This window comes from Lampetra fluviatilis, chromosome 1, assembly GCF_964198595.1.
Source record: "Lampetra fluviatilis chromosome 1, kcLamFluv1.1, whole genome shotgun sequence".
Taxonomy (NCBI): Eukaryota; Metazoa; Chordata; class Hyperoartia; order Petromyzontiformes; family Petromyzontidae; genus Lampetra; species Lampetra fluviatilis.
This window is the reverse complement of record NC_136275.1, coordinates 18632435-18776613: the sequence shown is the minus strand read 5'-3', so window position 1 is coordinate 18776613 and position 144179 is coordinate 18632435. Positions and strand designations below refer to the sequence as shown.

At 48.3% G+C, this 144179-nt stretch overlaps 3 protein-coding genes across 4 annotated transcripts; 2 read left to right on the top strand and 1 right to left on the bottom strand.

Annotated features, from left to right (window-relative positions):
- The first annotated feature begins 6437 nt into the window (after window positions 1-6437).
- Window positions 6438-14478, top strand: LOC144936553 (protein FAM237A-like). The gene is made up of 2 exons (XM_078863793.1): window positions 6438-6909; window positions 14295-14478. Exons 1-2 carry the CDS (start codon window positions 6438-6440, stop codon window positions 14369-14371), a joined length of 549 nt encoding a protein of 182 aa, XP_078719919.1. The 3' UTR covers window positions 14372-14478.
- Window positions 14479-36484: 22006 nt separating this feature from the next.
- LOC144933523 (anaphase-promoting complex subunit 15-like) lies at window positions 36485-46321 on the top strand. 2 transcript variants are annotated; one of them, XR_013637063.1, is made up of 5 exons: window positions 36485-36737; window positions 39190-39249; window positions 39715-39849; window positions 40738-40850; window positions 46233-46321. XR_013637063.1 is itself a non-coding variant. In XM_078858373.1 (4 exons), the coding sequence occupies exons 1-4, from the start codon at window positions 36618-36620 to the stop codon at window positions 40780-40782; spliced, it is 360 nt and encodes a 119-aa protein (XP_078714499.1). In that variant the 5' UTR covers window positions 36485-36617; the 3' UTR covers window positions 40783-41369. The 2 variants fall into 2 exon arrangements, 1 of the variants encoding a protein (XP_078714499.1); XM_078858373.1 differs by lacking the exon at window positions 46233-46321 and having other exon boundaries at window positions 40738-41369.
- On the bottom strand, window positions 41360-143722 carry DNHD1 (dynein heavy chain domain 1). The gene is made up of 45 exons (XM_078858394.1): window positions 143525-143722; window positions 142718-142803; window positions 139913-139998; window positions 132581-132833; window positions 131807-131965; window positions 130972-131175; window positions 130520-130630; window positions 129793-129949; window positions 129139-129390; window positions 127527-127670; window positions 126646-126751; window positions 125163-125329; window positions 123905-124139; window positions 116751-116908; window positions 115923-116048; window positions 115320-115596; window positions 114869-114996; window positions 114084-114282; window positions 113402-113493; window positions 112489-112681; window positions 111369-111494; window positions 101732-101829; window positions 98441-101497; window positions 97820-98090; window positions 96364-96469; window positions 95139-95328; window positions 93681-94026; window positions 91511-93224; window positions 90797-91011; window positions 86156-86354; window positions 85400-85502; window positions 83404-83553; window positions 82747-82938; window positions 79352-80315; window positions 78599-78703; window positions 77729-77929; window positions 76503-76684; window positions 75029-76066; window positions 55564-55744; window positions 54462-54557; window positions 53576-53846; window positions 52441-52532; window positions 47665-47817; window positions 46183-46877; window positions 41360-44489 (listed from the first exon to the last, which is right to left on the bottom strand). Exons 1-45 carry the CDS (start codon window positions 143717-143719, stop codon window positions 43815-43817), a joined length of 14748 nt encoding a protein of 4915 aa, XP_078714520.1. The 5' UTR covers window positions 143720-143722; the 3' UTR covers window positions 41360-43814.
- Window positions 143723-144179: the final 457 nt, after the last annotated feature.

Here is a 144179-nt window from a genome sequence, read left to right as displayed (position 1 = left end):
TTGAAGAGCGACGTTTGTCCATTCACGAGCACACTCGTTCTGAATGTGCTAATGTGGTCTGGTTTGTATGTTCCATCGAGACAAACGTCACCTACGATGACCCATCCTAGGTCGAGTCTCTGGGCGTAGGGAGCGTCGTGAGGTCCGTTGCGTTGGTCGCGAACCTTGTGGACTCTCAGCATGTCCCTGCCGAGCAGAAGTAAAATCTGTGCCGCGTGATCCAATGGCGGGATGAACTCTGCTATGGGTTTCAGGTGTGGGTGGTGACGTGCAACTTCGGGCGTGGGAATCTCACTCCTGTCGTCCAGTATCTCGTTGCATTCTGTCACCGTAGGAAGGGCTAGCTTCATGTTGCTATCTATGGCTTCCACCATGAGGCCGCTCGCCCTTCTTCCCGCGGTCTCCATCAGTCCTGAGCATCTTCTGAGCGTGTATGGAAATGAATTCCCACCTACACTTAGCTGATCAAAGAACTCTGACCTTGCCAAAGACCTGTTGCTCTGGTCGTCCATTATGGCGTACATCCTTACTGCCCTTTCAGGATGTCCTTTGGGATAGACTCGGACGAGGCATATCTTTGAGCAAGATCTTCCTTTGAAGCCTTCTCCACAGACTTCTGTGCATTTGGTTGTGATTGACGAAGTGAGTGCGGCGGTATCGCCTTGCTCCCCGCCGTGCTCTGCTTCGGGATCGGAAGCCTTAGTGCCACTGGGTTTCGAGTAAAATGTGTGCAAAGCAGTTGCGTGCTTGTCGCTGCCACATTCCTCACACTTGATATCTGCCTTGCAATTCCTTGCAAGGTGGTTTGTAGAAGCACAGCATTTGAAGCACACTCCAAATTCTTTCAGCATGTTCTTCCGCTCTTCCAATGGCTTCTTCCTGAACTCACGGCATTTCTGGAGGGAGTGAGGTTTATCATGCAATGGGCATTGCTTCTCTGGATCCTCTATCTTTTTCTTTGTGGTGGTTGCCTGGACGGAGTTTGCGAATGTCGCAGGAGAGACCTCAGTCTTGTGTACGGAAATTGGCACTCTCGCTGTTCCTCGTTTCGCGGTTGTCCTTTCCATTTTTGGGAGATCTGGACTGGAAATCCCCGTGGTGCCAAACATGAAACTCGGGTCATTTATAGTCGTAGCCAGGTTGCGGATAAACATTGAGAAAAAAGAGAATGGGGGGAATGCAACCTGATGGGGTTCACGCCATGGTAGGTATTCAAGAAAATGAGACCTGGTAAGTAGGGGTCAGCCTGGGCTGATTCAAGCTCCATCAAAAGATATCCAAGCTCTCGTAATCTTTTATTGTCCCTACCAGAGATTTTTGGAAAGTTCTGCAACTTCTTGAAGAGAGCCTTCTCAATGGTTTCTGGACTACCATAGCACTCCTCGAGCCTCTCCCACACCGCATGCAGGCTTCAGGTGGGGTCGTCAATGTTTGCTGACCGGATCCTCTTTGCGTACTCTGCAGATTCATTTCCTAACCATTTCACCAACAGGTCGAGTTCTTCACTTGCAGAGATGTCTGCATTTCGGATTGCATTCCTGAAGGTAGATCTCCAGGCTCGATAGTTCTCAGAGTGGTCATCAAACTTAACGAGTCCTGTGTTGATTAGTTCGCGGTGAGCCAGGTACCTAGCAAAGTCCCCTAGTCCTGCTTATCCAGGGTGTGTCCATACTGGCGCTTGTGAGGTGGCATTATTGTCTGTATTGCCTTGCATGCCGTCATTTGCGATGGCGTTGGACTGTGGGCCCAAAGGGTTTCGATAACGTTGGCTGGATCCCCTTATGTGACTGTCTGGAATGTGGGTCTGACTTGGTGCATCCACGTCTGACCCCACGTGTGCGACGCTGAGTCGGCGACTAACTGCCAGGGCAGGATATACATTTCCACCATTCCCGTAGACAGCATTCATGTTCATTCGGTGTGGAGATGGCGATGCCTGAACGTCCACCCGTTGTTCAGTATCGTTTGGTGGAGGAGCATTGATGCATTGTTCAGACCAGTCCAAAATATTTTTTCTGGTGAGTTGATCACGATCCTTAACAGGTATCTGAGTGCAAAACTCACTCCAATTCTCTTCCTTATCCAGGTTGGCTGCTGCCTCGAGCACCTCTGCCTGGGCCCTTGCAGCAGCTGCTTCCTTTTTGAGTTGTAGGGTGCTTAACTTAGCATCCAGCTCAATTTTCTTCCGTGTGGCGGTAGCCACTAATATACTCTCTTGCTCTTCAAGCTCTGCTTTCCTCCGTGCGGCAGTAGCCGCTAACGTACTCTCTTGCTCTTCAAGCTCTGCTTTCTTCCGTGCAGCAGCAATTGTTATGCTTGTTTCTTCCTGCTCTGCTTTCCTCCGTACGGCAGCAGTTGCTATGCTTGCTTCTTCTTGTATGTAGGCCTTTTCAATTAGCATAGCTTCCTCTTCAGCCATGTAGGCAATACGGGCGTTTGCTGCTTCTGCTGCGGCGCGTGCCTCAGCTGCTGCCATACTAGTAGATGATGTCTTTGAGTGTGCTGAGGCTTTAGATCTTGTGGTGGACCTGGATGAGACAGAGTGCTGACATCGTGTCTCTCTTAAGCCCTCCACACGGTCCATTGCATCTTGTATCACTGCCTGCACATTATCATCGAGCAGTTCGAGGAAGTGCTCTTGTCTGCGCACTCCCTCAATGCCCTCATCTGTTTTCACCTTCATCAGGAGGGAGATGTATCTATTTGCCAGGAGCTTGTAGCTTGAGCTGCTCACATTCACTCGCTGGATGGCCCGCTGAATTGAGGCCACTGTGTCTGAGGCATTTGAAGCTTCAGATAAATCTGCTTCAACCCGGTCCCATGCTCGTTGTATCCTGGCATCAAGGTCCTGTTTCTCAGCATCATAGCTTTCCAAGGCCCGTTGTGTCAACCTGACCTCTCTTTGGGGCCTTGAACTCCCTTGGTCCTCTTGAGGCAGGATGGGAGGTCCTGGATTGCTTAAATCATCTTCTTCAGCATCTCTCCCTGCTGAACTGTGGCTGTCCATGCTGCGATGCTTGCAACACGATTTTAATGTAGACTCTTGCCGAGCTGGTTGCTTGCTGCAGGCTGACTGCTTGAGAGCGCCTCTGCTTGCTGCAGGCTGACTGCTTGAGAGCGCCTCTGCTTGCTGCAGGCTGACTGCTTGAGAGCGCCTCTGCTTGCTGCAGGCTGACTGCTTGAGAGCGCCTCTGCTTGCTGCAGGCTGACTGCTTGAGAGCGCCTTTGCTTGCTGCAGGCTGACTGCTTGAGAGCGCCTTTGCTTGCTGCAGGCTGACTGCTTGAGAGCTCCTTGAATGCTGCAGGTTGGGAGCTTTAAGATGAGTATCTTTTTACTGCTGCAGGGCTGGCTGCAGCACTTCTTGGGAGCTTTAAGAAGACTATCTTTTTACTGGCTGCAGGGCTGGCTGCAGCACCGGTTGGGAGCTTCAAGAAGACTATCTTTTTACTATCTCGGCCTCGCTGTGCGCTGCGTTGCACCGCTAGTCGAGTAGATAACCTTGCGCACAATAAACCCTCAGAGCCAGGATGAACGTCCAACTCCAATCGTCATTTATTGATTGTAACAAGGTTAAACTGGTGAGAAAACACAGATACAGCATTTGTTGTAATCCGGAAACACCCACACAATGAACACCACAGCATCAGAACATTGTCTTAGATAACAATAGATCCTGTAAGGACCAGGCCCCCCCATTACCCCTGAACAACTAGACAAAGGCACAAGCTGGTGCGTTGCATACAGGCACATCGTGTATTCATCCCACTGCACCCCAATGTACAGCATTACACTTAACACTAAACTGTGGATGAGATACTTCGTCATCTTTACTCTCAGGATCGCAACATAGGCACAAGTCTGACTCGACCTACTAAATCACAAGTAACATCCACAATAAGGAAAGTCGCAGGCTTCGTTACTAACTAGGCCTCGTATTTACTACAACAACTTAACGGCACCATAAAGGCATTTACATCACTATAACGGTCATTCCAACATTACAACAGCATTTCCAATATTATAGGAATATAAACAACTTACAGATAATGCTTCTTAAGCTCCCACAATGGACAAGTGCGGCTGTGGTCTCACTGAGATGCGATGCGTGCCGCCATCTTGACTTATCTGTGTAATGGCCGACGCCCACGTGGTACAGTGGAAATCTAACATCGTCACTTCCTGGTCACGTGACCAACATTAGCATAAAAAAACAGGAACTTCCTGTGACCGTACGCTCCATATCTGCTGTGAGGCAAGACAACACATCATATTTACCCGATATAACCCAAAAACCCTATATTATAGATAATATTGGTCGCAAAAGCCTCCTTCTCCGTTTTAAACTTGCATGAAGTTGTTTTGAAGGAAACAGCTACTTTCATTCCGCTTCAATCCATTGCTAAACAAAGCCGTCCCACGAGACACGACCCCTGCCCAACTAAACCTGCCATGCCACTCCTCTTAACTCACGTGATTTGCTTTCTAGTTTGGGCGTTCATGGCACTCAATATCTGCAGCTCGAAACTTCACATCCGCACCTCCTCTGAAGAAAAAGCCATTCCATTTATACACCATCACCTGCGCCACGCTGAGTACACACTCAGAGGCCATGTGGGGAGGTAGTTGTGTTATCGTCAGTTTATTTAGCTAAACTTTGCACCCATGGAGTGTATCTCATTCCTCAGTTATTTTGTTTGTTTGTTAGGGCAACCATCTGATCTACGACCAACCCCACTCGTGTCTCATGCCCTGCCATTCATCATCACCACCACCACCCACCCACCACGGTGCACGCCCAGAACCCACGTCGTTCTGGAAGGTATCTGTCGTTTGTCCAGGGTATGATCGATTCATTATACACAGTGACAGAAGCCAAACCTATGTTCCAGATTCTTTCATATCTCGCGTGTAATGGATGGATTTGACACATTGTTCAGCGACACACACCGAGAGAGATTTTTATACAAACAAGTCTCTTATTTATAGATATGTAATGCGAACAAGGAATGAGGGGGCAGAGTCTGGGTCACGTGAGGAGAAGGAGGAGTCAGGGTCACGTGAGAGAGAGGATTTAGGGGGAGAACCGGAAGGGATCTGGGAGTTGAGAAGGAGTGGAAACAGGAGGAGGCCACGCTGGGCAGTGGCGAGAGGGTGGCGCGATTGCCACGTGGTGGAAGGCCACGGCACCGTCGGCCAGCGGTGTACGTGGGGCACAGCAGAGCTAGTGGAGTGTGGGAAGCCAGCCGGACGTGAAGAGCTGGCAGAGTGTGCGGGGCACACAGAGCAGCAGTGTGGCTGCAGAGCGGAGCAGCGGTGTGGCTGCAGACGGAGCAGCGGTGTAGCTGCGGAGCGGAGCAGCAGTGTGGCAGCAGGGTGTACGGTGGAGGAGGTGCGGGTCTGAGCGAGGACGCCGTAGGGGCGTGAGAGAGACAAGAACCCGAATAAAGGACAACGGAGATCTACACTGTTGAAGAGTCCTTCATTACAGATATAAAAAAAAATCAGTACCAGCTTTTGAGATGTGAAGCACGGTTAATATTGGGTACATTCATTATATTCAGAATACAATTGGCAGTACAGACTCTAAGACCTTATGTTATGGTATCAGTATAATGCGTGATGATGATATTATCCTCATGAGATGGTTAGGAATGTCAAGGAGTGATAATTATGAGCTCGTATTGATTTCCGGCACAATCTGTAGCAGACGGTCTCTCACGTTCGCGTTTAGGTGACACGGTGGACGCGTCGGAATCTTCTGAGTCACAGTGTGTGTGCGACGAATGTGAAGTCGTCGCTCGCACACCGTGTCTCGAACAGTGCAGATGGTACGAGAGTCAGATTGTTGATGCAGCTGCTGGTGACTTTTCAAGTGTGGTTGGTTCTTAATGATATTGTCCTTCTTTCTTCAACGTCCGATGTTACAGACATGTGCCTTCACCGTGAACATTATTCACGGACGTGTTGTTTTACACTTGTCTTTAGCTCGTGTCATCCACGGCACGTGACCTTGTAGCTCAGTTGGGTGCAATGTTAACGTCTCTCCCTCTGTTTTCTCTCCCCTCCAATATTTCTTCTGCAGTACTCACTTTGAACCTCTTTAATCTCACTTGCCGTATGTATCAACTCTATAATATTCAACAACTGCATATCTTAAATTTAGCTTCTCCACCGTTTTACCACGATACCTTCTCCACTCAACCCGATACCCACTTAGCCACCCTCTCAGCCACTCACCTACCCAACCATCCACTCACACACCCACCAACTCACTCACCAATGTAACAACCCACTCACCTAACTACCCGCTCACCTACCGAACCAACACACCCCCACCCACGCATCCGAACTCCACCACACAAACACCCCGGGCAAGGTTGACCTTAGGTCCGCTCGCCGTCCCTGCCATCCGAGCCGGCAGGTGTATCGCAAGAAGATGCCCGTGACGGTTCCCCACTGCCCGCGGCTGCTGCTGCTCTTGCCGCCGCTGCTGCTGCTGCTCTTGGCGCTCGTCACGCTGCCGTGCGGCGCCAGAGTCCGGCCCGGCGTGGGGGCCGGGGATGCGAGCGGCGCGCGCGCGGAGCCGTTCGGCTCGGATCTGCTGTCGCAGCTCGGCAAGTTGGACCCCCGCTGCTGGGAGCTGTCGTCGCTGGCCATGCGCGAGCTGGGGGGTGCTCGGGTGGCTGCGCTGCGCCCGGCGCCCGGGGGCGGGGGCCTGTGGGATGCCATGGTGCGCCTGCGTCTGTCCGGCGACCCACAGCAGGCCAGCATGTTCTGGGAGCTGGCGCAGCTGTTCTGGGACGTGTATGTGGACTGCGTGCTGTCGCAGTCGCACGGCCTCGGCAGGCGCCGGAGGATCAGCGACGATTTCACCACTAAGCAGCCTGCCGTGCCCGGGGCCATCACGGGTGAGAGTCTGATGTTGATGATTATTATGATGACCGTAATGATCGTAATGATGCCTTTTGTTTAAAGGGTAAGGATTTGCATTTATTCCATCGTCGTGGTCTATACTTCAATATCCACCGTCACGTACAGTGCACTTTCCCTCATCTCCGCACCTGCGATTTTCATCCTCGCAGTGGCATTTGGCTACCTATCGAACAAAGATGCTCACTGGATCGCGCGCTTTCAGATGCGCTTCTGCAGCTCTCTGGAACGCTCTGCCGATATTAGGAAGCCACTGCAGCTATGCACTTTTAAATCTGGATTGAAAACTAATTTCTTTAGAACTGCTTTTTGTGTTTAGTTTGTTGTCCTCGCACCTCCGATTAGCGCGGTTGGCTCCATACGGTACGAAATAAGTTCAACATACATTAAATACATACGAGTGTTCAACATACATACACGGGGTGGGGAGATGACTACATGTAAATGTCAGGTGCTGCGAGGTGGCCAGGTGAAGGTGGGTAGTAGAGCCATTTATTCTTGAATCCGTCTGTGCAGAGTTTTGAAAGAAGTTCAACATACATACATCTCATGACCTACCATCACCTATACCGCAGCAGTCAACATCCACTACCCACTTAAAGCTCAACGGTTACCATCGCTGACATCCACTATGATGCTCTATAACCAAGGATGATGTTTAGCCGGGTTTGTCCAGATCTGGCTGCCAGACAATATATTTGTAACTGGCACACCACAAAAATTAATATTCTTTGGGTCTTTCGGTAAAGCCACGTAGATAGAAAAAATAATAAAAATAATAACAATATCATGAAGTTTCGATTGCAACACAAGCAATCGTCATCAGGTGAAAAATAGGGGGAAAGCTGCTGAGGCAGGGTGTTTATAAAGGTTTAGAGATGGGCGGGGCAGCTAATGTTAATGTAGGAGAGGTCTCCGTACCCGGCAGTAGGTCTACACCAATCAAAGAGCTGTTTACAAATGTTTCTAGATGCTTGTAAATCTAAGCTCGGAGAGAGATAGGAAAGAGCCATCACCACATGGAGGTGGAAAAGGATGGCAATCCGCCATTTACTAACACAGCTAACGGTGACTCAGAAATGAAGCTGTGGGGGTGGCCATTGTATTGTGAGAGATTAGCATGTCAATGTAAGAAATTTGCTTGTAAATGTAAGCTCGGAGAGTGCTCGGAAAGAGCTATCGCCACATGGAGGTGGAAATTCAACCACATCAATTCCATACACCCAGCCATCAAATTCACCATGGAGGTGGAAAAGGATGGCAAGTTACCATTCTTGGATGTTTTAATCGAAAAGAGACCTGATGGCTCAATGGGACACTCTATCTACAGGAAAGCCACCCATACAGATGCCTACCTAAAACCTGACTCCCACCACCATCCATCCCAGAAGAATTCCCTCATCAAAATTCTACACCATAGAGCTCGTTGTATTTCCGACCATCACCACCTAGCCAGTGAACTGGAGCACGTACACCAAGCCCTCAAGAAGAATGGATATTCAGACTACACAATCCGTAAAGCTATCACCCCAACCGTTGGGAAATAACCATCTGAGGACCCAATCAAAACCATCACCTTGACATACATAGCAGGGGTCACCAAAAATATTTCCAAAATCATGAACAAACACAAGATCCAGATACGATTCAACACGGTATGTAAATTTCGTGATTTGATCCCATCTGTGAAGGATGTGATGCCTGACATGCAATACCCCGGTGTCTACAGACTAAGTTGTGTCTGTGGCAGCAGTTACACTGGGGAAACTAAGTGACATGTCTCGGACCGCGTTCGTGAACATAAGGCAGATCTGAAACACGGTAGGACCAATACCTCAGCCATGGCTGAACATTATTTTAACGCGGTGGGCACACACGAAATTGATTTTTCCAAGACGAAAGGTACTCTGCAAACCCACTGGCTATCAGCAAAGATTCGTTCATGAAGCCATCCAGAAAAATAAACAGACACAATTTCAACCGAGAAGATGGGTACAAACTGAGAAATCATTGGAAGGACGTTATTACCCAGTTTAGGTCATAACTGGCTGTGATGTTCCCTTCCTACCTACCAATATGAGCAGTTATTTTCGACTCTCTGAGTTACATTCACTAACACAGCCACCGTTAGCTGTGTTAGTAAATGGAGGCTTGCCATCCTTTTCCACCTCCATGTGGCGATGGCTCTTTCCTATCTCTCTCCGAGCTTACATTTACACGCATCTATAAACCTTTGTAAACAGCTCTTTGATTGGTGTAGACCTACTGCCGGGTACGGAGACCTCTCCTACATTAACATTAGCTGCTCCGCCCATCTCTAAACCTTTATAAACAGCCTGCCTCAGCAGATTTCCCCCTCTTTTTTCACCTGATGACGATTGCTTGTGTTGCGATCGAAACGTCGTGACATTATTTTTTTTTCTATCTACGTGGCTTTACCGAAAGACCCCAAGAATATGGTACACCACATCCATCATACCTCTACCTATGGCAGTGGCTAATTAGTCACGTGCCACGTACCTTTAAAGTATTTAGCGAGAACTTATTTCAATCGTTGGAATTCCGCGGCATCTCAAAGGAACTTTCAAATTGCACGGAAAATACAAAACACATGGGGGGGAGGGGGGGGATAGAGGAAGAGAGGGAGGGTAAAGAAAAAGGAAATACAAATAAACGAAAGATCAACGGCAGAGGGACCCTACTGACTGCCCACACAGCAGGGCTAATGGCAACTTAGAATCCGAGGGAACTTCGGAAAAATTACACAACGGGAACGATGATCAATGAGCAACACCTCCCATTAGCACGGTTGGCTACATACGGTTCGAAATAAGTTAAACATACAGTACACACACGGAGCAAACGCAAACTGGAGAATTCAGATAACCCACACAGGCACACCAGAGGGTAACACTTAAACACACAGTGGATTCGTGAATCCAGCAACACCACACATCCAGTATGCCTCTCGCTCTTGCCGTAGCTCCTAGTCACGTGCCACCTCCCAGAATTTTAGTGACGGGGAAAATAATTGTGCAATCAGTGAGAAATTAAGCCTTGGTCACACGGACTTCCGCTGTAGAAAATATCTCAAACTCGAGGTTTGTACTTCTTGCCTCTGCTATCCCATCAACCACCAGTCAATCTCTGTCAAGCAACTGGCAAATTTACGAGTGAATGGATGAGGAATGAGACTATGGACCACATATTTTCCCCCAGGTGAACGTAGTATCGCAGTCCATGGGAAAGAGAAAAGAAAGCGGGTGTGAGTGGATGTTGACTGTGAACGCAAACACGGACCAAACAACAGCACCGATTCCTTAGTCACTCTCACAGTGTCGTAGTGTGTGTTTGTGCATTTGTTTCAAAGGCCCTTAAAATAATCCAGTCTGACACGCTGATGTTTGTATGACGGCAATAATAATAATGTTAGGTCCCGGCAAACCCACGGCCCATCTCTCCAATGACAGTGAGTGCAGTCGATGTTCCCTTGTGTCCGACCAAAGCTGGCTCTAAGCATCGATCGGTTTCCCTCTCCACTGAGAGGGACGCAGCCCAGCGCTCCACCGAGGTTACATTTGGGTTCTGAAGTTCAGAGTTGCCCAACCGATGATCCCTGACCGAAGTCGTACGCATCTCAAATCAACGACATAATATACTCTATATATCTTCAATCGGATAAGAGGCTAATGTGCTTGTCTGATACAATGGTAAGCTCAGCCTTATTTCGCACAAGGACTCATATCTTCACATTTATTAAACTTGTTATTTTACCAGGTAAGGGCCCACTGAGCGATAGAGCTCTTTTTCATAAGCGATCTGGCCACAAATGATATCTCAACGAAGTGGCTTATCACGTGAAATGTATAGCAGCCATACACTCTAAACGCGTGATTCTACATGTGGAGGGAAAACCAGAGGACCCGGAGAAAAATCCATGCGACCACGGGGAGAACATGCAAACTCCAAATATACAGCAGGTGACAGAGTTTAAGGAGACAGTGATGTCTGCTCCATACTTTGATGAATGGGTTGGAAAGGGTGTGTGATGAATGAGATGCATTGGCACTGGTGATTGTGATGCTTCAAGTTGTGTGGGTGGAAGCAATGAGAAAGAATATCCTCCCCATGGCAAATGTTCTGGAACGGACGGCTGTACCCTCAACAACTGTTGCTGCAATATTAGGCAGGTAATAGAGTGGATTTGGTGCTATGGATCTTGCGGATTGAGAGCCAACGGGTCAGACTGCCACTTGCCTATTGAACAAGAGGTAATCACAACGACACACGCGATTAGATCGGCACGTATGCAGGAGCAATTGGCACAGACGTCTATACATTTATATATATTTTTAAAAACATGATATGGCTCCATTTACGTGTGTGCCCGAACCGGTCTGGATGTCCCACAGGCTGCACCAGCCTGTGGGACATGACCCTTGCTGGTGACGAGACTCTCGGCCATCTGACAACCTGGGTCTCCATATTGAGCTCGAATCACTGCAGTGATGCGAGTAGATCCAGGGCTCGGGCGAGAGTACGACAAAGTGTCATGCACGGTCAAGCCAATACAGCGTGAAAAAGGACTTTTATGATGGCTCCCATGTCGATTTAGCCCCCATTGTGAATTCATGTCACAGTGGATTCCCAAATCTACTTTGAATGGGGCTACTTGCAGCACACCCGATGGTGGTGGCTTTGTCTCATGTGAAAAACGTAATATTTGTATTTTTTGTGGTAGATTTTGTTGAGCTCCGTGAACCCAGGAGGCGGTCGTACAGAAAACAATGCAGTACTCAAAACTGCAATCGGGCGTTTGCCCTTGGGAGTTAACAGCGACTCTTGACAGTGTCGCATTTTGTGGACCTGTATTAATCCACTGCTGGATGAGGGCCTTCCCCACACCACGTGGGTCATGGGGGTTATTAGACCATACTTCACCGCGCTGCTTAGTGCAGAACGATGAAGGCGAGGAGCATAGTTCCAGAGGTGAAATTTCCTGCGCTGCTGTCTGCTCGAGGCGTTAATCTACAACCACAAATTTTCCCAATTTCTCACTGGACATTTTCTGCGTGGCTGGAGTAGGTAGCACGTGCATCGTAGCCACAGCCATAGCAAGAGAGGTAATCTGGATGCAGTTAGTTCCTCTGCAAGGTGGACTGTGAGCAACAGGCATGCCTGTGGGGTTTTGTGGGCTGCTGATTCAGTGATGTAGCTCTCTGGGTGTGTGTAGGCGGTGCAACTGCACCAAGGCTTCTGGGCAGGGGGGGTCCAGGTGCCGGGCTACAGGGGGCACCAATGTCCTTACTTGTCCCAGGGCCCACGCCATACACACCACGCCACTGTGCCGATTGGTAACCGTAAGCGTGATGCAATAGCGTGGTGTTGGAGCCGTGAGATCTGGAGGTGGCCCACGGCTGACACTGCTGTTACGAGCAAGTGTGTGGAGTAACGGACAATGCTCGTCAACATCAATTAACACAGTTAACAAGAAATGAACAGATTCGTCAATAACACTGGCCCTCAAAAGGAAAGCGATGTAACAGGTGACGTTTTTCCGCAACAGCCCTTTTTATAGCACGTAAACCAATTAACATAGTGTTGTCTGTATTTTAAAAGCATTACTTAGTCTGAAGAGGTGCAGTGTTGAGTGTACTATGCTCGGACCCGGCGACCTGAGTTTAATTCTCGGCGTGGCTAACATGAGCTCAAGGAAGCTCAAGTTCAGCTTAAAGTTTAAAGAGGCCAGTGTGTAGTCTGATTTGCAAGGGTGTCAAGGGTCACCAAAATAACAAAAACAAAGATGAGAGTGCAGCAAGACTGATATCTGAATCAATCCTGGTACTCTCCTTTCACGAATCTACACCCACCAATGTAGTGAATGATGGTCAAACAACCGCCCATGATTGACCTGGCATGGGGAGGCCTTTGACAAAATATTGCATGTTATTTATATATATTAAAAATGTTTATTCGGCTGATTGGTGTTGTGCTAAAAGCCCTGCGCTCACAATGGGAAAAGTTGCGAGTTAAAACTTTGCATGAGGGTCAATGAGATCCTCTACTTACGAACGAGTTAGGTTCCAGATGTCTGTTCGTAAGTCGATTTGTTCGTGAGTCCAACTTTACTCCTGTCCATTACAAACATGTTGAACGACATGTACACTAAACACGGGGAATGGTTTTAAAAGTTGTATAATCTCATGTAGATGTAGATGCCACTGGTTCTTCATATTATGCAGATGTAGATGCCGCCACCACCATCTATTGCACGGCAGTTGAACTGGACAGGTTTGTTCGTATCTCTGAAAGTTCGTAAGTCGAGTGTTCGTAAGTCATTGACTCAATGTACTACTTTGTTGTAAATAAACCGTGGCTGTCCTTGGGAAAGAAGGTGATAAACATGGAGAAACATGAGATGCTGGGAGGCATGGTTTTTCAGAACGGCTATTTTGTCAACAAAATTGGGATCTTTTTTGTTACACGCTGAACAGTGGAATGAATATTTTATTTGTTTGATTTTTTTTGGCAGGCACAAGTGGGTTAATTTGGCCTGATCGGACGCAACTTAGCCCTTGCCAGATGTTCGGCACGTTGTTAAAAGATGTGGCGGCACCATGTGCCTCTGGGAAGATGCAAGGACTGGAGAATGAGTAAGGGTCCTAAAAACAGCTTGACTGGCATGGGCCCTGGTGCACAGAATGAAATGGGGCCACCTCCTGTCCAATCGTCCCTGCCTCTTCATAGCTCGATGATCAGGGCCACGTGGCCCACTGAGGGCCCTGGTGTAATTGCACCACCTGCACACTCTGTAGCTAGGCTACTTTCCTTCCTTCTCCCTCGCCTCGCCCCTCCACTCCGTCCCGTCCCTCCTTATAGACCTTTCGCATACCTGTCAACCCATATGGTTTACCCGTATTCTTGCACAGGGAAATTGCGTTTTCAGGTCCATATGGCGTACAGCCATTTCAATACGTGCAACATTTGTTTTGTCTTATTTGTTTGTGTGTCTGCCTTATGATGGGACTTTCTTGGATGAACGTTAAGATTTATAACGGCACGGGGGGACCAATAAAGTCTGAATTGGTCTGTAATAAGGTTAGCACTGAGAAGGGGTTGACAAGTATGCTTTCGTGATCCCCACGTGCCCCTCTGCTACGGTCACTTTCGTTCCCTCCGCTACCTTGCATGCCCTTTGTCATCTAAACCACTCGAATTTTGCGATCGCTTCTAACCTATGTAAAGCGACGTGAGCTTCGGCGCTCTGTAAACACTGTAAGATTTGACACCTTTACTCTGTCGATTTTGAAACCGTCGTGGTGATTGCATTGAGTTAACCAGCGCCGATGTTCTCGCCACGCAGGTGCGTTGACCAGCAAGTGGCGGCAGCTCTCGAAGCCCAGCAGACTCCAGCGACATCAGCGCACCAACGCATTCTAACAACCCATCACCTTTGTCGGCGCAACCAACGCGTCATTAACGTCCTATATAATATAGGCTTCATAAATATAATTACAATTTTTATTTTATTATTATAATTCAATCGACGTCCGTCCGTAGGCAGTAGACGCCGCTTTAACATGCGCCTGCGTTTTTAGTACATAGCGGATCCCTCCGGAGCAGAGGAGAGAGATAAATTTGAAACGAACGTGACCCCTTAGAGGCACGGGGTGGCCAAACTTCCTGACCCCACGAGCTACACGGCCCAGAGCCACGGGACACGCGGCCCCATTCACTCGCATTGGGCTGTGCTGTGGAATCGCGCCTTTGGAATCGTACGGGGAGCGCTCCAGGAGCACTCCACTCGTGTCTCTGGCACGGCCGCCGGGGCCCCGACTAAACCGTGCCGCTCCCCCCGCTTGTCTTTCAACTGAAGTTTATATCTAAAAATTCAACACGAGCTGCGTGTGTCCCAACTCGCCGCCACCCCTTCCCCCACCGTGGCCGGATGTAGCTTGCGAGCCACGGTTTGGCCACCCTTTGTCTTAATCTCATGGTAGCCTTTCAACCCTCCACCTTAGCCAAACACCACCCACCCACTCACACCACACTACATATTGCAATGCAGTGTATTGTAATGTACACCTGACCCTAGCTCTGCACGGGGGATGTGTTCTGGGAAATGGCCATGCTGTGTGAACCCAGTTTTACAGAGTGCAAGGGTGGCTATGTTCACTGGCGGAGCCAGTGGGGGGTGGGGTGGCACGTGCCCCCCCCCCCCCAATGATCCGATCAAAATCCCTAATTTCGATCGGATCATTGGGGTTTATTAGTAATAAATCGGCATTTTGAGACCCCACTGCCACTGTGCAGCATATTATTACCTTCCAAGGACTCTATGAGATGATAGGACAATATTCTGAGTCCATAATTGGCAATAAGTAACGGCAAAGCAGTTATAAGTGATTCACAGAATTGTGCGCAGTTGTGTATACAGGACACGACTTCGCTGAAGGCATTCACCTTCAGCGAGCGCGATGCCGATCACACAACGTGGTTCGAATTCGACCCTCGATCGATGGCTGTGCCATCGCCGCACACGCGTCAAATAGAAAAGCAAGGGACAAGTCCTTTTCTAGATTTGAAGCTTTCGTGACTGCAAGGATTCATATTCTTAGGTTTTTTCGGTAAAGTCACGTAGGTAAAAAATTAAAATTAATAAAAGTAAAATAAAATAAAAATAAAAATCACGACGTTTCGATTGCAACACAAGCAATCATCATCAGGTATAAATGAAATAGCAACAAAAAATTCTAACCAGAAAAACTATAGACAGACATATAAGCAGACAGATATCACCAAGATACATAGAGAGAGAGTAACACAGGTACAGAGAGGGAGATCTTCTCTGTTGAGTGGCCTTAAATAGGCAGAGGGGGCGGGGGCAGAGAGATGGAGGGGGTTAGATAAAAAATTAACATCTAAATGAGTGCGGAAAACGCGTAAAAAATTAACATGTCAATGAGTGCGGAAAACGCGTAGTAAAGTAAGCAAGATTGAACATTAGGAGAGAGGGAGAAAGAACACACTAAATTACATAACCTAGCAAAATATCGAAATGTTATGTAATACAACACAGAGAGTCGGTCAAAAATTCCAAAGAAAGACAAAACATAAAACAAAAGGAACGGAGACACACAGACAGAACAGAACATAAGAACGACAAAAAACGAGTGTAGACAGAAAAAAGTACACTAAATACACACTTACTAACAACTCCTCTATCATTTTTCATTGCTGGAGGAGTTGCCCCCCCTACCTGAAAATCCTGGCTCCGCCGTTGGCTATGGGGCCGTCCATAAATGACGTCACGCACCTGGGGGGGGGTCAGACATTTGTGACAAAGTGTGACGAAGGGGGGGGGGGTGAGAAATGTGATGTCACATCAAAATGCGCAATTTTAAATAAATGTAGACAACACGTTCTACTTAATTAAATATACTTTTTAATAAATATTTTCTCCTACAACATCAGAGTGCACCGCCACATTAAATGCGCACTACAATGACAATAGTTTAACGCGATTTGAAGCATGATATATTTGGGGGGGGGGGGGCAGAGCTTTGTGACGTCATATTTGAAGGGGGGTCTGATTTTTTGTGACGCCGTGTGACGAAGGGGGGGGGGGTCAAAAATCGTCCAAAATCGCGCGACGTCATTTATGGACGGTCCCTATGTTCTAGACCCTCTCCCTCGACCCAGTATTTTCAACCCCCGCTCTCACTAATGCACGTACAAAACTCAAACAAGGACATTAATTACTGTAAAGTTATGCATCGTAAAACTATACACGAGCATTGTACTCACCAATATGGCCTGCTAGTTAGGAACAATACGACGTAGGTGTAGGCTGAGCGTGGGAAACAATGCCACGTGCTCCCCGCCTTCATCTCGAAAACGTTTTGGTTTCGATGTATCTTACGCGTGCGTTCATTTCACTTTCATGTGGCCAAGACGCGACCAAGCATTTCTCCCAGTGGCTCGAGCAGACTGTGCGCTGCAAATCTTGTTTCAGGCAGAATGTTGCGTAAACCGAAACGTTTCCGAGACAAAGGGAAGGAAGGTTCGAGAAGCGAGGCGGTCGTCCGCGCTCCCCATTGTTGAGTACGAGAGCACGTGGCATTGCTTCCCACGCGTCGACGACTCCGCGTCCACAGCCAATCAGCGCGAGGCACGTTCCGCGCAGAGGCCACGTGGAGCTTGTGGCGCGGCGTACGGAGTGCGGGACAACCCAGGTGCCCGGACCGTGACCACGCCGCCACTGCCTTACCCGAAACCCTCGCTCCTCAAGCCAGTGCGCGGCTGCGACCCACACCTGCGGCGCTTTCCCCCCCCAAAAAATATGATCGTAAAATAAATGTCGGGCAGCTGCGAATCCGTGCAGAGCGAGGGTCACTTGGGTGCATATCGGGGGTACATCGTAATGTCAGGACGTGTTGAATCGTGAAGAGTCTGTAACGGGCGCATGCACTCATCCGCGCGATTAGAAACTCTGCCATTCATTTGACTGACCACCAACGCCTATGAACATATCATCTGGAATGCGACAAATCGCAGATCTCGAAAGTTAAGCAGGTTGAGCCTGGATAGCGCTTGGTTGAGCGACTGCCAATGTTCAGCAGGCGTTACAGGCAATGGCTGCAGAGACACGTGGTTGATAGCAAAGGGCATTGCAGCAGAATATACGTTACTGTACTTCTATGCTTCCATGTATTCAGCAACCGACACTGACCAACATGGTGGTAGAATAACCAATGACTGGAACCAGCTGACATAACTCGCCTTGCTCATACACAATAGGCTGCGCAGGTTTTAATAGCAAACAGCAAAATTACTACATAGGCTTTCGCGACCAATACCATCCATAATAAAGTTTTTGGGTTAGATCGCGTAAATATATAAATGTGGAAGCGATTAATCAAATAATACATTGTTTAAATGCATGTCTATGAAGGGCACCATACTTCAACAGGGATTACCGTTGGTACGGCTATTTTAATACACACAATGGACAGGAAGGACAACATAAAATGGCTTGCACAATGCGCATGCATAACGTACGTTGACTCATTAATCTCCCCCCACCCCCCCGAAACGTGGTGCAAGAGCGCAGAAGCGTGGTTACCACATCTACGCCTCTATATAAGGAACGAAACAGGTGGACATCTCCACAAATCTGTCTGTCGCCTGATGAAGCTAGTTGTAATTACTGGCGAAACGTCGTACTAAGTTTGTAAATGTTGTGGCTTGGCTCTCCAACACACCGGTGTGCTATACTAGTGACAAATTGGCATGTTCTGTTTACGTGACAACCCTTACTAGTTGGCTGTGTCGGGTGGTGGCGGGTTTTAACGACACATTTATATATTTACGCGATCTAACCCAAAAAACATATATTATGGAGCAAGATTACCATTCAAACTCCTGAGTTCAAAAGCGCGATGGATCACGAGGTGATGAGGCATGGCAACTACATTTGGGAAGCCTTCATCCAGAAGTGGATACATCATGGCTGATGATAACGATAGTCTTAAATCACTTTCCCTTAACATTTTTCTTTCATCAAAGTTGCGTGGATTTATTTATTTATTAACAACATTGCTTACATTTACTTACTGACCAACTCTTCCTCTGACCTTACCGAGGTGTATGCCCAGTGGCAACGCATCCTTTTCGGTCAACAGACAGATGGGGGAGGGGTGGGATGGAGTAGGAAGGGATGAGGTTACAAACTTTGCATTGCACGCTGGGTGTGTGCATATTAGATCGATGTATGGGGCGCAACTGGTGGTTTCCCCCGGGTCAACACAGGAAGGGTCAGGGCACTTTTAAACAGCTCTTGAATGTTTTGATTTAAAGCTTTCGTGACTACAAGGATTCATATTCTTGGTTCTTTCGGTAAAGTCACGTAGAAGGGAAACAATTAAAAAAAAAAATTTCTCACGACGTTTCGATTGCAACACAAGGAATCATCATCAGGTGTGAAACCCACAGCAAGAAAATTTAAAATAAAATAAAAAATATTGCTGTGGTTTTCACACCTGATGATGATTGCTTGTGACTTTACCGAAAGAACCAAGAATATGAAGCTCTTGAATGCTTAGCAGAAATCACAGTTGTCGCAACCAAACACTCCCAGATTTCTCCCAGTCACAATATGCGGGACAGTGGTTTATTACCATTTGGTTCATTCAGTACAGAATTTGGATGAGACATATCCGATAACTGCACACGTGTAAGTGGTAATCTGTGGGACAAATTCGCATCTCCGTGTTTTCAGTTTTTAACAGCATTCGTGGAAATTTCGACAGTTTTTACGTGATAACGTAACTCTAATCTAAACGTATGTTCGCCAAAATCCCGCAGTGCTCTTATCGTTGTGTTTTACTCTGGAACAATAAAGCACGTGGGCTCTAAATATAGGCGGCTGTTATCTCTGAGTCGGGATTGCAACGTGGCTCAAGAAGCGTGCTTCAATTCTGGGCGTGAGGGGTGAGGCTCAAAAGACAAAAAACTCCATCACATTTGCGACTGCACGCAACAATTTTTTGTTAAAGTATTGTCTGAGTTTTATGCATTTCTATGAGAGATTGTTCTTGAAATATCGTGAGATTTCCCTCCTTTTTTGTCCAGTGTCAATACGTTTTTTGTTGTATTTGTAATTTCACTTGGTTTAAAATAAATAGAGATGCATTGCGTGTACTTGTAATTATTATTTTTTGCTTCATCAAAAAAACTGACAATGCAGGTTTCGTGGTTTCCGTGCGCACCTGCTGCGACTGTGGCAGTACCGCACATATCCTAGAGTCCCCTCTGCTGCGGCGAAAGGCTATAATGATGAAGTCAGATTCAAAATCAATATTAATTGAAACTGGAGGAATCCGATGAGCTATGAAGCTCTTTTTCACAGATGTCCAGCCGAGGCGGGGAAGAACGTTACAACAACAAACAGTACAAACACGTGATAAGAGTGCACAAACGCTGACCGTAACCCAGGTGTTACACTTGTCGTAACACAGCTCAGCGTTCTTGACCGAGTTCAGTTGTCTCAAAGCATTGCCCGCCCAACTGGACCGCGATTGTTCAAATCATTCACTCCAAAGTCACACGAAAATAAAGGTTATTTAGTGTATAACGGGAGACAAACAATTATCAAGTAATACCGTGGAATTATGCTCCCCCCCCCTTAACCGTAGAGTTGTCTCGAATACAACATGTTATCTAATCCGTGTACTATTCACAACGAGAATGCAACGCTTAATTCCTGGTTCACCGCTGCCCCCGGCGAGAAGTTACCTGCCGTGTTGTCGCGATCAGGTGCACTGCTGACTGTGTGGGGGCCCTGGCCACCCGCGAATACACTGGGATTTTACTCGCATCTCTGTGAACGTGTTCCAATGCCCTTGTTGGTGATCCGCGTGTGTCATGAGAAAATACATTCACTGTTACTGCAATTTTTGTATTCACCAGGTAAGGCTCGCTGAGCTATATATAGGAGCTCGACTGGCCATCACAAACTATAGCTCAACGAAGTGGCTTTATCAAACACGTGAAAATTCATAACAACCAAATATTCTAAACGCATGTTGATCCCAACAGTTGGGGAGAAAACCCCGAGGACACGTAGAAAACATCCACACGGCGTACGGGGCTGCAGCCGATCTCTGATTAGATTGATGAAGCAGGTTTTTATTGTAAAATACGAGTCGACGACTCTCACTTCTTTGCAGTCAAACTATCCGTGTCTCGATTGACCTTCCCTGCCCCTGTTACCAGGTGGCCAAGCCACTCGAAGACCCAGTGAGAAGCGATTATATTTGTTAATGAGTGGATGAGCCCGCATAGTTAGAGAGCAATTGAGGGAGATGTGGCCACGGCTTTGTCGACATTGCATGTTCTGCTGTAGTATTACGCCACCGATTTGGCACGGTTGGCTACGTACATACGACCGTGTGACTTCAACAATCCAAGGGAGCCAATGCGTTAAAGGATCAACCTTTTTTTAAATGTGGAAAATCTTGGAGTTGGCATTGATCCTGAGCTCTCGTGCTCTTTCCACATCTCAATTCTGCAAGACCTCAACCTTCCATCTGCACAACATTTGCATCCATGCCGTAATCGCATTGCAACTCCCTCCTCTAGCTCTTCCGAAAAATCCTCATCTCTAAAAAATCCTCATCTCTGAAATGCAGGTGATCAAAAATGCCGTTGCCATATCCATTACCCGCACACAGAAATTAGACCTCAACACTGCAATATTCCCTCCACTGACTGCCAATTTAATCTCAGATCAATGCCACGATTGTCCTCATGAACTCGCCCCTGCTTACCTCTCCCCTCTCATCTCACTCTACTCCCCTCCACATACTCTGAACTCCAGCAACCAAGAATTTCTGTCGAAGCCCCCAGTCAACCTTCGCTCAGTGGGAGGTCGCTCAATTCTCCTCTGGAACTCCTGTTCCCCCAGCCATCGGTGCTGTCCACTTCCTGTCCTTCTTTCATCAGAATATTTATTCTGGAGGAATCCGATGAGCTATAAAGCTATTTTTCACCAACAAACAATACAAAAACGCGATAGGGGTGCAAAGTACTGTCTAGGAAAGGTATACAAATCACCTTCCTTTAAGCCTCTGTCTATAAATTAAACATGCCCACTGTTTATGTACACCGTCTTCAGACGCGGTCGTATTTAGATACTTTATGATTCCAAATTGTATTGTATTAATTCTAGATTTGAAGCTTTTGTGACTGCAAGGATTCATATTCTTAGGTTTTTTCGGTAAAGTCACGTAGGTAAAAAACATTAAAAAGTAAAATAAAATGAAATAAAAATCACGACGTTTCGAAGGCAACACAAGCTTCCGTCTTCAGGTGGTACCGTCACAGCCACGAAAGCTGTATCAAGTATATTGATGTATTTTTGCGGTGGGCAATCTGATGTTTAATAAACTCTTGTGTTTGAAATAAAACCCCGAAACAGCTTGTTTTCGTGCCGCACGCCAAGTCGACATGACCCTTGCACTGCATAGACATGAAGCTTTCCGGGGTAAAACAATATATTTGTTTACCAAAATATTATATCGTTGAGTGTCATTCCTCATTTTTAAGTATGTTAATGTTTGCATTTTTATCCAATTCCTTTTTTGTGGGTAACGTTGTGCGTGGAAGGACCCCCCCCCCCCCCTACGGGTGCAGCAGTTCGAGCTCAAAAACATAATTGGCTGTTTACACCATTGGAACCTCATTTGTCAGTAGCAAAATTGATAATTGTTTTTTTTACCCTTTTATCTGGCAACAAAACTGACACCTTTCTTTACAAGGAGTCATGTTTGCATTGACCACAATACCTGCAGTCGAAATGCAAACAAAAAACATAACTGATAATATATGCACTGTCCTTGAAATTGATTGGTCCACACCCGAGACAGCTTTCCTTAGAGCCTAGTCTCACATGGTGTTGGACCAGATGACTAGGCTCTAAGAAAAGCTGTCTCGGGTGTGGACCAATCAACTTCAAGGACAGTGCATATCATTATCATCATCATAGTTGTTTCTTTTTGTTTGCATTTTGACTGCTTGTGTTGTGGTTATTACAAACATGATGCCTTGTATAAAAGTGTCAGTTTTTGTACCAGTTGCAAGGGTAAAAATCAATTACTATATTTTTCCACTGGTAAAGGAGGTCTCATAGTGTGGCTGTGTTCTCTCTCACACGAACAACACGTAGCCCGGCAAATGTGCATCTCATACACGGCCAATCTCTGCGTGATCCATAAACCCTGCATTCAAAGTCGCCGCATTATGGACCGACGTCACGAGAATTGCAAACGCTCAAAAGGGGCAGCACTGTGTCTCCTAAATGGGCTCAGCGGCCAACAATTTTGCTTTCTCCGACTACTGGCGTGAGCCGCAGACGTCCTGGCTATTGGCTTCGGCAGAGGTTCAACAAAGGTCACTACAGGAGCTCCTAAAACGCCTTGTTATTCTGGACAACAACAAGGCATGAGTTTCATTATAGAAGCGAAATGTTAGCCAAAACACTACAGTCACCACACTAAGCGCCTGTCTGGGAAAAAAAATGGCCAGCCAAACACATGTTATTAATTGAAACGTCCATTAATAATGCTTTCATCATGTTCATTGCCCGCTGCATGTTTGGGATCGTTATTGTTGTAACCATGTAAACCCGCATTGCCTTCCTAGGCAACTGTGAACGTAAACTGTAATGTTGACATTGCATCGTACGATTTCGATTGACATGCACGCGAAGACAGGGGGATTCAACATAAAACTATAAACAAACTAAACTTTTTTTATTTTATCAGGTAAGGCCCACTGAGCTATATAGCTCTTTTTCAGAAGCGACCTGGCCACAAATGATAGCCCAACGAAATGGATTATCATGTGAAAGTGTATAGCGGCCAAATACTCTAAACGCATGATTCTAAATGTGGAGGGAAAAACCAGATGACCCGGAGGAAAATCCACGCGACCACGGGGAGAACATGCAAACTCCAAATATACTCCACGAACTCCTGCATCTCGCCACCTTGGCGTCAAATAAAAATCCGCACACCCCAGATGGCATAGGCCCCGTGCTCACAACATGTCATAAAACAAGCTCGTAACCATTGGGGCAATGTCTCCTTTTATTGTCCAGTTGGGGGATCCTTTAGCGCTCATTATCTGTTTCGCTTTGGAAACTTATTGTAAAATGTACTCTGCACGTGCCAATAAATATAGCTTCACGAATTCAGTTGTGGCTATTTTAAGCCACCGATTGCCATACACTTCTAAGAAATCCTTAAGATGCAGTAACCCGAACAGCATTGGAGCACAACCGTACGTGGGTTGCTTTGACTGCAAAGTGACTTCCATAAAAGGAAACATGGGCCACTTGAATGGGTTGTATTGGAGGAAATGAAGATGAAGTGAGAGAAGCGTGTATGGTTTCTGCAGATGTTCTCCTAACAGCGCCAATGTTTGTATCAATTCGTTTAAAAACAACAACAGCAACACATTCCCGTCATCCATTCCTGTTCCACGGCTTCACAAAAATAATAGTAAAGGGTGCTTCACAATTGTTTTAACACTTAAATGGAAAAAGAATGGATAATACACTCTAACATGATAACAAATGTGATGTTAACAGCTTCAAAAGGTCAAAGAGTCTCCACTTGTTCGCCATCATTGTCAACACGTGCCTGGAATCTTCTCCAGGTGGTCTCCAGAGCCCGGAGGCACATTTCTTGTGGTTTTGTTGCAAATTCTCAGAAATGTTCACATTTTTTGAAGCACCCTGTATTTAAAAAATATTATTGTATTAAATTTCGATTTAAAGCTTTCGTGACTGCAGGGATTCATCTTCTTGGTTCTTTCGGTAAAGTCACGTAGAAGGGAAATAGTAAAATAATAAAAATAAAACATAATAAAATACAATTCTCACGACGTTTCGGCCACAACGTAAGCATCCGTCCTCAGGTGAAGAACAGGTCTGTCGGAAAGACAGCGTCTGAATGAACACCACCAAGCTTGGCAGCGTAACCCAGCTTAAATATACGCTATTGTATTGTTATACAGGGGTGTCATTCATGTTCATTGCTTCTTACATTTGCTGAGGAACTACAGACACGATGAAAGGCAGCAGCTAGGCAGTGAGCCGGCGCCAACAATTACCCAAACTTTGCTGTCCTTTAGATAATATTAAGATGTTTTTAGCCAATTAATGAGTGTTCATAAACGTGGGAGGAAACCTGAGCAGCTGGAGAAAACCCCACGCGTTCGAGGGGGCAGCACTTGTCCTGCACAGAAGGGACTTAAGATATGAGCCCGCACTTTGCTGTATCGCCTGTGTCTCCTTTCGACCCCATGGAATGGCACCTCTTGGACGACCCACGCTGGGGGCGGTGGGGGGAGGTAGTTTCGCAACCTTTGTGCAATCCAACAACTATCGCTCGGTGACGCGGACGGATGACGCTCGGCAAGCCGCGGGTGTGACGCGCGCTGGAGGTGGTGGACGAGGCGGTCGAGGTGACCGTGAGAGACTGAGGTCTACGTAGATCTATCCGCTGTTGTTGTTGTTGTTGAGGTGGAAGTGGTGGTGATTATTGAGGTGTAGACGGGGGGCGCTGTAGCCACGCACAGCCATAGCGAAAGGTATACTGGATGTTCATATTCTCAGGTTTTTTCGGTAAAGTCACGTAGGTAAAAACATTAAAATTAATGAAAGTAAAATAAAACAAAACAAAAATAAAATTCACGACGTTTCGGAGGCAACACAAGTCTCCGTCATCAGGTGGGACCGTCACAGTGTTGAGCACTGCGTGCAGTCTTTGATCACCGCTCCTCCTCCCTCCCGATACGTTTCCATTCATTGGCTACCACAGCCTGATAAGCTCTCCCCCCCCCCTCTCCACCTCCCTTCAACTTGCTTATAAGGGATTACATCTTGAATCATTGCTTCACTTGATGCAGCTAATTCGGCTGTGACGGTCCCACCTGATGACGGAGACTTGTGTTGCCTCCGAAACGTCGTGAATTTTATTTTTGTTTTGTTTTATTTTACTTTCATTAATTTTAATGTTTTTACCTACGTGACTTTACCGAAAAAACCTGAGAATATGAATCATTGCAGTCACGAAAGCTTCAAATCTAGAATATACTGGATGTGGTGTGTGGAAATATCTTCTTGGGTCACCGACCGGATAGTGAGATGTAGGTGATGGTGGGCAACTAGGTGTATGTAATGGTTGATATCTGTGAAAAAGAGCTTCATAGCTCATCGGATTCCTCCAGCATAAATATTCTGATTTTGATGTGTAGGAAAATATAAATGGGTGGCTATTCCATCGCTGAGCAGTGGCGTTTCTGGTAAGCCTCGTATGGCGGAGTATGCATGGGCAGTGGTTGCTGTCATGTGATTCCTGTACTTCTATACTCTTTGGTTCTTTCGGTAAAGTCACGTAGGTATAAAATAAAATAAATTAAATCACGACGTTTTGGGCGCAACACAAGCGTCCGTCATCAGGTGGGACAACCACAGCAAGAAACAATTGCTGAAGTGGGCAAAAGGGCTGCTGTAACAAGAGGCTATATAGGTAAGAGAGGGGGGAGGAGCCAGGGAGGAGAGATAGAGAGGGGGGGGGGGGACTTCTCTCCATGATTCGCAACCACCCCCGGGTTTAATTCCTGGTCACTGGCAACTGACGTGCGACCGTGGAAGAGATGGAAGAGACCTCTACCAAGATCGCCCCAGACAAAGATGAGTACCCGACAAGACAGCGTGTCCAACGTTGGTAGTGTGGAGACAAGGGCAGCAGGAATTGGTCCTGTCTTTCCAATCTACTTGTCTAGCTTAAAAAAAAACCTCAAGGGCCACTCACTACAACTCGCCCCACATGCGTACATGTACGTATTTATATCTATCAAATATACAATTTGAAAGCCATCTGCTTATACGTGTACATTATAGGCGAAATTTCGGGAAATGGTCCTTCTTCACAGCACACAGGCCAGAGAGGTAGTAGAGTCACATTTCCGTCTCTGGCCTCTCTCTCTCTCGACTTTGACTTTTAAACAACTTTTATTGCCGCCAGCAGCAACATCACTGGAGGTGATTTCGATATGAAATACACAAAGTCACCAGCAAACAAATGAAAATAAACGCTACAAATCCATGCGCTGTGGCGCTAAAAGCACCGCGCACAACACGAAAGAAAAGCCACGTGGTGGTGGTGGTCATCGCGCACGCCACGGTGACGAGCGAGCGCTTCAGAAGGTGAACACGAGGGTGCCGTCCACGCTGGTACAGAGGGCTTTTCCGGCTCCCCAGCGTTTGAAGAAGACGTGCACATCACCGACATGTGTGTGGTACGCGTGCTCCAGCCAGAGCCGCGCCTTAAGCAGGCCTCTTGAACACTGGAAGCACAGAACAGCCGTCAGTGTCACCTTCCAGCATCTTTTTTCTCATTCTGTACATCGCCATTTTCGCCTGAGCACAGGCGAAGTTGGCGAGGTCATGGCGCTTGTTAGCCAGGTAAGGCATCACCCCATATACGAAGCTGCTGTTGTAGAAGGTTTCCTGAAGATGTCCCCCAAAAGGCGGAACATTGGTTTGAGCCGCTGGCAGTGTAAGTACTGGTGGGGCAGATCCTCGCGAGAGAGAGACAGACTCTCTGTACCTCTGGCTTCTCGATGTGATATAAAGAAGGGGCATTTCCCGAAACGCCGCCTATCATATACATTCTTATTTTCATTTTAAGGTCGCGGTGTTACCGACGCATGCGTTGAGTTGTCTGTTTTTGTTTCTTTTGTTATTTGTGCTCGTGGACCAACTACCAACGCAGCAGCATCACCCAGTAAATAATTTGCTTGTACACATGGGTGTGGGTGGATGGGAGCGATCGGCAATCGGCGAGAGGCGGCACGTGGTTTGGGAGGGTGGGGGGTGGGTGGAGCGCTCTCCTCGTGGGTTATGACCGTCGTTAATTAACTGTTTTCAAATTAATTATCGTTAGAATGAAGCACTCAATGTTTTTGTTGTTCCCGACTCGCTCGCCAGGGCATTCACTCGCGGCTCCTTTTCAGTTAACAACGAAACATAGAACAACATTTAAATCCCACACATGGGATGGGGGGGGGGGCATGATGACGACTGCAGCTTGGATGATTATCCCGGCCACTAAAACCCGGGATCGCCGTGTAAAGTGCGCGCGTGACACTTGAGCGAGCGGATGGGCCATAATTAAGGATCGAGTCTGGATTATAGCGGTTTTGTTTAATAAGTGCTGTTCTCTTGCAACCGGGAATGTATCTCGAAATGATCCATTAAGTAAAGCGATGCAATCACCCAATGAGTGGTAACAACGCGTTCTCTCCTGACATTGGGGTCGCGCTGCAAAGTGCCTGCTCTGCCCACCGTTTCCTCCCGACAATCCGCACGCAGCGCACACTGAGATGCGATATGCCTACGTACGTTGAACTTCTTTCACACCGCACGTAGATAACCGTGCTAATCGGAGGTGCGGGAGGTAAGGACAACAGACATGCTCAGAGGGATGACGGCAGCCGAAGGCCGGTGTCCTTTGTCATCACAAAACCACCCCACGCGTATCCGATGGCACGGTTTCTCAGAATATGACGCGGGGGAGCGAGAGATGGACAGGGAGGGAGGGCAGGAGTGCTGGCCGCCTGCAGAGATCGTCTGCGAGTGGCTACAGATGCCAATCCCCAAGTTCGGCGATGAGATTTGCAATTAGTTTAGTTTACAGTCCTTTGTCAATCTATTGCCGGAGGAAGGCCATTGGGGCGGTTTGCCGTGGCTGAGGTATAGAGAATTGTGCTAAACACTCCGCAACCGTTCGCCCGTGCGTATGTCAAAATAATGTTAAAAACAACAAAGGGAATCAGAGTGCAAGGTCTAAGTGTGAAAGTGCACCCGGAGTGTAGTGAATGAACATAATTCAAAGGGGCTGCAGGCATTACGTGCAAGTGCGGCAAAAATAATTTGACACGTTTACTCAGAGAAAACGTGTTTTTTATGCGACACTCCGAACCTCCGACGGCGTAGCTATCGAGTGTGCAGGCGGTGCAACTGCACCAAGCGCCACGCTTTGAAGAGAGCGCAAATTGGACGGGGGGCCCCACTAAAGTCCTTAGGCCAGGACTCATGCCAACCAAACTGCTTCACTGCTAAACTCACACCGCCCTTCGGGACTAGAAGTTGGCGGCAGTGATGCCCTTACCGATAGCGTAAGAGACATCGCCGTCATAATTCATAATCACACCAAGAGCTATGGACTACTGTTTTTGTTGTCCTTCTCCCGCACCTTCGGTTAGCATGATTTGATACGTACGGTGCGAAAGAAGTTCAACATACACACATTACATACAAGTATTTTGCTGTCTTTTCCTGGATTTTCTGTTTGCACATAGCCACATAGTCACTTTAAGATGTTCTTGGTTCTTTCGGTAAAGTCACGTAGAAGGGAAGTAATAAAATAATAAAAATAAAACATAATAAAATAATTCTCACGACGTTTCGGCCACAACGCAAGCAGCCGTCCTCAGGTGAAACCAGGTCTGTCGAGGCGACAGCGTCTGAAAAGCTTTAAATCGAAATTCACTTTAAGATGTTTTCTTGTTCTTGTTTTTGTTTCTTGCGGTTGCACCCGATTCAAGAGCCGAATGGCTCACAGGGCTATACCAAATAAATGAAACTGAAAAACTGAAAAAACAAACTGTTCAGCTCTGGTGTTAAGTCTCTTGTGCCTTCCAGTGATAGGACCACCCCACTGCAGTAAGTTGAGCGCATTCCATCTTGGCCATGCCACAGTCGCTTCCCGCACTTGTTCCATGAATGCACGATACCGCCAGTAATTTACAATAGACCCTGATGGGTGCAGAGATATGCATTCTAATGGAAAGCTGTTTAAGCTGTTTTGTGGGTTTTTCCCCCAAACGGTAGATTATATTCGCAAAGACAGTGTCAATTTGTATCCCAATTGTCAGAAATTAATGACTGATGAATTTAAAAAAAGTTACATTTCATATGAGCAGCATCGTTCATGAAAATTGCATTTCACAAATCGCTGAAAACTCACAGACAAGCTGAAAGGTAGCAGCTACAAGGTGAGCCGGTGTCAACATTAGTCTAAGCTCTGGAGTCTCCTATATATTAAATGCAATCTATCAGGGAGAACGCACATACACACCTTGAGATCGTCCCTGTTCCATCTCCAAACAAATGCATCAGCAGGCTCAGTGACCACATGCACATTACATCTTAACTACAAATAACCTATTGCCTTTCTCTGGATAGTGGGTGTGGATTTGCTATTCAGAGATAACTGAGACACGCCTGACGGTTATATTTGACCAATTCTAAAAGTAGCGATCTATAAAACTTAATATAGTACGAGCAGCATCAACATCATCAGCAGCAACACACACTCCACTGTTCAATGCAGGCCTCCTCATGAAATCGCCGTCTCTGACGGTCCTGCAATGCACCACAGGAGCAGAAGTTTCCCCCAAATATAATTGCTGAGGGTACAGTGGGTGTTGGTGGGCATGATTTTCCATATCCGCAAATGTAGCTTATATTGTGCATACACATTGAACAACACAGATGTGCTTGTATATTGAACTTATTTCGCACCGTACCGCGCTAATCGGGAGGTTCAGGGGAAGAACAACAATTTAAACACAAAAAGCAGTTCGAAAGAAATGAATTTTCAATCTCGATTTCAAAGTAAATAGCTCCAGTGGCTTCCTAATATCAAAAGGAAGAGCGTTCCAGACGGCCGCAGAAGTGCATCTGAAAGCGCGCGATGCAGTGACCGTCTTTGTTCGATGGTCAGCGAAAAGTCACTGTGAGTATGAAAATCCGCTGCATCTCACAGAGACTCTTCCATTGGTCCGTGCCACGTAACTAAGAACGATACCAACCACTAGAATCACAGAGTCTCATGGCACACTATAAGCAGTTCTCCAATATACCATTAATGAGTGATTGTCATGTGGGAGTGATTGAGTTGTAGGCAACCATGGAGATCTCTTTGGTGTTTTCATAACAAGTTACGTAGCCACATCACTGGGGAAACACGTGTATCAGATATGTATGAAGCTAAATCCACTGTTTATCATTCTGCTCTCTCGCTGAAAATGACCCTTTTCCCACCAAACTCTTCTCTCCCATTTCCTGACTCCAGCGTTTCCCCGATCCTTCTTGCTCATTTTACGTCTCTCTCTCCCTTCCACTCACTCACTCACTCAGAATCACCGCAAAGCTGACAATATCCTCATCTGTTTGTTCCAGCGCGAATCCAATTGCGGGAAAACACACGCACTCAAGTGAACGGTTATTACACCGGCAAATGCGTCCGATGCACCGAATAAACGGATCAATAATAGCCAATGCCCTGTGTGCCCATGCGTGCAACGTGTAAATGACATTGCAGGTTTCCCAGGCAACCTCGGAATTGCTACTGGAGGTGTAGGCCCAAGATTTTACAGATTATCTTTCAGCGCTTACGCGTACGGTCTTATGGTGAACAAGTGTCTCCTGTACTCATTCTCCGGAAACATCTCTGAAATCACTCCGCACATCTCCTGAAACACTTAACCGGGTACGGAAATTCAACGTCATACCGAAACAATATTGCTATTCCTCCATTCGGGGTCATCACTTACGCTCTCTCTCTGTCTGTGATAATGTGCTGCAAGCCAGGTGCATTATCCATAAGTGTGCTTTCCTCGTGGACAATAAAGATTGCATTTTCCTGCCTCCCCACGGCAGCGTTAATCGGAGCGATAATAACTCGTTTTTCATCGTCAAGCAATTCGAGTCCAACTGAGTGCACCGGCGTGGGCCTGATGTCTCCCACAACTTTGAGTTGCTAGTGATTGCACGAGTTACTCTAGAATTGAATTTGTGCGAGTTTAAAATTAAACCTGTCTGCAACCTACAACATTTTAGATCGACAAGTTTGGTGATGCGTTTCCCGTCAGCCCAAATTCAATTCCGACATCGGATTCAAACCAACCCGAGATGATATTTTTTGGGCTGCTGCCAACTCGAGTTGTCTAAACAAATATAGAAATGTGGTGAGTGGAGGTTAGGTGGATGGAGGGGGGGCATTGTGTAAGCGATGTTTAACGTGTGAATTTGAGTTAATATTTGTAATGGTTCATTTCACTGGGTTGCGAGTCTGCATGTTGAATTTTGATTGGCCTTCGTTTTGCTGTTCATTGTTTGACACGGGTTTTCCTTTCATCTGTGTGCATATAAAGCATCTATTTTTCAGATTAATGAATGCAAACAATTGCCCGACACGATTATTGAATTCATTTCGTTGAAGGCGCGTTCAACAAACGGCGATACATATTTCATACAACGCAATGTCTGAAATGCACAACAGAAGTACAATTACATACTGTACAGCGAAACGATAAAGGGCTGGGACAAAGAGTATCAATTCATGGATTCGGACTCCTTTAAAAATTGTGGCTGTCCCTATAAGCCAGCGAGATTCGGATGATTATGCCGGTGAGAACATCGTCAAGTCCTCACGACCAACATCACACGTGGGAATAAAGGTGAGACTTTGAAAACAAAGATTTTCGTGTTATCCGATTAGTCGAGTAGCCGTACCAATAATCGGTAGCGTTATCAATTTTATAAATGATTCTGATAGGTCATTTCTACAGCAACTTAAAACAAACAAATCTAGATTGAAAACGTATTTTTTTAGAACTACTGTGCGAAAGAAGTTCAACATACATACATAAAACTTCTATGCACATGGCCTGGCCTGCTACTTCGTGACCTGACCCAAAAGCAAATATGAATCACCTGTGCACATATTGGGCTTAATAATTATTTTGTATTATTCAGGGATGCAACTGCCATTGAGGTACATCGTGGTCCCTCGATCCTATCCCTGCCAATATGTGATCCATGGTGAACTCACTGACCCCCTCCTGATGTTACAGAACAAAAAACAAGAAGTGATATCTTGAAGTCACGACCCAAAGAGAGGCATTAAAAATGAACTGCTTATGCATCTAACATCGCTGACACACGACACCGTATTACGTTTCACCCGTACGTATTTCGTGATGCAAAGTATACCCATTTTATTTTTTCACTGGAGGCTACATGATATCCCTAACAAAGAACTGTCCTCAGTTTGACCTATTAGGAGGGGACAACACACTGTCATGTTTACTTCGTGCTCATAAACTTGTCGTTGACTAGCGGGATGTTGAAATGTGCCTGTTGGACAAAATGGGCAAAGCAGGCGAGCAGAGGTCAAGTGGGAAATTTGCATGATCAAACAGACGCTATTGGGGTGAAATCGGAGCCACGCTGTAATCGAGGTGTTAAAGTCCAGCTGATAGGTTGTGAGCATCAATTAGGGCCATATGACCTCACATTGTGGGTGGAATTCTCTAAAAAAAATACTCCCGCACACATTAGATCTAGTGCCCATGATCATGGTGTTAGTTGTGGCCTGCAATCATCGCACTCAGGTCGGCTGGGCTCTTAGCGCCGTGGGCTATCCACCGCGCCTCCTCTCCATCCCCCGAGTACAATAGTAATGTCATTTATTTGCTCACGAAAGCCTGACCCGAGTGTCCGAAATTATTTTTTCAAGAGGATCATGGTTCGGAAGTTTGACTGATTCCTCATTGGATGATTTGTATCTGGAGTGAAATCAGAGTATCCGCAGAATGGCAACTCGTGTGAGGGATTAACTTTAAAATATATTGAAGAGACGGATCAACAACCTAACTTGTTGTTCACAGGCCACCACATCCGTGCCTCCAAAGCACATGAGTACAGGTGTGTGTGGGACTACACGTGCAATCGAATTGGTAGTCACTTCGTCACTCATAATTAAAAGTAGAGGCACACAATACATTCTTTGGTGAGCAACGTTCCACGATTAAAGGTAAATGCAGTGTTTCTTGCATCTGATCATGTACGTGACTGCAATTTCTCAGTGCGCACGCAGAATGGGCCTGAGTACAAGCACGCATTACACAGAGTACAACTCCTCTAACCGCAATGACGTGCACATAATAGGGACCTTCTCTCTATATCGTCTAATACAGAGGTCGGCAACCTGTATCTCAGGAGCCGCATGCGGCTCTTTAAGGACTGGAGTGCGGCTCTTGATATTCGAAAGAAAATGCTCTCCTTGTTATTTTGGTTGCCGAACCCTGGCCGTCATACCTGTCAACCCATACGATTTACCCGTATTCTCGTACAGGGAAATTGAGTAAAACACTTGTTTTGTGTGTTTCTCCCTTGTGATGCGACTTTTTAGGATGAACGTTGAGATGTATAAGGGCACGGGGTGATCACTACGGTCTGAATTTGTAATATGGTAGGAACTGCTAAGAGGTTGACAGGTATGGAGCATGGAAGTCCAGTTTTACCATAGACAGAGGTCGGCAACCTGCAGCTCCGAAGCCGCATGTGGCTTGTATTCACATGCATTGTGGCTCTTGAAATATTTGTTTTACTGAATTCGAAAAAAAAAATCTCTTCTTGTTGTTTTGGTTGCTGACCCATGGTCTAACACGTACACGAGCAGCCCCTTCTGCAATCCACTCCTGGATGATGGCCTCGTCACTCCGTGGTGGTTATTTTTTTTTACCATATTTCACCACACTGGTTGGTGAAGGTAGGGAGGAAAGAAGTACAGCAAAATGAATGGACTTTGATGCACTGCCCTCTGCTACCCACCACGCAGCATATATCTACGACAACAGCAATAACCACTGCTAATCTCAGGTGTTACATAAACTGTTGCTGTGCTCACGCCTCTGTGTGCCAAAGTGTGAATTGACAAGATTTCGCCTGGGCGCCAGTGTGTTTGTGCACTTAGGTCAACACGCACACACAATGACAGCTAGCCTGTCTCAATCAATGAACCTTACTTAGAATAGAACCAAGTTGACGGATGGATCAACAGAAGAAAAAGTATATTGCAAGCGCCTCCTTCACCAGCCCCCAATGACAAGCCAGACTAGTAAGGCATGGTCAATGCTCACTCCCGGTGTCGTGTGAAGATGCATTAATCCAGCAGTGTGTTGACAAATGGTCTTTAAATTATATTTATTCAGTACTTTATTTTGCAAGGGAGAATACAGAGTAAATTTGTTTGAATTTTTTTTCCGTACAAAATTCGGTGCAGATAGTCAGAGCCGGGTTCGTAGCGCGGCGTAGCGCTAACCGCTGTGCCACCGCTCCCCCCCCCCCCCCCCGACTTACACACAAACACGTGTATACCAACACACACTCAACTCTCGTGTAGATTATTATTCAAAAGCCACGAACACTTCCTGAAGAGCTGCACTGTGATCGTCTTGTCACTATCAATTAAATCTGATCGACTTGAGACCGGTTTGGTTATTATTAGGACTAATCGGTGTTGTGTTTTTTGTTGGTTTTCAAACACAGAACTCGATGGAAAGAGATGACATTTGTATAACTCGATCTTGCGAATCTGTTGCCAAGCGGCATACAAAAGTGCCTTTAAGCTGACCCTGCCTATACTGGGACATCTGTGATACAAAAAGAGCTTCATGGTTGTTCGGATTCCTCCTGGAGTCGAAATCAAGATTCCGCCTCCTGGGAGGGTGTAACATCTCACCGCCATCGATTAAAATACACAAGAACAACTGTGGGCTGGTTTCCAACTTCAGTGTCTCATCAGCAGAGTGAGGCTAACTTGAATCAATGCCGGTGAACTGTCAGATGTAATAAGGACATATTTCTTAGAGCGCTATATTTGTTCCTGCCTCAGCAGTCCGCCTGCTGTATTTTTTCACCTGAAGACCATTGCTTGTGTTGCGATCGAAACGTCGTGATTTTATTTTCTTTTATTATTTTTCTTCTATCTGCGTGACTTTATCGAAAGACCCAAAGAGTATGAATTCCTGCAGTCACGAAAACTTTAACCCGCCACCACCCGACAGAGTCAATTCATATTCTTGGTTCTTTCGGTAAAGTCATGTAGAAGGGAAATGAATATATTTTATATTTGTATTACTTTATTATTTCCCTTCTACGTGACTTTACCGAAAGAACCAAGAATATGAATCCCTGCGGTCACGAAAGCTTTTAAATCAAGAGTCAATTTAGTTATTGTTTTGTCAAGTAAACAGAACGTGCCAATTCGTTACTAGTACAGCACACCAGAGGTCGCAACCGGGTACCCAATACCCGTACCCTACCCGATACCCGTTTGCAACCCTGGTGCGGCCGGGTACGGGTAGGCCGTGAGTCACTGGTGAGTAACCGTTTGTCACTCATTTCCCAACGTCTTGTCTCTTCTCACAATTCAAGTTCCTAGAATCAACCCATCCGTACCTGCAACATGGCTTCATCCCAGAGGTCGCAATCAGGTACCCGATACCGGGTACGGGTAGGGTACGGCCGGGTACGGGTACCCGTTTGCGACCCTGGTGCGGCCGGGTACGGGTAAGGAATCAAAACCCGTTTGCGACCTCTGCAGCACACCGGTGCGTTCGAGAATAAATCCACAACATTGTGAAATCTAAGCACGACGTTTCGCCAGTAAACACAACAACCAGCATCATCAGGCGAGAGCCAGATGTCGATGGAGGGGTGTAGATGTGATGACGTCACTTGTGAGCCCATTGGCCGTGGCACCTGAAGGGGTCTCACAAGTGACGAAATCTTGTTGATTTATATTAACGCGATCTAACCCCAACAAAACAAACAAAGCTCTATTGAGGATAATAATGGATCGCGAAAGCCCGAACGACTTACGCGTTAAAGTGAACGTTGTTTGACAGCCTAAGCCGCTTGCCTATTTACAAATCGCGTTTTATCATTTCGGGGGGAGGGGGGCGGGGTTATTTGTTTTAAACCGACGATTTTTGCGCAATCGGCTTTCCGTACGAGAGAAACGTTGTGGATTCGTCGAGACGCCCTGGGGGCAAACTTCCCCGTTGCGGCGATCCGAGTCGACCGTCGTAGCCGCCCCCGAGGCGCATTGCGTGGCCAAAAGTTCGCTCATCGACGTCCGGCGCTGTTTGAATTTCGCGTTGAGCGGCGCGCGTTGTGGGGCCGACGGGCTGGGGTTGGTTTTTATTGTTTGACTTGGGGTAGGCGAATCATTGTTATTTATCGGTTATAGGTCGGGCAATGTCCACCCTGTTCCCGTCGCTGGAGCCGCGCCTGGTGGAGGCGCTGGGATTCTCCACGGACGCGCTCTGCGAGGACGAGAGCGACCTCCTCAAGCGAGAGGCGCAGCACCACGCATGGGTACCCGGGGCGGGGTGGGGGGGCACGGGGCATTCATGGGGCATGGGCAGATAAATCGTGGGGCATTGGTCCCGGGGCCATGGGCAAGACATTCAGGAGGCATTTACAGGGCATTCAGGAGGCATGGGTACCGGGGGTATACGCAGGGCATTCAGGAGGCATGGATACCGGGGGTATAGGCAGGGCATTCAGGAGGCATGGATACCGGGGGTATAGGCAGAGCATTCAGGAGGCATGGGTACCGGGGGTATAGGCAGGGCATTCAGGAGGCATGGATACCGGGGGTATAGGCAGGGCATTCAGGAGGCATGGGTACCGGGGGTATAGGCAGGGCATTCAGGAGGCATGGGTACCGGGGGTATAGGCAGGGCATTCAGGAGGCATGGATACCGGGGGTATAGGCAGGGCATTCAGGAGGCATGGGTACCGGGGGTATAGGCAGGGCATTCAGGAGGCATGGATACCGGGGGTATAGGCAGGGCATTCAGGAGGCATGGGTACCGGGGGTATAGGCAGGGCATTCAGGAGGCATGGATACCGGGGGTATAGGCAGGGCATTCAGGAGGCATGGGTACCGGGGGTATAGGCAGGGCATTCAGGAGGCATGGGTACCGGGGGTATAGGCAGGGCATTCAGGAGGCATGGATACCGGGGGTATAGGCAGAGCATTCAGGAGGCATGGGTACCGGGGGTATAGGCAGGGCATTCAGGAGGCATGGATACCGGGGGTATAGGCAGGGCATTCAGGAGGCATGGGTACCGGGGGTATAGGCAGGGCATTCAGGAGGCATGGGTACCGGGGGTATAGGCAGGTCATTCAGGAGGCATGGGTACCGGGGGTATAGGCAGGGCATTCAGGAGGCATGGGTACCGGGGGTATAGGCAGGGCATTCAGGAGGCATGGATACTGGGGGTATAGGCAGGGCATTCAGGAGGCATGGGTACCGGGGGTATAGGCAGGGCATTCAGGAGGCATGGGTACCGGGGGTATAGGCAGGGCATTCAGGAGGCATGGGTACCGGGGGTATAGGCAGGGCATTCAGGAGGCATGGGTACCGGGGGTATAGGCAGGGCATTCAGGAGGCATGGGTACCGGGGGTATAGGCAGGGCATTCAGGAGGCATGGGTACCGGGGGTATAGGCAGGGCATTCAGGAGGCATGGATACCGGGGGTATAGGCAGGGCATTCAGGAGGCATGGGTACTGGGGGTATAGGCAGTAAAATCAGGGGGCATGGACAGGGCATTCATGAGGCATGGATACCGGGGGCATAGGCGGATAAATCAGGGGGCATTGTTCCCGGGGCCATGGGCAAGACATTTAGGAGGCATGGATACCAGGAGCATGGGTAGGGAAATCAGGGGCCACGAGCACCAGGAGCATGGGCAGAGGGCAATGGGTGACTGGGGCATGGCATTCAGGGGACATGGGTAACTGGAGGGGGAATCGGTGAGTGGGGCAATCAGTGGCATTGGGTGTCTGGGGTGGTTTACTCAGAAAAATCATGGGAGATAGGGTATCTAGAGGGCATGGGTACACGGGGTTAGGCATAGAGATAACCAGCAGGGGGGGGCATGGCCCTGTGTAGCAAGGAGTAGGTCCGGGTACCCCAGGACATGTCTCTAGTCATAGTCGTACAGACAGACAACCGTTTTGTCAAACACTGGATGATGACCTCTCCACGACGTGCCATTCTCGCGGGTTGATTTGGCCACATTTCATCACGCTGGTCCGTGCAGGTTGGTAAAGGCGGAGAGCATACATGTATGAAAAAATAATAGGTTTTACCCTTTATGCCAATAAAACAGGTGTTAAGATATTGAAACACCAAATATAAACCTTTTGCAAGGAATTAAGTCTGCATTAATCACACGTACTTGTGGTGAACATGCAAACAAACATGATCTGATATAATATGCATTGTTTTTTAAACTGATTGGCCTACACCAGAGTCTTCTCTAGGGCCTAGTCTCACCAGTTTCAGACCAGAGAACGCCAAAAGGCGAACAGTACAAAGACAATGTCACTGCCAGAGCATTTATAGCTTGGGGTGAGCAGCTACGAAATGGGACCCTTTTGCCTGTATCAAAGTATGAAAAAATAAGAATAGGTTTGACCATTTATGGAAATAAAACAGGTTTTCTATTCGGTGTTTGAACATCTTAATACCTGTTTATTGCCAGAAAGGGTAAAACCTATTCTTATTTTTTCATACTTTGATACTGGCAAAAAGGTCCCATTTTGTCGCCTACATGTACTTTACAACAATAAATTTCACTTGCTGCCATCTGATGCCCACAGCATATGCATATGCAGACCTGGACAGTGGATACCATAAATGAAGAATGGAAGGTTACTTTGAGTGTTAGTGTCAACATTTATATCTCTCAATCTCCTATTTATTACAGAATTTTTCCACAATATTCTGAAAGGCTGGTTTTTGTGTTCGCAGCTCCGTGGCATCGCGGAATGTAACAGCAATTTGGTGCCGATTGGTAAAACAGCCTCGGAGGTACTCTAGACTGCATGTTTGCACACATCATACTGAATTGTGTTCAAGATTTGATCAAACAAAAACATTTATATAAGTGTCCCATGTATGGGTAGTTTTATGTTTGACCAATTTCATGAATGAGTTTTTGGCTTCTGGGAAGAAACAGGGGTAATGTAAATAAAAATCCCATGCATGTGAGGGGGTAACATGCAAATCTTCACACAAATAGTTTCAATAATCTTATCACTTTACATTTATTGTCCAACTCACACTCTAACACTTTATATTCCCATGCAGCCTCCTCTCTTAATAACCAGGCTTAACTCTGCTTAGTTCCCGGGATCTGATGAGATCGGATGCATTCAAGGTGATTTGGCCATAAGTAGTAACGCCGAGGTGGATTTTCCCCTCTCGTTATACTACAGACAGCACGGGGATGGGTTTAATCTGAACTACTTTGATACCTGGCCATGTGTGCAAAAGCATTACGAGGAAGAGGAAGAAGAGGAGGAGGAGGATGAAGACAGTGAGGAAGACTCTGACGAGGAGGCGGAGATAGACGACATGGACGAAGTCAACGGCTACACAGACTCTCCAGATGATGCAGAGATCAACGAGGTGTGGAGAATGGCATGTGTTTTTGAATGTTGGATTTTCTTCATCATCACAGCATAAATATAAACAAAACCTGGCTGCACAAAGTTAATTCATTTACTGTTGCACATCAATTCAGTGTTAATTATTTGCAAGGGAAATGTAGTTTGTCTTCTTGGTTCTTTCGGTAAAGTCACGTAGAAGGGAAATAATAAAATAATAAAAATAAAACATAATAAAATAATTCTCACGACGTTTCGGCCACAACGCAAGCAGCCATCCTCAGGTGAAGAACAGGTCTGTCGGAAAGATAGCGTCTGAATGGGCACCACTATGCTTGGCAGCGTATATTTAAGCTGGGTTGGAGGGGGGAAGGGGTGCCTTGACAAAGGAATTTGCATATCAAGAGGAATTTATCATATTTATGGGAAATGCAGATATGGGATTAGTCACTACTTGTGGAATGCGTAGGAGGTGGGGGGGGGGGTTTCAAAGTCATATTATACCCGTGCATTACGCAGTATGCAGGATTAGCAGCATCAAAGGGAGGGAGTAGGGTTAGCAGTAATAGAGGGAAGGAATTTTAATAGTAAGGAGCTGCAGCAGCTAAACCACCATGTAAAAAACTAAAATATAAACTACATCAGTATCATCAATATACTAAATATACTCTCCAATAAGCTGAGCTACTAACAGTAAGTCATACATTACAATTCTATGTCGCAAAAAATATAATATGCCTCCAGCTAAACTTTTTTCTCTTACATCACACGGGTCTACCCCGTACTATATACTGCCATAGATAAACCCAACATTTAATTATATACTGCATTACTATACACCAATGTTATGCATTACTATACACCAAAGTTATGTCACATGGCCTTTAACGTAATATTTTGTTGTCCAAAGGTCGACATGGAAGGGAATGAAGACCAGGATCAGTGGATGATATGAAAGCATCCTCCCACATATGGAGTCAGTGCCGGGTCCTCTGGGTCAAATTGATAGTTTCTCAATCTCTGGTAACCTCTTACGCCACATGTCCACTTCCTAATACTACTGGCCAAGCCGTTACCTGGGGAGTAGATGTAACTTATGGGTTAGCGTGGTGATGTAAGCCTGTATGTGTTTTTTTCCAGTGGCTTGCCATGCAACAGTGCGTGATGAGTGAAGCTCTTTATCATGTGTCGATTACTGCTACGTCTCCATGAAATTTTATCTTTGTGCAATGAGTGGACTGTGACAAGAGTAAAAGAGGTCAAGAGCTTTTTTGTTATCTCTGGAAAAAATGTCACCCTTCAGAACTGTGCAATTCACAATAGAAAAAATATGAACAAGTGTGTGAATCAGCCAAGTATTGTCCCAAAAATGTTTCTTTGCAAAAGTGAATATATTGCCCAGAGGGATTACAAGTTTTAATGACGCTGATAACAGTTCATATATTTATTTGTATTTTGTATTACAGTATGTTACACACATACGTGGCATTTTGTTGAGCCCGTTTGATATGTAAACTATGAATAAATGTTATTTTATTGCAATGTAAGAGTTTACACATTTTCCTGTGCATATTACAAACACTATACCACTCGAGTGGAGACGAATTTCTCTCCAAACTGTTTACAGCACAATTATAGTAGACATTGACCAACACTGCGAGCACTGGGAAAATGGATCATCAAACACATTTGATTTTCTAAATAAAGACCATTCAGTGGCAACAATGGCACAAATTGCCTCAATGCCAAAGTGCTGGTACATGCTTTGTGCGTTACCAACAATGAACTGTTAATATCTAAGTACATTAATACTGAGTGTCAGTCGTAGATTTGTATGAAGCAATGAAAAAAAGTGGTCATGAAATAATTAATTTATGAGCACACAAAAGACAACGCCAAATGGAGAGCGGTAGTGTGGATGAATTCACACACAACGTGATTTATTTGTGTTGGTGTTCTTTTTGATTGGCCCTGATAATAACAATGAGCATTCTAAACTCCACATTCAAATGTTCCCACTACATGGCACATTGGAAAACAGCCACATGAGCAATTCAAAATGGCTGTCTAATTAATTGGTGCACACATCAAATTAACTGATTATTATACGTTTTAATTGGTCTGCATTGATGTAATTGAATCATTGTAGTCTATTAGTACGATAATACATTACATTTTGTTTACCGCTGCTGTTGATTTACAGGCTATTGAATGAGAGAAAAGCAATGCATTTTGGCTGAGAACAGCCCTAGAGCTGTGATTCTCTAAGTGTGATCCCTGAACCACCAGTGAGTCGTCTCCGATGGCTTCCATGTGGCCCACAGGCTGTTGCAAATGCAGGCTGGTCTAAGAATTGATGACAATATTTTACTTATATTCTCTGGGTCTTTTGGTAAAGCCACGTAGATAGAAAAAATGATCTAAATAATAATACCACGAAGTTTCGATCGCAACACAAACAATCGTCTTCAGGTGAAAAAAGAAGGGAAAATCTGCCGAGGCAGGCTGTTTATAGAGGTTTAGAGATGGACGGGGCAGCTAATGCCAATGTGGGAGAGGTCTCCGTAACCTGCAGGAGGTCTACACCAATCAAAGAGCTGTTTACACATGGTTTAGAGATGGACGGGGAAGCTAATGCCAATGTGGGAGAGGTACTTAAACGGAGCTGTGGGGGGTGGCCATTGTATTGAGAGATTAGCATGTCAACATAAGTAATTTGAAGCTCGGCGAGAGCTCGGACAGCGCAGTGGCCACATGGAGGTGGAAAAGAATGGCAAGCCGCCATTTACTAACGCAGCTATCGGTGGCTGTGTTACATTGACATGCTAATCTCTCACAATACAATGGCCACCCCCCACAGCTCCGTTCAAGTACCTCTCCCACATTGGCATTAGCTGCCCCGCCCATCTCTAAACCATTTATAAACAGCTCTTTGATTGGTGTAGACCTCCTGCAGGTTACGGAGACCTCTCCTACATTAGCAGCTGCCCTGCCCATCTCTAAAACTCTATAAACAGCCTGCCTCGGCAGATTTCCCCCTCTTTTTTCACCTGGAGACGATTGCTTGTGTTGCGATCGAAACGTCGTGATATTATTTTGATAATTTTTTTTCTATCTACGGGGCTTTACCGAAAGACCCAGGGAATATGAATTCCTGCAGTCACGAAAGCTTTAAGTAAAAATTTTACTTATACTTAATAAAAAAATTAAGTTAGGTAAGCTACCATGATTAAACTACTCTAAGGTTTAAATGCCCCCCCCCCCCCTAAAAAACCTGTATAACTGTTAAACATATTTTTTTTATGTTCCGGTGATATGAATAATTTTGTATTACTGGTATTTTAAGACAGAAGTGATTGCGTTTTGTCACCAGGGGTGAGGGGGGCTGGGTGGTCCACAGAAATGTTTGCATTGGCTGAGTGATCCGCGGGCCAAAAACGTTTGAGAAACACAGCCTTACAGGGATAAAATAAGTCCATTTGTTCTCAGGCAATTATAGGTTGTTGACTGCTCATAGTTGATCTTCCTTCAGAGCAACACAACAATACTAATATGAAACATTCTGAAAACTATAGGAGCTGGTTATTGAAAATATATTTTTATATTGGAAGTTTTTTAAATCCATCTTTGGCTTCCCAAGACATTAATCCCCAAGGCTTGCCTGACATGTAAGAATGAAAACCACCTGTTACTTTTAAATTACAGACAGCACTTAGGGGTAAAGATTACACTAATTACTCGTATTACAGCTCTCGCAATACTAGCTGGTGGGCTCTTTTCAAACGCACACCTTCGTCACTCTTTTAAACAGGTTTAAATATAAATTCTGATGGCCTTGGTTTGGCTCTTAAGTCAACCTCTTCAAATAGTATTAGCCAGCCAGCCTGAGGCAGATTGACAAGTGGTACAGCACCTGCTCTGATGGCTGCAATTTGCTGCATTAAAGCTGTAAATGCATGCAGCGCTGCACGTTCACCAAGCGCGGGTTCACTCAAGGGAGCAGGTAAGATGAACCCTCCTCTGGGTGCACACTGCGGGATCGACCATCGACGGCAGCTCAACATAGGCGACGACGTGAGACCCCGCAGGGCTGCCTCGGCACGGCGAGAGCACGTGCAGAGGGCAGCCGTAGACCGGGAAGAGACGAGCCGTGGCCGTTTCCCCGCTGCAAGCAGTTCCCTTCCTCCCGAGTGAACCTGCGCTTCTGGAGGTCGTCCTTTCCATCGGCCGTTGGTTATTCTGGAACCTGCCTTCCATCCTTTGCCTGTGGCATTTGGTTGACTGTGCGCGCCTTCCCTCCGGCAGTTCGCTGCTCGTGTTGGAGGCTGTGGCCGTCGTCGCGTGCAGTGTACCCGCCCAGGGGTCTTGATGGTGGCGCGATTCTCGGGTCCCATCCGACCAGACCTTAACGATCAGTGCGTCTACCTCCGCCCTTGTTTTCCACGCTGCCCCTACTGTCCAGCTGCCACCACTGCTGTTGCTTTTCGCTTGTGTGAGCGTGGCGCAGCGTAGCCATACAAGGGGCATGGCACAGGGTTGTGCGGAAACGGTCTCTTGAAGCGCACCAAATCGTGTATCCCACAGAGCGTTGTGCAGGTGCAGCCCCGTCAGGTAAACTCCTTCTGCAGGGGCAGCGTCTGGTGCAACAAACCCACTCAGAACCTGTACCCAACAGGAAAAACAAATCTCATCAATTATCAACAAAGGGACTACATCAAGTGGTGCACAAATGAAAGAAAACAAAGCGATTATTCATTATCGCTGCCTTATAACTAAAGTAATGGCAAATGACCCTCCTGCAGAGCACAAGGGAAGGACCACATCCAGTGTTGGCCTCACAGGTAAAAGACTTAATGATAAATGTGTTGAGGTCTTTAAATTGATTATCAGGCCTATGCATTCAAGAAACATTTGTTAGAATGTAAGTGCAGTATCTAAATAATCGTAATTTATGAAAAGTACTGGCATATTGCATTGTGACCTTGGTAGACACTTCATTATTGGCCCACAGGCCTGGCTTCTGTTCAGGAGATAAAATAAAGCAATGCTGTGGTCCATTTGTGTATAGATTGTTAACAATTGGGTTAACCACCTGTTTTGATGCACTGTGATGCAAAAGTATAGGGAATGTCTCAAAAAGCAGATACGGTTTAATGGGCAACACTGGGGCAGCGTAACACTCCAGTGATGCACACATCCCATAGTACAAATAATTAGTTCAAATTTTTGTACATATTAAGGATAATGCATTAAGTCAGCTGAGGTACACCACTGAGAACTTGGGTGTTTTTTTTATCCCAAAAGATTGTATCCTCACATGAACGAAAATACAGGTACAACTGCATAGCACTTACCAGTAAATTGAATTAAAATAAACTTCAACAATAAACGTCAATAACACATCAGAGAAAGGGGAGACAGAGCTATTTTTGTTATTTGCGTTTGTGCACGACCAACAATACAGCATCACCAAAAAAAATAGTACATTATAATTCATTTGGCAAAAAACAAGTTCACTGTTTCGAATCAACGTACAAATAACCGCGGTCATGTCAAAGCTTTTAGCGTGACATCATACGCGTGCAATTTACAATGAATGATTTCTTAGTTGACCACTTTTATTTCAAAGACGCACGTCACGGTAAATCACAAGCCAACGCACAATCACCAAGATCCACTCTGCAACCGCTATGAACGAGTTCTCCAAGACATCTCGGTCTTTTTAAAAAAATAACTAAGTGAGCTTATGTGAAACCGGTCAAAGCGCTGCTTTGTTGTGTTTAGTTTGTTGTCCTTCCCCTGCACCTCATATGAGCACGGTTGATTACATATGGTGCGAAAGAAATTCTACATACAATAAAAATTGAAGATACCTTTTTTGGATGTGGTATGGAAACGGGTCCACTTTCCGAAACATAGCTTTCAGTTTATGAGCAGATTTCATCAGTGACAACCACATTTCATCGCTGTTTGTCTAATATTTTCAGCTAAGTTAAATAAAAGAATGACGAGATCATTTGCACGCATGTCTGAAGTGACTGAACAAATCAATCAAAATCGTCAGATTTTGGAACTTCCACAGGGTTGAGCCTGGACGGTGCGAGGATAGGGGAGCCTCATGCACAGCAGGTGTTACACAATGTAGGGCTAAATTGTGGACAGCAGAGTGACTGCAGCACAATCCATTATTATATTCAACTTTTATGCTCCCATATCTATGCTCCTCGGCTTCAACAACCCACACTGACCAGCGTGGTAAAGTATGGTCAAAACAACCTCGATAACCTGCTCCATGTTGGGAGGTCCTCATTTAGTAGTGGACTACAACTATTACTACTACTGTATTTAGTCTCACCTGTGCATGAAGCACGCATCGATGCGGAAGTGTTTTCTCCTTGTACGCAGCAATTCTCATCAAGGAGATCAGGAACGTCTCCGGTCTGGAGAGCGCGGCGAGGTTGTACGAGACCACGTGGTCCGTGGCTGCGTACGCGCTCAGCAATTCCGACTGCCGGCTGAGCAGCCGCACCACAGGCTCTGTTTCCAGCTCGCGACAGCCGCCCAGGGCCCAGGATGGAGCCGCCTCATCCTCCTCATCGTCTTCTTCCACAAGCGGACACACTGACCGTTTCCATCCATCTTCTGACCGCAGTGACCACGCTCCTTCGAACGGCGCCATCGCGTGCAAACGAAAATCTTCGAGCTCCGATCGGAAGAATGACTTCAACGAAGGCCGAGTTCCCTCCACAGAGGATGCAAGGCCTGTGTGCGTTTCGTCCTCGGTTTGCCCAGGTTCTTCGGCCATGCACGCGTAGCCTCCTAAATACTCTGAGTGGCTGTCAACGGCCAGTCTCGGTAGCCACCGACGTTTCGGCCCCGGGTGGGAGGCTGGCATGGGCCAGTTGTCAGAAGTGCACATGCGGAGTTGTTCCGTTGCTTGGTGGCTGCGGTGCCTGGCATCCTTCTCTTTTGCGCCGTCACACAGTCCGAAATTGGACGGCTCTGGCTCAGTAAAGAAGCCCAGCTCAGAGGGAGAGAACGACGATGATCCTGGGAGTGATGGAGAAAGAAAAATAACAACAATTGTTAACTGTAGTACACCATAAGATCAATGCCTGTCCACTGACTTGATCCACGCTGTCACTTAAGACAAATTTAAGCCAATTCAGTGTAATTTTTTTTATCTGGAACAAGTTAATATATTTGATATCACCAACACAATAAATGTTTAGCTTTATGTCTGGTAGTTAACGTTAATTTTATTATTGTACATTGATCAGGATTGTTCACCAGATGAGGGCATTGTGTGTTTTGCTGTGCTTCAATTAGCAAATTGGTCCTTCATCTAAACACAAAAATTCTCCATAATAGAGGTTTTTGGGTTAGATCGCGTAAATATATGTGTCGTTTAAACCCACCACCACCTGACACAGCCAAGAAAATGCCAATTCGTCACTAGTACAGCACACCGGTGTGTTGGAGAGCCAAGCCACATCATTTACAAACTAAGTACGACGTTTCGCCAGTAATTACAATTAGCTTCAGAAAAAAATCCTATAGTAAATGGAGGGTGTTCTCTGGGCAAAAAACTAATAAAAGAAAACATTTTATCTGGATGATGATGATAATGGTGAAGACTGATGAAAACAATAATAATAATGACATCCATTGACTGATGCCCTCTCGCCAGGTGAGGGCTTGATATTCATTATCCTTATGTGCAGACCTAGGATCCTATAATTAGACATTGTCTTGTAATCTCGTTGTGGAATATATTCCAATTTGGAAAACGTGACATATATACGAGTTTGACATGGGTGTCTCTGTCAAGAGCTACCTGCTGCGGCCGTGAGTGCACGGACGAACGCGTACACCCCACCGGCATGCAAGGCACCGCCCGGTCTGTGGCTTGGCAGGCAGTGCTTTACGATGCTCTCAACCACCTCCAAGTCCTGCCGGCGTGTGATGTACCCTCCATACACGACCGAGCCTGGGCACAGCAAGATATGAATGAACAGACAACAAAGATCTCCCGTATAGATTTAACAGGATTTTTGGGCAACTACTGTAAGTGAGCACCAATTATAATCAAAATCTTTATGAAGGCCGACACGGTAGAAGGAGTGGTGCGGTGACCACGTTTGTCTCCCCAGTGCTTATGTTTATACACTGCACCAGGTACCAATTTGAGGATCGGGGGAGGTCCAGGCCTGGTTCAGATATTCGCCACTGATGATGGCCAAATTCATAGCACAGTGAGTCAACTACTACACTGCCACTCCCTACACAGACACAGTAACCAATCACCATCCTGTGCCACTGAACTCTCTTTCAAGATCTCCCCTCATACCTCTCCACCATATTTACTCTACTCACGACAACAAACCGCCGCGTTCTACGGGGAACATCATAGCCAATTATGATTTAAACTGGTTGATAACATCCTTCCAATGATTGCTCAGTTTGTACCCATCTTTTTGGTTGATATTGTGTCTGTGTGTATATGTAGTATCTTCAATAATGGCGGGAGACGAGTTGACGGGGCAGCACTCTTTATTCACAACGGTTGCACACGTAACAGTCCCAACCGAGATAACACCTATGTCAGACGTGCCTGACTCGGCCACGTACTCCGTCTTCCCCGTGGGGTACGCACACCTATCTCTGCCTCGACTCAGGCTCTCCGGCTACGCTCTCCCCACGGGGAGCTATCAGACCCCTCTTGTCAGACTACGGGTCTCGACCACTGGGCTACACAGCCCGAGCCCTTACAAGGGCGTCGGACCGTGAATCCCAAGGCCTCGCCTCTGAGCCTCTCAGAACCCCGGCCCTTACAAGGGCAGCGGGGCTAGGGGTCCCAGGGCCTATCTCTTCCTCCGTCTTCTGTCTTCACCGGTTACCAACTCCCCGAGTGCCCGCGCGCATCGCCCTACATAGCCCTCCGCTCCCGAGAGGGCGGAGCCTATGCGGACCGCGATGTGAGCACCCACTCGATGTAACCAATCACCACGCGCTGCCTCACGATCCCTCCTGCCAGCGCGTATCACCACTACATATATATATGGATGGCTTCATGAACGAAACTTTGTTGATAGCCAGTGGGCTTGCAAAGTACCTTCGTCTTAGAGAAATCAATTTCGTGTGAGCCCACCACATTAAAACAATGTTCCCATCCTACCACCTTCCGATGTTTCACACCAACACAGCCACTTCCGATGTTTCACACCAACACAGCCACTTTGCGCGCCGACTACCCCTCGGTTGCGGCTCTGCGATGTTCTGTTAACATGCTAATCTCTCATTAACATGCAAATTTTCACCTGGCAGCCCTTTGATTGGTGGAAAACCAACCACTGTCAGGGTGGCTGCCCATCACTTGCATTAACATTGGCTACTGACATTTGGGCTACGCCCATTTCAAACCCTTATAAACAGTTTGCCTTTTGAAGCTAACCCCCCTTTTCCTGAAGTCGACCGCTTGTATTGTGATCGAAACGTCGTAGTTTCATGTTATTTTCTTTGAACCTATCTACGTGACTTTACCGAAAGACCCAAAGAATATGAATTCCTGCAGTCACGAAAGCTTTAAGTCAATATTTATTCTCATGTTTATTTTTCTTTCATTTCTGTTTATGTAGGTTTCGCACGCATTTGTGTTATATAGTTACTGTAGTTATTTACATGTCCGTTTTTATATTTACTGTAGTTATTTGCATGTACTTTATTCGCCGGCCAAAATAAATATGCAGGCTAAATAAAGGCTCTGCTTTGTCATTCGTCCATTTTTGACTTTCGTCCATGCTCTGGTTCCTAACCAGACGAAAGTGCAAGGTATTCCTGTACTGTTATAGCTGAGCATCGTTTCTACGTGGCCGAACCAATCATTTTGAACTCTCTCCCACTGCACAAGTGCAGCATTCAATCACCATCCACTTTCAAACAGCAACTCACGGCTCTCACCTGTTCAGCCTGCCACCTGTTCAGGCCATCACCTGTTCAGGCAGTTTCCAGGCTACCGAATGATGGACTTTTGAGCCATGGCGCCGTACCTCTGAGTTCTTAAATGAACATTCCGTACGATTCCAGAAAAATGTGCGAGTTATGAATCGCGTTTATTATTATTATTTCACCGGTTTGTGTATATTTTGTCACATTGGGGCAAATATTAAGAGAGAACACCTATTTAGGCCATCACAGTACACATCAATTCCATACACCCATCCATCAAATTCACCATGGAAGTAGAAAATGATGGCAAGCTACCATTCCTGGATGTTTTAATTGAAAAGTGACCTGATGGCTCGTTGGGACATTCTGTCTACAGGAAATCCACCCACACGGATTCCTATTTAAAGCCGATTCCCACTACCATCCAGCCCAGAAGAACTCCCTCATTAAAACACTACACCATAGGGCACGTTGCATCTCCGACCAGCAACACCTAGCCAGTGAGCTGGAGCACGTACACCAAGCCCTCAAGATGAATGGATATTCAAACCGCACAATACGCAAAGCTGTCTCCCCAACCATGGGGAGAGAACCATCTGAAGACCCAATCAAAACCATCACCTTGCCATACATAGCAGGTGTTACCAAAAAGATTTCCAAAATCTTGAACAAACACAAGATTCAGGTTCGATTCAACACAGTACACAAAATCCGTGATTTGATCCCATCTGTGAAGGATGTGATTCCTGACATGCAATACCCTGGTCTCTACAGACTAAGATGTGTCTGCGGTAGCAGTTACATTGGGGAAACCAAACGACATGTCTCGAACCGTGTTCGCGAACACAAGGCAGACTTGAAACACGGCAGAACCAATACCTCTGCCGTGGCTGATCACTGTTTTAACGCGGTGGGTTCACACGATATTGCTTTTTTCCGAGACCAAGCTACTCTGCAAACCTTCGAGCAACCATCAAAGATTTGTCCATCAAGCCATCCAGATATATAAACACAGACACAATTTCAACCGAGAAGATGGGTACAAACTGAGCAATCATTGGAAGGATGTTATTAACCAGGTAAAGTCATAACTTGCTGTGATGTTTCCATCCTTCCTGCCGTTGTTTAGCAGTTATTTCCGACTCTCTGAATTACATCACCTTATTAAATGTCTTTACAATAACAGACTAAGGTCTCACTAACATAGCCACCGCTGCTCCCTTTTGCCTCGATATAACGGTAGCTCTCGCTGTATAATAGGCTGTATTTCTCACTGGCATGGCCACCGTTACGGTGGTTCTCTTGCGTTGATACGCTGGCCTCTCACTGTGCAGCAGCCAACGCCGCAGCTTGTGTTGCCCACGAGGTGGCGCTATGCCCGGTCCTCTGACACAAACACGCTATCTTCCCATTAAACTTGTCTACATTGACATGCCAATCTCTCCCTTTGACGCAGCTGTTGTGCATGCGTGCGGCGACGGGACTCCTTTCCATCTCTGACCCCGCCTACTTACCCTTGGGTGACACCCACCTCAAACCTAAATATCACCTCTTGTTGCAGCAGTCCTTTCCTGTTCAGCAGTTCTACTGCACTATCTTTCCACCTGATGACGATTGCTTGTGTTGCGATCGAAACGTCGTGATAGTTATTATTTTTATTATTATTTTTATATCTACGTGGCTTTACCGAAAGACCCAAAGAATATGAATTCCTGCAGTCACGAAAGCTTTAAGTCAGGATATTTATTGTCATGTATTGTGGCTTTAATGCGCGTGGTGGAGGCGGGGGGGGGGCTGTGTACACGGGAGTGGGGTTGGGGGGGGGTTGTGAGTCGCGTGTCGTGTTGTGTGTTCATTGTTGCGTTCTGCTGCCCCGCATTATAATGCCGATCTCTCGAGGGCCCTTCGGGAGCTCCCTCGAGTACCTTCTGCCAGCTGTGGCGTGAGCGAGACATTGCGGAGCCTGCATTAATTATCTTTAACAACGCAATTGTTTATTTAACGTTTTGGGGGTAAATGTTATTTCATGCCACAATCCGGCTCAAACATGTTAGTGTGCTGTTAAGCATTTGGAATGTCTGTGCTTTGTTTCATGTGTGTTGGTTTTTGTCTTTTTTTGTATAATTTTGCTCTCTTCTGTCCTTCCCCCAACACCTCCGATTAGCACGGTTGGCTACATATGGTGCGAAAGAAGTTCAACATACATACATACATGCATTGTTTGCTTTTATTTTAACGTTTCACGAACTAAATTTACGAACCATTCGTGTATTGGTCTAAATTATTTATTTTTATACCTTACGTGACTTTACCGAAAGAACCAAAGAGTATGGTACACAAAGGGTTGAAGTGTCCAGCACCACACCCAGCAGTCTTTTTTTTCCTCTCCATTGCATACGCTGTTGACCACACCGCACAATATACTCATATTGGTTTGAATCGACCGAGGTTAATAGGAAGGTGGGCCGAGATAGTAATGGTCATTGAGGGTTTTCTTTAAAAGCCTGGATATTTGAAAATGGTTTTAAAGAGCATAGAACACATTTGCGAGCATGCAAGTACACATATTCAAACGCCCTTCAATAGTGAAAGAGAAACTCGGTTGAATAAAGTCAGATTTCTCCAGCTGAGGCTCACGTATATTTCGGCAACGATGACCACTTACCCAAGAGATACTCCAGTGCTGCAGAAAAATCCTGACACGTTTCGTTAAGGTGAGTGAATAGATTCAGCGCCATGATCAGATCTGACCGTGACCTTAGTTGGGGACAAAATACAAGTTATTAACAAATTAACAAATAGTATTACTAGAAAAGGAGAATTGTTATGTGCATTAGGTGCCAATACATTTGAAACCTTATTAGTGAAATGTGGAAGAGAAGGCCTAATATATCGTTCCATAAGAGCCCTTTGTAAATACACTGTTTGGATGAAAGTCTCCTAATGCCGTGTTGGTCATGGTGATGGTTTGACCATACGTGTTGGTCAGTGTGCGTTGTTTAAGGGGGAGGCCCAGACCCAGTTCAGATATCACTCGCCACTGATGTTAGCCATGATCCTGAATCAATGGGTTATTAGCGCAGTGCAATAACCACTGCGCCACCACTCACCCCACCCACAATAAATACACACAACAGTACGCAGAATTGCACATTATTACAAACATGCATAACAATTTAAAACATATAAAATCATACCTACATCTAAAATACACAGGTATATGAAATCCCAATGCAAATATAATGCATATTAAGAGAGCAGGTATAGATAAATGTAGCTTTACAAGATTTCCCAAGGTTCTATCAGATGACATTTAAAAACAATTTAACACATAGGCTTTCGCGACCAATATCACCCATAATAGAGGTTTATGTGTCGTTAAAAACCACCACCACCCGACACAGCCAACTAAAATTATACAATTTCACCACTCCAACATTCAACACCCTTATCCCTGGGATTTGGTGAAAGATTCAGAAGATCTGGTTGAAAAAATGTCATATGTTCCATAGAGTTTGGTGTTTTAAAACTAAAAAATACTGATCTCAGTGAGCATCAGCAACTATACTATACTCATGAGTCCTAATAAGGACAAAACTAGTCTGCAGTTCTCTCTCTCTGTCACTGCTGTCTGTCAATGAGTCAGATTTAGCCAAATGTATTTTATGGTGACCTCAGACAAGAGAACCACAGTGCAATGCTTCAGGAACGATGTTAATGGTTTTTGCATAATGCAAGAGGCTGAGCTTATTGTACACGGGTTTGTGCGTTACTTGATACGCATGGTGTGAGAGACGCACCACGAATACGGGCGCACGCCCGCCGGGCGTCCGTAGCCTCGCCTGTGCAGTAGCACGGCGTGCAGGCGGGCCAGTGCCGTTGACCAGTCACGAGGGTGCAGAGCATGCCCGGTCCCCCCTGTCACCCTCCGTCCCTCCCAGCTGACCGCACTCGAGACGCCTATGTTGCTCGGCTCGCTGGTCTCGACGCAAAAAAGGCAGCTTGCCAGCTTGCTCACGAAACGTGGCTGCGCACGGCACACGAACCTCAGCGCTCGCTCCAACACGATGCCTGTGGTGGTGAAATATGTTCCAAGGAAAAGCAAAGCAATGTTCCAGGCAAATATGCAACATTTTCCAAAGGTGTCAAAAATATGGCATGTCAACCACTACCAGTGTGAGGGGTGACTTTTGGTCCGCGCCTCCGATGAGCACGGTTGACTACGTACGGTGTGAAAGACGTTCAACATACATACAGCAAGCCAGTATGTTGCTAACATTCCATTGATTAATAAGTCGTTTGAAGTGGCCAAGTGGTTAAGAGGTCAGAGTGCTAAGCCAGCACTGCTGAGATCCTGGATCTGATTTCAGTTACCCATAGTTAAAACTGGTTCTAAAGCATAGCAAGTTTATGGGCTCAGACCAATCACCAATTAATTCAATAAAATAAACCTTTGATAGAGAAGACGTTTTATTTCTAAGCCTATGTGTGTCCCCCACCAATCACAATTCACTTGTTAAATCTTTGAACATACTCTATGCTGTAAAATATGGAGCTGTCACTTTCACAGTATTCAATGTCCTATTGAGACTAAAAAGAGCCATTATAAATTAATGGGGTATCTATACATGAATCAAACTGTAATATTCCAGGGCTGTCAAGGATGTGCGCAGAGATACCAAGCACCTGGCAGACGTGCGGCGCTGTCAGTTGTGGCAATGAACCACAGCCTGAAATCAGGGTGGACACGAGCATCTTCCTGTCCCAGCACAGTCTCGTCTTCTGCCAACATAAACACACGGCTCACGCATCAGCTACCCCTAAGACATCGCAAATACCTAGGTGACAGTCAAACAGTGTAATTTCACTCACAATCTCCACCAGTAGCGTCACAACTAATGGCAACATCGTGACCGCTGCTGTGAACTGCCAGCTCACAGTTTCACCCCTTGCCACGTGGATTTGATGAATCGTCATAAATTCACCAACATGATTTGTTTCAAGAATCAATTGTTTTCGTTTGCCTCATTTTAACCAGTCACCTGTATTGTTTATAGCAGTTTCTGGCTCATTACTACAGCTTTGTATCACCCCCCATTCGCCTAAATGTAATATTAGAATATCATTCTGACATCATTTGCATAAATGATGCATTCTTATACATGCAATTCTATGCGTGCACCTTGGGTGTAAATATTTGTTTTAATTTATGAATCGCTTCATCCTTTCACGCCAGCTATTCACAGTTGTGAGCCACCTGCAGGTTAAACAATTATCACGAGCTCCGATCTATCTACTCCATCGCTGGATGAAGGTCTCCCCAAGTCGTTTCGTGATACAACAAAATCTGTCTAGCTCCTGCATATCAGCTGATCCTCTTCTCCATCTCCTTGGTGGTCGTCCTCTCCGGCGTGTTCCTTTCTTTGGCTACTACTCGACATTAGCCTTGAGCGCTGGCCATCATCCCTTCTAGCGACGTGTCCTGCCCAAGCCCACTTCATTTTCTTCACAGTCAATACGTCTCTCAAATGTGTTTGCGCGCCAATCCATGCGCTTCTCTCCCCGTCTCTAATGCAACTCGACACAAGCATACCTCTCCAAGCTTCTTTGAGCACGTTTCACATTGTTCCATTTACTTTGTTGGCGACCACGTTTCCAACCTGTACGTCGTGGCGACTAACGTGCACCGATGTGATCACTCTCACATCGCTAATCGTACCGCTCAGCGCTGGCTGTGAATATCGCGGCCGTAACTGCACGTTACCGCTGGCATCGCCGTGCACCGCACCTCCATGGGTGAGCACTCGCTGCAGCAGCGACGCGGCGCGCGGCGGCCAGTCCCGCGGTGCGTGGCACAGGCCGTGCAGAACGAGCCACAGGCCCCGCTCGGCGCAGAGGTTCACCTCCTCTGCCAGCCGCTCAGCGAGCCGCTCACCTCTCCACCCCAGCGACAGCATCCTCACCGTGCCCTGCGCACCATTCAAAAGCAGCGTTTGCTTTCCTCCCTGCTACTTAGTTGTAGCCCTGGGGTTAGGGTGAGGAGTTAGGGTTCGGTTAAGGGGGTGCGGTTCATGGTTATGCACAAGGGTTTAAGGTAAGTGGGTAGCGGTTAGGGGCATGGGATATTACATTGGTGAGGACAGTTATAGGACCTAAGAGATCCTATGAAAACCTAATACTATACTCTCCCAGGCATCTGCTGTGGCTCCAACAATGGTATTATGTATTTTTACCACTGCCTTTGTATGACGCTGTTAGATGTCTAAGTCATATCAATACATTTTGACACTATATAGATTTTTTTTGCCAATTAGTATTTAGATTTTTTTCATCACGTGGGAAAAAGCCGGAATGGCTCTGAGAATTCCGCCACATATAATGTAACGAGAGCAAATTTGTTGTTTGTACTCGGGTCATTATGCACTTTGTTAAGAGACATTCGGGATTTGGCTTCAATTGAGATTTTTAAGTCTCAACTTAAAACATTCCTATTTCAGAAAACTTGCACCTAATTTTATCTTCAGGCTCTTTCCCTCCTTTTTACTATTACCATTTGTAAATGTAATTGATATATTTTTATGCTTACTGTTTGTTTTATGCATATTGTGTACATGGCTCTGCGTTCCATGGATGAAGGGCACTATCCAAGCCTAATTTATTATTATATATGTGGCCCATCGACACCCTGGACACCCTTGAAAATAAGATATTCCATCTGAATGGATTTCCCAAGTGAAATATCTAACCTATATAATAATTTTTTTGTCTGTCTGTCTGTCTGTCCGTCCGTCTGTCCGTCTGCGTACGCTCCCTTGCGGGGGATGTAGCTCTCGGACCGTGGGGTTCGCCGAGATTAAATTTTGCAGGTGGGCATGCCCCCGGCCCCGCGGTAAACTTAGGCATTTCCGATTTTTCGTCTCTAAACTTTAAATCGGACCGATTATCGATTTAGTGTGATTTCTCTTTATTTGTTTATTTAACTCTTTATTTCTTTATTTACTATTGCCGACCGGCGCGGACCACGGCGGTTGCTCCTGGCAACGGGTAGCAACGCCTTCGCTGCGGGGTGGACGCCATTTTTAATTCCCGTTAAAAATATGTGCACGAATTAACACGCGACTCTGAGGTAAATTCATCAAAGTTTCACGTCCTCTTCACTCCCCCCCCACCCCAATGTGTGCAATTACTATCATAGGGTCGGTAGATAATAAAATTATAGCGATTAGACAGTATTATTGTAGCGCGGGGGGGGGGGTAACGGCCCCAGTACCCAGCCTCAGCCGGATGGGAAATCTAGGCGAGGTACTAGGCCTCGACACCCCACCCGTGTCAAGCAACGACTTTGTGGTATAAACTCGATATACCCAGCGTTGCCCGGGGGGAAAATACATTTAAAATCTTCTGAACACTTTAAAACATTACATACCAATGAAAATACAACTGTGTAATTACTTTTAAACCCGACGCGCCAAGAATCGATTCTCTGAATCGCGCAAAGGAATCAAAGGTTGTAGATTCCTTTAGAATCGGACGATTCCCGTTTACTATAAGTTGGTTATAGTCGATATAAACTGCTACGAACGGGAAATATCCGGCGTTGACCGGGGCAGAAATGTAATTAAAAACTCCTGAAAACATTAAAACATAACATACCAATGAAAATAAAACTCTGTCATTCAAAATGTAAACCCCCAACATGCCAGGAATCGATTCTTTGAATCGCACAAAGGACTAATCGAAGGTTGTAGATTACTTTAGGATCGCGCTGTTCCCATTTAATATAAGTTGGTTATAGAGTTGATATAAACTGCTACGAATGGGAAATATCCGGCGTTGACTGGGGCAAAATATAATGGTGAGGGTGTGATTGGTGAGGATGAGTAGTGAGTGGTGAGGGTGAGTGGCGGTTGTGAGTGGCGATTGTGAGTGGTGATTAGTGAGTGGTGAGGGTGAGTGGTGAGTTGTGAGGGTGAGCGGTGAGCGTGAGTGGTTGTTGTGAGTGGTGAGGGTGAGTGGTGAGGGGTGAGAGATTGGTTAGTGGTGAGGGTGAGTGGTGAGGGTGAGTGGTAAGGTTGAGTGGTGATGTTGAGTGGTGAGGGTTAGTGGAGAGTGGTGAGGGTGAGTGGTGATTGGTCAGTGGTGATTGGTGAGGATGAGTGGTGAGTAGTGCGGGTGAGTGGTGAGGGTGAGTGGTGGTTGTGACGGTGAGTGGTGAGTGGTGAGGCTGAATGGTGAGTTGAATGGTGAGAGGGAGTGGTGAGGGAGAGTGGGGAGTGGTGAGGGTGAGTCGTGAGGGTGAGTGGTGAGGCTGAATGGTGAGGGTGAATGGTGAGAGTGAGTGGTGAGGGGTGAGTGGTGAGGGTGAGTGGTGAGGGTGAGTGGTGAGTGGTGAGCAGTGAGGGTGAGTGGTTGTTGTGAGGGTGAGTGGCAGTTGTGAGTGGTGATGGGTGAGTGGTGAGTGGTGAGCGTGAGTGGTAAGGGTGAGTGGTGAGGGTGAGTGCTGAGTGGTGAGGGTGAGTGGTGAGAGAGTCGTTAGTTTTGAGGGTGAGTGGTGAGGTTGAGTGGTGAGGGTTAGTGGAGAGTGGTGAGTGGTGTTTGGTCAGTGGTGATTGGTCAGGATGAATGGTGAGTAGTGAGGGTGAGGTTGAGTGGTGAGGTTGAGTGGTGAGGGTGAGTGGTGAGGGTGAGTGGTGGTTGTGACGGTGAGTGGTGAGTGGTGAGGGTGAGTGGTGAGGCTGAATGGTGAGGGTGAATGGTGAGAGTGAGTGGTGAGGGAGAGTGGTGAGGGTGAGTGGTGATGGTGAGGGGTGAGTGGTGAGGGTGAGTGGTGAGGGTGAGTGGTGACGAAGAGTGGTGAGGTTGAGTGGTGAGTAGTAAGGGTGAGTGGTGATGGTGAGGGTTAGTGGTGAGGGTGAGTGGTAAGGGTGAGTGGTGAGGGTTAGTGGTGAGGGTGAGTGGTCAAAGTGAGTGGTGAGGGTGAGTGGTGAGGGTGAGTGGTGAGCGGTGAGGGTGAGTGGTTGTTGTGAGGGTGAGTGGCAGTTGTGAGTGGTGATGGGTGAGTGGTGAGAGAGTCGTTAGTTTTGAGGGTGAGTAGTGAGGTTGAGTGGTGAGGGTTAGTGGAGAGTGGTGATTGGTCAAAATGAATGGTGAGTAGTGAGGGTGAGGTTGAGTGGTGAGGTTGAGTGGTGAGGGTGAGTGGTGAAGGGTGAGTGGTGGTTGTGACGGTGAGTGGTGAGGGTGAGTGGTGAGGGCGAGTGGTGAGGCTGAATGGTGAGAGTGAGTGGTGAGGGTGAGTGGTGAGGGTGAGTGCTGAGTGGTGAGGGTGAGTGGTGAGAGAGTCGTTAGTTTTGAGGGTGAGTGGTGAGGTTGAGTGGTGAGGGTTAGTGGAGAGTGGTGAGTGGTGATTGGTCAGTGGTGATTGGTCAGGATGAATGGTGAGTAGTGAGGGTGAGGTTGAGTGGTGAGGTTGAGTGGTGAGGATGAGTGGTGAGGGTGAGTGGTGGTTGTGACGGTGAGTGGTGAGGGTGAGTGGTGAGGCTGAATGGTGAGGGTGCATGGTGAGAGTGAGTGGTGAGTGGTGAGGTTGAGTGGTGAGGGTTAGTGGAGAGTGGTGAGTGGTGATTGGTCAGTGGTGATTGGTCAGGATGAATGGTGAGTAGTGAGGGTGAGGTTGAGTGGTGTGGTTGAGTTGTGAGGGTGAGTGGTGAGGGTGAGTGGTGGTTGTGACGGTGAGTGGTGAGGGTGAGTGGTGAGGCTGAATGGTGAGGGTGAATGGTGAGAGTGAGTGGTGAGTGGTGAGGTTGAGTGGTGAGGGTTAGTGGAGAGTGGTGAGTGGTGATTGGTCAGTGGTGATTGGTCAGGATGAATGGTGAGTAGTGAGGGTGAGGTTGAGTGGTGAGGTTGAGTGGTGAGGATGAGTGGTGAGGGTGAGTGGTGGTTGTGACGGTGAGTGGTGAGGGTGAGTGGTGAGGCTGAATGGTGAGGGTGAGTGGTGAGGGTGAATGGTGAGAGTGAGTGGTGAGTGGTGAGGGAGAGTGGTGAGGGTGAGTGGAGATGGTGAGGGGTGAGTGGTGAGGGTGAGTGGTGAGGGTGAGTGGTCAGTGGTGAGGGGTCAGGGTTAGTGGTGAGGGTGAGTGTTGATGGTGAGGGGTGAGTGGTGAGGGTGAGTGGTGAGTGGTGACGGTGAGTGGTGAGGGAGAGTGGTGAGGGAGAGGGGTTAGGGTGAGTGTTGAGGGTGAATGGTGAGGGTGAGTGGTGAGGGTGAGTGGTGAGGTTGAGTGTTGAGTAGTAAGGGTGAGTGGTGATGGTGAGGGTTAGTGGTGAGGGTGAGTGGTGAGGGTTAGTGGTGAGGGTGACTGGTCAGGGTGAGTGGTGAGGGTGAGTGGTGAGGCTGAGTGGTGAGCGGTGAGGGTGAGTGGTTGTGGTGAGGGTGAGTGGCAGTTGTGAGTGGTGATGGGTGAGTGGTGAGCGTGAGTGGTGAGGGTGAGTGGTGAGGGTGAGTGCTGAGTGGTGAGGGTGAGTGGTGAGAGAGTCGTTAGTTTTGAGGGTGAGTAGTGAGGTTGAGTGGTGAGCGTTAGTGGAGAGTGGTGATTGGTCAGTGGTGATTGGTCAGGATGAATGGTGAGTAGTGAGGGTGAGGTTGAGTGGTGAGGTTGAGTGGTGAGGGTGAGTGGTGAGGGTGAGTGGTGGTTGTGACGGTGAGTGGTGAGGGTGAGTGGTGAGGGCGAGTGGTGAGGCTGAATGGTGAGAGTGAGTGGTGAGTGGTGAGGGTGAGTGGTGAGGGTGAGTGCTGAGTGGTGAGGGTGAGTGGTGAGAGAGTTGTTAGTTTTGAGGGTGAGTGGTGAGGTTGAGTGGTGAAGGTTAGTGGAGAGTGGTGAGTGGTGATTGGTCAGTGGTGATTGGTCAGGATGAATGGTGAGTAGTGAGGGTGAGGTTGAGTGGTGAGGTTGAGTGGTGAGGGTGAGTGGTGAGGGTGAGTGGTGGTTGTGAGGGTGAGTGGTGAGGGTGAGTGGTGAGGCTGAGTGGTGAGGGTGAATGGTGAGAGTGAGTGGTGATTGGTGAGGGAGAGTGGTGATGGTGAGGGGTGAGTGGTGAGGGTGAGTGGTGAGGGTGAGGGGTGAGTGGTGACGAAGAGTGGTGAGGTTGAGTGGTGAGTAGTAAGGGTGAGTGGTGAGGGTTAGTGGTGAGGGTGAGTGGTATAGGTGAGTGGTGAGGGTTAGTGGTGAGGGTGAGTGGTCAGGGTGAGTGGTGAGGGTGAGTGGTGAGGGTGAGTGGTGAGCGGTGAGGGTGAGTGTTTGTTGTGAGGGTGAGTGGCAGTTGTGAGTGCTGATGGGTGAGTGGTGAGCGTGAGTGGTAAGGGTGAGTGGTGAGGGTGAGTGCTGAGTGGTGAGGGTGAGTGGTGAGAGAGTCGTTAGTTTTGAGGGTCAGTGGTGAGGTTGAGTGGTGAGGGTTAGTAAAGAGTGGTGAGTGGTGATTGGTCAGTGGTGATTGGTCAGGATGAATGGTGAGTAGTGAGGGTGAGGGTGAGGTTGAGTGGTGAGGGTGAGTGGTGGTTGTGACGGTGAGAGGTGAGGGTGAGTGGTGAGGCTGAATGGTGAGGGTGAATGGTGAGAGTGAGTGGTGAGTGGTGAGGGAGAGTGGTGAGGGTGAGTGGTGATGGTGAGGGGTGAGTGGTGAGGGGTGAGTGGTGAGGGGTGAGTGGTGAGGGTGAGTGGTGACGAAGAGTGGAGAGGTTGAGTGGTGAGTAGTAAGAGTGAGTGGTGATGGTGAGGGTTAGTGGTGAGGGTGAGTGGTAAGGGTGAGTGGTGAGGGTTAGTGGTGAGGGTGAGTGGTGAGGGTGAGGGTGAGTGGTGAGGGTGAGTGGTGAGCGGTGAGGGTGAGTGGTTGTTGTGAGGGTGAGTGGCAGTTGTGAGTGGTGATGGGTGAGTGGTGAGTGGTGAGGTTGAGTGGTGAGGGTTAGTGGAGAGTGGTGAGTGGTGATTGGTCAGTGGTGATTGGTCAGGATGAATGGTGAGTAGTGAGGGTGAGGTTGAGTGGTGATGTTGAGTGGTGAGGGTGAGTGGTGAGGGTGAGTGGTGAGGGTGAATGGTGAGAGTGAGTGGTGAGTGGTGAGGGAGAGTGGTGAGGGTGAGGGGTGAGTGGTGAGGGTGAGTGGTGAGGGGTGAGTGGTGAGGGTGAGTGATGACGAAGAGTGGTGAGGTTGAGTGGTGAGTAGTAAGGGTGAGTGGTGATGGTGAGGGTTAGTGGTGAGGGTGAGTGGTGAGTGGTCAGTGGTGAGGGGTCAGGGTTAGTGGTGAGGGTGAGTGGTGATGGTGAGTGGTGAGGGTGAGTGGTGAGGGTGAGTGGTGAGGGTGAGTGCTGAGTGGTGAGGGTGAGTGGTGAGAGAGTCGTTAGTTTTGAGGGTGAGTATTGAGGTTGAGTGGTGAGGGTTAGTGGAGAGTGGTGATTGGTCAGTGGTGATTGGTCAGGATGAATGGTGAGTAGTGAGGGTGAGGTTGAGTGGTGAGGGTGAGTGGTGAGGGTGAGTGGTGGTTGTGACGGTGAGTGGTGAGGGTGAGTGGTGAGGGCGAGTGGTGAGGCTGAATGGTGAGGGTGAATGGTGAGAGTGAGTGGTGAGTGGTGAGGGTGAGTGGTGAGGGTGAGTGCTGAGTGGTGAGGGTGAGTGGTGAGAGAGTTGTTAGTTTTGAGGGTGAGTGGTGAGGTTGAGTGGTGAAGGTTAGTGGAGAGTGGTGAGTGGTGATTGGTCAGTGGTGATTGGTCAGGATGAATGGTGAGTAGTGAGGGTGAGGTTGAGTGGTGAGGTTGAGTGGTGAGGGTGAGTGGTGAGGGTGAGTGGTGGTTGTGAAGGTGAGTGGTGAGTGGTGAGGGTGAGTGGTGAGGGTGAGTGGTGAGGCTGAATGGTGAGGGTGAATGGTGAGAGTAAGTGGTGAGTGGTGAGGGAGAGTGGTGAGGGTGAGTGGTGATGGTGAGGGGTGAGTGGTGAGGGTGAGTGGTGAGGGTGAGTGGTGAGGGTGAGGGGTGAGTGGTGAGGGGTGAGTGGTGAGGGTGAGTGGTGACGAAGAGTGGTGAGGTTGAGTGGTGAGTAGTAAGGGTGAGTGGTGATGGTGAGGGTTAGTGGTGAGGGTGAGTGGTAAGGGTGAGTGGTGAGGGTGAGTGGTGAGGATGAGTGGTGAGCGGTGAGGGTGAGTGGTTGTTGTGAGGGTGAGTGGCAGTTGTGAGTGCTGATGGGTGAGTGGTGAGCGTGAGTGGTGAGGGTGAGTGGTGAGAGAGTCGTTAGTTTTGAGGGTCAGTGGTGAGGTTGAGTGGTGAGGGTTAGTGGAGAGTGGTGAGTGGTGATTGGTCAGTGGTGATTGGTCAGGATGAATGGTGAGTAGTGAGGGTGAGGTTGAGTGGTGAGGTTGAGTGGTGAGGATGAGTGGTGAGGGTGAGTGGTGGTTGTGATGGTGAGAGGTGAGGGTGAGGCTGAATGGTGAGGGTGAATGGTGAGAGTGAGTGGTGAGTGGTGAGGGAGAGTGGTGAGGGTGAGTGGTGATGGTGAGGGGTGAGTGGTGAGGGGTGAGTGGTGAGGGGTGAGTGGTGAGGGTGAGTGGTGACGAAGAGTGGAGAGGTTGAGTGGTGAGTAGTAAGGGTGAGTGGTGATGGTGAGGGTTAGTGGTGAGGGTGAGTGGTAAGGGTGAGTGGTGAGGGTTAGTGGTGAGGGTGAGTGGTGAGGGTGAGTGGTGAGGGTGAGTGGTGAGGGTGAGTGGTGAGGGTGAGTGGTGAGCGGTGAGGGTGAGTGGTTGTTGTGAGGGTGAGTGGCAGTTGTGAGTGGTGATGGGTGAGTGGTGAGTGGTGAGGTTGAGTGGTGAGGGTTAGTGGAGAGTGGTGAGTGGTGATTGGTCAGTGGTGATTGGTCAGGATGAATGGTGAGTAGTGAGGGAGAGGTTGAGTGGTGATGTTGAGTGGTGAGGGTGAGTGGTGAGGGTGAGTGGTGAGGGTGAATGGTGAGAGTGAGTGGTGAGTGGTGAGGGAGAGTGGTGAGGGTGAGGGGTGAGTGGTGAGGGTGAGGGTGAGTGGTGAGGGGTGAGTGGTGAGGGTGAGTGATGACGAAGAGTGGTGAGGTTGAGTGGTGAGTAGTAAGGGTGAGTGGTGATGGTGAGTGGTGAGGGTGAGTGGTGAGGGTGAGTGGTGAGGGTGAGTGCTGAGTGGTGAGGGTGAGTGGTGAGAGAGTCGTTAGTTTTGAGGGTGAGTAGTGAGGTTGAGTGATGAGGGTTAGTGGAGAGTGGTGATTGGTCAGTGGTGATTGGTCAGGATGAATGGTGAGTAGTGAGGGTGAGGTTGAGTGGTGAGGGTGAGGGGTGAGGGTGAGTGGTGGTTGTGACGGTGAGTGGTGAGGGTGAGTGGTGAGGGCGAGTGGTGAGGCTGAATGGTGAGGGTGAATGGTGAGGGTGAGTGGTGAGAGAGTTGTTAGTTTTGAGGGTGAGTGGTGAGGTTGAGTGGTGAAGGTTAGTGGAGAGTGGTGAGTGGTGATTGGTCAGTGGTGATTGGTCAGGATGAATGGTGAGTAGTGAGGGTGAGGTTGAGTGGTGAGGTTGAGTGGTGAGGGTGAGTGGTGAGGGTGAGTGGTGGTTGTGACGGTGAGTGGTGAGTGGTGAGGGTGAGTGGTGAGGGTGAGTGGTGAGGCTGAATGGTGAGGGTGAATGGTGAGAGTGAGTGGTGAGTGGTGAGGGAGAGTGGTGAGGGTGAGTGGTGATGGTGAGGGGTGAGTGGTGAGGGTGAGTGGTGAGGGTGAGGGGTGAGTGGTGAGGGGTGAGTGGTGAGGGTGAGTGGTGAGGGTGAGTGGTGAGAGATTCGTTAGTTTTGAGGGTGAGTGGTGAGGTTGAGTGGTGAGGGTTAGTGGAGAGTGTTGAGTGGTGATTGGTCAGTGGTGATTGGTCAGGATGAATGGTGAATAGTGAGGGTGAGGTTGAGTGGTGAGGTTGAGTGGTGAGGGTGAGTGGTGAGGGTGAGTGGTGAGGGTGAATGGTGAGAGTGAGTGGTGAGTGGTGAGGGAGAGTGGTGAGGGTGAGTGGTGATGGTGAGGGGTGAGTGGTGAGGGTGAGGGGTGAGTGGTGAGGGGTCAGTGGTGAGGGTGAGTGATGACGAAGAGTGGTGAGGTTGAGTGGTGAGTAGTAAGGGTGAGTGGTGAGGGTTAGTGGTGAGGGTGAGTGGTGAGTGGTCAGTGGTGAGGGGTCAGGGTTAGTGGTGAGGGTGAGTGGTGATGGTGAGGGGTGAGGGTTAGTGGTGAGGGGTGATTGGTGGTGGTGAGGGTGAGTGGTGAGGGTGAGTGGTGAGCGTGAGTGGTGAGGGTGAGTGGTGAGGGTGAGTGGTGATGGTGAGTAGTGACGGTGAGTGGTGATGGTGAGTGGTGAGGGTGAGGGGTGAGTGGTGAGGGGTCAGTGGTGAGGGTGAGTGATGACGAAGAGTGGTGAGGTTGAGTGGTGAGTAGTAAGGGTGAGTGGTGAGGGTTAGTGGTGAGGGTGAGTGGTGAGTGGTCAGTGGTGAGGGGTCAGGGTTAGTGGTGAGGGTGAGTGGTGATGGTGAGGGGTGAGGGTTAGTGGTGAGGGGTGATTGGTGGTGGTGAGGGTGAGTGGTGAGGGTGAGTGGTGAGCGTGAGTGGTGAGGGTGAGTGGTGAGGGTGAGTGGTGATGGTGAGTAGTGACGGTGAGTGGTGATGGTGAGTGGTGAGGGTGAGTGGTGATGGTGAGGGGTGAGTGGTGAGGGTGAGTGGTGACGAAGAGTGGTGACGTTGAGTGGTGAGTAGTAAGGGTGAGTGGTGAGGGTGAGGGTAAGTGGTGAGGGTGAGTGGTGAGGGTTAGTGGTAAAGGTGAGTGGTTAGGGTTTATGGTGATGGTGAGTGGTGAGGATGAGTGGTGAGGGTGAATGGTGAGGGTGAGTGGTGAGGGTGAGTGGTTAGGGGTGAGTGGTGGGGATGAGTGGTGAGGGTTAGTGGTGAGGGTGAGTGGTGAGGGTGAGTGGTTAGGGGTGAGTGGTGGGGATGAGTGGTGAGGGTGAGTGGTGAGGGTCAGTGGTGAAGGTGAGTGGTGAAGGTGATTAGTAAGTAGTGAGGATCAGTGGTGAGGGTGATTAGTGAGGGTGAGTGGTGAGGGTGAGTGGAGAGGGAGAGAGTGAGTGGTGAGCGTGAGTGGTGAGGGTGAGTGGTGGTGGTGAGGGTGAGTGGTAAGCGTGAGTGGTGAGGGAGAGGGTGAGTGGTGAGGGTGAGTGGTGAGTGGTGAGGCTGAATGGTCAGGGTGAATGGTGAGAGTGAGTGGTGAGGCTGAATGATCATGGTGAATGGTGAGAGTGAGTGGTGAGGGTTAGTGGTGATTGGTGATTGGTGAGGGTGAGTGGTGAGGGTGAGTGGTGAGGGTGAGGGAGATTGGTGAGGGAGATTGGTGAGTGGTGAGTTGTGATGGTGAATGGTGAGGGTGAGTAGTGAGTGGGAGTGGTGAGGATGAGTGGTGAGGGTGAGTTGTGAGTGGTGAGTGGTGAAAGGTATTGTCAAAGCCCACCGGGATTTGACAATACCTTAGTAGCTGTGTATATATGTAAGGTTATTAAGAAATATATTTTTCACCCGGGCAACGCCGGGTACTTCTGCTAGTATATCAATAAAATTGAGATATAAAAACTCAGCGCCTGTAGACAGTCAGAAACCTACTTCCTTGTACTGCCTTCTGTTAGTACCACCTCCTTGTGCCGTAGATGGATGTTTCACATAACAGGACCCTGCGGGGTGGGCTGGTAGGACCGAATAACCAAAGAATATAAACATAATGTATTATTACACTTATTTAGCCAGGAAAGCCCCACTGAATCTAAAGGTTTTTGTAGGGTCCTGCCAAGTGTTTGCAGTAGGGGGCGATGTTGCTACACGGACAGACGGACGGACGGACGATAACAGGACCCTGCGGGGTGGGCTGGTAGGAACGAATAACCAAGGAATATAAACATAATGTATTATTACACTTCGATTTAAAGCTTTCGTGACTGCAGGGATTCATCTTCTTGGTTCTTTCGGTAAAGTCACATAGAAGGGAAGTAATAAAATAATAAAAATAAAACATAATAAAATAATTCTCACGACGTTTCGGCTACAACGCAAGCAGCCGTCTTCAGGTGAAGAATGAGACACTACCAAGCTAGGAACATATATATAAGCTGGGTTGGAGGTGGAAGAGCGCCTTAACAAAAAGAATGTGCATATGAAGAGGAATTTAGCATATTCATGGGAAATGCGTAGGAGGTGGGCGGGGGGGTTTCAAAGTCATATTATGCCCATGCATTATGCAGGATCAGCAGCACCAAGGAGGGGGGGTGGTGCAGGAAGTAGCATTAACAAAGGAAAGGAATGTTAATGATATGTAGCTGCAGTTACTAAACAACCACGTAGAAAACTAAAGTATAAACTACATAAAAAACTAAAGTATAAACTGCATAACACCATCAGTATACTTACTATACTCTACAATAAGCTGAGTTACTAACAGCAAGTAATACATTACAATTCTACGTCGTAAAAATTATATAATATGCTTCCATCTAAACTATATTCTCTTACATCACACGAGCATATACCGTACTATATACTGCCATAGATAAACCCAACATTAAATTATATACTGTATTGCTATAAACCACCCTATACCTTATACATTTTAATAAAACACTATGTATTATTTTACCCACCCTAATGTGTATCGAAATGGTTTATTACGTCCTTCCAATGATTGCTAAGCCAGAATCCATCTTCTCGGTTAAAATTGTCTCTGTGTTTGTATATGTGGATCGCCTCATGAACGAATCTCTCATGATAGCCAGATGGCTTGCAGAGAACCTCTGTCTTGGAGAAGTCAGTGTCATGTGAGCCCACTGAGTTGTAACAGTGATCTGCCACGGCTGAGGTGTTTGTCCTACCGTGTTTCAGGTCAGCTTTATGTTCACGGATGCGGTCCGAGACATGTCGTTTGGTTTCCCCAATGTAACTGCTACCACAGAGGCAACTTAGTTTGTGGAGATCTTTTTTGTGACCCCAGCAATGTAGAGTAAGGTGATGGTCTTGAAAGGCTCCTCAACAGGATCCTTCTTGATGGTTGGAGTGATGGCTTTGCGGATTGTGTAGTCGGAGTAACCATTAGCCTTAAGAGCTTGGCGTACGTGTTTGCGTTCACTGGAAATGTGTTCATGGTCGGAGATGCATTGGGCTCTATGATATAGAGTCTTGATGAGGGAATTATTCTGGGATGGATGGTGGTGGGAATCCGGTTTTAGGTAAGCATCCGTATGGGTGGCTTTCCTGTAGACAGAGTGGCTCATTGAACCATCAGGTCTCCTTTTGATTAGGACATCCAAAAAGGGTAGCTTGCCATCTTTTTCGACTTCCATGGTGAATCTGATGGCTGGGTGTATGGAATTGATGTGGTCGAGAAATTGGTCTAGAGCAGGCCGGCCATGTGGCCAGATGACAAAAGTGTCGTCTACGTACCTCTTCCATAAGGTCGGGTGTAGAGTGGCAGTCTGGATGGCGTCCGTCTCAAATTTCTCCATGAAGATGTTGGCTACAACCGGAGATAGGGGGGAGCCCATTGGGGTGCCCTCAGTTTGCTTGTAGAAAGTTTCATTCCAGGTGAAGTATGTATTGGTTAAGCAGTGTCTCACCAGGGGGGGTACCCCAGCATTCAGTCCTTGATGAACCAAGTCTTCAATGATTGCGATGGTGTCAGGTACAGGAGCCTTGGTGAATAAGGAAACCACATCAAAACTGACAAGCTGGTATCGACAATCAAGGGGATTGCCCTGTCTCCAGACGACCTGCTTGTCAGTTTTGATGTGGTTTCCTTATTCACCAAGGTTCCTGTACCTGACACCATCGCAATCATTGAAGACTTGGTTCATCAAGGACTGAATGCTGGGCTACCCCCCCTGGTGAGACACTGCTTAACCAATACATACTTCACCTGGAATGAAACTTTCTACAAGCAAACTGAGGGCACCCCAATGGGCTCCCCCCTATCTCCGGTTGTAGCCAACATCTTCATGGAGAAATTTGAGACGGACGCCATCCAGACTGCCACTCTACGCCCGACCTTATGGAAGAGGTACGTAGACGACACTTTTGTCATCTGGCCACATGGCCGGCCTGCTCTAGACCAATTTCTCGACCTCATCAATTCCATACACCCAGCCATCAGATTCACCATGGAAGTCGAAAAAGATGGCAAGCTACCCTTTTTGGATGTCCTAATCAAAAGGAGACCTGATGGTTGAATGAGCCACTCTGTCTACATGAAAGCCACCCATACGGATGCTTACCTAAAACCGGATTCCCACCACCATCCATCCCAGAAGAATTCCCTCATCAAGACTCTATATCATAGAGCCCAATGCATCTCCGACCATGAACACATTTCCAGTGAACTCAAACACGTACGCCAAGCTCTTAAGGCTCATGGTTACTCCGACTACACAATCCGCAAAGCCATCACTCCAACCATCAAGAAGGATCCTGTTGAGGAGCCTTTCAAGACCATCACCTTACCCTACATTGCTGGGGTCACAAAAAAGATCTCAAAAATCCTGATTAAACACAAGATCCAGGTTCGATTCAACACAGTACATAAAATCCGTGATCTGGTACCGTCTGTAAAAGATGTGGTTCCAGACATACAGTACCCTGGCGTCTACAAACTAAGTTGCCTCTGTGGTAGCAGTTACATTGGGGAAACCAAACGACAGAGGTGGGACAAAGTCATTGTTATGCAAGTCCAAGTCGAGTCGCAAGTCATCAAATTCATGACTCGAGTCTGACTCGAGTCCAAGTCACATGACTCGAGTCCACATCTCATAGGTGGGACAAAGTCATTGTTATGCAAGTCCAAGTCGAGTCGCAAGTCATCAAATTCATGACTCGAGTCTGACTCGAGTCCAAGTCACATGACTCGAGTCCACACCTCTGCCAAACGACATGTCTCGGACCGCATCCGTGAACATAAAGCTGACCTGAAACACGGTAGGACAAACACCTCAGCCGTGGCAGATCACTGTTACAACTCAGTGGGCTCACATGACATTGACTTCTCCAAGACAGAGGTTCTCTGCAAGCCATCTGGCTATCATGAGAGATTCGTTCGTGAGGCGATCCACATATACAAACACAGAGACAATTTTAACCGAGAAGATGGATTCTGGCTTAGCAATCATTGGAAGGACGTAATAAACCATTTCGATACACATTAGGGTGGGTAAAATAATACATAGTGTTTTATTAAAATGTATAAGGTATAGGGTGGTTTATAGCAATACAGTATATAATTTAATGTTGGGTTTATCTATGGCAGTATATAGTACGGTATATGCTCGTGTGATGTAAGAGAATATAGTTTAGATGGAAGCATATTATATAATTTTTACGACGTAGAATTGTAATGTATTACTTGCTGTTAGTAACTCAGCTTATTGTAGAGTATAGTAAGTATACTGATGGTGTTATGCAGTTTATACTTTAGTTTTTTATGTAGTTTATACTTTAGTTTTCTACGTGGTTGTTTAGTAACTGCAGCTACATATCATTAACATTCCTTTCCTTTGTTAATGCTACTCCCTGCACCCCCCCTTGGTGCTGCTGATCCTGCATAATGCATGGGCATAATATGACTTTGAAACCCCCCCAGCCCACCTCCTACGCATTTCCCATGAATATGCTAAATTCCTCTTCATATGCACATTCTTTTTGTTAAGGCGCTCTTCCACCTCCAACCCAGCTTATATATAAGCTCCTAGCTTGGTAGTGTCTCATTCTTCACCTGAAGACGGCTGCTTGCGTTGTAGCCGAAACGTCGTGAGAATTATTTTATTATGTTTTATTTTTATTATTTTATTACTTCCCTTCTACGTGACTTTACCGAAAGAACCAAGAAGATATTATTACACTTGTTTAGCCAGGAAAGCCCCACTGAGTCTAAAGGTTTTTCTAGGGTCCTGCCAAGTGTTTGCAGTAGGGGGCGATGTTGCTACACCTAATCGGACGATACGAAGGGAGAGTGTGAGGCCTAGTTCTAGGCTTTACGCCTAGCTGTAGGCTTTAGGCCGCCGTGAGTTAATTTTTAATTTAAATGTTTTTATTATTTATGTAAAAGCTTTAAATTTAAATGTTTCTATTTAAAAGCATCAGGGAATGTAACATTGTTAAACATTAACTCCCTTGCACACACGCGGGGGTACGATACGAAGGGAGAGTTTGAGGCGTAGTTCGAGGCTTTAGGCCTAGCTGTAGGCTTTAGGGCGCTGTGAGTAAAATTTTAATTTAAAAGTTTTAATTAAAAGCTATCTCAGGGAATTATAAGGGAATGTTACACTTGTTTAGCCAGGAAAGCCTCATTAATTTAAATGTTTTAATTAAAAGCTATCTGAGGGAATTATAAGGGAATGTTACACTTGTTTAGCCAGGAAAGCGTCACTGAGACTAAAGGTTTTTGTAGGGTCATGCTAAGTGTTTGCAGTAGGGGGCGATGTTGCTACACGGACGGACGGACGATATAATCTGTTGTAGGCTGGTCCACTTCGTTCCTACCAGTATAATCTATTGTAGGCTGGTTCACTTCGTTCCTACCAGTATAAGACTCCCACATATGACCGTTCCACCAAACCACTCCACTATCAAGCTGGATTAGAGACCATAATAGAGGTTTTACTGGTAGGAACCTCCTGGTTACACCAGCCCCCAGGAGATGATTGTGTCCGTCCGTCGTGCAGGGAGGGGCTGGTGGGGAGGGAGGGGCTGGGTGGGGAGAGGAGGGTGGGGAGGGGCTGAGTTGGGAGGGTGGGGAGGGGCTGGGTGGGGCTGGGTGGGGAGTGGGAGGGGTGGGGCTGGGTGGGGAGAGGAGGGTGGGGAGGGGCTGGGTGGGGAGGGTGGGGAGGGGCTGGTCACCCCATGGTGCCCTCATAAAACTCAACGTTTAACCTACTCACGCCGGCTTGTGCCCACCCTCACAGTCGAGCATATTTGTGGAATACACCACGCCGCCATTGACCCTGGCCATTGACCGAGCAACCCAACGTTCCTACCAGCTCACTCCGCAGGAATGTGTTTTTGGGTTAGATCGCGTAAATATATAAATGTGTCATTAAAACCCGCCACCACCCGACACAGCGAACTAGTAAGGGTTGTCATGTAAACAGAACGTGGCCAATTCGTCACTAGTACAGCACACCGGTGTGTTGGAGAACTAAGCCACAACATTTACAATCTGAGTATGACGTTTCGCCAGTAATTACAACTAGCTTCATTAGGCGACAGCCAGATTTGTGTTGAAGTCCACCTGTTTCGTTCCTTATATAGAGGCATAGATGTGGTAACTACAGTTCTGCGCTCTTGTGCAAAGTGGGGGGGGGGGGGGGGAGATTAATGAGTCAACGTAAGTTATGCATGCGCATTGTGCGAGCCCTTTGAACTTGTCCTTCCTGTCTATTGTGTTTATTAAAATAGCCGTACCAACGGTAATCCCTATTGAAGTATGGTGGCCTATATCGGCGTGCATTTAAACAATGTATTATTTGATGATTCGCTTCCACGCAGCACTAAGTCGATAGCTTTTTTTTCAATTTCGATAGATTATCTAATTAGTCTTGGCCAGTAGTAGCTAGTTTTCCAAAGAACTTCAACATCATAAAAATCAATTGAGTGTCCTTGTTGGCACGCGTGTTCTGCTATTGCTGACAGTTGTATTTTGGAGTATTTTATTATTCTCTGATGTTCTTTTAGTCTCGTGATGATCATTCGTCCTGTTTGCCCAACAGAGCATTTGCCAAAAGTGCAGTTAATTCTGTACACACCTTCTGTTGATAGCTTGGGTAATACATCTTTTGTATCAGATATTAATTTCTGTATTCTATGTACCGTGGCAAATCTGACTCGGATGTTTTTTCCCCAAACATCTGGCTAGTTTATCAGTTACTCCCGCAATGTACGGTATTTTGGTCGTTTTAATTACTTGGGCAGTTTCAATGCTCGTGTTATTTGATTTGGTGTTAAACTGGATTAGAGGCGTTGGTATCATTTGGCTATCATGAAAAAAAATAGACAAATACTATTGTGACTTGTGGGAAATCATAATATTAAATAATATTCTTGGTTCTTTCGGTAAAGTCACGTAGAAGGGAAATAATAATAAAAATAAATATAATTTTTTTCCCTTCAAATTTTATTTTTTTCTTCAAATTTTCTTGCTGTGGATTTCACACCTGATGATGATTGCTTGTGTTGCAGTCGAAACGTCGTGAGAATTTATATTGTTTTATATTTTTATTATTTTATAATTTCCCTTCTACGTGACTTTACCAAAAGAACCAAGAATATGAATCCATGCAGTCACGAAAGCTTTAAATAAAAAAATATTATATCAGTGCAGTATCTTCTACCAACAGGGAAGTGTGCAAGGGAAAGCACAATAGTTGTGGAACATTTTCCGACTCGGGGTTTGAACAAATGGTCGCCTTTGTAAATGACATCCCAGGATCTTTACATCTGTTCGGCAAAAAAGGACACACTGTCAAAGCTCAGCAACGTAATACTGGTAGGAACCTCCTGGTTACACCAGCCCACAGGGGATTATTGTGTCCGTCCGTCCGTCATGCAGGGAGGGGCTGGGTGGGGAGGGAGGGGCTGGGTGGGGAGGGTGGGGCTGGGTGGGGAGGGGCTGGGTGGGGAGGGTGGGGAGGGGCTGGGTGGGGAGGGTGGGGGGTGGAGCTGGGTGGGGAGGGGCTGGTCACCCCGTGGTGCCCTTATAAAACTCAACGTTTAACCTACTCACGCCAGCTTGTGTCCGCCCTCACAGTTGGGCATATTTGCAGAATACACACACGCCGCCGTTGACCCTGGCCATTGACCGAGCAACCCAACGTTCTTACCAGCTCCCTCCGCAGGAATGTGTTCAGACGACAGGATTCACACCACTAGGCCACTGCAACACTGCCTGATTGGTGAAGGTACGTATACGCACCAGCTAGGGGTCGGCACGGTTTGAACCGACTCAAACTGGTTTCAAATTGAGCAATCCAAACCAAACCAGCGACGACTGAACCAAACCAAACCAAAACCAAACCAAACTAAGCTAAACCAAACCTCTTAAGTTGGCTTGAACCAAACTAGTTTGAGCCGGTTCCACCCTGTCCGAGCCAAACCGAGTCGGTTTTCGTAGCCCCAAACCAAACCGAACCAGTTCAAACAGAGCCAAACCAAACCGATTTGGTTCGGTTCAAACCGCGGTTTGGTGGTTTGAGCCAAACCGTGCCGACCCCTAGCACCAGCCTATGAATCATCACCACAACAACGTATATTTTGCTGCCTCAGCGATTAAGTACGCGTTGATTGAAATTGTGTTAGGATGCCTTGCATGTGATGTTAAACCATATGCAGTAATGGTGTCACCTCAAAAATACTGTTGAGGAAGGGAGCAACAATTAATGTCAAACTATCCCTCTCTAATTCTGATTCAAGACACGTAGATGAGGCATGGAATTGCGTGCTGGAGATGGGGCATGGGATCAGTTGGATATATATGATTATTTTTGAAGGGGCAATACTGAACCAACGTTACAATCGAGGGAGAGATTTTTTTCAAGGGGTGTTCAGAGGTGGCTGATGATGTGGTTTCACTCCTTCTTAATTGGACAGGCTGCCCTCAAGCGGCATGGAGAGCTCACCTCAATGCCTTTACACTTGTTCTATTAGATTTTCAATTTCAACCGCATTATGTGTGATACCAATGTCATCAACATTCTGTGGCTCATCAATACAGACTGCTGTGTTTCTACCAAATCAAGTACACTGCGCATATTAAAGTCTGTCTTGAAAACTCACCTCTTTAAACTAGCCTTTACCCCTAGTCCTGGTCCTATACCCTGGTTCTCTTTATTCACTGCTTTCCATACACAGGGCACATTGGGATCTAAGGATGAAATGGGCCTTACAAATGTAAATTATTTTTAAAGTGAAACTGTTGCTGCCCCAGAGACAATATTTGAAATAAGACAAACACAGATGAATATTTTCTGAGAGAGAAGAAGTTGATAGTTTAGCCACATGGCTCTCTTCTGGATGCAGGTGTTATTACACAATTATTTTTTTGAATAAAAAACAAAAACAAAGCAGAGTAAACCTATACTAGTGTCAAAAATGCTAATTAAGTAAAAGCTCGCCTCAAAATTGTCGCCTTCCCATGCGTCATTCTGCTCCTCACCTGCACACTGCCACTAAGTTCCTGAAGGAGCTGCATCGGCCCAACGTCCGCGGTTTCCACCTCCTCCACCAGCAGTAGAACAGCGCGGGAACGGTTCGACGGTGCCGCAGCCAGCATCTCTGCCAGACTTGGCACATTCCGCTCTGCCACGTCCCCGCCCAGCCGGCTCACGGCCACGGCCGAAATCACGTCGGCGACACTGTCGGGGCGGAACGCTGTCCACAGTACGGCTCTCTGGAAGATGTCAAGATGCTCAAGCTCACGGGAAGGGACGGGGCCCAGGAGGGTCGTGCAGCCACCCCGGCGAACGCCACCGCCGTGGCCGAAATACTCGCGCCACGCTCGCTCGTCCTGGGCCAGGCACCGTCGGAGATCGTGGAAATGCGGCAGGCGTGTCTCCAACTCACGGCACGTCCGCCACAGCTCACGGGGAATCCATCCTGGCCGCTCCCTGTGGTCCGATGGCACCGTCCCTTCCTCGCCCTCCCTTCCAGAGCCCTCTTCTTTCTCATCGCCCTCTACTTCACTGCGATCCTCATCGGCCAACATTCGAGCGAATAACGTCAGCTCTGCAGCGCTCACATCGAAGTCTTCAGCTGCGATCAGGAACGCGAGCATTCTGGCGTGCGCGTGCAGCATGCCAGGCGCGATCCACGCGTACAGCTTCTCTGTTAGCGTGTGGATGAGCTCCAGCGCTCTCACTTCAGGCACCGACAGCGCGGTGCCGTCGGCAAACACGAATGAATCGCACGCCGGTAACGCCCGCTTCACGGAGCTCAAAAACTCCGCTGCCGGCATGAAGTACAGCGCGTTCAAGTGGGCGGTGCGACGAAGCGCCGTGAAAATGGCAACGCATCGCCGGGCGACCGGCTGGTATGGGCGACGCGTCGCCTCGTGCCTCGCGCAAAGCAACTCCGTGTCAGACTGATCGTTGCGAGTCTGAGCCGAGTTTTTCTCTGTTGATTCTATAAATGGCACAAGCGATTTGTTTTCGATGAGGCTCGTTGGCGAATCTGCTATTTTTCCGATCAAATTGTCCTGAAATGCAAAGGGAAAAAAAACTCGAAAGTATACACCATTCTACTACTATAAAAATTAAGTTTAAGATACTTTCAGTTTGCACTGGTATATATGTATGTATGCAGACTGTATGTAGCCAACCGTGCTAATCGGAGGTGTGGGAGAAGGACAACAAACTGAACTCTAAAAGCAGTTCTAAATATGCCTGTTGCTTTCTAGCTTTCTTTCTCTCTATTTATTGAAAACAACAAACAATTATGGAATTAATAAAAGAAGCTCGTAAGCCGCATGAAAACATTTGACAAATACCGGACAAACCAGCACTGCAGCAAGAAGTTGGCCTGGTTACACCAACAAGGCAAAGTCACTGTCTGGAGAATATCTGACAGCGATGTCGACAACAGGCCATCACTTAGCGGCGGATCGAGAATGCTCGAGCGCATGCAGTGGTCACCTGCTGAACGCACGCCTGCTTGTCCAGGAAGAGGAGGTCGCGCTTGAGCGTGTGTTGCTCCCCAGAGTAGCGTGGCCGCTCAGCGCAGAGTAGCTCCTGCAGGACGAGGTCGTGCAGCCCCTCCGCCTCCACGGACACGTCCAGCACGCTCGTCACCTCCAGCAGCGGCTCCAGGAATCCCGCTGCAGACACACACACACACAAAGACAGAGATCCCCCGTATAGCGTTTAATAGACGGTTGGGGCGAGTGCTGTTCGTGAGCGCTCATGAAGTACGGCATGGCGTACGAAAGGGGTGGTGTGGCCTGCACCGTGATCGGGCCGCCTATGTCTTCCCAGTGTGGATGTTTACACACCACACCAGGTACTCAATTAAGGGATAGTCGACCTATGTACTAGCCAATACAACATGGCACTCCCCCTGGTCATCATTAACAGTGCCTTATAACAGAATAATATATAATCGGCTAATGTTTCAGGCAATTGGCCCGTCTGCCAACTCTGACGCTAATGCAGTCCCCTGCATTTTTTTTTAAGAGGACTATGTCTGCGGCCTTGTTAAACACCTGCCCATCTCAATGTTTCTCCATTCAACGCTGCCGGGTCCAGAAGCAGGGTCACTGGCGCTGGCAGTGAGTCAGAGACAATGTACTGACTATATTCTAGGTTCTTTCGGTAAAGTCACGTAGAAGGGAAATAATAAAATACAAATATAAAACAATAAAATTCTCACGTTTCGACTGCAAAAAGTTATTGCTGTGGATTTCACACCTGATGACGATTGCTTGTGTTGCAGTCGAAACGTCGTGAGGATTTTATTGTTTTATATCTTTATTATTTTATTATTTCCCTTCTACGTGACTTTACCGAAAGAACCAAGAATATGAATCCCTGCAGTCACAAAAGCTTTAAATCAAAACGTACTGACTGTTAAGAAAAGTGAGCTTGGGACCTGACACATTGCGAGAAGGGATAATGGCCGGTGGTCGAGACTAATCACAGAGTGGCAGGCAAAGGAGGGAACATGCCCAAGAACCCGTTCCCCACGTAGGTGAAGGGATGCAATCACGCTTGTGTGCAGGTGCTCGACAGATTGTTGTATTGCAAGTCTATAATGGATGGTGACGGCTTGTGGAGGCCCTCATTCAGTAATGGGTAGATCATAAATAATTATAATTATTACGATGGTATGAAAACGATGACAGTAACAAAATGCCCAGGCTTACCTCCACGAGCAGCATGCAGTGCCAACGGCAGCGACGTGGCTAAGTAGAGTCTAAAACCAAGGCGGGCTGTGACCACCTGGCCCCCGAGTGTAAGGCTGCGCTCGCCCTCAGTCACGCCCCACGGCCTCTCTTGCGACAGGAGGTCCCTCAGCCAGGACGTGATATCCTCTCTCTCCACGTGGGTTATCAGCACAGTAGCTCCTGGAGTGCATGGGTACACAAAACATACAATGTAATTGGTAGCTGAATAAAGTGGCAATTTATAAGAGAAGCCCTGTGAAGTTGCACGTCAATCGTTTACATCTTTTACGATCCAAAGTCATAATGGGCAGGCTGTACTATGCACGCATTCAAGGTGATGTAAACCACTTTGCTGGCAAACTATGCCCTGCCGAAATGGATGCGAACCCATGAACAGTGTGCGAAATGACTTAAGTGTACATGGTACAACTATTTGGTCAATCTACTGGTGGATAGGGCCTCCCTACGCCATGCGGATCATGCGGGTTTTTTGACTACACTGAAATACGCTGGTCAGTGCAGGTTAGTGAAGGCAGGGAGCATAGACATCGGGACATAGTACAGTAAAATAATGGTTTCTGCTGCACTGCCCTCTGCTGCCCACAATGTAGCGCCACAGCCGATTATAGCACCTGTCTTATGCATGGTGGTCACCCATGAAAACTCAATTCAGGCACCCCTTCTTATGTTCTAAAATTGTATGAGATTGGGTGCACTCTCGGTGATTTGGTCATATTATCAGAGGACTTAGTAAAGTGCGACAATAATTATATTTTGGTGGACAGAGAGCAGACACAATGTTCATCTCTAAATGTAGATGCACATCCACACGCATGCACACAAGATCACCTCTCTCTGCAGCTCCCACAAGCCTTTGCTCCAGTGCTGGATCTGTAACCATGAGCACCTGCAGATCACTGCCTTGCTGCTCCTCACCGCTCACACTGGTAGCTGCTGTGCACATGTACAAAGTGCACATAAGCACCCAATTAAGAGAAGTGGCTAAGCTTAAAATCACATATCACAGCAGCAGCATCATCATTATTAACCATGTGCGGCCTCATGTCTGAAAGCAACCCATCAGGTCTGCTTCTGTGGGTTTATTATAGATGTTATTCTTGCTCTGATTTAATTCATCCATCTGCTATTTAGTTATACCATCATGCATTTTCCTGTTTTTGGCTGCCATTCCACAGCGAGTTGTGTATAATAGAGACATATGTCCTAATCAATATATATCTTAAGACTTTTGTGTGTTGTAAGGTTCACCCACTCCTATTTAATTTAGTAAAGTGTCTACAAATGTGAGCAACTGTTGAAAACGTCATAACAACTCAAAGCATGTTTTGGTGGAGATTAAAAACAATGCCGTTTTAAAAGAAATTACTTATAGTGCACTGAGGTGATAATTATGACTTCCCCAGGAGATATTCTGTCTTTGTAATATTAGGAAGCCACTGTAACTATGCACTTTTAAATCTAGATTGAAAACTAATTTTTTTACAATACTTTTTGTGTTTAGTTTGTCGTCCTTCCCCCGCACCTCTGATTAGCACAGTCGAAAGAAATGCAACATACGTACATAGACATAGACAAATTTACCTGCGCTTGCACTCCGCTGTTGATCTGCTGCGTTTCTCTCCGAGGCCACTTCTCGCTCGATGAGCCGCACCCAGGTCGCCGCCTGCCCGTCAGGGTCCAGAAAGAACAGGCATCGCCGCCGTCTCACGTGTCGCGCGCACACGTGTGCCATCAGGAACGCCTCCCTGGCGCCAGCATATGACGGCAGATCTTCCTGATGCCATCTCTCATCCTCCTCCTCCGAACCCAGTACGTCTCGCAGTGAGAACGGCGTCCGCACGGGGATGACAGCGCCCGGTCCCGTCGTCGAACCTCCCTCGCTCACGTTTGACGTGACGTTTTCTTTTGGGTCGCCGTCACATGTCACCTGCTGGGCTCTGCTGGGAGGAGCCGGCGTGGAGTCTCCATCCTTGCCATCACCATCGAGGCAAAGTCGAAGCCACGCCACCAGAAGCCGCTGACGGGAAGCACCGTCGAAGGGCGCCGCATACACCGCGCTGGCCGACGCCAAGAGGGCGTCCCCGGCAGCGGCGCTCAACAGCGCCCCCGCCTCTCGGTTCAGCGACTCCCAGCCGCCCTTGTGCCTCAACAGCGCGGTCCGCAGGTGCGCGCCCTCTTGCAGGCGCGACCGAGCATCGTGGACGCGGGCAAGCAGCCCGTCCCGCGCCAGCGCGGCGCCTTCCAGCTCCTCGACTGCGTGCCGCCGCTCGCCGCTCAACTGCTCGGCGTGGAGGCGCCGGCGGCCCAGCGATCGCCGGGCCGTGGCCAGCGCGGCCTCGAGGGCGGCGGCCTCCAGCTCGGCGGGGCGTAGGAGGCGGCGCGTGCGGCCGTAGGCGTAGACGGCGCGGAGCCACGAGCACAGCGAGTCGGCGGCACGGCTCGACTCCCGCACTAGCGCCGGCGTGAGGCCCGGGTCGAGCACTGCCGCCTCCAGCCGCTCGAATGTCTCGTCTGTGATGCCGTCCTTGTCTAAGAACTCCAGGTCCTTGGGTGATTGCAAAATAGCATTCTTTCAAAAAACATTCAGTAAAAAAAACTCACCAATTTTCATGATTATCGGTGCCTTTTATATACTACCAACTCTTTGTGAATCCACTGCTGTATGGTGGCCTCCCCACCAATGGCGGAGCCAGGAATTTCAGGTGGGGGGGGGAAACCCCTCCAGCAATGAAAAATGATAGAGGAGTTGTTAGTAAGTAAGGACTTGTCCCTTGCTTTTTATTCGACGCGTGTGCGCGGATGGCGCAGCCATCGATCGAGGGTCGAATTCGAACCACGTTGTGTGATCGGCATCGCGCTCGCCTTCAAGGAAGTCGTGTACTGTATACGCAACTGCACACAATTCTGTGAGTCACTTATAACTGCTTTGCCATTACTTATTGCCAATTATGGACTCAGACTATTGTCCTATCATCTCATAGAGTCCCTGGCAAGTAATAATATGCTACACAGTGGCAGTGGGGGTCGCAAAATGCCAATGATCATTGGGGGGGCATGTGCCACCCCACCCCCCCCGGCTCCGCCAGTGCTCCCCACGCCTTGGTGGTCAGGAAGTTGTTTGACAGTACTTGACCACGCTGGTAAGTGCTGGTTGGTGAAGGAGGGGCCCCAGGACCGGGTCAGGTATCACTCGCCACTGATGTTAAAAGTGGCTGGGAATTGACTCAGGTCTCTGGGTTCATGACTCCATGCTAATTTCGTTATTAAATCGGTGGCTATTTCCTTATGCTCTAAACTTTTCTTTAAAACCCATCAGTTGACTTTCATATTGAAATTTACACGGGTCATAATGTAATGTATGCATACGCATCATGCTAAACACGGTTTAAATGTTGTATAACTCCAATAATTGGACCTAATTCATGAAGGAAAGATTCCACGTTCATTGTATCTATGTTTTATTCTATAAATATAATGGGCAGTTAAATGATAAAAAAAATACATCGGAGTAATGAATTAGCCAAGAAAATAAAATATCTATCTCTCAGCATTTGTAAATAAAATTACACAACAAGTTAAGCAGCAAGCCTCCTATCATTGTCATTATCATTGTCATCATCTTCTTGATTATACCCTGAAAGTCAGTAATAAGAGCACTATCTGTTAAGACTGCATCACTTTGCTGGTGGCGAGTATTGGTGATCCTATGGAAATTCTGGTTCCTACTTCATGAATTAAAATTACTTCTTATATAATCGATTAATGACACGTGAATAGAATCGTGTGAGAGTTGATAAATTGAGTATTTTATGCAAATGACATGAAAGGCACACTCTTGGGTTAGGTTTGTGCTCATAGAGTGAACAAAACTGCATAAACGTAACAGACAATAAGTATAACCCGTAAAAACAAAGTTTTTCACTATAAATCCTTTATATGCGTGGCAGCGAACTTAATATAAAGGATTTAAAAATATATTCGCCTGTGGAGGACGCGGGGATCGATCCCGCGACCTTTGGCATGGGAAGCGAGGGCGCTACCAACTGCGCTACTCCGCCACGGCGTGTGGAGGGGTTACGCTCTGGGCTCTTATACTGTAAAGACATGAATGCGTTCTATTTGAATATATGTAAAATACATTTTTTTTGCCTAAAAAGTGTAAAATTTTGGGAATTTTTTTTCAGGAACATGAATTGTCTCGCACAACGAGTCTGTGTGCAAAATGTCAGCTCGATTGGATCACGGGAAGTGGGTTAAAAAACGACCGAAAGATTTACACGGTCGTAAGCAAGCAAGCAAGCACGCAAGCAAGCAAGCGAACTTAATATAAAGGATTTAAAAATGAGAAACAATACAAATGATGCAGTAAAACCAAGACAAAAAAGATTATTGGATTGAAATGTCACCGCAGATAATGAAATTCATAGATTCTCTGAAGGGAAACAACATTTTAAGTGTCTGATTGGAACATTGAAAAAAATGATGAATCTTAAACTAAAATGAACATCGCCAGACACAACACCTCAACATGGCAAGAGGAAAATGTCAACAGAAGGAACAATGGGAGAGAAAGGTGAAGCAGAGGACGAGAGGTCCTTTCATGCGAGCACTCACCTCCTTACTCACTCAAGTCCTCGCTCAGGAGCGCACTCCCACACATGTGCACACGAACAAAGACAAAGATCCCCCGTATAACCTGAACAGACTGTTGGCACAAGTGCTGTTAGCGAGCACCTATGACGGGCGGCACAGCACACGAGGGGTGGGTGGCCAGCACCACGCCAGACCGCTTTTATCTTCCTGGTGGCGATGTTTTTACACACTGCACCAGGTACTCATTTGAGGCTGAGTCGACCTAGGGGAGGCCCACGACCAGTTCAGTTTTTCATCACTGCAGCGCAGCATGCTAACCGCTACACTACCGCTCCCCACTCGCGCACACGGGCGCGCTCACGCAAGCTACCATGGGCACGCACCTGCAGGAAGTTTGGGCGCAGCATGAGTATACGCGTGTCCTCCCAGCCGGCGTGGCATCCAAAGAGGAGGCCCACGGCGTCCGCCACAGCAACTACAGGGGGTGGCGGAGCGCGGTACGAGCGCAGCTCCTCCACGTCGCGCGGACGCAGTGCGCGCAGGGCCCGCAGGGCCGCCTCGTACACCGGGCTCACCTGGAAAGGAATAAGGGGGAAGGAGAGACACAACATTACACGGCTCAACTGGGAGCGACACATGCCTCTAACTGCCTCATATGGCAGGCTCACCTGGAGGCAAACCGGCGACGGGACTCACGTGGGGTAGATTGGAAATGTGGCTCATCTGCAGGAAAAATGGGCTCACCTGGGAACAAAACACTGTTGTATGTTATTGTAACTTTCTGAACTGCCCCTACTGGACATCTGTAAAAGAGAACTTCAGAGCTCATCAGATTTATCCAGGATAAATAAAGATTCTGATTCACTGGCTCACTCGGGAACAAACCACACTCACCCAAGAGCAAAAACCCAGAAGCTGGACCAGTGAAATCTAGCACACACCAAACCAGAGGGGATGAAACTGTCGCTAAATGTATCTTATGTGTGTGATCAAAGAGGCATGAGCATGCGTGCCAGCCTATGTGATGCTACGTGGCCAACCTGGTTGAGTTGAGCTCGCATCTTCTTGCGCAGTGCTTCCAGCTGCTCGTGCAGTGCTGAGATGTGCTCCTCTGTCTGCCGGCATCGCTCCAGGGCCTCCTCTAGCTCACGGTGCTTGCAGTCCGAGGTGCTCTGCAGCTGCTGCACCAGCTGTGTGTATGCAGGTGTACGTATGGGGAACGGGAGTGCAGTGGTTAGTGTGCTGCGCTATGAATCTGGCGACCCGAATTCGATTCCCGCTCATGGCCAACACCAGTGACGATTATCTGAATCTGTCCTGGGCCTTCCCTAGGTCGACTCGGCTCCAAATGAGTACCTGGTGTGGTGTGTAAACATCGCCACTTGGGAGACAAAGGCAGCCGGGTGTGAAGCTGGCCATCCTCTCCCTCGTGTGCCGTGCCGGCCTTCATAGGTGCTCGCTAACAGCACTTTCCGCAACAGTTTGTTCAGGCTATAAGGAGGGATCTTTGTCTTTGCATGTACAGTATGCGCATGTGAGATTTTGTGGAGAGTGGTGGCGCAGTGTTTTGTGTCCTGCGCGTGTCCTGACTATGGCTAACATCAACAAAGGCGTTCGGGCGTGGTCCTGGCCACACATGACCTTTTACACTGTTCCGGCCTATATAAGAGCTCTTTAGTCTGTAAAGGTTCCATCGATGATCATTGATTTGTTTTCATGAATGTATTTTGTTGCGTAAAGAAATCAGCACCCAGGAGACAAAGGCTGTGGGTGTGCTAATAAAAATCGCCGAGATGACGGTCAATCCAGCTGACCAAACTGGATTTTTCATGTGTAAAAGCTGAAAACAACCAACTCAGCAGAAGCATTGCTTGCAGAAGTTTCCACTGATTTGTCAATGCTATTCAATGTGTAGGGGTGTCAGGGGAAGGATTCCCACCAATAGGAGGGTTAGTGGCAGGGGTGATCGAGGAGATATAAGGGGAGAACGGGCGGGAAGAGGGGGCCTTTGGCGGGAACGAGATTGGGACGGCTGGGGACAGGTGTGGATGGGAGACAAGGATTAAAAGACGAAACCCCTGCAATCTTGTGTCGGCTCTCCTTTACAAATGCATTCGCGTAAAAATGCACTCCAATCTCTGCAGAAATATTTTGCACATACATTAATACATTGCTAAAGCATATAAATACTGCATACACATATTCTAGATTTGAAGCTTTCGTGACTGCAAGGATTCATACTCTTAGGTTTTTTCGGTAAAGTCACGTAGGTAAAAAAAATACTAAATTAAATCACGAAACGTCGTGATTTAATTTAGTAATTTTTCATTCATTATTTAAAAAAATTACCTACGTGACTTTACCGAAAAAACTTAAGAGTATGCATACACATACATCAACTTTAACAACCACGCACCACCTATGGTGTAGGTATGAGGAACCAAATAATGAATGTGTTCCTTTGTTGAAACATGGCGAGAGCCTGCTGAGATGTAATAGACAATTAACTGTTAATAGCAATCACAAATCCATACGTAACATTTTGTAGAATTGATGTGGCCTTGGTGACTGGAACAAACTGGTATGACTTAATGCATATGAGTCATTGCTGGGGAGGACACGGGCAATTTGAGCAATGAGGTGGGGTGTTTATCACTGACCTCTTTTGTCTGGAATCACCAAATTAGAGCTGCTCACTTATAACGCTTGTAAAGAAAAGAAAATCGTGCATACAGGACAAGGTCATGTCGTTTGTTCCAGTTTAAATGTGCATCCGGCATAACACAGTGCAGAGGTCGGTGCACTGGATGATAAGTCAGTTTTAGCAGAATTCATGTTCGGTTTCAGTCACCCACTGACTTCTCCAGAAAATGAACAAAGCACGCTTGTTACCAAATAAAGATTATAGACTATGTGGCATCACCATTTGTAGTCGGTAGTTGCATACCAACAGTGCCATAACACAAATTATATATTTGAAAAAATCAGCTTCAACAACAGTCAATACAAGTAGGTGTCCTGTGGGACGTGTGTCACCTCCTGAGATGATTCCAGCTTGGACTTCAGCTCGACCATCTGCTCCTCCCACTCCTCGACAGTCCGCTCCACCTCCTGTACTCGGCTCAAGGCAGTGCCGAGCCTGTGGATTAAAACAAGCGGTGATATGGACGTATGTATGTACGTTGAATTCCTTTCGCACTGTATGTAACCAACCGTGCTAATCGGAGGCGCGGGGGAAGGACAACAAACTAAACACAAAAAGCAGTTCTAAAGAAATTCGTATTCAATCGAGATTTTAAAATGCAAACCTTGAATGGCTTCCTAATATCGGCAGATCTGGGCTCCGATGGCGAGTCCCCTTCGATAACAAACATGATGACCTGGGAGCGTCTTTATCAGTAACTGTCATCAAGACCGTCCCCTCTACTCTCTTTCTCTTCTTGCCAATTATACCAGTTTTTTTCAGTGACTACTTTGAAACGGCTTTCTGTTAATACTGACTTGTAGAATATCACGACATTTCAACCACCAATACACAACACAGCGATTGTGATGTTGGATGTACCGTACGACTTTTTTCATGTTTCAATAAATTAATGTATATGAAATAAATAAAAACAACCAATGATAAGCGACAAATGGGAAGCATCGTTTGCTCAGTGGTAAATCGCATGCATTTTCAAAGCAAATACCAATTCCTGAGTGGTTTGCAGTTTATATTTGAACTTTTAAGATCATCATTTGAAAGCATGCATATTTTAAGTTTAGTTTTTACTAAAAAGCAGAAGTTACCGATGAATGCGCTCGTGCCGGTGCCTGTCGATTTGGTTGTGCAGAGAGAAGAAGAGGTCGACCGCGTCCAAAAATGCCTCGGGCGGGAAGAGGGCCTGAGCCCAGTTTCCGAGCGACTCCGACGCAAGAGTCTCTGCCGACTGGTGAACGCTCGCCAGCACGGCGCAAATCCTGTGCTGATCATACGCGGGGACGTGTACTGCACGCACACGTAAACGGTGATTACCATACGGGTGTGGACACTGACGATGTGGACACTGACAAAGGAAACTGAACAAAAATCTGAAGAGTGCACAAGGATGCGTGGAAAGGTGCATGCTTGTAATTAGACTGAGACGGGAAGCAGGACATGTGGATTAGAGAACGTACGCAAGTTGGAGCCATCTGACTGCTAAGTGCGGTCTGGTAGGACGCATCCTTGGAAGAGATGTTGTAGAGACGAACTACTGAGTGGCAACCGAAGGAGGGAAACATGCCCAGGTGGCCAACCACCATGGAGACGGAGCAATAAAATAAACTTGCGTGCAGAAGCTAGATGGATAATTACATTTGGAGACCATGAGCTGGTGACGGCTTGGGGAGACCTTCATCCAACAGCGGATAGATCATGGCTGAAGATGACGATGACATACGTGCACAAAGGTTCCCCATTTAAAATTAATGAAAGTAAAATAAAACAAAACAAAATAAAATTCACGACGTTTCGGAGGCAACACAAGTCTCCGTCATCAGGTGGGACCGTCACAGCCGAATTAGCTGCATCAAGTGAAGCAATGATTCAAGATGTAATCCCTTATAAGCAAGTTGAAGGGAGGTGGAGAAGGGGGGGGGGGAGAGCTTATCAGGCTGTGGTAGCCAATGAATGGAAACGTATCGGGAGGGAGGAGGAGCGGTGATCAAAGACTGCACGCAGTGCTCAACACAATGAATGGAGACGTGTCGGGACGGAGGGCGAGCGGCGATCAAAGACTGCACGCAGTGCTCAACACAATGAATGGAGACGCGCCGGGACGGAGGGCGAGCGGTGATCAAAGACATCACGTAGTGCTCAACGCAATGAATGGAAACGTGGCGAGCGGTGATCAAAGAACAATGAAGAGATTACTGTTAAACACTGTGGATGTTAACACTCGGTGAAGTAAATTAAAATAGTGCCTGTCAGATAAGATGGTCCAAAAAGTGTAATTAAGTCTTTTTTGCGTGGTTAATAACATCTTTCCAGTGATTACTGAGTTTGTACCCATCATCACGGTTGAAATTATGTCTGTGTTTGTATATTTGTATGGCTTCGTGTACAAACCTTTGATGGTAGCCCGGAGGTTTGCAGAGAACCTTGGTCTCGGAAAAGACAATTTCATGAGAGCCCGCCGAGTTGTAGCAATGATCGGCAACGGCCGAAGAATCAGTTCTGCCGTGTTTCAGATCTGACTTGTGCTCGCGGACACGATCAGCAACATGACGTTTTGTTTCTCCAATGTAGCAATCACCACAAATGCAACTCAATTTGTAGACTCCAGGATACTGTAAGTCAGGAACGACATCCTTCACAGATGGAATCAGATCACGGATTTTATGCACTGTACTGAATCGGACTTGGATCTTATGTTTGTTTAGAATTTTGGAGATCTTTTTGGTCACGCCTGCTATGTATGGTAACGTGATAGTTTTGGTCAGAGTTTCATGTGGTTGTTTCTGTCTCTCCCACCACACAGAAACAACCACATGAAACTCTGACCAAAACTATCACGTTACCATACATAGCAGGCGTGACCAAAAAGATCTCCAAAATTCTAAACAAACATAAGATCCAAGTCCGATTCAGTACAGTGCATAAAATCCGTGATCTGATTCCATCTGTGAAGGATGTCGTTCCTGACTTACAGTATCCTGGAGTCTACAAATTGAGTTGCATTTGTGGTGATTGCTACATTGGAGAAACAAAACGTCATGTTGCTGATCGTGTCCGCGAGCACAAGTCAGATCTGAAACACGGCAGAACTGATTCTTCGGCCGTTGCCGATCATTGCTACAACTCGGCGGGCTCTCATGAAATTGTCTTTTCCGAGACCAAGGTTCTCTGCAAACCTCCGGGCTACCATCAAAGGTTTGTACACGAAGCCATACAAATATACAAACACAGACATAATTTCAACCGTGATGATGGGTACAAACTCAGTAATCACTGGAAAGATGTTATTAACCACGCAAAAAAGACTTAATTACACTTTTTGGACCATCTTATCTGACAGGCACTATTTTAATTTACTTCACCGAGTGTTAACATCCACAGTGTTTAACAGTAATCTCTTCATTGTTCTTTGATCACCGCTCGCCACGTTTCCATTCATTGCGTTGAGCACTACGTGATGTCTTTGATCACCGCTCGCCCTCCGTCCCGGCGCGTCTCCATTCATTGTGTTGAGCACTGCGTGCAGTCTTTGATCGCCGCTCGCCCTCCGTCCCGACACGTCTCCATTCATTGTGTTGAGCACTGCGTGCAGTCTTTGATCACCGCTCCTCCTCCCTCCCGATACGTTTCCATTCATTGGCTACCACAGCCTGATAAGCTCTCCCCCCCCCCTTCTCCACCTCGCTTCAACTTGCTTATAAGGGATTACATCTTGAATCATTGCTTCACTTGATGCAGCTAATTCGGCTGTGACGGTCCCACCTGATGACGGAGACTTGTGTTGCCTCCGAAACGTCGTGAATTTTATTTTGTTTTGTTTTATTTTACTTTCATTAATTTTAATGTTTTTTACCTACGTGACTTTACCGAAAAAACCTGAGAATATGAATCATTGCAGTCACGAAAGCTTCAAATCTAGAATTCCCCATTTAACATTGCTGGATGCAGGGGCAAGTGATGTCAGTGAGTATTTACATCAAGGCAGCCGAAGTACCGAGTGGGAGGTGTGACCAGCCTTTAGGTCTGCAGCACTGATGATGACCACACCCCGTACGAGGTACTCACGTTAGACTGAGTCAGCTTCCAGATGCTAACTGCTATGTGTTCTAACAATCAAGCCTCGATTACAAAAAACTGCAACACAGTACGCTAACCACTACAATACTTCTCTGGACATGCACATATATAATGTTATGAGGGGTGCTTAATAAGGAAATTATATGGCACAGCAGAGAGCCCAATGTCAGCGACAAATAAAAATTGTCACCGTGTCTTTCAGGCATATATCAATTCATCCCTTATGATTAAATTAATGATCAGAATTGGGGGTTGCAATTCCATTCAAGAATAAATAAAATAAATAAATTATGACAAGTATCACTGTCTCCACCATTAGCCTAAATCTAACATTAGCATATACTTTCCTTGATAATTAGATCAAATGTAAATAGTAGATTCTCCCACAATTTGATAAGTGAATGCGAAGCATAAGAATCCATTTTTATCCACGAGGCAACGCATTGTTACATGCCTGCAGCCTTCTGTGCAGTACAATTGACTCTGACGATAGTTATTCGGGATCTGTGTTCAGGGATGCCAAAGAATGGATTTAGTCAGACAGAGAAAGACATCACGGACTGCGGTCATGTCGTGCGAGTCTCACAGGGGGCCCTATTGCCTCGTCATCTCCGTGGAAGCATTGAACGTAGAAGGGCAAAAGACAAAAATGAACAAGGGTGGAACAAGTTCAGCATGGGGAAGGAACATCGTGAGAACTTGCACTGAGAGAAAATATTGGCCTAAATTGAACGTCGACCTCCGAACTTGGAGTTGACACCGACAGATGGCTGGATGGCTGAATGGTAGCACGGTGGCGAGATGTTGACTACCTCGCCTGGTATACAGGAGGTCGTGGGTTCAATCCTGACCCTGACGCCTGTATATATGGAGTTTGCATGTTCTCCCTGTGATCACGTGGATATTTCTCCGGGTCCTCTGGTATTTCCCTCCACATTTAGAAAAATGCGTGTAGAGTATTTGGCTGCTATAAATTTCCACGTGATAAGCCACTTCATTTAGCTATCATTTGTGGTTCTGAAAAAGAGCTATACGGCTCAGTGGGCCTTACCTGGTAAAATAAAAAATATAGTTTAGTTTAAAATTGTGTAGTGACGTAGTTCGGAGACAGTAGTAGCGGGAGGCACTTTCTTTTATTCTTGCACACAATGGCGACTATACGCACCCTACGTGGGTGTACACTCTATATTTTACACACACAACCATCTATCGTCGGCGGCACTATCTAGCTAGAACAGTTGGCAGGCTGTCTAGCTAGCGGCGCCCAGTGATGGTGAAGACGGTGGCGACAATGGTGGCGAAACAACAGCACGGCGCGGGGACCCACTTCCAGCAAAATCCCCGAGCTCTCGCTCAGGACTCCCTCTGATGCTCCCGGCGTGGCCTTGCTCCGCCCTGGCCACGCCCCCTTCTAGAACCTACTAGCAGGTTCCTGGGGCTTCCAGATGGACCCCTCCATGAACTCTGCCCTAGTTATCTTCCCCCCGTGTATACTGTCGCCTGCTGACGTGCGTACTGCCGTACACTGCAGTTATCACTTTATGTCAGCAGCCAGCGCGATTACTCTACAATAGTAAAAATATATATATACTGTAGTTTGGAATGGACGTTCAGCCTCATTCATGGCAGTGATTTTAAACAAAGTGGCGACCCACCTTTGACGGTCGCGTGCAGGAACTCAAGTCGGCGGCGCGCCACGTGAACGAGCGTGCGGCGCCCCCAGCGAGAATGCACGCTCACAGAGGTCGCCATTGTCACCAGGGACGCGAAGTTGCATCCCCGCGTGAGCTCAGCCTCCTCCTCGTCCCCGCTCTGCCACGCGTCCACCAGGGTCACGACGTGCAGGTGGTTTCTCACACGCCGAAAAAACCTTGCGGGGTGAGACAACGGTTCAATGTGGGCATTGACTAAAACAATGAAGTGAAATTTGAAAAGAGTGCAAAGCGTGGAGAGATGCATGCTTGGAATTATACTGAAACCGAATAGGAACACTGGAGTTCGAGAGCATACGCAAGTTAAAGACATCATATTGCCCGTTCAGAAGGTAAGTGGGCTTGAGCAGCCCAAGACGCTACAAGGGATGATGACCGGTGGTCGAAACTAACGATGGAGTGGCAGCCAAAATAGGGAACACGCCTGAGAGTACATCAATCACGGAGATGGAGAAATGAAATCAGCTCGTGTGCATGTCCTAGATGGATTGATGGTGACAGCTTGGGAAGGCATTCCTCATAGGCAGTGGATGATCATTGCAGATGATGACAATGACTATGTATGTGCTCTCCGAGATCAGACAATTTTTGTCATATGGATGCTGGATAGGTTGTGTGTGCTAGAATGAGTCTGAGTTGCACGCACGGTCAGCTCACCTTTCCACAGGGCCCTGCGATCTTCTATCGACCTTCGCCAGCCGGTCTTTGCTCATAGAGCTGCCAGACAGCTTTTCCGAAATCTCCTTCAGGTCGGCACTCGAGTATAACTCCGGGAACATCCCTTCCCTTGCCAGCGCGACAAGTTGTGCGTGCCACCGCCGAACCACCCAGTTTGTCGCCAACAAGACGGCTGGTTTAGCCTCGGCGCCAGCATGCCAGCAGGCCATCTTGATTTGCTGCCTCAGAGATTCATCTATGGTTGCACGACCCCCAGCGCTCGCGCCCTCCGCGAGTTCAAATACGCTGGCCCGGCAAGCGCCGGCGGCTAGCCTCACCAGCGCCCGACGGCCGGTGCAGGGGCCAATGCCGATCAGCAGAGCGTGGGAGGCTGGGCGGCAGAGCGCGCGGCACAACGCGGCCGCACGGCGGGTGCTCTCCTCCGTCACCCCGTCGTCGCCGGAACGCTTCTCCAGCACGTGGGCCAGCTCCTGCCACCCAACCTCTTTGTGACGAGCTCTTCCCCTGTACGGCAGCAACCCCGTGAAGGTGGGTGCAAGGACACTGCTGTCGCAGTAGAGGATGTCCCTGAACTGCTCGCCGTGGTGGAGGATGTCTCCCATCGTTAGTGGCAACTCTTTGCTGCCGGTCGGTGGCTCGTCGGCCGGCTTTTTTCTACCGCTTCTCTTGCCTGATCGTGAGTGGGCCATGTTCACGCCTGATTTGTTGCCGCTCGTACAGGAGTCGTAACTGCTCCGCACGGACCACCCTGTTAAACGTGGAGTTGTCACCGTGGCGGTTGTTCTTTCGGCACGCTGTGCATCAACCGACGCTGGTTTTGCTGGTTCATCTTGAGCGGCCAAAGAGTGGCCAGCCCGGAACAAATGGCTCCTCCCATCATCATTATAATCATCATCTTCAGTTTCACTGCCAGACATAGAAGAAAGATGAAAATATGTGGACATGTTGGCTTGCAGAGTGCTGGAAGAAGCCGCTGCAGATAATGCAAGCCCAGTATCTAAACTCAGCGCTGCTCTTCTGTGGTGTTGGGGTCGCTGGTTCGGAGACTCAGTTGAGAACTCCCCACTCATTGATGAAAGTCCAATAATTACATGTTTCTGCACTGCTCCGAGCAGGATGCCCTGGAAAGCATCCTCCCCCTCTGCCGTGCAGAGGCCGTCTCCGAGCGTGCGCCATGCCTCGTGGCTCCACAGGCGGACGAGGCGACAGGCAACTGCAGAAGGGCTCTCCGAACTTCGCATGCACGACTTTGGCGACACCGAGAGCAGGCTGCTCAAAACCTCCCCAACGGAGCTCAGAGAGAATGGACAGCACACTTCAGCTTGGGAGAGCTTTAGCCATTCCCTCATCTGCGAGATCACCTCCCATGTAGCTCTGACCAAGGCATCGGCCAGGCGCTCGGGGTGAACCAAAGTATTGGTCGGAAGTTCCTGCAGCCAGACTAGTAGCGATGGAACGCAGACCGTGAAAATGTGCTCCTCTGTCACCGCCGGCAAGGTGAGTGTTGTGAAGAGGTGGGCGAGACGTGCTGGCACAGTCCGGCTCTGCTCCCCATTGTTCACCCACGACGCCAGGATATTTAAAGGAGCTGAATAGAAACTCGCAGACTGCATGCGTTCAGGGTCGTACACAGATTTCATCGACAGCAGCTGCCGGGTAACTTCTACCAGAGGCTGGCTGCTAGACTTGACATCTGCAGAACATCAAATATTTCACTCCCACGATGCACACAGTTATGCATCACAATACACTGAGGATGAGCACCACTCGGTAAATAATATTGTGACCATGGGGCACCGTGTTTGTACCTTGGCGAATATTGACTCGGGAACAGACCAGATAATATCGCATGTTTTTCATGACGAAACATTTTTTTCAAAATAGATGTAACGAGTAATCAATTTGCCAGAAGTGCAAAGCTCCAAGAATCATTCAACTGAAGACGAACGTAATTCCAGCCAAATGGTCTTTGACACACAATACTATCATTTGATCCTTGTTGGACATATCCTATGTTAAGATTTCGTCATTGTGTTCTGCTCTGCTCAGACTCCTACCACAGCCAATTTAGGAATACACTTCTTATCTTTATAACCACAAATCCCGTGGAAATCCTACAATGATTTCAAAACAGAACATAATTACGTACCAACTTTAGCCAGGTGGAGATCATCCAGAAAAACCAGGAAGGGTGCTCGCTCTGCTCTAGATCCAGAGCCCAAAACGTTTTCTCCTTTGGCGCTCAAATTCACCACGCGGCTGAGGGACAATTTCTCCCGGAGAACCTGACGGAGGCGCGACGCCTTCAGGCAGGGCGACACGGCCACACGGTGCTGCTCGCCGCCCTGGCCAAACAAGTTCCTCCCTGGAGTGCAGAGTGACCGGAAGAGCCATGTGGCAGCCGGCTCCTTGTTGAGGCTGCCCGCCTGAGACAGCAGGAGACACGGGGAACCTGCCGACACCAGCATCTCCACGAGTCGCGCGTACCACTTGTGCTGTGGGAGGTGGAATAAGATAGTAGAATGTAACAGTGCATCGCGCTGTTCATTTAAACAAATTCCTATGCTCAGGGTACATGCATTGATATGTATGTGTGTGTGTGTAAAAGGCAATTGATTTAGATATAAGCAAATGTGATCGCAATGACATGACCATGTTACTTATGAAATAAAATTTTATTTTACGTAGCGTATGAATGTGCTCACATGTCAAGACGCTGTATAGAAACAGTGGGCATATTTGTTTTGTAGGCAGGGAAAAAAACGTTCTTGAGTCGGAACTTAAATTGGGGAAGTGTCAATAGCACAGATGGCTGGGGAAAGGGAGTTAAAGACTATGGGGATAGCAGTGGAGAAAGAGCAATCAACAACTTTAAAAAAAGTTACGCTCTTGCTCATCAAGAACACAAACCATGCAAATAAGACAGAAAAAGTATGATAAATAATACAAATAAAACAATACAAACGAGACAGAAACAAAACGAAATAGTATTGATTTAAATCACAACCCCAAACAGTGACATTTTGTTGAATTGCTTTGGGGGAGGTGATTTATCACACAACTAAGAGACATGCAACATAGCACTGTGCATGACTGTTACTGTAATCATCATCTTTATTTACGAAGAACCTACCATAGCAAGATGCTGTGATGCACAGAAAGTACATGTCATGCTTCATAATGAGTACGCATGTGAACACTTTTTTCATTTTGATTCCATGGTTAGCAGCATATTGATTAACTCGATCACTACCATAAGCACATTTTAGACTTTGTGAACATCAGAAGAAACACACTGCGATGAGAGACATGCACTCATATTCAAGTCCTAGTTTAACAATGAGTGTCCTAAATTTAGTTTGAAAGAGCTCTGGTTCGTGATCCGGAGTCATTCTGTGCCGTATCCAAATAGCCATTAATTACTGTGCGTTTTAAAAGTTTGTAGGCAGCCCAAGATCTTTAAGAAGCGTAAATTAGCCCCAAGGGTGGCATTACGCTACTTAACAGAGCGGCTGAAATAAGTTGAAATCAATAAACCAAATAATGTGGTGAAGCTGGAAACCTCGGGATGGATTTTCACATCGGCACTGGAGGAGTATCACTGTACCTGTGGAAAGGGAGCGAATCCATCCCTGGGGTTGCTTGTGGCCGACGCCTGCGAGACTTCCCAAACGACAAGGCGGCCCTCGGGTGGTTCAGGCCACAGCTCAAACACCGTGCCACATTCCGGCAGCGTGACTCCGTGCCGGCTCGTGCTCAAAACACGCCGGGCCACCGAGTCAAACTCGCCCCAGTGTCTGCCACCGCATGACGCACACACACCCACACAGGACATTTTGTTTTTTGGGTTTAAATTAAGGCCACTTTTAAAGTTAACATCATGTCTGGATCGCTAACAGCGATGAAACTAAGCAATTTATCTATATTTGTTCAAAGATTCAATTGTTGTTTTGATACAAATGAATGGTAAACGAATTGCGCTGTTATGCAATCACATGCAACAATAACAGATTCGTGCACACAATACGTACGAGTGAACATATAAATGCAGTGCGAGGAGGGAAGCAGGCAAGTGAGTCATGAGTCGGTAGAAGAGGGCTTTGTGGTTGGATAAATGTGGATTTATTCCACATCAAAAATAGATATTTTTTCAAGTTTTTTGGTAAAGGTTTATTATAAAGATATATTAAATAAATGAAATATACATAATTGATTCAATTAAACAAGCCCCTATTCTATACAAGAGAAAAGTAACCTGTGGTTAAATACTCAAATGGAACCTAATTGACAGATACGGATGCTTTTTTCACATAATTAATTAACATGTATCCATACTCATGAGATTCAATGTGAATAAGTTATATTATTGTGAGTGTATTTCGTCACCCCTGCCCCCCACCACCATGTCAGCCCCCCCATTGCCCCTCCACACACAAAGACACGTGCCCATCTGCTGTAGGACTTGGAACATCACTCGCTTCACATGATAGGCTGTTGCAAACGGTAGTGGCCAAGCAACAAAGGCAACCAAAAAGCTCATCAGCTGAAATATTGTATCAGCCAATTATATTCCTGACATGTAATGGCACCTTAACAAAACACACGCCACTCCCGGTTACACAACGAATGGACTCAACGCGTAAACAACTGGGTCTTTATTTCCACGCAGGAGGGAGTGCAATGTGTTCCAAGAACTCGGATTCACAGAAGAACACAATTTCCTTTCCAAAGGGGCGAGCGTCATTGTGTGGTTCCACTCCTGCGTGCGGAATCGGTGAGCTGCAGTGCCTCTGGTAATGAATGCCCTGTTAGAGACAAAGCTTCCTGCTGACCTTGTCTCCAGGCGTCCTCCGAAGCCCCACACGTAGGAGAAGAGGAACAGCGCAACGGCCCGTTCGGCGCTGCATGACCACCCAGGAACGTCTTGTGGCGGTGAAGCTAATTACATAAGGAAGTCATTTCCACCCCCGACCACCGCCCAAAAAAAACACACGCAAATGAAACAGGGCAAATTACGAAAGATTGCTGTCTTTAAACTTAGTGATCAATGTCCAAGATTCAATTAAATTTGTTACATTTAGCATTTTTTTTATTCAGCTAGCAAGAATAGCAACCCATGTTTACTGGTGCAGAAGACGCAAATATAGCAATTAGCATGTAAGTTATTGATGTAAAATAAAAAAATAAAACGACCCATCAAAATATTGTGTCATTTTAGATGGAGGTCAACTGTTATAACCCTCCATTTCACCCCCATTTAAAGAGAGCACCATGCAATTTTGCCAGGATAAAAAATAAGACGCATTTTCAGTTATATATATGTATATATAAAACAACTTTTAAGCGGCTGAATCTCATCCAAGAACATATTAAAATAAAAAAATATATTTGCAATTAACTGCCAATTACACACAGATATCATAAACATTTTTTCCATCACCTTGGCTGAAATTACCATTAAAGATCGATGGCAGGATATTCTACTGTGACTGATTGGACATCACAGCTAAATGCAGTTCACGTGCCCATCCTACAGCTTGCGGGGTAATTGGAAAATGGAGCTGTGGGTGTATATCGAGTTAGTCATCTGACAGAGATGGGGGCACATAAAATAAATCATGTTCACTAATATAAATTCAGCCGTGTCTTCTCTGCTCAGCATAACATGATGTGACCTCTTCGTCAGGATTGAAAATCTAGCTGGTGCATCATACGGAGATGCCTCCACTTCATTGATTGAAATTAATGGGGTTGAAGAAAAGCGATGCGTGATTGTCATCTAATGATCTGGAGGGTTTGTGGATCACGTAGAGATGATGTGCAGTGTGAAATTTGACCTGTGTAAGGTTTGAGTATTCTCCACTCATATGCTGGGTGTCTCCTGGCATTCTAGTGCCTACCCATATTCAAAAGGAATAACATGGAATAAGCCTATCATTCCAATCAGAACTCAGAGTTGTAAAAGTAATGGATGCTTTGCTGAAAGGTAAATTGCTTTATTATTTACAGGCCTTTGTCAATTTGACTCTCCTTAAAATGAATGTGTTGTTTGACCGTACTTCAGCACACTGATTAGTGGAGGTGGTGAAGGAGTGGTGGGGGTACTCCCAGTACTGTTTAAGATATCACTCACCACTGATTTTAAGCGTCGATGGAAATCAAACTCAGGCCGCCAGGTTCAATGCGCAATGCACTAACCAATGCACCACCATTCCACCGAAGTAAACATTAAACAATTAAACATTTCTGGCCAAGTAATTTCACTAACAGCCGAGGTGTCCGCCTCACCTCCAGCAAGGCCCTGCTCATCCTTGGTGCCACACTCCTCTTGCCGCGGTGCGATTGGAAACGTCTCCAAGAGGGCGGTGATGAAGCCGAGGAACGACGCGACCTCCTGCACGCCGTCCGGCGCGGCGCTGCCACCACACGGAGCCAGGGCCAGTGGGTTACTCCGCAAGAACGCGAGCGTTGGTGGGAACACGTCCTCAGCCAGAGACCTCCAGGCTTGCGCTTCTCCGTGAGTCACACCGAGCTTAATGGACTCCCCCTCCAGCCATGACTGGGAGGAGACATTCACGAGTTATAAAACACATCAGTAGAGTGAATTCTACACCTGCATTTACAGCCCTTTTTGTCAGTCCACTGCTGGATGAAGGCCTCCCCACTCCTTGTAGGTCTTGGGGGTTATTGGACCGTACTTCACCATGCGAGTCAGTGCGGGTTGGTGAAGGCGGCGAGCATAGACATGGGGGCACAGATAGTACAGTGCAACAACTTTTTAAAAAATTATTTCATAATGCGTACCATGGAATATGTGAAATGTTGCCTGTGTCATACGGCTGTCAATTGAAAAATGATGCGAGAATTCAAATTGGCCAGGAATTGCGTCAAGAGAAAGCTTGTGCTCACCTCCAGGATATTCCTCCACTGGTCTTCCCCGCAGCAGCTGACAAGAGGCAGCCAAGCGAGAGCCGCAGGGGACGCGTGGGCCAAGTCGCTCGTCTCAAAGATGAATGAGACCTTGTTGAAGCCTTGAGCCTTTGGCCAGTCACTCAGGGTGGAGGAAGAGCCACAAGCTAGCTTAAAATACGTGGCCAGTGCTTCCGTCAGGTCCTGATGAAAGTTTCCATCGAACACGATCCACGTCTGTCTGAAGCTCCTGGCTTTGTTAGGCATGGGCTTGTTGGTCAACGATATATTCAAGGTGTTTCCTGGAGCAGCTAAGCCTGCATCAGATTCTTCCTCTATACCTGCACTTCGTAATAGTTTTTGCACAATTCCCTGCCGCCCAGTTTTGTTGTTATAACCGCTGCCTACAAGGTCTTCAAGTGACAAACAATTTGGGAAAATCACTGAAGTTCTGACCAAAATACTGTCAGAAGGACTTTCAACATCCTCCATGCCATGACTGCCAGCATTCTCAAGCTCATCACTCTCACCCCGAAAGCCAGCAGAAGAGCACCCCGCTGTTTTAAGTCCAGAACCATGCAGTCGGTTGATAACTTTTGCGAGCGTCTGGTACGCCGTGGTCTTGCCACTCCCCGGACGTCCCAGTAAGATGACCCCGGGGGCCGCCTGCAGCGACTGATGCAGCTGTTGCACGCTCAGAACACCGCTCGCCGTCACCTGCAAGTTGTCCTCGCGGATTTGGCTATGGACCGCGCTTTTAAACTCCAGGCATGACTCGGAGGAACGTCCTTCACGTGCATTAATGAACGACGGCATGAACTCCCCGAGCAGGTCCTGCGCCTCCCGCAGGGAGTCTGCCCTGAAGAGCACGTTCACTCCGTGGAATGCAGCGCACACGGCACGCTCCTCGTGCAGGCTCTTCCTGTAGGAGAGCCCTGGGTTGGTCGACAGCGGGGGATGCCGAGGGCTGCAGGGGTAGAAATCTGTGCTGTCACCTTTGGTTGTGCTCCCGTTGCCATCCTCGATATTATCGGCAAGAATTCTGGCGTGATATATTTTGGAGGCTTCCTTAAGAATGCACTTAATGGCTAGCAAGTGGCACATTTTACCCACAGGGCGCAGGAACCCACACTTATCTGCAGCCTGACAAAAAGACGAAACTTTGGCCGCGAGTGAGAACGAGTCGCAAAATCCTTCCGCCAGTAGGAGGACCTCGACAATTACGTGGATGCTGGGCGTCAGTACGGAAACCGACCGGAAAGCTGAGCTCATGAGGCTCCCAGGGAACCCAGAGTTAGTGGGGCTTTCAATGAACGTGAGGAAAAAACCAAAGCTTGGATTTACATGAAGACAGGTGTCCTCAAAGTTCACTCGTCTGAATGACTCAGAAATTGAACTTTTGTTTTGTGCGTCATGAGTTCCACAAGCGCAGTTTCGTAAAGGAAGCCTCACTGAATCATGGTCACCGTTGCTTGGTACGGTATTCTTGTCTACACAGTGGCTTGTGTGTGAGTGTGCGCTGCTGTTGTCACGCTTAAAAAGCCACGCCTGCTTCAGAGCTGCCTGCAGCTCCAGGATCTGCTGCGATAGGATGGACAGAGTGCCGGCCAGTAGCTGGTCGGCATGTTCCAACACGAGCAGGGCGCCGCACCTCGCCGCTCCACGAACAAGGCGCAAGACATCACCGGGGAGAAGCTGCTGGGAGCACCGTGCGCTCACCAGGAACCTGCCAAAGGCGAATGCTAGCTCCGAGGCGATCGCTGACTTCCCTACCCCTGGGCGCCCAAAGAGAGCGGCAGTCGCGCAGTCGCTGAGGGCCAGCACCAGGCCGAGCAGGCAGCGCTCCGTCATGGGGGTCATGACGAGGCGAGTGGCGCACGGCCCCAGGTATTCGTGCTCGTACGAGAAGCGGAATCCCAGCTGCTCCACCCAGCAGCTCCACTGTGACTCAGCAGACATGGTCGAAGACGGGCGGCACCCCGGCCCCTCCGCTCCACCACCGTAGCCTCCTCTAACGTGCTTGACATCGGCGTCAACGTCGGAGCCAAGGTAATACTTCATCAGCTTCTGCCACTCAAAGCTGCCCTCCGAACGGACGGAGGCAAGGCTGTCCCTCTGGTTGCAGGTCCTTGTAATGAGGCAACTCAAAAGGAGGTGCAGCCTGGTAGCATCTTTTGATGTTGAACCTTGGCTCATGTGCCATCTCAGAGCAAAAACCAGGCGACCGAGTTGCATGTTACAGACGTCTTTTGCTTTTTGAATTTGGTTTCCATTTCCCCTCAAGGTAAGGACGATAAATTTGGTCCACAAGACCTCAGATGCTACAACTATGTACTGCACTGAAAATTTTGCCAACAAAGCATTCCATTTAATCAAAAACTCCGTGATGTCCTCCTCCGGTCCATTCCAAATGCCAAAATTACATCGCCTGACAATGCAACTGTTTGCTATCTCTGATGGGTCGAGAAAGGGCTCGCCTGACATGAACGCAACACATTCAACCAACTGATGGCAGCCAGTGGATGCGAGGGACCTTTCAAAGTCCTGCAGCCAAGCAATTGGGCAGTACCGTGGCCGAACGTCTTCTCGCAAGCGTAAGACTTCCCCCACCTCCCCGTGAGCCGCGACAATGGAGAGAGGATCTGCACAGGCGCGTAACGCTGGGTCAGCAGCCTCAGAGCCATCGCCAGCGCTGGGTGGTGGACACGCGTCAAAGCCCAAGCCAACCACGCCGGGAAAACACCGCGTCACAAATGGCAGCAGCCTGTGAGCATCAAAAGCGCAGGAGAGCAGACCCATGATGTCTTCATCTGGGAGGAGGAACAGCCGAGCGAACTGCTCCCGGGAAGAGTCGGTCAGCCGCGTCAACTCGCCGAAGACTTGTTCTGCGGTGGATATGCTGCTCGCGAGCATTGTGCGGAGCGCGAGTCCCCACTGGTCGCGCCGAGTCGCGTACTCTCGCCGGTGGCCCAGCACCGACAGCACGGAGGGGTCGTCCAGAGCGGCCTGCACCACGTCCCGGTAAACTTTGTCCACCTCGCTGTGAAACTTCTGCGCCTGCAAGAATCAAAAACACAACATAGCCAGAGGTGTTTCATACACTGAGCAAAGGGGGCAGATGAAAAGCTGTAGATTTGTATACAAACAAGAAACTGTGAGATAATGATAGCACACATCTTTTTGATTATATTTGTATGACGTCAGCATCTATATGGGCTCGTTAACATGAACTGCAGTTTAAACGTACACGAGTAGGTGTGCATTCGTAATTTAACTTAATTCGAAACTTACGAGTTGAGGATGATCTCTCTGAAGGCCCATCTCATTGAAGACCTTGCTGAGAAAGAGCCACTTTGACTGAAGAGTGACCCACAAATCCAGCATATCATCTGCCAAATAGCACGACATTCAAAGGTAAACTTGCATATTCCTCCATTATTGGTTAAATAACTTATATACAACTGAAAAAATATAGCCTCATTCAATTACAAAAACCAACTGATTTCAAACATAAACATTGTAAGTAATTTTTATTTAAAGCTTTCGTGACTGCAGGGATTCATCTTCTTGGTTCTTTCGTTAAAGTCACGTAGAAGGAAAATAATAAAAAAATAAAAAATAATAAAATAATTCTCACGTTTCGGCCACAACGCAAGCTGCTTGCGTTGTGGCCGAAACGTCGTGATAATTATTTTATTATGTTTTATTTTTTATTATTTTCCTTCTACGTGACTTTACCGAAAGAACCAAGAAGATTGTAAGTAATGTCCCGCATTATTTTTGTCATCTGGGAGGCAGCCCGGCATCCCTAGTAACAGCAGGGATGAGGTCACACTGCAATGTCAACCATCAAATGCGATCTCCTTTCAATCTACAGGACACTTGAAAGATCATTTACAGGTCTTTCCTCAGTTTAACAAAACAACGCTTAGGACAGAGAATAATTCGCAGACTATTTCCTACCAAGAGTGCCTTACTGAAAAAACGTACTACAGGTTATCAGCTAAGCAACACCTTACAAGCTGCAGTGAGAGTCAAGCGATAGTGGTACACACCACACCACGTATCTTTCAGCTCCTTTAAGAGTCAAAGTGTTAATTTGCTCAAACGAGCAGTGGGGAGATACTCATCTCCATTGGTAGCCCCGAGCTATCGGTGAAAATTCCACGTTCAAATAACAACACATTCACCAATAACACTGCCTTAAAAGGAAAGAAATACATTTCGATTTAAAGCTTTCGTGACTGCAGGGATTCATCTTCTTGGTTCTTTCGGTAATGTCACGTAGAAGGGAAGTAATAAAATAATATAAATAAAACATAATAAAATAATTCTCACGACGTAAGCAGCCGTCCTCAGGTGAAGAAACAGGTCTGTCGAGAAGACAGCGTCTGAATGACACGCCCCAGGCTTGGAGTGTCTATTTAAGCTAGGTTGGAGCGGGAAGGTGCGCCTTAACAAAATAATTTGCATATCAATAGGAATTTAGCATATTTATGGGAAATGCAGATATGGGATTAGTACTGCTTGTGAAGTGCGTAGGAGGTGGGAAGGGGGTTTAAAGTCATTATGCCCGTGCATTATGCAGGTGTAGTAATGCTTATGACTCGTTGACACCGGAGTTGGAGGCACACTTGTTTATTTGAATACCAACTTTGTGACATACACAATTGAGGGGGTATCGGCCCCCTCACCCGTCTATCTGAGGACACACCTCTAGGCTAACCTTAGCCTGCCTCTGAGTCCTCCACTAATGGGCTAGGGGAGGCTATCTTGGCCCGACACTGGTCAGTCGGGCCCGGTACCCAGAGTCCAGACCAGCACTGGCTCTGGCTCTGGTACCACGCCACTGGCTCGAGCCTGCGCGGTCCTGATAAGGACGGCGTACCAGGGGGAGTCCAGGGCTCTATCTCAGACGTCTTCCGCCTCCTCTTCTTTAGCTAAACATCACTCCCGAGCCCCCCGATACATTCCCCTTTTATACACCCCCCTCCCTGAGGGGTGGGGCCCCGGGGGATCGTAACGTCCGAAGCGCGGACGTCGTAGAGGGCACCTGCCCGTGCACTGACGTAGCCCCGCCCACTGTGCTTGTTTACCATAGGCTGCCATGCATAACGGGCTCTCTGTAACAGCCCTACATCACTCCCCCCCACATAGCATGCAGCCGTCCCGGCTGCCAACATACAAAATTTGACAATAAAGGTGCCTTCACCCCCTGACGTGTGCCTCACTATTTTTGAACCATAACAGGAACCAGAACAAGACACAACAACAAGATGAGAAACAACCCGTCGCACCCCCCCGAATAAATACGAATTCCGTAAAAAAAACAGCTTATATACAACCAGCAGGGAACCCACCCCGCACACACAACAAACGGTGAACCCAACATATGTACATCCGAGGAGCGGGAAACACACCATCCACACAACAGCCAATAAACACAACAGCTATGTACACATTTTCCGGCCTCACAACAGTTTGCGCATTTTAGCGCGCGTCCTTGCAGCGGGCCCCTCACACGGGGTAACCCCGCGTGGCGGACCATCAGGTGGCGACTGTCCGTCTTGAGGTGAGCATTCCTCTGACTCCGCGTGACCCTCGGTATCCGCAGGAGGGGTGATCGGGCGTGAGCCCGTCACTCCTGATGCTCCTGAAGGTGGCACAGCCGGCAAGGCATTAGGTGAGAGCGACAGAGACGGACCCAGCAAGTCGGCCGACCCCCCACATGTTTGGCCACGCGCGTGTGAAGTGGGGTTGTGTACCGCAGCGAAGGGTTTTAATCTGGAGGGGTGCACGAACCATCGCCGCTTCCCCCACTTGATGCGCACGCACTGCGGACGTAACACCTCCACCACTTCCACAGGGCCCCGCCACGGCCGCACAAGTTTAGAGGAGGTTGCCAGTGGCACCTGGGGGCAGTGCAACCATGCCTTGTCCCCCGGCTTCCACTGCAGCATGTGCGCTCGACTCAATCTGAGGCGCTCATTTGCCTTCTGACGGAGGTCAGAGTTTTGCATTGCAGCATCCCGTGCCTCGGTCAATTTGTCCAGATTAAATTTAACGTGGTCAGCCAGATTAGTTTTTCCCTGCGGCACGGGGATCCGCAACTGGGCACGAACAGGCGGGTCTGGTTCTCGGCCGTACATGAGGTAAAAGGGAGAAAACCCCGTAGCCGCATGGGGTGCCATCCGGTACGCCGCCAAGACCCCCTGAATTTGTAGGTCCCAATCCGTTTGCGAGTCCGAAACTTGTTGTGATAACATGGACGAGATGGTGCGATGCAAACGTTCGACCATCCCGTCAGTTTGTGGGTGATATGGGGAGGTCCGAATTTTCTTTGTGCCCAGGAGATCGCAGACTTGTCTGAGTAGTTTACCGGAAAAATTTCTGCCCTGGTCGGTCAGCAGCCTCTCCGGAGCACCTTTGTCCAGGACATAACCCTGAACAAAGGCCTCCACGATGGCTGCTGCCGACTGGTTGGCCAAAGGCCAGGCCATAGGCCAGCGTGTAAAATACTCGACACCCGTCAACAAATATCTATTCCCTCTGGGGGTGGCGGGGAATGGTCCCAAAATGTCCAGAGCGACCAGCTCGTTTATCCTGGACACTTTGATCGATTGCAAGGGCGGGTTAGACTCCCGTGCCGGCGGTTTGCGTTGTGCACATTGAGGGCACGATCCCAACAAATCCCCCACATCCCTCATCATGCCAGGCCAGTAAAAATCAAGTTGCAGCAAGGCGAGAGTCTTTTGGGTCCCCAGGTGTAGGAGGCGCTCATGAGCGGCCCATACCACCCTACCCCGCAACCCAGTAGGGACAACCAGCCGATGTCGACGTGACTTCCCGTCCCAATGCATTAGCAGACCTTGGCACATTTCCCATGCGTCGGAACCACCTCTTTTTCCCCCCGCCGCACCGCCAACGCGACGTCGCCACCCGAGGAGGGAGACATCCTCCATCTGGAGGCGCCCCCATTCAATGACGGGCAACCCCAACAGGGAATCTTTGCCCTGTTGTTCGATCGAATTAGGAACCATTGCATCGTCGTCGTTGGCGGCCGCCAAGACAGGTACCGATGTGTCCCCTGGAGGCCTGCAACGTCCAGACCCCAGGAGGCATGCACACTCGGAGGTGGTTGGCAAGCGTGACAGAGCGTCCGCGTTGGTGTGGCGAACGCCCTTACGGTATGTGGTTTGGAAATCGTAATCCTGGAGGACCTCCAACCATCGGGACAATTGTCCCGATGGCTGTTGAACCCTCAGGGCGTACTGCAGTGCCGCATGATCTGTGCGGACGGTGAAATGCCGACCGTACAGATATGGGCGATACTGTTGGACGAAATGGACAATTGCCAACAGTTCCCTACGGGTGACACAATACCGTTGCTCCGCTGGAGACAACACCCGACTGCCGTACGCAACCACATGTTCCACGCCGTCAACCACCTGGGAGAGCACGCCCCCAATACCCGTGTTGCTCGCATCGGTGTCGAGCAAGAACGGTTTTGAAAAATCAGGGTAAATCAGGGGAGGAGCGTTTACCAAAGCATCCCGAAGGGAGCAAAAAGCAGCCTCCTCCTCCTGACCCCAGCAAAACCGAACCCCTTTAGATGTTAAAGCATGTAGGGGTTTGGCGATAGTCGCAAAATTAGCGACGAAGCGTCTATAATACGACGCAAACCCAATAAAACTCCTAACCTCTCCCACTGAGGTGGGAGTCGGCCAGGAGCTTACACACTGCGTTTTGGCGGGATCGGTAGAAATACCTGAGCGCCCCACGATGTGCCCCAAATAACGCACCGACTCGCGTAACAAATGGCATTTTTGGGGCTTAAATTTCAAATTAGCAGCCCGCATCTTTAGGAAAACCGCCCGCAACCTCTGGAGATGTTCCTCAAAAGTTTTGCCAAAGACAATGACGTCATCCAAATAAATCAGGCACGACTCCCATTGCAATCCAGCCAAAACCAATTCCATCAACCGCTGGAAAGTTGCCGGCGCTGAGTGTAAGCCCATCGGCAACCGGTTGAATTGAAACAGGCCGTGCGGAGTACGGAAAGCAGTTTTAGGCTTTGAATCATCGTCCAGAGGAAGCTGCCAGAATCCCGAAAGTAAGTCCAATGTGGAGAAGAATCGCGCTCCCGCCAAGGCGTCAAGCGATTCGTCCATCCGTGGGAGCGGGTATGCGTCGGCAACCGTAATTTTATTAAGGCGCCGAAAGTCAACGCAAAACCGCAACGAACCGTCCTGCTTCTTAACCAGGACGATCGGCGCTCCCCAAGGGCTGTTGGAGGGAGAAATTATGTCGGCGGCTAGCATGTCATCAACAGCCGATTTGACATGGTCCTTTTCGGCGGGACTCAACCGAAAAGGATTTTGGCGTATTGGCGCGCTGTCACCCGTATCAATATGGTGACGCAGCAGATGAGTGCAGCCCAAATCGTATTTATCCCGACTGAAAACGTCGGAAAATTCCCTCAGTAGTGTCTTAAGACGTTGGCGCTCTAAATTTGACAGGTCCGTCGATCCCGCGCAAAGCGCCTCGAGCCACCCTTCATCGCTGTCTGAATGTGGTCGCGGTGCAGGGGCAGCGCCGACATGACTCGCGACGGGTTCCTCACAGGGCACCGGCGTTGCGTGAGCAAGCACGGTCCCCTGTGGGACCACCACCGTCTGCGAGCCCACATTGAGGACCGCGATGAAGGGTTCTCCATCCCCTCTCACTATGGTCTGGGCCGGGAGTAAATTAGGTCCACTGACCCCGGCCCTAGACGGTCCCAGCAAAACCCCTTGAGCCCCAATGCCCTTAGCGAAGGGCCGCCGAAGTCTCAAAGGAATTAACATTTGCGCCCCCGGAGGAACGCGCACCGTTCTATCTACGAACGCCGGCACCGTCGCGAACGCCGTCTGGCTCGTAGCGGGGGATGGCAAAAACGCCATGCGTCGGCCCGATGGGAGCTCAATGCATCCCTGGTCGATTAATATCCTAATCGGCATTTTGGCCAGGAAATCCGTCCCCAGCAGGCACGGAACCGCCAGCGAGGAGGAAACAAAAATCGGCCCAGATAATTTAATATCCCCGACACAAATTTGGGCTCGAATTTGTCCGATGATGCCAAGTGAACCCCCGTTAGCAGCAAAGAATGGCACATTAACAGGCATCAAAGGACGGCTCTGGGCAGGGAGAATGTTATAAATCAACTCCGAAATAATGGTCGCCGATGCTCCTGTATCGACCAAGATGCGAACCTCCACCCCATCGATGTGACCCACAACGGCCGACGACCCCGACGACGCGGCTACAACCCGATGGGCCAACACGGACCACTGGCTGGGTTCAATGTGAGTACCCAGAGCGGTGCGTGTTGGTGCCATGGTACGCGATATTGGCCCCCCCTTCGCTGCGGTGTTTAAGTGTGCGACGGGCGTGTGCATGGGCCAAACGTGAGGGGTGCCGCGACTCGCCGGATTATGATGGTGGAGCTTGTGACGAGGGCCGGCGTCCCGTTGAGGTGTCGTCCCGCGCTGCCGAGGAGAGCGGCACCCCGAGGCGACGTGGCCCCGGATGCCGCAGTTGTAGCAGCGTGGAAGCGCTGGTGGCGACGATGGACGTTGTAGATGGCTTGAACCGGCCCGGTCCCCCCGCGCTCCCGCTCCGTGCTGCCGTCGATGGTTGATGGCGCAAACCTCTTCCGCCGGGAGGGTGGCCGCAGCGACGGCGCGCCCGCTCGCCGCCTTGCTGGCCTTCCGTCGTTGAGAGGACAGGTTTGCGTGGAGAAGACGGGCCGCTTGGAGGGAGCACATTTCTGCATCGTCCTGTGCGACAATGACGATGTCTAAGTCGTCCGCCAGCAAAAGTATCTTTTCTGTCACCATGGCGTCGATCCCCTCGTCGTCCATTCGTGGAAAGGCTTCCTTTGCCAGCGCCAGGAGGCTTGTACGGTACGCCAGGGGCGACTCCTTCGTCCCCCGCTGGCGATCGTAAAAGAGTTGACGACAGTCCGATGGTGGCCCATACACAGCGGACAGCACTTGCATCGCCTTCCGCAGCGTGGAACGCCTCTCCTTCGTTGCCGATGTTAGTGTGGCGAGGGCGTCGCTGTCGAGGAGTGCTGGCAGTGCTCGGAGAGCCTCGGCGTCTGTCCACTGTGCCATCTCCTGGTGAGCGAGGAAGCGCCGCTGGAAGCCGCCCCAGTCGCCCTCCTCGCCCACAAATTCTTTGAGCGGCGGCAGTCGCTGATGTAAGGCAGCGGCTGCAGAGGACGATCGCGCTCCCTCGTCTCCCTCACTCGACTCAGCGTCGGCCCGAAGCAGCGATGGCATCGCCGGTCGCACCCGTGGTGACGCGGCAGGTACTGTACTCCCGCCGTTGGACGCGATGCTTAGAGCGGCCACGCCCTCAACAGCAGCTGCGGCGATGGCGGGAGTTTCAAAATGTTGCTCCGTTGAAATGGCGGGAAGGCGCTGTGGTCGTTGGCTGCTGTCGCCTCGTGGCGGTCCCGCAGCCCCCAGCCGTGTGATGTTATCGAGCATGGCGGCTGCGGCGTACAGCAGCTCGGCCAGCTTCGCGTGCGCCTGCCTCAGCCCCTCCGTCGACGGCTCCCCTTCCTCCAGCTGCTGTGGCGTGGATGCACCCAGCCCCGGCTGCTCGATGGCATCTTCAGCCGTCTCGGGCTCTCCAACTGCAGCGGTGTCCTCCGCTCCTGGTACTCCGACTCGAGTCGTCCGGCGTGTATCCATGTTCGTACTTTGTTTCACTTCTGACGCCAGATGTAGTAATGCTTATGACTCGTTGACACCGGAGTTGGAGGCACACTTGTTTATTTGAATACCAACTTTGTGACATACACAATTGAGGGGGTATCGGCCCCCTCACCCGTCTATCTGAGGACACACCTCTAGGCTAACCTTAGCCTGCCTCTGAGTCCTCCACTAATGGGCTAGGGGAGGCTATCTTGGCCCGACACTGGTCAGTCGGGCCCGGTACCCAGAGTCCAGACCAGCACTGGCTCTGGCTCTGGTACCACGCTATTGGCTCGAGCCTGTGCGGTCCTGATAAGGACGGCGTACCAGGGGGAGTCCAGGGCTCTATCTCAGATGTCTTCCGCCTCCTCTTCTTTAGCTAAACATCACTCCCGAGCCCCCCGATACATTCCCCTTTTATACACCCCCCTCCCTGAGGGGTGGGGCCCCGGGGGATCGTAACGTCCGAAGCGCGGACGTCGTAGAGGGCACCTGCCCGTGCACTGACGTAGCCCCGCCCACTGTGCTTGTTTACCATAGGCTGCCATGCATAACGGGCTCTCTGTAACAGCCCTACACAGGATTAGCAGAATCAAAGGGAGGGAGGGGGTAGGAGTAGCATTAATGAAGTGAAGGAATGTTAATAGTATGTAGCTGCAGTAACTCAACCACCACGTAAACAACTAAAGTATAAACTACATAGTATCATCAGTATACTAAATATACTCTCCAATAAGCTGATCTACTAACAGTAAGTAATACATTATAATTCTACGTCGCAAAATTATAATATGCTTTCAGCTAAACTTTATTCTCTTACATCACACGGGTCTACCCCCAGCTATATACTGCCATAGACAAACCCAACATTAAATTATATACTGTAATTTATAATGTATTACTTACTGTTAGTAGATCAGCTTATTGGAGAGTATATTTAGTATACTGATGATACTATGTAGTTTATACTTTAGTTGTTTACGTGGTGGTTGAGTTACTGCAGCTACATACTATTAACATTCCTTCACTTCATTAATGCTACTCCTACCCCCTCCCTTTGATTCTGCTAATCCTGCATAATGCACGGGCATAATGACTTTAAACCCCCTTCCCACCTCCTACGCACTTCACCAGTAGTACTAGTCCCATATCTGCATTTCCCATAAATATGCTAAATTCCTATTGATATGCAAATAATTTTGTTAAGGCGCACCTTCCCGCTCCAACCTAGCTTAAATAGACACTCCAAGCCTGGGGTGTGTCATTCAGACACTGTCTTCTCGACAGACCTGTTTCTTCACCTGAGGACGGCTGCTTGCGTTGTGGCCGAAACGTCGTGAGAATTATTTTATTATGTTTTATTTTTATTATTTTATTACTTCCCTTCTACGTGACTTTACCGAAATAACCAAGAAAAATAAATACATGAATAGGTAACGTATCAGGCTTTTCTTTTTAGTTGTGCTTGTGCATCATAGCTGTATGTATGTAGGTTGAACTTCTTTCACACTGTACATAGCCAAACGTGCTAATCGTAGGTGCGGAGGTAGGACAAAAAACTAAACACAAAAAGCAGTTCTAAAGAAATTAGTTTTCAATCTAGAATAAAAAGTGCATAGCTCCAGTGGATTCCTAATATCATAAGGTTGAGTGTTGCTGACGGCCGCAGAAGCGCATCTGAAAGTGCGTGATGCAGTAACCGTCTTTGTTCGATGGAACACCACAATACAATAGACTGGGGGAAGTCTCTTCATAGGACGAGGTCACCTTTTAGTCAATAAAAATGTCTCTCTGGAGTACAGAGACCATGTGCCTTGGCCCTACGGTGTTGCTGGATACGGAGACGTCGTGTCACAAGAGAACCCAATTCACGTGAGTTCTGCTGCTATGGTCACGTGTGGGTATGTAGCGTGGGAGGCTGTGCACACACTGGGAATATTTTCACCCCCTGCAGAGACTTCATGAATTGGCACAATTCACGGTTTAATTCGATAAAAGATAATCTACATTTTAACAATGCGATGAATGTAGCAGTCTCCGGCGGCTGCAGGGGTCATGTCACCTCATTGTATACAAAATACACAAATCGAAAAACACCGCATCTTACACACGCGTGATTCAACGCAGGTACAGCGAGCTTAAGAATAAATATTAAGCGACACATTATTACACCGCCCCGTTACCCAGGTGGCGAAGCACATCGATCCAGGTTTCCGCCCGCCCTTGCAGCTCCTCTTCGTGCACGGGCGGTGTCAGCACACGCAGTGCCATCATGTCGTCCTCAATCAGAGCCCTCAAGTCGTCTATGCCTGTGGACACCATCGCGGCAACAAACTCACCGTCAGCACTCAAGAAGCTGCTAACGAATGCGAGCTAATGAGTAACAAAGGGCTTGGCCCCCGTGAAGATGAGTGAAATTCTAGAGGCACTGGGGAACGTGTGACCTCAGACTATTGACTCAAGATCCCATATACACGGACATATATTCTCATGACCTATAGGCATGCTGATCACAAGGGAAAAATCATGCATTAAATTACAATTAGCATATAGAGATGTGTCTGACCTCGTCAGATCTCGGGAAATAAGCAGGTTTGAGCCTGGATAGCACTTCAATGAGTCACCGATATGCATAACACAGTACAAGCATTGTAATCTGCTGCAGACACTGCTTTGTGGCAGAGGGCAGTGCAGCAAAATATATTGTTGTATTGCACTATGTTCACATCTGTGTCCCTCATCTTCACCCCTCCGCACTGTTCACCATGAAGAATAGTAAACAACCCCCATGAATGGCACCGGCAGCTGAGAGGAAAGGGATGTGTAGTGCCATAGCGCTGGCTGCTGGCGAAAAAGGGGATATGCGGTGTACGGCAGTACTGACGTCAGCAGGCCACGATATACATGAGAGGGGGATCTAGGGGAAAGGTCACAGAAGGGGCCCATCGGGAAGCCTCGGGAACATGCTAGAAAGGTTCCAGAAAGGGGGCGTGGCCGGGGCGGAGCGAGGCCACGCTGAGAGTATAAGAGGGGGCCCTGTGGGGGACCTCGTGGCTGTTGCTGGAAGTGGGATCTCCGTCGTGCTGCTCAAGTCCATCGTCACCATTCTTCTCGTCGTCGTCACCGTCATCACCAACCCGGGGCTAGTCAGACAGCCTACCAACTGTTCTAACTAAGTAGTGCCGCCGACAATAGACGGTCCTAATAATAGCGTGTTATCCTGATGGAGCCTCCAAGTCTTACTGTCTCCGAGTTAGTCACTCCAGATGTATCGCATTATATTTTAAATTATTAAAGACAAACCGGCGAAAATGAATGTGCCACTGGGGGTGGCCAAGCGCTGGTGTTGTTGCCCTCCAGGAGAGTTGCCGTGCGGTTCCGTCGGTGGCAGGAACCACATGTGCGCGGCAAGCACCAGATCTTGCTGGGCCCAGGCGGCGTGCTGCCGCCTCAGATCCATGTCCAGGGCATGCTCCGCACGCGCCATCCGCCACACCTGGAACGTAAAAAAAAAAAAAATCCGATTGTTAATTTTTTTTGCGTTTTTCGGTTACCAACATCACCAACCGGCACTGACCAGCGTGGTGAAATTATGATCTAACAACCCTGATGACTGACACCAGCGTGGGGAGGCCTTCATCCAGCACTGGACTGAAAAGTACATTTTTATTTAGATGTAGTTTGTGTGCAGTGGCTTGTCACTTGACCAATCGCAGTTGAATGTGCCATGCGATTTAAACCTTCGATTATCACTAAAAGTTAATTGAACTCGAGTATCGATATCATGGCTTTTTGAAACAATATTCAATTTGATAAATAATTACTGAAAACCCTAAATCACAATCAAAATTGCAGAGTTTTTGTCAGGAATTGGAAAATGCTTCACAGCAATCCCTGGACTATTCCCCCACTGTAACAAAGTTAAGATCCCTCTTTTACAAAATAGTTATCAGCATGCTGATATCAAACGCCTTCCGCCCATAACAGAGTAAGACGAAGTAGAGTGTTGATTTAAAACGAAAATTTTGTGCGGGCCTTTGATCCACGTAAGAAATTGCTCATCATTGAATTTCAACGTTTCTGAATTTCGTGGCTGGTAATCATCGCCTGGCACCGGCTGAAGCACTAAGAGAGAATTGTTCCCATGTGTAAAGCACTTCAATTGATGATTTGACAGTAAATCACGTCTGCACACATACTTTTTTAAGCAACTCACCTGCACAATAGAATTATGATGGTGAACCAGGTTAAGGGAAAGAAGTTGTGTGATGGTGAAGTCTGCGGCAAATTCACCGCGGTGTCCCATTCCTGCAAAAACATGCGCATGTGTGCACACAGATGACATGGGGTAATTTGCCTTGGTGGATCTTACCCTAGCCTTTGCCAAACATACTACATGTACATCACATCGTAAAAGGAGAAAGTTGTAAATCATACAAATGATATCCATCACATTTGTTTAGGTAACAAAGCACACAATTGTGTGTTTTTAATTCATGTGTTTTTACAGAATGAAAAATACAAAAATTCCAGCTACTGCTGGAATAACCTCATAGATGGAAAATGCATCCATTGCATTGATTCTTGCTCTCACAATATATGCATCGAGAATCCAGTAAGAATTGATGACACTATGTATGATTTATGCAAAATATATTAAAGTGACATAAAAAATACATTTAGGATAATAAACAATATGGAATAAATCAGACACACCATAGAAGACAGCCAAATCAGAGGGAAAACCCCGAGGACCCGAAAAAATATCCACGCGACCACGGGGAGAGCATGCAAACTCCAAATATACAGGCGTCAGGATCGAGATCGAACCCACAACCTGCTGTATACCAGGCGAGGTGGTTAACATCTCGCCACCGTGGCGTGCATGTGCAGCGTACTGGCAAGCATTGCCTCCCAGTGCCGGTCCTTGAAGAAAGTGCTGCCGAGTTTCTCCAGAAGCTGCAGGTTAGGAGTGAATTCTCCAAGGAGGCTTTGGCATGCAATTAACACCGCGTCGTCCGACACCAGAGAGCCTTCAATGTGCAGCAGTGCAGCCTCCCAGCGCTCAACTTCGTCCTTTGCAGAGCCAACAGAAAACTGGGAAGGATAGGTGATATGTTATTATAACTGTTAATATGGTTTTAAAAAATGTGCCTTCTTCGTCAATATGTAAACTGTACAAAGTGTAACTACAAGATACGGCAGTACACACGTCAAGAGACGACAGTACATACGGGGAATAAAACATATAGGTAAGGGTTCATGGAGGGGGCCATCTGGAAGCCCCGGGGGCCTGCTAGTAGGTTCCAGAAGGGGGGCATGGTGAGGGCGGATCAAGGCCACGCTGGGAGGATAAGAGGGGACCTTGACCGAGAGCTCAAGGCCGTTGCTGGAAGTGGATCCCCTTGCCGAGCTGTTGTTCATCACCACCGTTGCCGCCGTCTTCACCATCAATGGGCGCCGCTAGCTCGACAGCCTGCCAACTGTTTAGTTAGATAGTGCTACCGACAATAAACTGTTGTGTATATGTACAGATTAATATAAAAGTGGGCAAACACGTAGAGTGTGCAAAGAATAAAGAGGTGCCTCCAAGTATGACTGCCTCCGATCTGCGTCACTACAAATACATCCATACTTCACAGCTCTTTGGAGAGCAGTGATTTATCAAGGTGACCAAACCAACCTGTGAAAACGGCTGGGCTGTCCAGTCCCTGATGGACTCAGAGCTGTGGTGAAACACTTTCCACAGAAGCAGCCTCGCACTGACCACCTTCTGGTGGGTTTGTACTGCAAATAAACTCACTGGCTCCCCTGTAATGGAACATATAAATGACAAAAAAACAGCTGCATTCATGTTAAATGCTTATTTGGATACAAATAAATGCATGAGGACATTTTTTTTTGACAAAATAAACTTACGTAAATTGTTTTGTACACTCACAGAAAGTAAAAGGAACTGCCCAGAGCTTAATTTCTTACTGAATATTTTCCAGGTTATTGGTAGAATAGAGTACGCACGTGATTAGTAGTCACAGTCATAGCGAGAGGTATAATGGATGTATTTTAATGGTTCTGACGTTCATGCATGAGCACTAACGTTAATACACGCCCTGCTCTGTGATAATAAAACAAACCAGTAAGGAAGGCTTTGGCCCGGCTTAGCTCATCCACGGTGTTGGTGATGGAGTCAATCTCAGAGCCGAGCGAGCTCAAACGCGCGAGCTCGGCCGCTAATAGAGCCGCGGGCACCGTGTACGGAGGAGTGGATGCCTCAGCCGCCACTGCCTCCGCACGGGCCATCAGACGGGACAAGGACATGTCCGCATCCCGCACGGCGGCCGCCCTCATCGCCAGGACGAAGTTTTCGCCATCCTCAAGTACACGCAGGAAAGCCTCCCATGCGGTCGTTGTCTGGTTGCCAGAGTGAGAATGCAGGTGTTACAGAAGCGGCAGGGCAGTGAAGAGAGACGTGGAGCAGTGGATGTTGTTGTGTCAGTTTTGAGGCTGAGTGGTAATTCAATTTGTATACTCTGTGTTGTTTGACCAGATGTGCTGATATATTCAATTTAGCCTCTGAAGAAACTCCCAGCGGGCGAAGCGAAGAGTCGTACATCATGATAAACAACCCGCGGTACAACCCAAAAACACATTGGAAAGCTAATTTGCGTGAAAACCTCCTGACCAAGCTTTGAATTTGAGGCAGAGTTGCTCATTCAGCTGCATGTCCCTTATCTCACCTGCCTCTCCCGTTCCTCCTCTTCATTAGACAGAGGCCGGAAGGTAACTCTCAAGACTTCATGCAGGGCGTTCACGTTCTGCAGCTGCGCCTTAAAGCCTCCTGAGCACTTCTTGAACTCATGCAACTGTAAAAGAGTTCAACGGGGCCATTGTTGTCGAGGGATGTAATCAGGGTTTGTTATTCACGACCAAAGCAGCTCGTCGCATTGTAACATTGCAGGTAGGGAAGGAAAATGGTATGTATAGTTGAAAGTAACTCACTACACACACGGTATGTTTATGATGAGATTATAATATCAATTTAAGCACAAGTAAAACTGTGAGTGTCAAAATCTGTAAACATATGGAAAGCGTGTGCAAAGCACACAGAGAAGGGAGGAAAGTGGTACTGGGAAAGGTAAAACATATTAAAAGCGATTTCCTGCTCAAATGAGCATCGAGGTAGTGTTCATCTCCTGTTTGCAACACTTAGGTAGTGTAAAATTTCGATTTAAAGCTTTCGTGACTGCAGGGATTCATCTTGGTTCTTTCGGTAAAGTCACGTAGAAAAGAAATAATAAAATAATAAAAATAAAACATAATAAAATACAATTCTCACTACAGAATTGTATTTTATTATGTTTTCTTTTTATTGAACATATTTCGCACCATACGTAGCCAACCGTGCTAATCGGAGGTGCACGGGAAGGACAACAAACGAAACACAAAAAGCAGTTCTGCCCTGCACCACCATCTCCGTAGCCTTTCTAAAGAGAATATAACGTAGTGCATGTAAAACTGTACGTGTAGAAAGTTATAGGCACATGGAAAATGCGTGCGTCGAGCACCTGTTCCACATATCTAGCAAACGCAACGCAGTCCGTGTCCCTGCAGAGGAGCGAGTGTGTGGCTCGCTGAAGATCACCCAGCGAACGCTCAGCGCCATCTCTGCACCTCTCCTCCAGCCACACCAGCACCTCCTGCTCCGCTCGCCTCAGTGGGAATACTGCACCCGTCGGACAGCGAGCACGCACCTACAGCGTTCATTGCACACTTAGCAACCTGTATGTGTGTATGTTGAACTTCTTTCGCACCGTACGTAGCCAACTCTGCTAATTGGAGGTGACTACCCGAAAACATATTTTTAGGTGTACACAGAGCTATGCAGTGATGACACTACCTTGAAGATTTGGAATGGTTTTAATATTTAAAACGATGCTATTACATTGAACATAATTAACAACCTTTACAAGTGTAATAAAGGACTCGATCACCGGGTCTGTCTCCGTCGTCCTTTATTCGGGTTCTTACACTTGTCCCACACGGCCCTCGCTCAGAGCCCCTCCGCTTGGCAGCTCCACAGCTGCCTTCGCTCCCGTAGCCTCCTCGTCTCTGCAGCTCCGCTGCAGATCCCCTGTGCAGTCCTCCGGCTGCCTCACTGCAGCTCCACCGCTGCTCCTCGTTCCCCCCGTGCTCGGTCACCGCTGGCCGACGGTGCCGAGTCTTACTCTGCGTGTGTGGCGATCTCGCCACTCTCCAACCTCCGCCCTGCGTGGCCTCACTCTAACTCTATCTCCCACACTCTCCCGTCTCTTCCGGTATCTCTCCCTTAAGACCTCACCCCTCTCTCCCACATGACCTAACTCCTCCCCCCCATGACGTCATATCCGCGAGGCCGTTTACGCCCGCATTACACCACCCTCCCCCATAGAAAAAATCCAGCCGACCTCGGCTGAACAATAACGAGACAAGTAATGCGAGCGAACACAACCATCACACATGCAAGGACAACGAAGCATACAATAAATATAACAACAACAACAAACACAACAGTAAAATTCAACGAAATGTAAGGGACTTTGAGCACGTGCGGGTCGCCGGTCCGTCCCGGACGAGCGGCGGCCCTCCTGCAGACCGGGAACGTGACGGGGTTTTAGGAGCGACAGGATGAAGTCCTCCTGTCGCTATTGGAGGCCCGTCAACGTCCCGGTCCCGTGTCCCTGAAGGCCCAGCGTCGGGGGTGCGTCGTGATCGTGTCTGCGACGGGGTCGGAAGGGCGGCGGGGCTCGGAGTCCCCGCAGCCGTGGTAGGCACACCCCGAGCAGAGTCTCCTGTCTCCAGCAATGTCACGGCCGGCTTGTCTGTAAAAGGCACGACAGGCGCTCTTGCAAGGTCAACAGGCACAGGCAAGGATGAGTCGGTAGCAACAGACCCCGGCAAGGCAACATCAGGAGATGACGCATCGTTTCGAGGGGCCACATATGGTTTCAAGCGCGACGTGTGAACGAACCAACGTCGAGATCCAAACCGAACACGTGCGGACTGTGGGTTGGGAACCTCCATGAGGCGAACCGGCCCTTGCCATGGTTTGTGTAATTTAGGAGAGGTACCTGGCTGCACCTGCGGGCAATGGCGCCAGGCCATGTCCCCCACCTTCCAGGGGCACTCCCCCTTTGAGCGTCGAGCACACCGCTCGTTCCGGGCCTGGGCTTTGGCAGTAGCCATGCGGGCCCCTTCCCGCGCCTCAGTAACCCGGCGAACGGTATCCTGAATGTAATCAGGAAGAGGCTTAGCAGGTCCCCTCACTCCAGTTCCCAACTGCACATCCATTGGCAGCACGTTTTCGCGACCGTACATAAGGAAAAATGGCGAATATCCTGTAGCCGCATGCGGCGTCATCCGGTATGCCGAAAGTACCCCAGGGATATGCAAATCCCAATCCGATTGTTTTTCACTCACGGTGTGACACAACATGGCGGACAAAGTCCGATTTAGCCGTTTGACCATACCATCCGTTTGTGGGTGGTATGGAGATGTCCGTATCTTTTTAGTTCCAAGAGCCGCACACACCTCCCCCAACAATTTAGAAGAAAAATTCCGGCCTTGGTCTGTGAGGAGCCTCTCCGGCGCCCCCTTGTCCATAACATACCCAAATAGAAAGGCGTCTGTGATAGACGCCGCTGACTGGTCAGGCAAAGGCCAGGCCATCGGCCAGCGGGAGAGGTACTCCACCCCAACTAGCAAGTATTTATTACCCTTAGCGGATGGCGGGAAGGGTCTCAAAATGTCCAACGCCACCAATTCGTTAACTCTAGACACCTGAATAGACTGTATGGGCGGCACATATGGTTGTTTAGGTGGTTTTCGCCGGGCGCAATCGGGACACGCGCGAACGTGACCGACGACATCCGTTGTCATGCCGTGCCAAAAGTAGTCTTTCTGCAACGTCAATAGGGTCTTCTGCACCCCCAGATGTAAAAGCGTGTCCCCATGCAGAGTCCTAATCAATTCGTACCGCAAGGATACCGGTACAACCAGACGCCAGCGTTCCTGTAACCCTTCCCTCCACATCAGCAGACCATCGCGGAGAGCGGTTTCCGGCATACCCCCCGTACCCAGTCCCCCACTCTTCTTCGCAGTCCGATTCCGTAACGTGACCAATGAATCATCCAACATTTGTTCCCGAATCCACACAGCCCTTGGAAGATTCAAAATCCCATCAGCCGGTCCCGGCTCCTTTGGAGCTTCAGGCACCTCGACCGCCAACGCAACAGGCTGAGGGGGTTGCTGAATCGGCGCACATCTATGCATCCCAGACGCGCACGCGCAAGGAGATCGCTGCGGCAACCTAGAAAGCGCGTCCGCATTCGCGTGACGCAACCCCTTCCGATGGTGAATTTGGAAGGAAAATTCTTGCAGCGTGTCCAACCACCGCGCCAACTGGCCGGATGGTTGGTCCATCTTGAGAGCATACTGCAAGGCCGCATGATCCGTGCGTACAATAAACGAACGACCGTAGAGATATGGTCGAAATTGGCGGAGAAAACAAACAATTGCCAAAAGTTCCCTGCGTGTGACGCAGTAGCGGGTTTCTGCGGGAGACAAAACCCGGCTACCGTACGCCACCACGCGCTCCACACCACCTTTTGACTGAGACAACACGGCCCCAATGCCCGTGTCACTCGCGTCCGTATCCAGAATGAAGGGGTGATCGAAATCAGGATAATCCAACGTCGGTGCCGTAGCCAGTCGATCGCACAGGCCCTGAAACGCCGCCTCTTCTGGCGGACCCCAAGCAAATTTCCTTCCTTTACCCGTAAGGAGGTGCAAGGGCCTCGCGATCGTCGCGAAATCCGGAACAAACCTCCGATAATATGAGGCAAACCCCAAAAACCGACGTACATCCCCCACCGTGGCCGGGGTTGGCCAGTCACGGACGCATGCTGTCTTGTCCGGATCCGTGGCCACCCCGTCCGCACTGACGATGTGTCCCAAATAGCGCACGGACCGTTGCAGTAGGTGACATTTCTTAGGCTTAAATTTTAAATTTGCGGAACGCATCCTGGCGAACACCGCCTCCAACCGCAGTAAATGCTCATCAAATGTGCGGCTGAAGACGATAATATCGTCTAAATATATCAGACATGTCTCCCACTGCAACCCCGTTAACACCAACTCCATCAACCTTTGAAATGTGGCAGGGGCAGCATTCAACCCCATCGGAAGACAATTAAATTGGAATAACCCCTGCGGCGTACGGAAAGCAGTCTTCTCTCGCGAGGGCTCATCAAGGGGAAGCTGCCAGAATCCCGAAGAGAGATCTAGCGTTGAAAAGAACTTCGCCCCCGACAAGGCATCAAGGGAGTCGTCCATACGCGGCAGGGGGTACACATCTGCCACAGACACTTTATTCAATTTTCGAAAGTCGACACAAAATCTCAATTTGCCATCCTTCTTTTTAACCAAAACAACAGGCGCGCCCCATGGGCTGTTAAATGGAGATATGTCCGCAGCCAACATGTCATCCACTGCCCCTCGAACCTGATCTCGCTCCGCCGGACTCATCCGATGCGAGTTTAGCTGAATAGGGGCAGCGTCCCCTGTGTCAATATGATGGTAAAGCAACGAGGTGCGTCCCAAGTCCAAATCGTCGGAGCTAAACACATCAGAATAACTCAATAATAATTTACGAAGTGCGCAACGTTGTTCACCGGAAAGGGAAGAATTTTCCCCACACAATTCGGCGATCCAGCGATTATCTGCGGCACCAGGACCTGAAACACCACCAACCATGACCTGGCTGCCCAGATGATCTTATGCCGTAAATGCCGTAGTGAGATGTGCCACAACCGTACCAGCCGGCACACACACATTTTCGGTACTTGCATTAAGCACCTGCGGAAACGGCTGCTGGTCTGGCCGGACAATAGTTTGCGCCCCAACGAGCGCCGCTCCGCCCGTTATGGTGGCGGACGGCGACAACAAAACCCCAATTGCACCCTGACGACCAGGTACAGGCTTCCGATATCGCAAGGGGATAAGCATCTGTGAGCCAGGTGGAATATCAACAGATACCTCGGACAGCGCCTGCACCTGAGCGACCGGAGCAGGTCGTCCCCAGGGCGACTGTAGAAATGTAATTTTTCGCCCACCTGGTAATTCAATGCAGTTTTGATTAATTCGAATTAGAATGGGCATCTTGGCCAGGAAGTCAGTTCCCAACAAGCAAGGAACCGCGAGAGACCTCGAAATTAACACAATTCCCGAGGCCGACACTCCCCCGATAGATATTTTAGCGTCCACCTGGCCCACAATGACCATGCTACCCCCGTTGGCGGCGACGCAGGAATCGTAAACTGGACGCACGGCCTCAGGTGGGATGTCCAACAGATGGAAAATTACATCCGATATAATGGTCGCGGACGCCCCGGAATCTACTAAAATACGCACGTCCACCCCTTGTATAGAACCAGGTACAGTGGACGAACCAGTAGCGGCCGCGACGACCCGCCGTGCCAATTTACGCCACTGCGTTACCGAGCGACGTGGCCCAGTCGATGGCCTCCCCCCGTTATTAACAACACCCGGATCGCACGACAACGGTGATGAGTGAGGTGTCAAGCCTTGCCGAGTGTCTGGTGCGCACCGACTTGCCTGTCCTGGACCTTCCGTGGCACGTCCGCTGTCGAGGCCTCCTGCTGGGGCGGACCCGAGACCCGGGCCCAGCAGTCCCTGGCGTAATGGCCTTTACGGCCGCAGCGGAAGCAGTCGATGTCGTTGCGCCGCGCCGCAGGCCCCCCGTCCCGACGCTCCCGTGGCGGCGGCGCAGATCGCGGCCCCGGCCTACTGCGGGCCGACCACTGAGCAGAGGCGGCTGTCAGCTCCTGCGGGCCCCCCCCGTCAGGAACGTACACTGCCTTCTTGGGATCCCAACCCGCAGCACCTCCCTCGACGATGGGCCCCCCCGTCCACGCCGTGACTTGCTTCCAACGGCGCAGGTTGAACTGGGCATCAAGACATTTAGCGGCCGCCCGGGACGTGAGCTTTTCGTGGCCACACACCGGCATAGGAATCCCCAAATCCCGGGACAGCTCGAGCATCTTACCCAAGATGAGAGGTTTGAGCAGGTCAGGCTCCGTCTCCGGGTATGCAGCCATGGCCAACTCCAATACCGCACCCCTGTATGCCACCGGCGACTCTTCGGGTGCTCACTGACGTTGAACAAACCGGCGATGAGCATCATCCGGTGGCTCATATGCATCTGCCATCTCGTCGAAAACTCCTCTCAATGTTTTCTTCTTCTTGGCCTTTATAGAACGGAAGAATCTCACCGACTCGTCATCGAGAAGAGTCGGTAAAACCTCCAATGCCTCAGCGTCCGTCCACCTTGCTGAGCGTACCGCCGCCAAAAATCTGCAGGCGAAAGCACTCCAATCGCCCCCGATGGAGAATTCTTTAACGGTCGTGAGATGACGACTGCGACTCCTTGTTGCACCGTCCTCAGCCGATGACTCACCAGGCGGCATATTCAAAATGGCATCACATCGCAACGTGTTCAAGATGGCGGCCCCTCGCCGCGGAGAGCACAAGATGGCGGCTTCCCGCCGTTCTTCTCCTGCCACGCCCAAAATGGCGTCTTCTCGCCGCGTGGCCGATGGCGCCGACAATGGAGGCAAGGCAGCAACCTGCGGACCTCCATCGGCTCTCCCCAACGCCGTCCTCGGCGTGACGAGCTCGCACAATTGCGCGAGCACGATTTTCAGTGTCTCCAACTGCGCCGCCATCTGCCTCCATCGCCAATCCGCGTCCTCTGGTGCAGACGGGTCCACTGACGCGGCGACATCTTGGACTCCGGGAGCCGTACTCGTTCCCGCACGGATCTCCTCCTCCATCGCAGGCAAGTCCACCGCCTGAGGAAGGTCGTCATCGTCGGATGATGATGCAGATGATGGCGCAGGAATATTCTTTTTTCTGAGCTGTTTTGACATGCCGTTTCACTTCTGACACCAGTGTAATAAAGGACTCGATCACCGGGTCTGTCTCCGTCGTCCTTTATTCGGGTTCTTACACTTGTCCCACACGGCCCTCGCTCAGAGCCCCTCCGCTTGGCAGCTCCACAGCTGCCTTCGCTCCCGTAGCCTCCTCGTCTCTGCAGCTCCGCTGCAGATCCCCTGTGCAGTCCTCCGGCTGCCTCACTGCAGCTCCACCGCTGCTCCTCGTTCCCCCCTGTGCTCGGTCACCGCTGGCCGACGGTGCCGAGTCTTACTCTGCGTGTGTGGCGATCTCGCCACTCTCCAACCTCCGCCCTGCGTGGCCTCACTCTAACTCTATCTCCCACACTCTCCCGTCTCTTCCGGTATCTCTCCCTTAAGACCTCACCCCTCTCTCCCACGTGACCTAACTCCTCCCCCCCATGACGTCATATCCGCGAGGCCGTTTACGCCCGCATTACACAAGTTTGCTTCATATCAAGGTATTTTTACTCGAAAAATATTATGTTTGCAACACTTCTGAGATAATGATGCTGGTATCACAATACCTATAAGTTTCACCAATCCTGGTATCGTGGGCTACGGATAAGACGATAACCACAGGTACTGCCCGGCAGTGTGACATCACGGGCACTGGCCACTCATCATCATCAGCCATGATCAATCCACTGCTGGTTGAAAGGCCTCCCAAATCCGTCGCCACACGGCTGCTACTGCCCACACAAGCACACCTATTTCACGCCGTACGACGGAGCAGTCGACGTGGAAGGTGTTCTCCGGGGTGAGGAAGGAGCCCGGAACAAGGGAGGCCTTCTGGACCCAGGCCCGCAACTCTTCCACATCCCCACAAAGTTGCTCAGGAGTGGCTCCTGCCAGGGCTGTACCGTCCCAGGCCTGGGCCACACGGTGCGGCTCACACAACCAACGGTGCTCCCGGCAAAACTCTGTCACGTGGCTCAGACACCACTGCTGAGGCAAAAGAGGGAGGAGAGGAATTGCCTGGTGTGATGATTTGTCCATCGAAGCGAGTAAAACTAACGTGGTTGTTGCATCCAAACAACTCTAGGTAAGGAAACAATTCCCCCAAGAAGATGCAACTCCAACTGGGGTAATTTCATCTTAAGACACCTCAACAGCCAATCATGAGACTTTTAATTCCTGTCAGTCCACCGGTTTCCGAGCGTTAACTGTCAAAGATACTTTCACAATGCACATGCCGTCCTATTCTGCAGAGAAATTGAATGTGGTGGCCACTTATGTCTGTCTTTATAATAGCACAAGGATTAATGCTCTCTGCTGTGTCTGTGCCTGAATGTCCTTGTGTCGAGGTGTGGATTGTTACAGGAACTTTGTATTAACGTGACACACAGCCTTGGTCATAGCTCAAGTTGCATTCCCACTGACTCTCAAAGCTGTTGGCTCTCAGCTAACAAAATGAACACACATTACTTCATGAGTATCAATGTAAGGCTCAACAATATGACATCCCCTATGTGTCCTCACAAAAGAAGAAATCAAAGGGTATTGAGAATGGGTTGTGAAATGTACTCAGTAGGGCACTTTGTCTCACAATATGGTAATTTCTAACATCAAACGTGATTATTCATTGACGTGAGGATGCTGCTTTAAGATGAATAAGAGGAAATCAAAGGGTTTGAGAATGAGATATGAAATACAATCATCATTGTCTCACAATATACGAACGTCAAACATCAATTCACGTATTTGTTGATGCTAAGATGATACTTTAAAATGCAGCTTTAAAATGAGTCAAACTTTACACTTGTTCGACTTTATTTTTAATAAGGATTTTTCTCAGAATAATTTCATCATCTCCGGTTGGTAGGACCAGTAAACAGCAACGACACTCGTACATCTCGACGCAACATCTGAACTGTCACCGCAGCGTCCACTGAGACACACGCTGCATCACAAATGGACGGAATAATTGACGAGCCGTTGCAGTGCATGGGTAGCCTGAATGCTCACGTGCACGAAGTCCATCTGCTCGCTACGAGCCCGGGACACGGTTCCGTCGCCCTGCAGCGAGCCTTGCAGGCGGTGCGGGGAGAGGGGGCAGAAACGAGCCCTGACGCGCGTTCCTCGCACTGACAGCTCGCTCGTCTCAGCCAGGGTTAACAGTGCCCCACTGCCTCCTGGAAACCAATCACATAGCAAAATATATATATAAAAAAACATGAAGGTAAAAGTGCAGCCCTGCAATTGCTTGCTCATGTCACTGCTGATGGAAGGACCTCCAGTCGAGGAAGCTAGAAAATAGCCCCTCTAAAGGGTATTTGGCCTACACTTCCACGCTGGCCAGATGTCTTGGAAGAGGTGGGAATACACACTTTGCGCCATGACAGACGTCCTGCCGATCGACTGTAGTGTTGAAACCATTTATACGACTGGACGGGCAGAGAAGGGGTAATTAAAGAAACTTGCACCATTGTTTCAACTGCTGCGCCAGGAGATCATACCAACAACCTCTTGATTGCAAGCCGAATGTCCTGACCATTATAACACAGCAGTTGTCCCTATGTGTTTCGATTAAAATACCAAGTTTGATTGGTTGAAAGTGAATATAAAAAATGAAAATCACACACAAACTGGGATTTGCAATAATCGAGTCATGTTCACTTCCATGAGCACAATCAGAAAGAAGCAACAGAGGAATATTTCTATTTGCTTCAGATAAACCAATGCTATGTGAACTTCGTATTCATCGAAGGACATTGGTGAGACGCAAGAGCCCCTATAGCAATAAACAATCTATTTTCTCAAAGCTCTCCTTTACTCTCCTCATAGCTCTCCATCACTACATTGTGTAATAAAGGTCGTTGAGGTGACTTCTGGAATCCGTCTTTTATTCAACTTGCATTACAGCTTTCCTTCACGCTGCTGACAGGCAGCGTGAGAGGGATAGACAGAGAGAGAGACGCACTGCAACGTGGCAACCCGGAGCCCTGCTCACGCGTGGCCCCTTCCTCCGTTCGTTCCCGTTCTGACCACGTGTCGTTCGTCTCCACCCCTATTTAATACCCGGGTCACGTGGTACGTTTCCACCAATCCTGGTTAGCCTCCATGGAATATTCCAGGCTCCCTCGTAAGCTCCCGGGACCACGCCCCTGACTCATCTCCCCATTGGCTGTGGCCAAAGCCAGCAGAACCAATCCTCTACTTACAGCTGTCGCCTTTCCATTACGTCAGGGCCACGCCCCTAGGCTTCCCCCCATTGGCTATAGACCAGGACCGGCAGAGCCAATCATCATGACGAGTTGTGATACGTCAGTGAGCCGGATATATCCTCACATTACAATTGTATCCCTAGGCAAACTGCACAGGCAGAGGCTCATTCTAATGATACTTTTGGTGTTTCCTCAAAATAAATTGTATTAATATATTGCAAAGAAAATCAAATTCATGGTAACTAACATTAGCAGAGACACTCCTGGTATCTCTGCTGACTCACCCAAGTGGCCGGTGACCGACAGGTTGGCAAGTTCATCTTCCCCCATCTCATCAGCATTGCCCGTGGAGTCAGGTGACTCGGTGTCTTTGGTCATGCAAGTGGCCACCTACGTTGAGAATTGACACGCGAGTTTTGTCCATGTAATTTTAAACCCATTTATGCTACCAAGACGCACTAACCAGGTGAACTAGACATTGAAGTTTTACCTTTAGATAGTTAGAGCATATTATGTATATGAAAAATACACATGTTTCACATAATTCTCCTGATGCTCAAATGGCACTATTTAAGCGATTCCTTGAAAAAAAAATGCAGTCAGACGAAGAAAGCACAATTGTAAAATTAAATCTATGAAACTTTGCAAGTGCTATGCACTCAATGCCCTCCGTTGTCGAACAGGTTTGGATTGGCTATGGACTCCATCTAACAGATCAGCTGTTCGCACACTTGCAAATAGTAACATAACCCTTGACCGTGAGACACTGGGCCCTGATAAGAGGAGGCACCAATATGAAGAATGCCGTTAGATAGGCGTGAGCATTCCCTAAACATTTAAAAACATGCGCTTAGATTATTGATATTGTTTAATTGCTATAAATTTCCACATAAGCCACTTCATTGAGTTATCATTTGTGGCCAAGTCGCTTCTAAAAAATAAGCGAACAGCTCAGTCGGCTTCACCTGGTAAAATAAACAGAGATATATACATATATTTATAGTGATTTGCTTACTTTTCCTATTCTTTGCACTCCTATCGTGTTTTCATATTGTTTGTGGTTGTAACTATCTGACCCAAACCCTAGTGGACATCTGTGAAAGATAACTTTATAGCTCATTGGATCCCTCCGGGATAAATACAGATTCTGAAACCCCTTTTGTACCTGTAGCACAGTTTGAGTCATGTTATCCATGGCGGTCTCCAGTGCGTTCACGAAGAGCCCCCCTGTAGGTGTGAGCTGTAAGTGCCCCTCCGCATCAAATTCCAGCACGGCGTGGAATAAGGGAGTCTGTCCTGAGGCTCTTCCCTGGATGGGACACAGGGACTATCTTCATAATACTCCCTGCAAATATGTATGCTGTGACATAGCCCAATACATTAAACATAGGCCAAACGCAAAGTTTGAAAACTGCTCCACAACTCGATTGCAAAACGATAGTAACCGCTGCTGCTGCATGATTACAGCGAGATTTAACATCAAAGAAAACTGTAAATACTCTTTGGTTCTTACGTGACTTTACCGAAGAACCAAAGAGTATGGATTCCTGCAGTCACGAAAGCTTCAAATCAAAATTGAAATTGTAAATATTATGGTCTTTTCGCGTAAGTAAGAAAAGGCACGCATTGCAGTAACAGAAATTAAATGGCAAATGGTTGATGTAAATTTGGCTGCTATAAATTTCCACATGATAAGCCACTTTGTTGTGCTGTTGTTTGTGGCCAGGTCGCTTCTGAAAAAGAACAATATAGCTGAGTGAGCCGTACCTGCTAAAATAAAAAATAGAATAAGTTTTAGTTTCATAGTATTTCACAGATTTTATGAAATATTTCACATTACAGGCCTACTTGGGATAAAAAGGCATGCATTCAGGTAAGGCTCAATGAACTATAAAGCTCTTTTTCAGAAGCGATCTGGCCACAAATAATAGCCCAATGAAGTGCCTCATCACGTGGAAATTTCTATCAGCCAAATACTCTAAACGCACGTTGATTCTAAATGTGGAAGGAAAAATCAGGTGACCCAGTCAAAAATCCACACGACCATGGGGGAGAACAAATTCAAAATATGTAGGTGTAAGGGTCTGGATCAAACCCACAACCTCCTGTATACCAGGCGAGGTAGTTAACATCTCGCCACCGTGGCATGCATGTGTTGTATAGTACTTCTCGACACCCAGGAGACTTGTAGAGCCAGACGGAGACGAAACTCATGTCAGGGCTTACGCCGTTAATTCACATCTGTTACACACTCTTATACACTCTGTTACCCTCTCTACACTCGACGCTTACGCCCGTCATGGCACACGTCAGAACTCTGTCCTTTACGCGGACATCCCTCGGCTATCTACGCCCCGGTACGGCTTCCCTTATGTCTACCCCCTCGACTGCCCCGGGCGGGAGCTCACCCATCACCGCCCGGCGACGAGGTGAGACCTCTACATCTCTAGCCCTTCTTCGGCGGCGGCTGGGATGTCTTCCACGCAGGCACTCGTTCCTCTCTCTCTCACTCCCCTACGGCGACCACCTCACACTCCCCACGGCGACCTCGCCGTCGTTACAAGGGTCCCCCTTAAGTACCCCTTGGTGGCTCTTCCCCTTAGCTCGGACCTGCCCTTGTTCCCGAAGGTGTACCCCCTTACAGCCCCCGTGACATCACGTCATCCCACTACTCCTCTACACACGTGTAACGTACTGGCAAGCACTGCCTCCCAGTGCTGGTCCTTGAAAAAAGTGCATCATAATTTATTTTCGTTACGGCCACCTCTCGTACTCGCCTGCACAACGCCGCGTGTGAAGCGTGTCGCCTCGCACTGCATCTTGCCGCGCAGTCGCTGCAGGACGAGGGCGTCCATCAGGTGAGCGAGACGGCCTAGGCGGCGCACCGCCCCCTCAGCTGCGCTCCGATCGTGCGCCGCGAGGCGCAGCAGCTCACGACGCTCGGCCAGACCCTCCCGAGGATTCGACCGCTCCGCCTCGGTACAGCGCACCTCGCACACCTCCAGTTGGCGGTACGTCTCTGCATGCACCTGTCGTGCGCGCGGCCCAAAGCGTGAGATGCTTGGAACAATCGAGCAACTCGTAATATATCTCTCTCTGATGTGTCATTGCGTCGTACCGCGTGTTGCTCTGCATAATATCTGATGTATCAACAAACGTGCTGGGAGTTTCTTTGGGAAATGAATTGGGAATCTGTTGCGGTCATGGGGATTGTTTGACCATACTTCACCACGCTGGTCCATGCAGGTTGCTGAAGGGGGAGCCCAGAACCAGCTCTGATCACTCGCCACTGATGGTAGCCGTCGCCGGGAAGCAAACTTTAATTTGTAAAAGGGTTTCAAAGGTTGCTGCTTGATTGTGGCATGCTTTCTCTTAAATACCAGTTCTGCGGCAGTTGTTAATATCTCAACGGCTGATATTCTGGGCCTCACCATACGGAAGATGACTTCACGGCAGTGGAAGAACTGGATGACTCTCTCCCGAGCCTCAGCCACGGTGTCCGCAAGCGTCTGCTGGAACTGAGTCAGAGTGTACGACCGGTGCAGGTCCCATGGCAAAAATGGGACCTGGTCCAGCTCCTCCAACAGCCTAACAAAGCAAGAGAACCACGGGGCACCACACAGAACCAGCATATAACACAGCAAATTGCATTTGCAATGCATTTTCAATGCAATTTAACCACATTGGTCAAAGTGGTGAAGTACGGTCAGGTGAAGGTGGGGACCACATACTTAGGAGCATAGAAGTACAATATAACAATTATTTTTCTGCACTGCCCTGATGCCTATTCAGCTTGCAACATCTATTATGCACGGTATTCACCGAGCTGAGCATTATGCCAGCCCAAATAGCTATGCTTCCGAGATCTGATGAGATTGGGTGCATTTCGAGTGACTTGGTCACTGACAAATTAACATTCAGCACTTTTTAAAATTCCATATCAGTTAAGGCTTTAATGAACACTAATAAGTACCATGTTCTACGTTCTATAGATCACAATGATTTATGTCACTGTTCACACTCTGGCCCAATTGTCCCATTCTCTACACAGATAATGAACAGGTTGAGATGTCTAATACGATTCCCAAAAGGTTAGAGTTCGACGTCAATGCGCTATAAGATGTGTGTGACACAGCGTGAGGGGGAAGGATCCTCCACCTAGAAACCTGCAGCAGCGCAGTGCTAAAGTGACCAACTGCATGCAGCAGAGTACACTCCAGGTGCTCCTTCCTCCGGTGAAACTGCACCCATCGCACATTTCTGTACCACCTGGAAAGTAAAAGGTCAACAATCACTTGTATGACAAACTATATCGAATCATTGTTTTGCTAAAGTACCTTTAATATGTTTCGGCACTTAATACACTTAAAGGTAGAGTATTCAACTGAATAAAAACTTCACTCCACCGGTCACCAATCCACACTGATCAGTGCGGTGAAATACATGGCATGGGGAGGCCTTCATCTAGTAGTGGGTTGACAAAGTGCTGTATGGTATGGTACGGATGACATCAGTAATCACAGAAATGCACCGAGTAGAATTAGCGAGGACAAGTGCTTGTTAAAATACTGCTGTAAAGAATACGATCGACTCTGTCAAATGTGTTCTACCTGTGAAAGGCCTTGCGCAATAAGAAATGGCGAAAGTAAGGGATGGATTGGACGGCTCTGCAGAGATCAGCATGCTCACGCCACTCAGCCAGAGGCTGGCTCTCAGCGATTCCATCCGCCTGCACGTGCAGAGCACCCAGCGGCGACAGCACCCAGTGCTCCTGGTGGCTTTGCCCAGCGCGCACAGGCTGCAGCTCATAAGGCCTGAGCGTAGTCACAGACACCCCGCAGCACAGTGACAAGGACTGCTTGAGAAAGTGCTGCTCATGAGCAAGACCATTGATGACAAGTAAGACACGTGCACATGCAAAAATTATATTTTTCACCTGAACGTACTTGTTAGACAAATGCCATTAGCGAACTTCATTAGGCCAGTATATGACTGAAGAGGGTGCAACCAAGCCCAGCCACCTTTGTCTTCCCAGTGGTGGCTCTGACAAACTACACCAGTCTGAAATAATATGTAAATGTATGGACCTTTCGTCATTCCACTGCGAGATGAGGGCCTCCCCACAATGTGTGGGTCATGGGGATTATTTGATCATACTTCACCATGCTGGTCAATGTGGGTTGGTGAAGGCAGGGAACATAAACACTGGATTATAGTACGGTACGATATCATGTGCATTCTGGGTGATTTGTTCATAGGCGAGCTTATATAGACGTAAGCGATGTTCTACATGTCATTTATCCATAATTATTTTTGTTGTATTGCCTATGTCAAGTATGCTTTGGTACAAAGTCCAGCTGTGCATAGCTTGTATGGGAAAGAAATTTCTAACGAATGTGATGATCAGGAGCTCTTTAAGGGTATAGCATCCAGACAAGGCCACACCTGTCGGGGGAGGTAGTGAAGCGAACAAACTTGAGCAAGCCCATGTGGCCGTCTCTGGCCAGGATCTCTGCAGCTTCAGTACCAGAGAGATGTTCCCGATCCAACCGCTTAGTTGTACGCGTATTGGAACGCTTGGCTCCGTCTGCTAGAATAGGTGAGCTGCACATGTACACACATACCACGCAAACAGACATACGAGCACTCTGGCACAAGTACAATGAATCCGCTCATGTCCACAACTCCAATATGTATGATACGGTACATCATAATCAGCCATGATCAAGCCATCACCATCACTCACAGTCTTGTGCTGTAACAAACCATCTAGCACCTGCATATGGTCCCTACCTTTGGCTGCGACTTAATAATTAGTGTTCTTCTCAATACACTAGCTCACTCACAAATGGTAGTAAAGCAGATGTCTTAATCTCCATCTGTTTCCATCTGTACTGAGATTAAGTATTGCCCCCTCGCACATGTGAGTTTTCTCTGGGTACCCTGGTTTCCTCCCACATGTAAAATCGCTTATGAATTGAGTTAGCAAACATCTCAATTTAGGGCTACAAAGATTGTGCAATTATCGATTTCGATTCTGGATGCCTTCCTGCGACACTGAAGCTAAAGAACACCGTGCGCATTACAAATGTGTAACTTTTTTACTTTCATATGATGCATATTTTGGCATTTCTAATTCCTCCTTTTCTCATAAAAAAAATCCATCCTGTTAACAAGTCCACCATTGTGTGTAGGATGCTAGCCCCGTCTCATAAGAACCTCTCAGCCGGAGGTTCGGGCACATCCACAGTCACAGGAGGAGCCTTTGGCGGCGGAGGCAGCTGCACGTTGAAGGCGGCTGCCATGAGCCCCGGGCTGCCCTGCCACACAGCCTCGGCACGAGCGGTCTCCATGCCCACCACGCCCACGGAGGTCTGCAGTGAGCCGAGCGTGACGGGCCGCGGGTTGAACCAGCTGTCAGGATCGTCAGCCGCACACTCCACCGCAAACCGCTTTGCCAAAACATCACCACCTGGTGACAAAAACACAACAGTCATTCGAGAAGAGTACCCACAATCAATATTAGGGACCATACTCTTGGTTCTTTCGGTAAAGTCACGTAGGCAGAGTCTAGAATCATTAGGGACGTAACAAATCACTCCTTCCACAATTTGATCAATAATCACCATTATATTGAGAAATATTATTTTTGCCTTCGTGGCGTATTCATCATATTTTGTGGTAAGAGTGTACTGTATATAATGTATTGCAGTATACCAGGGAGCAATGGTGCAGTGGTTAGCACACCGTAGTATAAACCCGGTGACCTAAGTTTGATTCCAGTTATAACTAACGTAAGTGGCAAGTAATATCTGAATTGGTCTCTTGGTCCTCCTTCACCAATCCACAATGATCAGAGTGGTGAAGTCTGGTCAAACAACACCAATGACCAACATGACATGACGAGACCCTCCTTAAGCAGTGGATTGGCAAAGGGATGTAAGAAAATCGTGGCATAAACACAGACCCATATCGGTCAAATGGAATATTTCACAGATTACACTGGTCAACACACTTTTTCTGGCATAAGGTATTCCAACGGTTTTAATGTAATTTTGGGGTGCTGATTCCAAATCTGGCATCAGTTTTGTCTATCACATCAGGTTTTTGAGATATCAATTATTGCATTTTCAATAAAAACTGCAGAATAAAAATATTAAATAAATGTGGATATCTACATAAAATGGTATTATAAACACACTATCCTAAAAATACAGCACCATATTTTAACACTAAAGCAGTCACTGACTCGCAACAACTTGCAATCATAAGTGACAGAGTTAATTTCGGGTAAAATCAATGAAAATGGGGTATGCAGATAGCATAAAATGACATGTGATAGAGCAAATCTGAGATCAGATTTGGAATCAGCACCCTGAAATTAGTCTAAAACAGCTGCAAAAGTCCAGGCCAGAAAAAAAGGTTTTTTTTTTGACCAGTGTTATTCAATGTGTAATGCGGGCGAAAGCGACCTTCCGGATGTGACGTCACGAGGAGGCGGAGCCAGGTGACGTGGGTGAAAGGTTGGGGTCCTTAAGTGGGTAAACCGGAAAGAGAAGTCAGTCGGGTTGTGAATGGAAAAGGGTGAGGCCACGAGGGCGAACGAGAGGAGGGGGGCACCGCCGGCGAGCGGGAGCCGACCCCAGAGTACAGCCAGGAAGGCTGTGTGTTAGAGGCAGCGGTGTGGCTGCAGAGAGTCGCAGGAGCGACGAAGAGAGAGGAGAGTACAGCCAGGAAGGCTGTGTGTTAGAGGCAGCGGTGTGGCTGCAGAGAGTCGCAGGAGCGACGAAGAGAGAGGAGAGTACAGCCAGGAAGGCTGTGTGTTAGAGGCAGCGGTGTGGCTGCAGAGAGTCGCAGGAGCGACGAAGAGAGAGAGACAGCACGAGTCTGTCAGAGCGCTGCGGAGTAAGCAAGAGCGAGAAGAGCAGCAGCGATTACAGCCAAGGGGGCTGAGAGTGAGTAACAGCAGCGGAACTGCTGTGGGGGCTACAGGAGCGACAGAGGCCAACAGAGGGGCTGCTGGTGGAGAAGAGAGAGACATCGGAGTCAGCACGGTGGGGACTGAGCAAAGAGGAGACAGCCGTGTGGGTAATACAGTACGGACCAAATAAAGGACACTGAGCCAGAGATCGTGGTCAAGTCTTTTATTACACTGGTGTCAGAAGTGAAACGGCTTGTCAAGACGGCTCGGAAGAAAGAATATTCCTGTGCCATCATCTGCTACATCATCCGACTTACGATTGAGACAGATGGCGCAGCTGGAGACCTGGAAAATCGTGCTGGCGAAACCGTGTGAGCTCACCACGCCGACGACGGCAGTGGGGAGAGCCGATGGTGGTCTGCAGGCCGACGCCTTGCCTGCGCTGCCAGCGCCATCTGCCACGCGGCACGAAGACGCCATCTTGGGCGTGGCAGGGGAGAAACGGCGGGAAGCCGCCATCTTGTCTTCACCGCGGCGGGGAGACGCCGCCATCTTCAACATCGCGGCGGAGAGGCAGCCTTGCGCTGCCATCTGGAGGTGCCGTGGGGAGAGCAGCCTGCTGTGAGCTGCTGTTTTGCGAGGGGGAGCTGCGAGGAGAGGACGACGACGCTACAGCTGCTGGGGCGGGAGCTCTCCCGTCCTGGCTCGGGTGCGTGACAACGGAGCAGTCAAGTCGCCGAACGAGTTCTGCGAGACGACTCAAGTTGCCGCCCTGCCGTCCTCTTCTTGCTGCAGCCCCGGGCGGGTCGTAACGATACGCACCCGGCCTTTACACACACCTCTCCCATCTTTCGAGGGCCGGGGGGGGGCGATTTTGTTTCTCTCATGACTCGATTGTGCGGAGCGCGGTTCGGACTGTGGGTATGTGTGTGTAATAACGATGAACGCGCTATCTGCTTGTTGCTCGGTGTCAATTAAAGTGTGTACGTGTGTTGAGAATGGACGGAGAGTATGCTGTGCTTGCTGAGTGTTAAATTGTGTGTGTGCGCTGCGGTGTGGAGTTGTTATATTGATGGCGAAGTTAATTATTAACTCGGCAGCGTCGGGTATCTTGCGCTGTATCATCTCGTGGGTTACCTTGTGCGATGGGCTTAATTGAAAAATATATATTTTTTTGTGTATTGTGCTGCGAGGTGCTATGTGCGATGTGGTTGTTGCAAGAGAGAGAATATTTGTGTTGTTGCTGCAATGTTACGACTGGATTAATGGTGTGTTGGTTACCTGCAGATCGGCTTGCTATTGTGCTTAAATGTGCGCGTGTGATCGCGATATGCTGACTGTATGTGCTGTTACACCGTTCTGTACGGTTATGGGGTGCGATGCATTGATTGACTATTGGGGTTGGGATGTTATTAATTGTGCGTACCTGTTTGGAAATTGGTGACAAATTCGAGGGGGACCCTATTATTTGGTCGTATGGATGTTATGTACACGCGATTTTGTGTATATTATGGGTAACGGCGCTTTGTGAGAAAGAGAGCGCGCTTTGAGGGTGCGTGATGACGCCGCTGTGGGTGTCTCAAAGGTTAATGCTAATGGGACCGTGAATTGGCGCCAAGTTGCGTCGCGTATTCGGTTGGTCGCATGCAGCCACGAGTTGCTTTGCGAGTTGGGTTGTGTAACCAATGTGGTTGGTAAAATATTGGTTAAAAATTCCCCGATATGACTGCTGCGCGCAGCAAGCTGGGGCTGTGCGTCTATCGTTGTTGGGATTGTTACAATAAGACGGGGGATGCAATTTGTGACCCCCAGCAAAGGGAAGCTGGGGTGCACGAATGGAGAAAACTGGCCACGTGTTCGCACGTTGGGCCGCCATTTTGCGCACACGCGGGGTATGGCGTCGATGCGCTTTGCGGAAAGGGCCGCCATTTTGAGTGCGCGCGAGATATTGCGCGAACGCGCTGGCCGAAGGGGGCCGCCATTTTGAGCGCGCGGGAAAAACCTCGGTGGGGCAAATATTCCATCTGTTATGCCTGCCATTGTTGATTGGGTGATGCACGAGTGGTGGTCACGTCGGCCTATGGCTGATGGCTGACCTGACAGCCCGGAGGCGAAACCTCCGTGGTATGTCTTAAACTAATGGGCCGTGTGCTCATATGGCTCGGGGAGTCATGGTTCAGTTGTGCGGTGGCAGACTGAACCTGGTGTGCCGGGGGCTCACGGGTTTTGGGTTAGGGCGTTATTGTCTCTATAAGAGAACATTACCCCGTGGGGGGGGTCGTTGATATCTGGCCTTGCCGAGGGATTGATCTTCCCTTGGCTATGAAGCGCATTTCAAAGATTGATGGAGCTCGTTTGACGGGGTTGCAGTGGCAGACGTGTCTTATATATTTGGACGATATCATTGTCTTCAGCCGCACATTTGAGGAACATTTAACACGGCTGGAGACAGTGTTCATGAGGATGCGCTCTGCGAATTTAAAATTTAAACCAAAGAAATGCCACCTACTGCAACGGTCCGTCCGTTATCTGGGGCACATTGTGAGTGCTGAGGGGGTGTCCACGGATCCGGAAAAGACGGCGTGCGTCCGGGATTGGCCGACTCCGGCCACCGTGGGGGATGTTCGGCGGTTTTTGGGATTTGCCTCGTATTACCGAAGATTTGTGCCGGGTTTTGCGACGATTGCGAGGCCCTTGCATCTCCTTACGGGTAAAGGACGGAAATTTGTTTGGGGACAGCCGGAAGAGGCGGCCTTTCGGAGTCTGCGTGATCTATTGGCTACGGCTCCGACATTGGATTATCCCGATTTTGATCGCCCTTTCATTCTTGATACGGACGCGAGTGACACAGGTAATGGGGCGGTATTATCACAGTCTAAAGGGGGCGTAGAGCGCGTCGTGGCGTATGGTAGCCGAGTCTTGTCGCCTGCGGAAACACGCTACTGTGTCACTCGTAGAGAACTTTTGGCGGTTGGTTTTTCCTACGGCAATTTCGACCGTACCTTTACGGTCGTTCTTTTATTGTGCGTACGGATCATGCGGCCTTGCAATATGCACTTAAAATGGACCAGCCATCGGGACAGTGGGCACGTTGGTTGGACACGCTACAGGCATTTTCCTTCCAAATTCAACATCGGAAGGGAGTGCGCCATGCGAACGCTGACGCACTTTCCAGATTACCAGGGCGCGCCCCTTGTAAATGTGCGTCGGGGACGCATAGGTGTTCGCCGATTCTAAACCCCCCTCAGCCGCTTACGTTGGCCGTCGAGAAGTCGGATACTCCGATGGAACCGGGACCGACTGACGGGGTTTTGAATCTGCCGCGGTCTGTCTGGATTCGGGAACAAATGATGGATGAGTTGTTGTTGTCCATGCGGAAGCGGTCTATGAGGGACAATGGGAGTCCGAGTACGGCTGTGGGGCCGCGAACCGCTCTCCGAGATGGTCTGCTTATGTGGCGAGAAGGGTTCCAGGAAAGCTGGCGTGTGGTGCTACCAACGTCCTTGCGATTCGAGTTGATTAGAACTCTCCATTGTGACACACTATTGCATTTAGGGGTGCAGAAGACTTTGTTGACGTTGCAACGTCATTATTTTTGGCAAGGCTGGTGTGTGTCCATCGCTGATGGGATAGTAAGGGAGGAGCATGGCCGAGTGCTGCTCATCCCCGAAATGGCACTAGCTGAGAGTATGGTAAATGGATGTTGCCGTGGGTTGACGACCACGGTGAGGGTTACGGCGAATTAAACGTTACCGCTGGGGAGCGTGGCTCTCTCCACGCGAGGGTGTGCGATTAGGGGTTTTGTTGGTTTGTTGAGAGTGACTGTGGGTACATGCTGTGTACGTCTGAGGTCTGTGCTGGTCCTCAAGGGAGGACTGCTGGTGGGTAAGAGCAGAAATTTTTTTTGTTGTTGTTGTTTTCACGTGTAAATAATATTGTTGTTAAAATGTAAATACTGGGGCGTCCATCGCGGTTATTTGGGTAATTATTGGGGTTTTCTTAAGCGGGCCGGAATTACATCGTCTCCACTACCCTGGGGCCGGGTGGCTGTCGTGTACGACATGCGGATGTGCGTTGTTGTGCTTTGTGCTGTTGTTGTTCTTGTTGTTATATTACATGCTTAGTGTCCTTTAAGGGGGAAGGTCGGTTCACCGCATTACGCTTTGGTATTGTTCAGCCGAGGTCGGCTGGGTTTTTTCTATGGGGGAGGGTGGTTTAATGCGGGCGAAAGCGACCTTCCGGATGTGACGTCACGAGGAGGCGGAGCCAGGTGACGTGGGTGAAAGGTTGGGGTCCTTAAGTGGGTAAACCGGAAAGAGAAGTCAGTCGGGTTGTGAATGGAAAAGGGTGAGGCCACGAGGGCGAACGAGAGGAGGGGGGCACCGCCGGCGAGCGGGAGCCGACCCCAGAGTACAGCCAGGAAGGCTGTGTGTTAGAGGCAGCGGTGTGGCTGCAGAGAGTCGCAGGAGCGACGAAGAGAGAGGAGAGTACAGCCAGGAAGGCTGTGTGTTAGAGGCAGCGGTGTGGCTGCAGAGAGTCGCAGGAGCGACGAAGAGAGAGGAGAGTACAGCCAGGAAGGCTGTGTGTTAGAGGCAGCGGTGTGGCTGCAGAGAGTCGCAGGAGCGACGAAGAGAGAGAGACAGCACGAGTCTGTCAGAGCGCTGCGGAGTAAGCAAGAGCGAGAAGAGCAGCAGCGATTACAGCCAAGGGGGCTGAGAGTGAGTAACAGCAGCGGAACTGCTGTGGGGGCTACAGGAGCGACAGAGGCCAACAGAGGGGCTGCTGGTGGAGAAGAGAGAGACATCGGAGTCAGCACGGTGGGGACTGAGCAAAGAGGAGACAGCCGTGTGGGTAATACAGTACGGACCAAATAAAGGACACTGAGCCAGAGATCGTGGTCAAGTCTTTTATTACAAATGCATGCATCACAACAGACTTCAAACGAAAAGACTGGATGGCATAAAGGTCAGAATGCTGAGCACCACTGAAGACTTTGTTCTAATAATCCTGGCAGGCGCCTGTGATTCTCCAGTGCGGTAAGTTGAATAGTAACCGCGCCACTTATGAACGATAGCAAAAAATAAACCATTAAATTTTATGTGCACTTGATTTGGCAAAATTCTGGCAATGAGAATAAAAAATTGCACTTTTAACACTCGTATGATACACATTAATCTCTGTAGCAGGATGGGTGAGAAAGTTCTCCCCCTCATGTGTGGTGGACAAAAGGTCACTTTGAAGGGATTTCAAAATTAGTTATTAAATCCACTCCTGTGGGCTGTTCTCTAACACAGAGGGTTGCACTGCTCTCTGCCAGAGATCCAAATGGATGCGTTGTCTCATGGCACAATAGGGATAGAACGAGGGGAAAAGGCAAAGAAATTATCGTGAAAAAATAGAACAAATTCTAAAATGACAATGCGTGTCTTGCCGACGCAGTCTTGCACACTGTAGGTACTGTAACTCCACAAGCTAATTTAAATAAATGCCACCACATCACTATCTGTCCTTAACCTCTGACTTACCAGGCCAAGACGCACTTTGTGCAAGTTGAGGTTTTCAGCAGTGTCACTTTGTGAATACTACTCTTTTTTCAAAATACTTGCATATCACATAAAATACTGCATTACCTTTTGTTGGGCGCAAATCCACTTGGCCGTGAGATGGACTGTCATATTTCGTAGAAGCCTCCTCCTTTTCCACTCTGCTCATTTTCCTACAAAGATATATCAAGTGTGCAACTTAATAAAACAAATGTGCAACTTATACGGACATCAACAATGTACATAAGCAAACACATTTTGTCACAATACAAAGCCAACTTAAACAGTGTGTGTGTGAATTTTTTATGTGTACGTTAAGAGTACATCCAAACAAATTATTTTTTGGGAAATGTCTAGTTCACAAAAGCCATGCAACAAAGGTGGACCAATAAATTGTACGATATTTACATTCATAGCAGTGATTGGCTGTGTGCAGCCAGGAGAGACGTTAATATCGAGTGTTGTACTCAGTGGGAGGAAGAATAATAATAAGTGTTGGCCTGTGTTGTGCCCAGTGTGAGTAATAAAGGAAGTGATCTCTACACGATTACACATTCACGACGGCCGTCTGCATGCAGTAAAGCCTCTTTATTGGGAATGTTTATGGCGAAATAATGGCCACGTTACACACCTCATGTCTATACTGCAGCACATATACGACAGCATATACAAGCCTATGATACAGGTGGGGGATGCTGTGTGCAGATACATATCACACAGAGTCCTGTACGTGCAGTACGGAAATACTGTAGTGAATGTACACACAGAACACTGCGGTAACAGCAGTAAAGCAATTCAGCAAATGCAGTACTCTTTGGATGTGTATGTTGGGTAAGATACCATACTCTTGGTTGTACATTTGCACATGGTGCATGCTGAGTCGCTACCATACATTGCCATTAAACTGCAGTCCTAGTGTACTGTGGTTATACTCAGAGCTGTACCCGATGCCCGAATGCTGCCCTTGGTTGCTGTTGTGCCGAATGTGGGCATTTGCAGAGCTTGCAAAGCACTCGTGGCCGTGATCGGAAATGATGTGAGTCGCTTTTGTGTCCAGTGTCAACACGTGGCGTGTATAACAAACATAAGAATAGGTTTTACCCTTTCTGGTAATATAACAGGTGTTAAGATGTTCACGCGCCAAATAGAGAAACATTTTCGCAAGGAATCAAGTCTGCATTAACCACACGTACTTGTTGTGGTGAACATGCAAACAAAGCATGCTCTGATAAAATGATGAATTGTCTTTGAAACTGATTGGCCTACATCAGAGCCTTCTTCATGGCCTAGTCTCGGAGAACAACGCCAAAAGGCGAACAGGACAAGGACAATGCCACACGTATCACAGAGCATGTATAGCTCGGGGTGAGCAGCTACAAAATGGGGACATTTTACTTTGATGCTGGCAAAGAGGTCCCATTACGTGGCGTGTAGTAGTGCACTCCTCAAACAGCTGGTGAGCGCCAGTTGGTGAAGGAGAGGCTGTGTACCGCATGCATCTGGCAGCATTGAAGTGTAATTTATATAATTTATTTGCTCACATTAACCTCTTCCTCACCCCCCCCCCCCTTTTGGAACTTCGCACCTGATTGACCCACAACTGACGATATCACATTTACCCCCATCCCCCCCCCCCATCTATTTAAGAACGAAACAGGAGGAGGATTTCTCGTCCACAACTCTGTGGCTGCCCTACCTGATGATGCTGGCTGCTGTGTGTTTACTCTCCCAACACACAACCGGTGTGCTGTGCTGGTAAACGAACTGGCCATTTAGCAGCATTTGATGCTGCTAATCCTGCATAATGCACGGGCATAATGATTTTAAACCTCCCGCCCACCTCCTATGCATTTCACATGTAGTACTAATCGCATATCTGCATTTCCCATAAATATGCTAAATTCTTATTGATATGCAAATTATTTTGTCAAGGCGCTCTCCCCCCTCCAACCCAGCTTAAATAGACGCTCCAAGTCTGGGGTGTTTCATTCAGACGCTGTCTCCCCGACAGACCTGTTCTTCACCTGAGGACGGCTGCTTGCGTTGTGGCCAAAACGTCGTGAGAATTATTTTATTATGTTTTTTTTCCATTCGACGTGACTTTACCGAAAGAACCAAGAAGATGGCCACGTTTTGTTTACGAGACAAAAACCCCCCTTACCAATTGGCCGTGTCGGGTGGTGGCGGGGTTTAACGACACATCTATAAACTAGATCAGAAGCTTTCGTGACTGCATGAATTACTACTTTGGTTCCTTCGGTAAAGTCACGTAGAAAATACAATTAAATGATAATCGAATTACGACGTTTCGATTGCAACACAATGATGAGCGCGATGACGATTTGCTTGTGTTGCAATCGAAACATTCGTATTCTATTATTATTAAATTTGACTTTCTCCGTGACTTTACCGAAAGAACCAAAGAGTGACACATCTATATTTACGCGTTCTAACACCACCCCACTCTATCGCGAAGCATATTAGTACCGTACAACACAACAACAATGGATTTTTGCTGTCACCAACAATTGGATGTATCCCTGCCACACGCCCTCTGTACATCATTACATTTTGATTTAAAGCTTTCTTGACTGCAGGGATTAATATTCTTGGTTCTTTCGGTAAAGTCACGTAAAAGGGAAATAATAAAATAAAATAAATATTTTTTCACGTAGAAGGGAAATAATAAAAATTCATTTTATTATGCAACGAAGCACTGCGTTAGTGCCTATAGGTGCGTGCATCACAACACGGGCCAACGTGTCCGTAAGGCACAAGCCACTCGCAATTGACTTTGTACACACGGAACACGCTGCGCTGTACTATAACACACAACAACGCTGTCCTCTAGCCGCGTATCCTATATCGTACTGAGTAATTAGACCGACTTACTCCGGCAATTGCTGTCCGTCGAAGTATAATGCCGTACGCACACCGCAACGGTGACGACGAAAGTGGTCTCCGTCCGCTGCGATTCGCTGTTAAAGGATATGTAGGGAGATTAAAGTCTTCAATCTACGAGTCACTGGTACATTGGTAGTACGGTGTCACACGGTACGAGTATGTTAAGCTACAGTGTGCGAGTCGCATGTTGTGTGTGGTAAGAGGGTAAAGGGCTGGAGACGTGGAGTCGCTGGTCAATGGATTCCGCGCGTTTCGTTGCTAGGCGACGCGGAGTGGCAGCACAGAGCACACACACATACACACACACATACATACACACACACATATACACATACATACACACATACACACACATACACACATACATACACACACACACATACACACACACATACACACATATACACATACATACACACACACATACATACACACACACATATACACATACATACACACATACACACACATACACACATACATACACACACACATATACACATACATACACACACATATACACATACATACACACATACACACACATACACACATACATACACACACATACACACATACATACACACACATACATACACACACACATACACACACACACATATACACATACATACACACATATACACATACATACACACATATACATACACATATACACATACATACACACACATACATACACACACTCTCACACACACATACAACAACAACAACCGCCATTCGCCACTAAGTGGCGGTGACGTCACCACGACGCTTGTGCCAGGCCAAGTGCACCTTGAGGCCACGTGAAGTGTCGAACGCCCGCTGACAGGAGGTCACGGGGCAGACCCAGCAGGTGCCACGGGTCGACTGACCGAGATGACCGAGACGACTGGCTGATGCACCACCTGTGCCCCCCACTGTACCAACTTGCTGTGCTTTAGCCACCCGGCGCTCCGCTCGTTGTTGTGAGCGTCGCTCCTCACACATACACACACAACACAACACAACAACCGCCATTCGCCACTAAGTGGCGGTGACGTCACCACGACGCTTGTGCCAGGCCATGTGCACCTTGAGGCCACGTGAAGTGTCGAACGCCCGCTGGCAGGAGGTCACGGGGCAGACCCAGGTGCCACGGGTCGACTGACCGAGATGACCGAGATGACTGGCTGATGCACCACCTGTGCCCCCTACTGTGCCAACTTGCTGTGCTTTAGCCACCCGGCGCTCCGCTCGTTGTTGTGAGCGTCGCTCCTCCGCCCTCCGTTGTTGTTGGAGGGCGACTGCCTCCAACTGCCCAGTAGCGTCCTTCACGAGCCTCCTCCACTGAGGCCGATCTTGACACCGCTGGTACCAGTCATCGGCAAGTCCACTCAGCTCCACGTCCTCCTGTACCACATCACTCCATCTCTTCTCTAGCCCGTGCCGCGCCCGTTTAGCCCCCTCG

What these genes read in the sequence shown, in the direction of transcription:
- LOC144936553 (XM_078863793.1), top strand. Translation starts at nt 6,438, where the DNA reads ATGCCCGTGACGGTTCCCCACTGCCCGCGGCTGCTGCTGCTCTTGCCG. An exon ending in CGTGCCCGGGGCCATCACGG is followed by an intron (nt 6,910 to 14,294) that starts GTGAGAGTCTGA and finishes CTCGCCACGCAG; the next exon opens with GTGCGTTGACCAGCAAGTGG.
- LOC144933523 (XM_078858373.1), top strand. Translation starts at nt 36,618, where the DNA reads ATGTCCACCCTGTTCCCGTCGCTGGAGCCGCGCCTGGTGGAGGCGCTG. An exon ending in TTGGTAAAACAGCCTCGGAG is followed by an intron (nt 39,250 to 39,714) that starts GTACTCTAGACT and finishes TGTGTGCAAAAG; the next exon opens with CATTACGAGGAAGAGGAAGA. An exon ending in ATGATGCAGAGATCAACGAG is followed by an intron (nt 39,850 to 40,737) that starts GTGTGGAGAATG and finishes TGTTGTCCAAAG; the next exon opens with GTCGACATGGAAGGGAATGA.
- DNHD1 (XM_078858394.1), bottom strand. Translation starts at nt 143,719, where the DNA reads ATGTGTGAGGAGCGACGCTCACAACAACGAGCGGAGCGCCGGGTGGCT. An exon ending in GATTCGCTCCCTTTCCACAG is followed by an intron (nt 94,027 to 95,138) that starts GTACAGTGATAC and finishes CACCTCCCACAG; the next exon opens with CACAAGTGGTACGCGCGACT. An exon ending in ACTGCATGCTGCTCGTGGAG is followed by an intron (nt 76,685 to 77,728) that starts GTAAGCCTGGGC and finishes GTGTGTCTGCAG; the next exon opens with CGGGATTCCTGGAGCCGCTG.